The sequence below is a fragment of the Colossoma macropomum genome, unplaced genomic scaffold, assembly GCF_904425465.1.
Source record: "Colossoma macropomum unplaced genomic scaffold, Colossoma_macropomum, whole genome shotgun sequence".
Taxonomy (NCBI): domain Eukaryota; kingdom Metazoa; phylum Chordata; class Actinopteri; order Characiformes; family Serrasalmidae; genus Colossoma; species Colossoma macropomum.
Window position 1 is genome coordinate 10,471,922 of NW_023494788.1, and position 140,854 is coordinate 10,612,775.

The 140,854-nt window shown below is 38.5% G+C and overlaps 11 protein-coding genes and 1 long non-coding RNA gene across 20 annotated transcripts; 8 read left to right on the forward strand and 4 right to left on the reverse strand.

The window, feature by feature from the left end:
- Positions 1-3,868: 3,868 nt before the first annotated feature.
- On the forward strand, positions 3,869-39,445 carry atp2b1b (ATPase plasma membrane Ca2+ transporting 1b). Its single transcript, XM_036568351.1, has 21 exons — positions 3,869-3,905; positions 11,694-12,130; positions 21,370-21,567; positions 22,755-23,012; positions 24,726-24,851; positions 25,429-25,647; positions 27,161-27,193; positions 28,608-28,757; positions 28,922-29,136; positions 29,699-29,941; positions 31,377-31,618; positions 32,037-32,274; positions 35,039-35,218; positions 35,515-35,602; positions 35,705-35,811; positions 35,972-36,163; positions 37,008-37,221; positions 37,484-37,695; positions 37,853-37,960; positions 38,071-38,259; positions 38,710-39,445. The coding sequence occupies exons 2-21, from the start codon at positions 11,941-11,943 to the stop codon at positions 39,046-39,048; spliced, it is 3,741 nt and encodes a 1,246-aa protein (XP_036424244.1). The 5' UTR covers positions 3,869-3,905; positions 11,694-11,940; the 3' UTR covers positions 39,049-39,445.
- A 2,732-nt stretch (positions 39,446-42,177) lies between these two features.
- Positions 42,178-48,582, forward strand: gtse1 (G-2 and S-phase expressed 1). 2 transcript variants are annotated; one of them, XM_036568349.1, is made up of 12 exons: positions 42,178-42,294; positions 42,601-42,647; positions 42,875-42,932; positions 43,147-43,780; positions 44,484-44,645; positions 44,832-44,973; positions 45,237-45,626; positions 45,735-45,804; positions 46,377-46,610; positions 46,971-47,253; positions 47,968-48,084; positions 48,278-48,582. In XM_036568349.1, exons 2-12 carry the CDS (start codon positions 42,623-42,625, stop codon positions 48,371-48,373), a joined length of 2,211 nt encoding a protein of 736 aa, XP_036424242.1. In that variant the 5' UTR covers positions 42,178-42,294; positions 42,601-42,622; the 3' UTR covers positions 48,374-48,582. The 2 variants fall into 2 exon arrangements, with proteins under 2 accessions (XP_036424242.1, XP_036424243.1); XM_036568350.1 differs by having other exon boundaries at positions 44,832-44,967.
- Positions 48,583-49,350: 768 nt separating this feature from the next.
- On the forward strand, positions 49,351-53,735 carry actr6 (actin related protein 6). Its single transcript, XM_036567810.1, has 11 exons — positions 49,351-49,574; positions 49,659-49,776; positions 50,412-50,480; positions 50,624-50,747; positions 51,540-51,675; positions 51,758-51,814; positions 52,396-52,494; positions 52,606-52,684; positions 52,836-53,007; positions 53,202-53,340; positions 53,431-53,735. Exons 1-11 carry the CDS (start codon positions 49,507-49,509, stop codon positions 53,558-53,560), a joined length of 1,191 nt encoding a protein of 396 aa, XP_036423703.1. The 5' UTR covers positions 49,351-49,506; the 3' UTR covers positions 53,561-53,735.
- Positions 53,736-54,748: 1,013 nt separating this feature from the next.
- On the forward strand, positions 54,749-57,540 carry sycp3 (synaptonemal complex protein 3). The gene is given in 8 exon segments (XM_036567811.1): positions 54,749-54,890; positions 55,075-55,153; positions 55,243-55,274; positions 55,552-55,669; positions 55,869-55,968; positions 56,188-56,286; positions 57,274-57,378; positions 57,487-57,540. Coding segments are annotated over 8 exon segments (729 nt in total).
- Positions 57,541-58,513: 973 nt separating this feature from the next.
- Positions 58,514-63,635, forward strand: si:ch211-59o9.10 (uncharacterized protein LOC561841 homolog). 3 transcript variants are annotated; one of them, XM_036568354.1, is made up of 11 exons: positions 58,524-58,711; positions 59,810-60,033; positions 60,474-60,528; positions 60,620-61,121; positions 61,238-61,395; positions 61,735-61,821; positions 62,458-62,575; positions 62,712-62,821; positions 62,938-63,059; positions 63,147-63,246; positions 63,343-63,635. In XM_036568354.1, the coding sequence occupies exons 2-11, from the start codon at positions 59,858-59,860 to the stop codon at positions 63,400-63,402; spliced, it is 1,488 nt and encodes a 495-aa protein (XP_036424247.1). In that variant the 5' UTR covers positions 58,524-58,711; positions 59,810-59,857; the 3' UTR covers positions 63,403-63,635. The 3 variants fall into 3 exon arrangements, with proteins under 3 accessions (XP_036424246.1, XP_036424245.1, XP_036424247.1); XM_036568353.1 differs by having other exon boundaries at positions 58,514-58,711; positions 59,829-60,033; positions 63,147-63,635; XM_036568352.1 differs by having other exon boundaries at positions 58,521-58,711; positions 63,147-63,635.
- Positions 61,808-65,481, reverse strand: lyrm5b (LYR motif containing 5b). Of its 2 annotated transcripts, none has more exons than XM_036568355.1 (3): positions 65,403-65,481; positions 65,120-65,197; positions 61,808-65,007 (listed from the first exon to the last, which is right to left on the reverse strand). In XM_036568355.1, the coding sequence occupies exons 2-3, from the start codon at positions 65,162-65,164 to the stop codon at positions 64,798-64,800; spliced, it is 255 nt and encodes an 84-aa protein (XP_036424248.1). In that variant the 5' UTR covers positions 65,165-65,197; positions 65,403-65,481; the 3' UTR covers positions 61,808-64,797. The 2 variants fall into 2 exon arrangements, with proteins under 2 accessions (XP_036424248.1, XP_036424249.1); XM_036568356.1 differs by having other exon boundaries at positions 65,120-65,182; positions 65,403-65,468.
- Positions 65,482-65,728: 247 nt separating this feature from the next.
- On the reverse strand, positions 65,729-72,394 carry nedd1 (NEDD1 gamma-tubulin ring complex targeting factor). Of its 2 annotated transcripts, none has more exons than XM_036568359.1 (17): positions 72,218-72,394; positions 70,958-71,100; positions 70,383-70,477; positions 70,165-70,281; positions 69,810-69,950; positions 69,459-69,688; positions 69,098-69,299; positions 68,625-68,802; positions 68,284-68,403; positions 68,086-68,133; positions 67,843-67,953; positions 67,617-67,661; positions 67,325-67,488; positions 66,970-67,147; positions 66,772-66,874; positions 66,554-66,620; positions 65,729-66,457 (listed from the first exon to the last, which is right to left on the reverse strand). In XM_036568359.1, the coding sequence occupies exons 2-17, from the start codon at positions 71,091-71,093 to the stop codon at positions 66,353-66,355; spliced, it is 2,040 nt and encodes a 679-aa protein (XP_036424252.1). In that variant the 5' UTR covers positions 71,094-71,100; positions 72,218-72,394; the 3' UTR covers positions 65,729-66,352. The 2 variants fall into 2 exon arrangements, with proteins under 2 accessions (XP_036424252.1, XP_036424251.1); XM_036568358.1 differs by having other exon boundaries at positions 67,319-67,488; positions 72,218-72,393.
- Positions 72,395-72,418: 24 nt separating this feature from the next.
- sh3gl3b (SH3-domain GRB2-like 3b) lies at positions 72,419-80,174 on the reverse strand. 2 transcript variants are annotated; one of them, XM_036568362.1, is made up of 11 exons: positions 80,005-80,174; positions 77,566-77,634; positions 77,394-77,466; positions 77,155-77,298; positions 75,746-75,879; positions 75,393-75,551; positions 75,174-75,277; positions 74,970-75,085; positions 74,789-74,821; positions 74,308-74,376; positions 72,419-74,070 (listed from the first exon to the last, which is right to left on the reverse strand). In XM_036568362.1, exons 1-11 carry the CDS (start codon positions 80,047-80,049, stop codon positions 73,862-73,864), a joined length of 1,155 nt encoding a protein of 384 aa, XP_036424255.1. In that variant the 5' UTR covers positions 80,050-80,174; the 3' UTR covers positions 72,419-73,861. The 2 variants fall into 2 exon arrangements, with proteins under 2 accessions (XP_036424255.1, XP_036424256.1); XM_036568363.1 differs by having other exon boundaries at positions 79,911-80,024.
- A 160-nt stretch (positions 80,175-80,334) lies between these two features.
- Positions 80,335-84,135, forward strand: LOC118806795. Of its 2 annotated transcripts, none has more exons than XR_005007150.1 (5): positions 80,335-80,515; positions 81,486-81,578; positions 81,946-82,083; positions 83,515-83,594; positions 83,694-84,135. It is a non-coding gene; the product is annotated as an uncharacterized LOC118806795 (long non-coding RNA). The 2 variants fall into 2 exon arrangements; XR_005007151.1 differs by having other exon boundaries at positions 83,676-83,770.
- glsl (glutaminase like) lies at positions 81,275-100,921 on the reverse strand. 2 transcript variants are annotated; one of them, XM_036568360.1, is made up of 22 exons: positions 100,201-100,921; positions 98,496-98,691; positions 97,632-97,732; positions 93,898-93,965; positions 93,078-93,171; positions 91,242-91,377; positions 91,041-91,107; positions 90,843-90,955; positions 90,592-90,721; positions 90,439-90,506; positions 88,585-88,748; positions 88,232-88,290; positions 88,102-88,149; positions 86,892-86,950; positions 86,750-86,816; positions 84,767-84,817; positions 84,505-84,681; positions 83,669-83,800; positions 83,487-83,579; positions 83,328-83,389; positions 81,935-82,075; positions 81,275-81,546 (listed from the first exon to the last, which is right to left on the reverse strand). In XM_036568360.1, the coding sequence occupies exons 2-22, from the start codon at positions 98,543-98,545 to the stop codon at positions 81,450-81,452; spliced, it is 1,977 nt and encodes a 658-aa protein (XP_036424253.1). In that variant the 5' UTR covers positions 98,546-98,691; positions 100,201-100,921; the 3' UTR covers positions 81,275-81,449. The 2 variants fall into 2 exon arrangements, with proteins under 2 accessions (XP_036424253.1, XP_036424254.1); XM_036568361.1 differs by lacking the exon at positions 100,201-100,921 and having other exon boundaries at positions 88,102-88,146; positions 98,496-98,852.
- Positions 99,679-103,870, forward strand: cunh15orf40 (chromosome unknown C15orf40 homolog). The gene is made up of 4 exons (XM_036568364.1): positions 99,679-99,995; positions 101,483-101,600; positions 101,725-101,852; positions 102,009-103,870. The coding sequence occupies exons 1-4, from the start codon at positions 99,789-99,791 to the stop codon at positions 102,099-102,101; spliced, it is 546 nt and encodes a 181-aa protein (XP_036424257.1). The 5' UTR covers positions 99,679-99,788; the 3' UTR covers positions 102,102-103,870.
- A 23,915-nt stretch (positions 103,871-127,785) lies between these two features.
- Positions 127,786-129,315, forward strand: cart2 (cocaine- and amphetamine-regulated transcript 2). The gene is made up of 3 exons (XM_036567812.1): positions 127,786-128,023; positions 128,400-128,483; positions 128,977-129,315. The coding sequence occupies exons 1-3, from the start codon at positions 127,865-127,867 to the stop codon at positions 129,082-129,084; spliced, it is 351 nt and encodes a 116-aa protein (XP_036423705.1). The 5' UTR covers positions 127,786-127,864; the 3' UTR covers positions 129,085-129,315.
- The last annotated feature ends 11,539 nt before the right edge of the window (positions 129,316-140,854 follow it).

Genomic DNA, 140,854 nt, shown 5'->3' on the forward strand with positions numbered 1-140,854 from the left:
AAATGGTTCTACATAGAACCATGAACACTCAAAGAATCCTTTGCATGATAAAATGGGTTCTTTGCATTGTGAAAGGGTCCTTCAGATTGGTGGAGAATGAGTTGTAGATGGTTCTACATAGAAGCTTTTTAAAAAGGATTCTATAAGCACCAAAAAGTGTTCTTCTATGTCACGTGCCATATAGAACCCTTTTTAAAAAGCTTCTATATAGAACCATATAAAGCATATTCTCTATCAATCTGAAGAACCATTTAATGATGCAAAGAACCCTTTAATCATGCAAAGGGTTCTTTAAGTGTTCATAGTTCTATATGGAACTGTTTTCTTTACTAAAAAACCCTTGAACCATCTTTTTGAAGTGTGTTAAGCAGGGTAAACAACCACCTTTTTCCCAGAATTTGCATTTGAGCATTTATTTTTCCATAATAAATAGCATAACTTTAAAATAAGTTTATTTTCAGGGACCCCCCAGGACCCCTGTATTTTGCACCTTGTGCACAACTGTGTCAAAAGTACAATTGAAACACAATAAAAACATAAGTGTTGATGTGAAAACCATGTGTGGTTTTGTAGGTCATGCAAATATATTTCATTAACATTATTGAAGATAAAAGGACCTACTCCAACAGGCAGAAAAGGCTCTGTAAAAGAAGTCAAAAATGTATTAATTTCTCAGGGTAAGTCACAAAACACTGAAACACTGATCCTCGGTACTAAAACCCAGAGAAAAATGCTTTATGAGCAGTTCGGTTCTTTAGCTTTGTATACCAAACATGCAGTACGAAACCTGGTAGTGATCTTAGACTCTGAGCTCTGTTTTATCCTGCATGTAAACACAGTCACTAAAGTAGCATTTTATCATTTGAGAAATGTTGCTGAAGTTTGGCCTTTTCTATCTCAGAGTGATGCACAGAAACCTGTTTATGCTTTTGTTACAAGCATATTTGATTACTGTAATGTTCTTCTTACTGGAGAAAACAGTCCATCCTCCACATCTCATGCAAAATGCAGCAGCACATCATTTTATAACTTAATTATTTAAAACATTTAAAAAAACTTCAGTAAAGTTTACCAATGGTTACACAATAAAAGTGTTCAAATAATATTGGGAGCCACTGTAGATTGCAATTGCTTAATAAGGTCTGCGTAAAAAAGTCTTAATATAGTAACAAGCAATTTAACTGGTTTTATTCCAATCAAATAAGTATTTTAAGGTAAACAATGGCAACCAAAATCTAGTTCAGATGAACAAGGCCCCACAGGGCCCTCTTGTGGCTGGGGCCATAGAAAAGTATGCATGTGTTTGTATGTATGCACATGTACAGTTCTATAGGCCTGCTCACATTACTTTGTATTTTTGCCATTATGTTATTCTTTTTTCCTCAGCGTTGTAACTTTGCCCCAGTATGGTGGGGTGGGGGTAGCTGATGAATCTCTTTGTTGTTATGTGTAGTATTTGCCTTTGTTGTATGTGAGAACAATGGGGTGGGGGGGCTTGGATGATGCAGTGGGAGTGGTTGGTCCATGTCTGTGGAGGGCTAGGTGGGCAGTGGCTTTAGCCCCACAGGCCGCAGAGCGAGGATCAGAGTCAGCAGCTGAGCCGCGGCCACGCTGCAGCCGAGCGGATAGGCAGCACTATTTATAGCTAATCCTGTTTAAGCGAGGTCATGCTCTCTACCATCCCTGAGACAGAGCAGTGGAGTTAAGCGCCTCGCGTGCCAGTGTGCGAGAGACAACAGCGGCACAACATCACATCAGTTTCCACTCCTGATCAAACATGACCAGCAGCACCTGCTCTACATGTGTGTCAAAGGCTCGCTGACTCGAGTCTTGAGAGCACACATCACACACAGAGCAAACCTACTCAGAGCTCAGTTTCATACTGTAAATAGAAAAGGCCAGAAGTTAAATGGTTAAATGGATTTTGTCCTTTTGTTCATCTCAACTGTTTTTTTTTTTGCTTTGATTCATTTTAATCAAATGTATTAAACTGCTGCTTACCATAATAAGACCAGCTTTTGTTTATTGAATTTCCAGTAAAAACAGACACTAAGTTTGTTATCTGAAGCAAGAGTGGAGCTTTATTTTCTCCTTTCTCTCAAAGATAAAATCTTTAAGTGCTGTTTATCAGATAGGGACAGTTTTGGTGGTCTACCAGGTTCTGCACAGTTCTTACACTGTTAGGAATAAATGTTCTGTGCAGGTACATTTTTGTTCATCAGGGTACAAACAATGTAAATGTTCCCTCAAAGGTACAACAGTGGTTTTAAAGTCCAATTGTGTACCTTAAATAAGTTTTTCCAGGTGAAAAGTACGTATTTGTACCTTTTCATAACCTAATGTTTTAAAACAGAAAAATGAAATTAAAAGTCTGGAGACAAGACGGGGTGTGTGGAGTCAATACAACTATAAAAAAATAGTTGTAATTTCAGTGGATTATGGTACGATTATGTTGCCCCACTAAAGGAACTGAGATGTATCCTTGAGGGTACCACCCCAGTGACAAGAGGGGTACTGCCCCAGTGACAGTTTTGTATCCTTATTTCTTTAGTGTAGGAGTCACATTTCTTTTGATAATTTTTTTAACTCTGTTTTTCAAAACTCTTGTTTTTCACTTATTTTCCTCCCAACTTTATTATGCAAGTGAATCCTACATGTAATTCCCTTAACAATATCTTGCAATTAATGGCAGTTTTGACTGGTAATAAATGAAGGATGGTCTCTGACGTTGCACAGTACTTTACATACGGAAATATTTTGTGCTTGAAACTATAAATAAGAAACACATCTGCAATCTCAAATTTGCAATGAGCATCAAAGAATATTTGAGATAGATAACTCTAACACTGGACACAGACAGACACACACGCACACACAAAAGCTCTAGCCCTGTAGTTACATCATATCTGGCACATCTGGGGATCAGGATCATTTCCCTCAACAACCTCTTCAGCAACGGCAAAGATGTTTCTGCCAAAAAGTGGTAGTTGATTAATGGCATACTTGCACTGCATGGTTTATATAGTAGTCAGACCAATCAGACAGTGCCACAATGAGCAAACACTATCCATAAATACATAAATACACTGCTTAAAAAGACAGCATTTACATCTACTTATGCCAAAAATACATTGTCTGGCTAATGAGAAGAAAACAAAAAACAACTAACAAAACGTAATGTGAACTCATAGGCTATGATTAGCCCATATTTTCAATGCATGGAAAAATCCTGCTCACCAATGCATTGTATGATGTGTGCGTAAGAAGATTTTGAGATTACTCTGCGTTGTTGGACCAGACATGACCTTTGATATCGGCAGGGATTCCCAGAAAAGAGAAACAAATAGTCCTGATGCAGATTCACCACGTTTCCTTTTCATTGCCCACAAGCTCTGAACAGACGGGGCCTTGGACCTCTGTGTAAGCCGTCCCTTATTTTCCTTTATCTCTCGTAAGCACATGATGGCATTTTTGGAGAAATTAATACTGTACAAATGGTACCAGGTACTTGCTGGATCAGAAGATGAAGGAAAAAGCCTTTTTTTTTTACTTTTACAATAATAATGTTACATATTATTGTTCCATTTCTTTTCAGAAATAATTTCCCGAATGAAAAGCCATAATGTACTAGTTGTGCAGTTTCCTCTCAGCACCCATGCTGCTTTACCTGCTCTTGTTTTGCAGTAATTAGATTGCTCTGGTCCTGAAAACGGCAGCTGCTGCTTCACAGGCTGACACCTGTACCTGGGATGAGGGCGAACCAATCAGAACGAGAGTTAAATCCAAAGAACCCGCCCACCTGACGTCAACGCTCGCGGGTGTGGGCGGGGTTTTCCAGATGGAGTTGTAGAGCGCAGAGGGATAAAGTGATGACAAGAGGATGGGGAGAGAGTCCACGGCTAAAAGTGAGTAGAAATGACGTTTTTTTGGGGTTTATTTTTTATTATGGTGCCTTAAATTTACCGGACAGGTGCCTCTTCACTCTTTCTGTCTACGACAAACCTGTTTGTTGTTTTATGACGCCTAGTCCTACTCTTATTTGGACTTCCACGTGCGTGTTAAACGCTGTGAAGCTCTTTGGAGTAGTGCCTGTCTGTGGACGATAAGCTGAGCTATCTTTTTTGCTATAAAAACTCTGTATTATCAAACTGGACAACATAGGACACCGACAGTTACTCACATATAAGTTATTTTGATAACTATTATTAAATAATCTCGTTTATTTGCGTCTCTTGGCTCACCTCGTGAAATTTAGGCGCTCGTTAGATAACCAACAAAAAGAATAATCTGATGGCGCGTGGTGAAGCATTAGGAGCCAGCTGTTCTTAACTTGTCTGCTATTAAGATTAGAGCTGATATTAAAACTATAGCAAGCTAACCAGGTGTCATTGTTCGTCTGGGATGTCGGTGCTAAAATCTTTGTCGTTTGCTTATGAAACCTATGGAATGCATTGATGCAAGTTGATTTATAGTAAATACGTGCTACAATATTATAAATAAGTGCTTAATAAATGCTGCATTTTATTATTAATACGAAGATGCACTATGAATATACGCACTATAAATCTTTTGGCTCTGCCCTGCTCGAGTTTTTTGTTTGATTATTTTGCAGGGTTTTGACTTTAGCTGACCTGTCGCGCATGCGCAGACTGCACCGTTCAGCATCACAAGATGTGTGAAGTGCTGACAAGAGAAGGTGTTAAGTTAGTCCTGTGAGATCATTAGATATGCACTGCACTTTAAATTTAGCATAGCAGACCTGCATGTTCTTCACCACTGCAGGGCCTTGCTTATAGAACTGCATGCAAACATTTCAGTTAGTATTTGTTAAAAAAAAGAAAGGGTGTTTGTACTGTAATGCATTTTCATACTTGAATGGACAGTAGTTTCATACTGGCCATTCACACTTTGAATGCTGCTGGTATCACTGGTCACTCAGTGATGTTTGACTGGTATATGGAGGGTACAAAGCTCCATTAATCACTCTCAGGCTGTTTGGAAGGGTCATACACCAGGAGCTTTAGCTCTCTCAGATTCATAGACAGAGCTCCAGGTGTCAGACCAGCTGTCCAGGATATGATACCAGTGCTGGACAGTCCTATTTTGCACCTCTAAATGTTGTAAATGTTAACCACTAGTGTTTTATGGATTGGAAACAATTCAGCCATCTCTCTCTCTGTTTCTCTCTTTCTCTCTCTCTCTCTCTCTCTCTCTCTCTCTCTCTCTCTCTCTCTCTCCCCTTTGGCTTAATATAATCCAAAACTACTCTGGCCCTTTTGTGCTTGCGTCATATTTGGTACATGAGGGGAACGTTTTGCTCTGGCTTAAAAGACTCTTCAGTGAGGCAGCGGAGGTGTTTCTGTTTGTGGGGAAATGTAGGTTTCTCTGTGCTGTAATCAAACCGGCTGTGGTCTGGATTTCACTAAATCTTACAGGGGGAAATTCTTTGCTTAACAAAAATTCTCTTGATATTGCTTTTGAAATTCAGAGAGAAAAAAGTCTAGTTGTGGGGTTAAACCAGTTGCACAGCAATAATTATGATGCATTATTATAATACAGTATTATATTAAAGTAGAATTTTTGCTTCCCACTTTTTAAAATGGAATTTCCACTTTTTTCCTTTTTTTTCCCCAAAATTTCTGCATAATGCAATTGTTGTAAAAGTCACTGAGAGTGGTTTGATGTGAAATGATGCATTGAAGAGACGCATACCTACTCTTACCTTCAGCAATAGGGTCCAGGGCTCATGATGTCCATAATACAAATATAACCATTTCATTATCATTCATTCATTCACTGAGGTAGCTTTTGAGACATTAAACTCTTCAGATGTCTGGTTCCTATCACCACCACTGTAAACAATTCTCACTCCAAAGGTTTCTCTGGAATGGAGCATCTCTCATCAAACCAGTCTGAATGACTTTCATCTTAATGATTTAGAAATTTTGGGAAACTCAGTGGAATTCCCCTTTAAGAAAATATAATGGATAGAAATAAGGCAGGTAAAGCATTACATAAAATACCATGACCTAAATAAAATAACATGAAATTACACAGTAAGAGGAAACAAGAGGCCCAGTACATTGTGTCTCAGAGCTTGCATTTCTATTAATCTCTGAATACTCTTCTAGAGTTTAGGACCGGGGTCGGCAACATGCGGCTCTTTTACTGCCCTGTTGTGGCTCCATGGCAAAATTAGATTTTTAGATAAAAATAAAATCTTCCTGTGCAGTAAAATAAAGCTGAGCTGATCATTCTAACACAGTTTTAACAATAAAAAATCTTAAACGCCGGAGTTGTATTATTTATAACTGCCGATTCACCAACCTGTAACCCTGAAGATTGGCGCCAAAGTGCTGGTCACCATAGCAGACAAGCTCTCCAGTAGCTAATGAAAAGGCAAAGAGAGAGATTTAAGACGAACATGGACAATTTGGAGACGAATGAACTTATTGGCATTTATAAGCACTCAGCTGGTTTCCTGATACATTTAATCTCCAATGAGAAACTGTCAAACATTAAAGAGTCGCGAGGCTGAAGTCAGCTTCTCATTCACCAGCTTCTTGTTTGAATTTCCCATTCCAGCTTAAAAGGTGCAGCAGTTACATCCTGGCGCCTCAGGCGGCATTTAAGGTGGAACGGAAAAATTAGAACAAGACGCTGACGAATGAGAAGCTGACTTCAGCCTTGTAAAAAGGCGAACGTTGAAAGACATTTTCAAGAAACTATTCTACTTTTGAGGAACAGTTTCCTGCTGGAGATGCCAGAAAAGTGGCTATAGCTGAGTTAAAGCTTAAAGCAGAGCAAAGTAAGTCTCAAAAGAATCTTCCTAGGGGTTTTCAGTTGGCCAGCCTCAGCCTTATGAACTTTATATAATATGTATTTAAAAAGCATGCATACATTAAATAAATTAACATGTATATTTATTAAAGATTTACTGAATATCGTCAGTGGCTAGCAGGTTTAACCCCTTAAATGTCCAGCCTCCACCCACAGGTCCAAAGTTTTACTACACACCTCTGTTGCCTAAACATATCTCAGTCAGATTGCATTGGCAGTGTAGTTATTGAAAAATAAGCCTTAGTATGTTATAAGCCTGAGATTTTAAGCAGTTAAATGGAGTCATTTGTACTTCATGAACTGAAATCTCCTTGTTCCTTACATATGTTATCCTCGAAAAGAGCTAAAAGGGATTTTATTTATTGGTACATCATAGAATAGAAAACATTAGACACAGTAAACTGATTCATAAGAAGCACCTGGGGAAAAATCACTAAACTGATTATAAACACATTTCTCCGCATGCGTACACCCTTGTTAAATAAGAATAAGGAAAAAATGACTTTAATTTGGATTATAGTTAGACCAGACTGAGCTAGTGTGTGTGTGTAGTGGGAAGCATCTTGACCTTTTAAGCTTCCGTCATGTTAGCATTTTTATCCTCAGATTGCACGGCTGCCATGAATGCGCTGTCCAGTCTGCTACATGTCATGGTTTGTGAGTCAGCGAAATGAAGCAGTGTTAAGTATGGGTCATATGATTTTGACTTTGCCTTGTGTGTTCCTTGCGCTGGTTTCATATTCCGTCTGAGCCGGCTCTGCGTTAAGCTAAACTGTGTCTATCCCATGTTTTGCTCATTTCTGCTAAAAAAAAAGTGTCACTAACCACCGTTCACAGACCTGTACAGGGTTACTATGCAATAGTCAGAGACCACCCACTCAAAACAGCGATTAAATACATGTTATTTGTTTTTCAAGATCAGGAAAAAGCAGAAAACATATAACAGAATTACACAGAAACCAACTAAATATATATTTTTTTCAGTATTTACTGTTTCCACTATTTAACTTTTATTACAGCTTTCATTTTTAGAAGGCTTGCTTTGTTTTTCAGAGAAATCTGCAGGAATATTTTTCCACACCTCAAAGGTTCAGTCTTAGATGTTTGTTGCATTTTCTGCTTTTTACGATCCAAATAATCCCAAACACATTCACTGATGTTGAGGTCAGGTCTCTGGGGTGGTCCATTGTTCTGAGAACACCAGGGCTTCTTTGCTTGGTTTGTGCATTTTTTTGTTTTGTCAGGAACTCCTTCTTGACAGTTGCATATCCTTTCAGACCCTCAGCTCTGAACTGTCTTTTCACAGTGGAAAGATGGACAGAAACTCCTATTTTTTCAGATCTGAAGCAAGAGAGGACCTTGATGTTCTCCTCTCTCTCAAAGATGAAAGCTTTAAGTGCTGTTTATGTGATGGTGACAGTTTTGGTGGTCTATCAGGTCTTGCACAGTTGTTTCTGTATCTTTTAATCATTTCCTGGATTCCAGTTTTGAAACTCCTGGCTTCTTTTCCTTTTTTTCCTTCTTAATGAAAGTCGATTATTTGATATCTATTCTCTTCAGACACACCTGAAGAAATGAATGGTTTGTACTGAATGGCAGTTTTGACTGGAAGTTAAATGAAGAGCGGTCTCTGGCGTTTGCACAGCACTGTATGAACTCTCACATTTGAACTGTGATTAGTGGAGCAGCTTGTCAGTAATGCTCCAGGAGATGCGTTCATTTTGATATTCCACTGCTGTGACATACGGGCAGCTTGTTAACCCGGTGCTGTCACTCTGCTGCAAATGCAGCCGCTTTTGACATTTTGATGATTTGCTCAGAGCCAGTGAACATTTAGAGAAGTGTACACAGGAATGGCACCATGAATGATAAACAGTCCTGCTGAGAGCCCTGTGCCATCCAGCTGCTGCTCAGTGATGGAGCTTTATAGCACTGCATACTCAGTCATGCTGTTCTCCTACCAGTCTGCATATATAAGAAATGTATACATAATTTAGATTTACACCTAACCAAAAATAGCTGTACAGCTTGAATGTGTTTCTAACTCTTGACTGTGAGATTCTTACTTACTTAAATTTGTGTGTCTGTCTGTCTAATCAGTCAATAGAACATGAATTATCCTGATATACAAACAGTAATAACACAAATAACAACCACTTTAAACCCAATACAGTTGCAATACAAACACATGGTTCACAAAACATTCAGTCCATTGTGGTTAACTTCCTGTGGTGGACTGTTCTATTACAACACTGAATAATAGCTTGGCTGTGTGATCACTAAAGTCTCTGAATCTGAGCACCAGTTTTGTTTAAAACTTGACTTGATGCTTTAAGTTCAAAGACAGCATACAGGATACTTATTTTCTTCTTTTTCCATTGTCGTGAGGATAATGTGAAACCAAGTCATATCAAGTAATTTAAAAGACAGAATTCTTTAATTGTTAATTGAAATGCAATGGCTTTTGCTCCGCCTCTAAAATGAGTTTCCAAGTTTTGATTACATCACTGTGCACCAGCAGGCAGGGCAAAACAATATTAGAGAATTATCATGTTTCACCTTCACGCCTCACCTCGGCCAGAGACCCTCCCTGATAAAGTACTTAGAAATACAGAATTTATATTGATTTTAGTTTCCTACATTTTCAGCACAAAAACTCATTGCAATGGAGCAGAAAGTTATATATGCTAAGCTGTCTACTGCCTACACCACCTAATGTTGAACTTCGGGCGTGGGACTGTGTGTTTGTGTTATATGCAGTTGTATGCAAACGTTTGAGCACCCCTGGTCAATTTTGTTTTGTTTGTTTCTTTATTTATTTACATTTAACATATTGGAAATATAACACAAAGTACCATTTAACATACTTTTACAGAGGCTACATGCTTAATTTCTTTCCAATATGTGAAATTCAACAAATAAGCAGTAATTAAGGGATTTCTTTCTGGAAAACACATTTTTATTTCTCTAATAAAGGTGGTATTAATCATAATATAGCACTGATATGTCTTGTATGTGTAAAGCCCACTCCCAACAATGTATATCATGAAAAAAAGAGAAAATTGAAGTGGTCTATAATGCCTTTTTGAGCTAAACCCTCCGATTGTGCATTAAAAGTAGGTTCCCTACTGCATATGCATCTGCATATATGTACTGGGGTTGCACAATATGGTCAAAATACCTCTAAATGTATGCACAGAAACACTCGTCGGTAACATCTGACATTGATCAGGATGCCCACAATAAAATATTTTGTGATTTATTTATAGGGCTTGTTTACGTATTGCAGCCTTGTCGTCAGTATTGCAGGCTAACATTATAATTAAGAATCAGAATCTTGTTCAGCCCTAATATGTTCACGTATACACACGCTGTCTCAACTCTGCAACTGGACTTTGTCGACTGTGCGCCGAGATGCAGAAGCAGCCGCAGGTTGCCTAATTAGATTAAGCAAGAGGCTTTCCTGCGCTAATCATTTAGCGAGCCTTTTCCTCTGATGAAGACTGCGCTGCAAGACTGCATGCTGAAGGTCAAATTATTTTCATTAATCTAAAGAAATAGTCCTTGAGCATTAGTATAGTGCTTGGCCTAGTGTGGTGTAAAGTAATGTCAGAGGGCCTTTGGTGCGACAGGCGTGTCTTTGGAGGTTTTAGGAGGTCTCGCTGACTGGACTGGCTTAGCTGCCATCTTTTCTGGCCGTCTCCTGCTGCAGGAACGTATTTATAAAGCTGCCGTGTGAGTATCTCTCTATGTGATGATATAGAACAATCAAAATCTCCAGTGGCTTCTTGACCTTTTGACTGCAAACCCTTTTGTTTGGTTGTCCCAGATAGTAGATGTTTGAATGGAGTTCATTTAAGTGGACAAGGTTTGGGTCATTTATGTTACATAGTAATAGTCAAATGCTTGAATGCTAACATGGTGAGTAAATGAAGTCAAGAGGTTATGTTGTACAGTAGCAGTTGTTAACCTCTACTGTAGTACAAACAAGGAGAGACGTCATAATCTTCTACATTGCACCTATTCAACTTGACTGGAACTTACTGCGATGGCTGCGACCTTTGAGTTGACTTTAGATATCACTGACCGCTGTGTCTGTCTCAAGATTTCTTGCAACTTTTTGGAATAGAACTCAGAATCTGAATCAAGTTTGCGTACGTCGCCTCAAGCCAGTCACATTTACGAGAGGAGGTTCTGTTTTATGTAATGGAACTAATTTTAGCCGTGCGTGTCTTAAATGGTCTTGGCAGATTTTGCCTCTGAAGGGTCAGCGGAAAAGCCGACTGTCACTTCGCATGCTCATTCACTTCTCCCCTAAAGATAGGTGACATACTGTTAGATATGACTCCCACATTGATTGACCATGGTTTCGCTTCCTATTGCTGTTTCTGACGGAAGCACAATGCTCCATAATTTGGTTTGAATGGTGCAGACAAAAGGTTACAGTCAATTATATTTTAGATTGTAGAGGCGATATGCTATAATTTGAAGTGGACTAAGACCTTATGGAGTAATGTCAACTATTCTAAGTCGTCATTACCAAAACAGGACTCCTGTTGTGCCATCAATTTGTCCAAAAAAAAAAGAATTGTGTACATAGGACTTTCCACACACATCCTGTATTATGAAGAGAGAGGCATTTTTATGACATACAGTGGTATGTACAGTGTATGTACAGTGTATGTACAGTGCTAAACTAAGCAAAACAATGCTGTTATGTTTTTTTAGATTCAGTGTTTCACATACTGCACTGCTCTAAATCCAACCAAACGGCACTTATTTTGCTAAAAAAAAAATTTATACTGATTTTTAGAAATGCAAGAAGTCACTAACTGTGTCTGCTTCCCTTTCAGATGTAGCTTGAAGTGAACAATTTGGATCTTCACTAAACTTGATCAAACCAAGATGAAGAACCACACACGGGTGCATTGGATGGACGTAGCTGTTTACATGCATCCAGTTTGCCTCTTGGAATGTTGTTTTCTGCAGCCCTGAATAATTAGCAGTTTTATGGGAAATTCTGGATTTTGCCACTGAAGATTTTGCGTTCCCTGAGGGGAGCCTGTTCTCCGCTGTTGTGTGGTGTGCTGCAGAGGAGACATGGCCCGAAACTCTTTCCGCGGGTCCAAATACAAGGCGGACGCCAACCACGATGCCGATTTTGGCTGCACGCTCAAAGAGCTGCGATCGCTCATGGAACTCAGAGGGCCAGAGGGATTACAGAGAATCCAGGAGTGTTATGGAGATGTTCAGGGACTTTGCTCCAGGTTAAAATCTTCCCCCACAGAAGGTAAATATAGACCTTTTTTCTAGGTTGTGAAACTGTGATATCTGCTGGTGCTCCATGCTCCACAGAGGGTCAACTTGAGGTGGGCAAAGGGACAGAAATGTAATAAAAAAAAATAAAAAAATATATATATTATATATATATATATTTGTTTTTTTTTATTATTCCCATTGTTTACTATAGATGGGAAATATTCACATTGATGTTTGCCATGTACTGTCCATTGAGGCCAAATGTCCTCTAATGTTAAGGGTCACTTTCTATGTGTGACATGCTGATTCACTTTGGTGTGTTCATAATAATGTTTTGTGTAGCATAGTGGTTAACAAACTTTTCTTAATATAGCAGTGATCAAACCTGCTGAAATATTTGCTTCAGGGCTCTTAATGGCACTTTTACTGAGCACTGGGTAAGCATGGCAACTAAACCCAGGGGGATTTTTCCTCCTCTTGCTCTTAGGCTATTTTCCATGTCCTAGAACTCATCCAGGGTATATTTTTGGCCAATTACCCACTTGCTTTTGCAAATATAACACAAACTCCTCTTATGCTTCTTCTATAAGATCTGACTTTTCTATTTGATCTATACTTCTCATTAACATTACATAAAAACATATTTCAGTCATTCCCAAGACTTAAAATGATTAATATGGAAAAATGTAATTTGTCTTTGTTGGTCAAGACCAGGGGTCACCAACCCCAGAATTTAGTTCCAACCTGCATCAACATTACTGCTCCCTCCTTAACTAACACTAATACATCTGATCCAGCCAATCAAGGACTTCTGAGGAAGTTAATTAGCTGTAGCCGGTATGGCAGATTGTGGTTGGAACTAGACTCAGCAGGAAAGCAGATCTCCAGGACCAGGGGCCGGATTCATGAGAGTGTCTTAAGAAAGAAAATCTTCTTAAATGTGCATTTTTTTTTTCTTATCTTCATTCTTAAGAAAAAAAAAGTTATGAAAAATTGTTATTCTTTAAACAACTTAATAAGAATTCTCTTATTTTTTTGTCTTAGGTATTGTCTTAAGTCTTAAGGTTTGGTGACCACTGGTCTAGACGTATCGTCTCTGTCCAAAGACAAAAGTGTATCTCCAATTTTGTTGATTTTTATTCTTCCACATCATTTGAACACGGCAATTGTCCTTTCACATTGTGTGAAAATGTAATGATGAATGGGCCGATAAAGTACATTTTTACACTCTTCGTAAAGTTACTATTTTGGAGATGCATGTTTTTTTTCCCCCTACTGAAACCCGACTATATAATGAAGTGTGGTGCTACCGGGGGGCTCAGTATAAGACACCACCTCTTTAACTCTGAGTAATCCAGGCTGGACTGATAAATTTGAGCACAAAATGTCATCATGGTTAGAAAACATGTAAAATATATCCAAACAATCACTAGAAAAATGATGAGATGTAATAAGAAAGATAAGAGGTAACCAAAACTGCAAAGAATTCTCCACAATGTTTATATTATTAAATGGCCCATATCATGGAAAACTGGACTTCCTTCTATATGTAATCCTTGTTGCATATATTGTAAACATTGTTGAAGTTTCAAAACATACCAATCACTTACCAGCCCATTTTGAATTCATTTTTTCTGTGAGTTGATCACAGGTATCAGTTTATTTATGGATGTCCACCTGTTGAGCCTACAGCAACTTAGCTCTTAGCTCATGCTCAAGTTCAAAGGAATATTTCACCTCTGAGTGCTTTTTGAATGAGGAACAATAATGGACAGCCAATCAGAACAGAGATTGTTTGTCTTATACTGATAAAGGCATAGTAACAAAAACAGCCTGTTTAATTCAAAGTGATGGAGAGAGATTGGATAATGGTCACATAATTAAATTATGACCATGTTTGGTACATAAAAGCACACAAAGTGGAACTCAAGAGAGGAAAAAGATTAAAGAAAAATGTAGCATATGAGCTGCTTTAAGGCTGATTTTCTGCTGTTTAAGAAATGTGATAATTGAGAACTGACTATAACACCAGTCATACCAGTAACACACTTATTAACTAAAACTATTCGATCAAAAATGACTATTATAACAGCTCATATCAGTTATCAAATTTTTTTCTCATGAACAACAATATCAGTATTGGTTACAGTTGCAGTAAAATGAATAAAATGCAGATATTATAGCGTGTTAGCTTAGCTTCACCTAAACATTCTGCTCTTCTGGAGTGCAATAAATAGGTCAAATATCATATATTTTTGCAATACTGGTCAAATCTAATAAGCTGTACGATGCCTGTAATTGTTAAAGCAATTATCTGCCAGTGCCAATACACTTCTGATATTATCACGCATATCTATGTAAAACCAGAAAAAATGGCTATGGACGAGAAAACAAAGTCTCTTGGTATGAGCCCTCATTAGACAGAGTTTAATTGTGCGATTTATATTTTTATATATACCTAAACATACATGCATATAAAATGTATTATAACTGTTTCATTCTTAATACATATGTACAGTATGGTGTACTACCCTGTTTATTGTTTAAATAGTGTGGTTTGATGGAATATCATATTACTCATTTACTCACTGTTTTCTCCTCTTTGGGCTTCATGTTTAGACCAATAGATCTACCTATGATTATGGCGTACTCATCTCAAATCATTTGTCTAACACCATGATCATCTTATATTTCCCTAGACAACTCCAGCTGAACATTTAGCGTGCCACTCCATCCGATATATATTATTTTATTTTAGTTTTCCCATGTTGATAGTTTTATTTTGTCTGACATTAATTTTATTTCACAAAAAATACTGAACTCTTTAGTCTGAGTGTGTCAGCAGGCCTGACTCTTGGTGGCTTTAGACTGTGGACTGCCACAGTTTGCCCTGCTGTGTGCCATAGCATGGTAGTGACAGGTGGGAGTAGATCGATTTACTGCATGTAATCCCACTCACCTTAAACCACAGAGCGGCCTCCTCATTGCTCCATTTCCCACTAATCTCTTGGGACGCTACATGCCACACAGAGCTCCTGTTCTGTTCTGCTTTTGTCCTTGCTTGTGCTGTGTATGAAAATAGAGGATCAGTAACATCATGAACTAGTGAAGTCAAGTCAAAGTCAATGGGATTTTCTAAATATTTAATTTATAACGTAATGTTGATGGAACGCAAAAGGCGGAACTTGGAAATGGGTAAGTGCAGCGCCCGGACAGTCTGTGGCGGCACATAACAAAAACACCACTGGATGAGCGAGAAATCCGACCGGCTCCCTCTGCATTAAAGCCAGGTTAGATCAGGAGTCACAACACATGTTAAGAAGAGCCATTTTGTCCTTTCAACAAAAATCAAACCACCTTGGGAGCCACAACATTTATGTCCAGCATGTGACAATGTGCTAGTTTAGGCTAAAAAATATAAACGAAAACACAGACTTACTCTGCTCTGCTTTAAGCTTTAGCTATAGCCGCTTTTCTTCCATCTCCGCCAGAAAACTTTTCCTCAAAAGTTGAGTAGTTTCTTGTAAAATGTCTCTCAGCTTTCGGCTGTTTTACGAGGCTGAAGTCGCTTCTCACTCGCCAGCTTCTTGCTGAACTTTCCCGTTCCACCTTGAATTCTGACTGAGGCGCCGAATGTAAAAGCGGCACCATTTAAGGTGGAACGGGAAAATTAGAGAAGCGACTTCATCTTCGCAACTTTTTAGTTAGTGTTTGACAGTCTCTTTTTGCATATTTAACGTACCAGGAAACCAACTGCGCTGCTTATAAATGCGAATAAGTCCATTTGTCTCCAAATGTTTGACTGTCTTTCTCTTTTCCTTTTTCTTTCGCCACTAGCCAGGCGAAAACCACTGGATCTTATTTCACCGTAACAGCACATTTTATCACAGATGAGTGGCAGAAGCGTCTCCAAACAAGAGCAGTTAATGAGAGCCTTATAGTTCACTTGCCACGTCACTTCCATTTGTTTTATTAATAAAAGATATTGGACATAAATGCATTATGGATCATTACAAAAACTTTGTTTTAAAACTAAAAAATAGAAATCATGTATAGGAAAAAATGATGCATCGAGATGCGTCGGTAATCGTTTTATAATCGCATTGCAGCCCTCTGAATCGTAATCGAATTGTGAGGTGCCTGGAGATTCCCATATGTATAATATATGTATGTATATATATATGTGTGTGTGTGTGTGTGTGTGTGTGTGTGTGTGTGTGTGTGTGTATAATCTGGTATTCTATAGCTCATAGCATCCCTTTTAGATCTAAACCAGGACTGTGAGACAGTCAAAAGCCAAGAGGATCTAAGAGGCCAAAATGAAGAATATTGATGTGGTAGAACTGAAAATTAATGGGTTGCCGATATAACATGAAGCATTTTGAAAGGCCAGAGAGAAAAAACAGTGCTGGATCTGGTGTTGTGGTTGTTTTATTGTGTGCTTCTTGTCGGGTCCAAGTGTTCCAAGTAGAAATCGAAATTCATTTATGCTGTGTAAATGAAAAAATATTGGATTGTAATTGCCAGAGGTAGTTATTGCATGAACGGTGAAAATTGTGCCTGTTGAAATGTCTTCATTCCAAAAAGACGCAATCTTGTTCTTGATTACTTTGGGATCGAATGGTGGAACTAATGTCAGCCCTGTCCACAACTGCAGGGCAAGGAATTTCATTCAAGTTGATTAATGTTTATATGAAAGGATATAATTTTAGCAGAATGATAATTGGATTTTCTTATTTGTGAATTGCTTTGTTCATTTAAGTGAAACAAAGCAAGATTACAGTCTTATGGCTAAGTTAACACAAGGTTTACGTTTTAATAAAGGACAAGTGAAAATAATTATTTTAAGCAAAGTCAATATAACAGGATTGTAAAGCGAGATATTATTTGTAATAGAGGTTCTCATAATTATCTGTTCCTTTGGGACCCCCAGCCTAATACAGTTTTTGTTGTTGCTATAGCTCCAGATGCTTTAGAGCATGTTATCCAGTTTCCATACCAACTGGAATTGGAGAGTAACAAATAAGCAAAGGCCAGCAAAAGGTCTTTAAGGGCTAGACTGCATCCTAAATTCAGATTCAGATGAAATTTGGACAAGATTGAGACATTAGTGATCAAATTTCTGCCGTTTCCACTGTGCTCAATGCTTGCTGCTTGTTGTAATAATGAAATATGGCATGTCTTCATCAGTGTTTCCCAGCTTGGACTGCACAGTTTCATCATTTTTTCTTGCTATAAAATTGTGTGTTCTCAAACCGGCAATCAGGGCCCCCCCGGAAGATTCACGTTTTCGCCCAATCCTATCTTTCAGCACATAGAGACAGAGCAAAAAACATGGGCCCAACTGGGGGTCCCCGAGGACCCATTTGAGAGGTTTTCATCATTGCTTTCTCAGTGCAAGCAGTACCATCTAAGTGTTTATTGTTCTTGTTTGTTCAGATGCGTAGAGAGTAGCGATGTGATGCAAAAATGTGAGCAATCTGGTGGTCCCTGCAGGTCTGCGTTGGGAAATACTGGTCAGATACATGATAATTAGGTCACAAGTGACTATAAAAGGATACATAATGAGCTAGTTATTTTGTCCAATTTGTGAGGAAATGGTTTATTTGTCAGACTTTGCTGTGGTCTCACATCCATGAATGCAAATCTCATACATTTTCGTTCTCAAAAAGTTTTTCACAAAATTTTGGTGCACTATGCAGTGTCATCACAGCAACAGCTAACACCGGACTCAGCTATGTATGCTGTCCAGTGTCTAGTGCAGCCTCCTCAAATTAAAGACCACAGTGCTAATTTTGCAGGCTGACATTTAAAATGCCTACCAAAACTGACCAAAGCCTAACCACATCAGACACCATCTAAAAGGCATGCATATGCAACAGAAGTTCTCCTGAATGCTGTCTAATTTGAAATGGTGTGAGGTTAAATTTAGGGAAACAATAATGAGTTGGTTTTATGTCAGTTGAAATTTGAATTTAAACGTAAAAATATGTTTGTTTGTTTTTTCAACTTTTAAACACATCACTGTACCGGCTGCTCCGTGCCACTTATTTTATAAAATGGTGCAGAAGAGTTTTACTGCTTTTGCCTGCAAGACACTCTGATGGCTTTTTGAAAGTGAATCTGAAAATGTGGTTTAATAGAAAAACTGAATGCTTTTTAGAAATTGTTTTTCAGGTGTTCAGCTGTACATCAACTGTAGAATTCAGTTTCAAATTTTCTGTTTTTCTCTTACAAACCTTAATATTCAAATTAGTTCAGAAATTTCAGAATTCAATTTCAGATGGTATGATACAGATTCACAATGACATTCAAATTAAGATTTTTCCATTCAGTTTCTATTGGCATGATGCTAACTCAAGTTTCAATACTTTATTGCGATATCAGTCACTACTTAACTAAGAGGAATTTCTTTCGGTGCTGCTCAAACACACACAATATACACTCATACACAAAACATACATAATAAAATAATAAACCTATGTGCAAAATACAAACCTATGAACAAGGTTAAGATTGTGGAGTGGAGTTCAAAAGTCTGATAGCGGAAGGTTAGGTACTGTTACTAAACCGACATGTTCTACATAAGATTGCCAGTAAGGACCTTTTTGTGCCTGGTGTGAACTACCTGCCTACATTGTTAATGCTTTTTTTTCCATCCTATTGCTGTAGATAGAAGCAACAGATGGAAGTTCGCAACCAATGATGTTAGAGGCGGTGTGCACCACTTTCTCTAGCTGCTCTCTCTTGTACGTCATTATGCTACCATACCAGACACATACCGAGAAGGTCAACACACTTTCCGCAATAGCTCTATAAAAGCGTATCAAGCGTCTAGTCACACCAAAGTTCTTAAGCTGTCTTGTAAAGAAAAGCCTTTCATAAGCTTTCCTCAACAAGACAGGGATGTTGCTCTCCCACCTAAGGGATGAGCTGATTGTTCTCCCTAGGAACACAAAGGAGGCAACCGTCTCCACCTCCTCATCAGTAATGGTCAGAGCTGGTAGGTCCCCTCTCCGTCTCCTAAAGTCAACCTGAAGTCAACCACCAACTCCTTTTGTCTTTCCAATATTCAGTTATTAACTCAACTTCACTAAGGCTCTGTGTGTGTGTGTGTGTGTGTGTGTGTGTGTGTGTGTGTAAGTAAATAGATGAGACAAAACGTAGCCCTGCGGGGCACCAGTATTGAGAATTTGAGGAGTGTAAACCACATTCATTATAAGAACCTGCTTTCTATTAGACAGAATATCAAGAATCCAATACACAAGGACTGGTGAACACCAAGCCTCTGAAGCTTATCAAAGAGCCTTAAAGGCAATATTGTGTTAAATGCTTATGTGCATATGTACCTGGTGCATTCAAGTGTTGCAAGATAGAGTGTAAGCAGAGTGACACTGCATCCTCAGCAGACATATCTCACCCATTCATATGCAAACTGGTATGTATCTATCCCAACACCTGAGAGATGACTACAAAGCTGTCTTCCAAATACTTTCATAATAACAGAAGTAAGAGCTGCGGGTCTGTTATCATTGAAACAGGACTTTTTAGGAACAGGGACAGTGGTTGTATTTTTAAAACCTAATGGGGCCATACATGTTTTCAGTGACCGATTTAAAACTATATGTTAAAATATTAGAAGGTGAGTCAGCACAGAGCTTTAGGGTGGAGAGACTTGGTCAGGTCCAGCAGCCTTCCCACAGATCTGCTTCAAGAGCAAAGATTTAACTTCATATCCCTTAATAATTAAACAGCGATACAGAGTCGGCCACTCATTGTGCAGTAATTTGCCGAGGTACATGTAGATCAAATCTGCAATAAAAATCATTAAGTTGGTCAGGAAGCGAGGAGTCAAAAACCCAAAAATCATTTTTGATCTTGTAGTCAGATATCTCTTGAAAACATTTCCATACACCCCTACCATCTTCCATTTGTAGTTTACCCTCTAGTTTAACCTTATACTTTGTCTTTGCCTGCTTTACTGCCCTCCAAAATCCATACTTAGCTCTGTTATAAAGTTCTTTATCATCACTGGTAAAAGCAGCAACCAAGCCTTATCATTACTAGAAACTTCTTAGTTGGGATGCAGACACTCTGTGAAATATATATATATATAGGGTGAGTATATATATATGTAGTAGTATATATATATATATATATATGTAACTCTGTAAACTCATCTAAATCATTACATGCATCTCTAAAGACATTCCAATTTGTTGTACTTAAACAGTCATCGAGCTTTTCTGCTGCTTGTGGGGTCTTCAATCTCTGACAGTATCGTGGGAAAAGAAAGATCACATTATGATCAGACTGTCCCAGGTGAGCGTGAGTTACTGTGTGAAATGCTCCAAAGTCCAAAATTTTGTCCCCTCTGGTAGCGGTACGAATCTGCTTTTTGTATCTTGGTAATGATTTACTGAAGCTAACATGATTAAAATGTCCCAAAATAAAAACAGCAGAGCTTAAATAAGAATTCTCAATCTGCATTATTCGCGTGGCCAGACGCTGGGTCGCAAGGAGGGCACTGGCTTGTGGTGGAATTTAGCCAGCAACCAAAAGACTGAGAAAAAATCTCTTGGTAAATAAAAAGTTCTACACCTTACAAGGGCTTCCAACTCTGAAGAACTGGGTCAGTTGTCTCATGGTTTTTTACCAGATTCTGCAGGTTTTCTCTCACCCACCTCCATCTCCACCACAGACTTGATGTAGCTTATTTAGTAATTCAAGGACTGACTAAACAATATTGATCAGTTATAGATACGATTCATCAGGTAAAAGTCTGCATCTTAGCTGTTCCTCTTTGCTTGGGAAATTAAGTTCTTAAATCTCTTTTCTGAAACAGTATTCTTATGGTATATCAGTTGCTGGTCAGTGAATTAAAGTGTGTGTTGGATTTTCTGGGAAAAAAATCATACACACATTGTGGATCTCAGGGCTGGAATTGTCTGTGAAGGTTGTCCTGACAGTTGTCCAAAGCAGCACACACTACTCACTGGATGTAAAATAAAAAAACTAATAGACTGCTTCCATTTCTGATCCTTCTCATGTCTCTTCTTCAGCTTAGGGCGAAATACAGGTGGAAAATTGTCTGTACCAGCTGTGAGCAGATTGTTTTAGCAGTGATCATATTTGAAGTGATCAGTGCAGACACTCAAAATTATGCCACTCTATTTGTCTACAGTGTTTTTTTATATTTTGTACAAATAGAGAAATTGATTTTACAGTGGATGCTCTTTGACATTGTTTTTCTTTATTTCTCCACTCCAGGGTTAAGTGGTCAAGCTGATGACATTGCAAGAAGAAAAGAAGAATTTGGAAAGAATTTCATACCTCCTAAAAAGCCAAAAACATTCCTTCAGTTAGTTTGGGAAGCATTGCAAGACGTGACTCTAATTATTTTGGAAGTTGCAGCCATAATATCCCTAGGCCTTTCGTTCTATAGACCTCCTGATACAGAAAGAGAAAGTAAGTACACCAGACACTTTAAGCATGTCAAATATTGCATTGAATACTTGTCTTTACATTGCTACTGTGGTGGATACTAATGATATAAGAGGTTTAAAATGGCCCACTTATCTCATTCCTGTTGCGGTCCCTTTAATAGCCTTTGTTACTCTATAGTGCAGTTGTTAGCAAGACCTTATGATGTGTGAGCTTTAGGCAGAGTATTCCTGAAACTGTGACAGTTTGTTAGGAGTTTTGGAATCCATAACAGCCCATAGCTGACAGTGTCGTGTCAAGTTTCATGCTCTTACAGCCCCTGTCTGTTAATTTAAGTATAGGTTTTTAGGAAAATGGTTAATCTCTTTTTTTTGCTTAATGTGTTCCTGGGTATTTTCTGGGTACTTTAAAGTATGAAAAGAAACTGCATTTGAGTTTAACAGGGATAGAGAAGGTGTTTTAAGATAGAGGACTAAAATTTGATGCTATGATACTATGCCAGATTTTTTCTTTGTTGTAATTTTTGAATAAAAAAATGAACATGTCAAAGTACTATGTGATGAGAATTGACTATATACGTTCAAAATGTGAGAAATTCTATTTTTTTTTTTTTTAAGAAAAAAATATATTTTAAGCCACTAATGTTGCTTGTATTTTAGCGACACACAACCAATGCAGCCAACAGTTGGTGTGGGAAGCAACTTGGCTCGATGTAAAGAAAGTTCATTGTTAATTTGCTACTTGTTACTGCAGATTTTGAAAATACATCCACATGTATGTGTACATCTGTAACTACTTGTGGACCTGACTGCATATATGAATAACATAAAAATACAAACTCCACCCTAAAATGAGTACACAAAGATCTTTACAATGCTCAATTTATTGTGAAGTTCAGGTTATTTATTTATTTTCATTATTTAATAAAACAATTCTGAAATCTGGGAATGCTGCAGTCCCCCTAGCACCCCAACTTTTTCACGTCCAAGAACAAGGCTGTAAAATCACTGACCTCAGATATTTTTGTTCAGGAAACAATTGAGTGCATCTTGTGATCTCAAATTTTAACACTGTTCTGTTGGATTATTTTTGCTATGATTTAGAATCACTGCTTTCTATTTAAAATTGATGCTGTTGAATCCTCACCTTCAGAGTGGAACATCTCCAGTACATTTTTGCATCTTGTATGTTGACTGTGATCTCCTCTGCAGACTGTGGAAGAGCTGCTGGAGGAGTGGATGATGAGGGCGAAGCAGAGGCTGGCTGGATTGAAGGTGCCGCCATCCTCTTATCTGTCATCTGTGTGGTGCTCGTCACTGCCTTTAATGACTGGAGCAAAGAAAAGCAGTTCCGTGGCTTGCAGAGTCGCATCGAACAGGAGCAAAAGTTCACAGTGATCCGTGGAGGCCAGGTCATTCAGATTCCTGTGGCTGAGTTGGTGGCCGGAGACATTGCGCAAGTAAAATATGGTAAATATGGTCTTTTCTTCACTCTTCATCTCAGGTATTGAATATATTTCACGGCTTACTCATGAGGCTTTGTTCATTTAACAGATGTGGTTACTACAAACAGAACAAACGATTCTTAGAGTTGCCAGTTTATTAGGCACACCCTTGTACCTACACCCTACAATCACAGAGCATTTTTTCAGAAAACACCTACCATATAGGTGCATTTTGTAGGTTTACGGTTACTGACATTTGCTGCTGTGCCATTCATTGGCCCCCCTCTACCCTGTCCATCAATGGAAAGGGACCACCATAGGACCACCACTGACCAGAATGGTACAAGTAATTCAGACACAGCAATGTTGCTAGGATTTTTAAACCCTGTACACACTAACTGGCTTAGAGAGAGAGAGAAAAGAGAGTTTATTCATTTTTGTTAGGCGAAAAGGTCTTATAAACACCTGCAATGTCACATTCTTGTGATGAAGACAATAAAAAACCTAAAACTTTTTTTAAGTGCTATTTTCTGCTATTTTAGTCTATTTAAAATGCTATTTTCCCTAAATAGTAATTTGACAGTTTTATTTTATGTGCTTTTAACAGTCGTATATTAAAATCCTTTGGTTCTGCAACCCCTGCTTTACTAAAGCTACTGCTTTTTTGTTATTCCTGCACTGTGGCTTCTGTGCACACAGTGATTAATGTGGCAGTAATGTTACAGTCATTCTGTAATGGAATGCACATAGCATAAGAGGTTATGCACAAAATCAAATTCCCAAATGACCAGGATGTGTTCAGTGAAGTTAAACAGAAATTTTACAATAAGGTTTCCAAATGCACTTGGCACAAAACACAGTTTCTGCTGTACTGTCAAAATAGTCTTATTTTCTTAAAATATACATACAAATGAGTCCTTGCAATTAAAAACAGTAAAAAAAAAAGGGGTCACTAAAATAAAGCATAGTTGACTTCTCAAATTAAAACCTTGTGCAAAGTAAGACACAATAATTGATAATCCAAAGAAGGGTGGAATGGTTAATATATGGTTTTTCGATGAAGGGGCTCAAATAATGTTAATCAAATAATAATAAAACATATAATGTTAAAAAAATCACATTTTTACTCAATTAGTATTAACTATTTTTGTTGCATTTACAGCATTTAGTGCCTTTTGTTGACTTGCTAATTCAAAATCTTGAGAAAATAAGGTATTGTTTTGTCCCAAGTGCACAGTCACAGTTGGAACCTGAAACAGACAGAAAAGTATGAAGCTGTACCTGTGTTCATTTGCATGGAGATTCTTAGTAGATAACCTGATAAATTGGCCACTCCCTCCAGCACAAAGTCACGGCAGACTGTCAGCAATTAGTGCCTCACTTAGTAAACCTGCCCATACAGTTAATCTTTTTTCTGCGCAATCAGTGTTAGTTGTCTGAAGGGGGCTGATAAATTGTGCAGCAACAGATGGGTTGCAGTCAGTCATTGTATTCCTACAAAGTGCGTCTATATGGTAGGATATGGTAGGTGTGCCTAACAAAAAAATTCTGTAGGACCAAGGTAGCACTGTAGCACTGTGACCTTGTTTTTGTCTTTCTGTCTGTCTATCTAACCACGACCGACTTGTCTTTTTGTGTCTCTGCCTCCTGTTTTAACTGATTGAAAGCCCTTATTTTGGCTTCTGAAGTAAAGCTTCTGTGTTGTGTCTGAGGCTGACCATCTGGCTTGTACATCCAGGTGACCTCCTTCCTGCTGACGGGGTGCTAATCCAAGGCAACGATCTGAAAATTGACGAGAGCTCCCTCACAGGAGAGTCAGACCATGTCAGAAAGACCCTGGACAAAGATCCCATGCTGCTTTCAGGTTTCACATCATTTTCATTTTGCCTGGATAGGCAACAATAGTACAAAGTAAAAAAAAAAAATACAGATAATACACAATACAATAAACAAATAGTAAGTCCAAGACAGTAACAATAATACAGTTCAAGCAAGACAATAAAATTAAGGAAATGTACGGTAATTGAATCAAATGTGAAAACTGTACTAATGTACAAGCTGGACATGTGCTGATATTCAGTAACATGATATGCCACTACATTCAACATACATGATATTGTTATCATGGACACTTTGAAATACTGTTGCATTGCAGTTTCATCAGAAATTGTTTAGACATGTTGAGTAGCTCTGACTTCACAACTATGTCGAACTGACTTCAAGTCCAACTACGCTGATCCCAATTTTTCTTTGATGCTGGGACATTAAGACACAATGCCCATTAAGATTATCAAAAAAAGAAACAGAATTCCAGAAATGAATGGAGAATGCTATGCTGTTATACGAAGTGCCATCAAAAAATTTATAAAAGTTTAATGGCAACTCCAGCATAGGTTTAAATACCTGTTTTTTGTATTGTAACTACTATCTTATTGGTTTAGGCACTCATGTGATGGAGGGTTCAGGGAGGATGCTGGTCACTGCTGTGGGTGTGAACTCTCAGACCGGAATCATCTTCACCCTCCTCGGTGGCGGAGACGATGATGGTGAAAGTGAGGATGAAAAAGAAGAAAAGGAGAGGAAAAAGAAAGAGAAGGAAGAAAAGAAGAAAGAAAAAGAGAGGAAAAAGAAGGAGAAGAAAGAAAAGAAGGGCAAGAAAAGTAAGACTGCTGATGAACTCGCACTTCATGCTTCACTGCTATATCATATCGTCCTCCGCGGATCTGAATAGCAGCAGTACAAAAGCGTTTTTTATTAAAAAATCTTTTAGCAAAGTTTATACAACATGTGAAAACTAACTTCAGATATTTATTCAACATGTCATATGTTATAAACCTATTGAAGGAAGTAGTTGTATGAAAACTGAATAGGGCCTGACAAGTATTATTTTTTGTGATCAATGCTGACTTTAAAAAGCTGTAAATTCCCATAACCAGTAATATCACCTGACAGAACTTAATACGTATATGGTCAAAAATTGAACAAACTCTGAATGTCCCTGTTTGTCAAGTTTAGGAAGGTGCACATGAGTGACCCAGAATGCCTGTTTCAGCTACTGATCTCCTGGTTTTGCGAGAAATGAGTCGATTGAGTGTACGCTATCCTATTAAATCGATCCCATACTGCCTTGCAACTTTCATCGTACTGCATCTGACTTCATACTTCTTAACCTAAAGCACACTGCAGTCATGCCTTTAAGTGGAATTGGTTACGACACGTCCACAGGGTGTTTTGGATGCACCAATATGAGAATTGGGGCCCTGATGACTGTATCAGATATGATGGACATAAAGTTCTGAAAGTCAGAGGCCACCCTTTATTTGTTTAATTTCCATTCCATTCAAGTATAAGTTATTCATAAAATAAAATGTGCCTATGTCTCTTAACAAAAAAACAGTGCTTAAAGCTTTGAGTGATTGGAGTAAATTACGCTCCCTTAATTTTAAACACGTCCATCCTTCCTCTGCGAGAAGACAACTCAACGCTATGGGTCTGAAAGCAAGGGTAGCTGTCAAGAAGCCCTTACTGAGAAAAATAAATAGACAGCAAAAGAAGGAAAGTTGCAAATCAAGTGAAGAAGCTGCTGATGTTCAGAACAACGGACTACTATTGTGTAAATACAGTAAATACACTACAAACATTTGGATTGAAATATTGGTCAAACCGCAGTGCAGATCATTGTTTTAAGCAAATATCAGCCAATACTTGTCATAATTCCAATAACATGATGATGATAATCATCATAATAATAATAATAATAATAATAATAGTTTTATTTATGTATTTATATCGAGGTCACTTTACAGAAAAGCAGGAAAAACTTTACAAAATGTGAATTTCTAGTGATTTGCATGTGCTTTGTTAATATTACTTTTACACTACAACCTCACTCACCAGTTCACTAATAGTGCTTTGTATAGTACATATTATGAGCTTCTGCTCCCAACCTAAGACTCACAAGATGACCTAATGTGTAAACAATAAACGTAGAGCAGTTTTCTCCTGTAATGCTCAGGACAAATGAAACTTAGGTTGATTTAAAAGGTATCAGATACAGACAAGCTAGATATTTAGTTTAGTTTCTGTGCCAGTAAACTACACAGCTGCATCCTTCAGCCAGTACTGGCTGCATTAGTGTTTCATGTGTGAATGTACAATTTTGTTTCCCAACAGACAAAAAGCAGGATGGATCAGACAAAAAGAAGGGTAAGTACTTTACAACACGTCTGGTTTTCTGACTGGAGTCTGGTGTAGCTGGAGACACTAGCTAGCTGCTGTTTATACTCTAGGCTGCTTGGTTTAATGAGTTGTGTGTGTGTATATGTGTATACTTTTTGACACATGGTGTCTTCAATGTCTGGTTAAGGGTGAGAGCCATATGGTGTGCTGCAGAGGCCTAAAGGGCAGGTGCTCTTCTACAGCGATTAGAAACAAGGAGATTACAGGCCCCTGTGACGCTGTTTTCCCAGACACACAAATAACATGCACATTGATTTCTCCTTTCACAGTGCCAGTCATCCATTTGCAGGGCCTGCATTGGTTGTGGGGTGTGTATTTGCTTGATGTGGCAGGATGTTTAGTTTAAAATGGTAGTGTATGAATTGGCTTAGGATAAACCTCAGCCAGGCTAGAGTAATCCCTAGCCCGGGATTAAGGAGTGTGAGCACACCACACCACAGAAAGCCACCTCCTAATATCATATCTAAGCCACTTGCACCACAGAGTTACTCATACCTCTCCTCGCATCTGAAAAGCAGTGGTTTATAATATAAAAGCTGCTAGTGCAATATATACAGAACATGCAGGCTAATGTTGGACATTTTTTGACATGTCTGTCAATTTGTTATATGTAATAAAACTATCAAAGATAGAATTTTTACATGTAAACTGAATAGGGCCTGACCAATTTGAATATTTTGTAAACGATACCAATTTTAAGGAGATAAATTCCAAAGATCAGTATTATTGGCTGTATGATTTTAAATGGTGAAAAACTGAACAGTAGTTTAAGGTAAACAGTGCTATACTGACTAATATGACTCATTTTCCAGTTATCACAATTCAGGTTGACAGTAAAAGCTCACAGCTGTTTTACATATTAATATAAGTGATATTAATGTTGTAGTGCAGGGGGCAGAGTTTACCAGACATCATTATTGTGCTGTTTTTGGTGCTTAGCTCAGATTTTTCATCAGCTTCCTTCATAGAAAGCTATCTTTGTCATTTTTGTTACATATTTTTATGATATTTGTATTAAAAGTTGGATTTGGATGCATTACATTGTTTTCATGTGTTCTTTTAAAACCAAAATCATTTATTGGCTGTAATAGAAGTGAGTGATTGCCAACAGTCAGCTAAGTAGTTTCTATCAAATTAAATTGTGCTAAGCCACATCTAAATGCCACATAAGTATGTGGCATTTAGATGTAACCAGATCAAAGATGGCTTCACCTTGGATCGCTTGAGCTCCCAGAAAGAAGACGTTTGCAAAGCTTCCTTTTTGAGACAGTGATGTATTGAGTTGTATGCTGTAAAATACCACATTTGACAAGTTGTGTGTTTTGAGGTGTTCATTGAGAAGACACTGATTTCATCACTGATGCTGGGATTGGTTGTCCAGGTAAGGATGGAACTAGTGTGGATACGGAGCCTCTCAGCAGCGAGGACGGGATTGATGGAGAGGTGAAGAAGAAAAGCAATCTACCAAAGAAAGAGAAATCCGTACTTCAAGGGAAGCTCACCAAACTAGCCGTACAAATCGGCAAAGCAGGTTAGAAAGAGACAGTCATGAATTGTTATATGAAGTGGTTATTGTGTTTAATCACTGTTTAATCACTATCATTGTTTTTTTGCTGTCATGTGTCTGAGCTCTTGCAGTGGTCTTTTTTTATGTCTCTTTTTGTACACATGAATATGTGTTTGTTTACTCGCCAGGCCTTTTCATGTCAGCCATCACAGTCATCATCTTGGTGGTACTCTTTCTGGTGGACACCTTCTGGATTCAGGGGCTTCCATGGATCAAAGACTGCACCCCCATCTACATCCAGTTCTTTGTCAAGTTCTTCATCATAGGGGTCACCGTGCTGGTCGTCGCTGTGCCTGAGGGACTTCCCCTCGCTGTCACCATCTCATTAGCCTACTCTGTCAAAGTACGAGTTTGTGAGTGAATGATACATGTGGACGTGTAGTTAATGGCGGGGTAATGAAGGCTACCTGCCTTGTAAAAATGCATAAAGTACTGGACCCAAAAACACAATTTGACTTAAATTTACTTAAAATTCAATGTAAATTGGAAATCATAAGATTGTATTTCTGAGTGAAACAAGGTAGGATCAGGGAGGGTGTCTGCGCTAGCTGAGCGTTTTATGTGCAGGCTATAGGAGAGGGAGGAGAAATTATATATTATATATAACTAACAGGGTAAAAGGGGATTTACATTGTAAATTCATTGCTTTCATTTGATATGCATTTGATTTCAGGTTCACTTTAAATGTTCAAATGAATAGACATGTTTTGGCTCTTGTCCTTATACACATACACATTCCTTATACACATACACCAAACCAAACCATTAAATGGTGCTCTGTAAATGCCACTGTGACTCTACAGCTAGACTGATCGGGCGTGTAATGCTGGATGAACTGTTTTCTTGAATATTTCTTTTTTTGTGTTACAGTGGGTTATAGCTGTCCTCTTGATTTTGTTTTGTAGAAAATGATGAAAGACAACAACCTGGTCAGACACCTGGATGCATGTGAGACGATGGGCAACGCCACTGCTATCTGCTCAGATAAGACTGGCACTTTAACCATGAACAGAATGACAGTGGTGCAGGTGTATGTGGGAGACAGACACTACAGGAAGGTTCCTGAGCCTGAACTGATTCCAGGCAAGATCATGGACCTGCTGATCACAGGCATCAGCGTTAACTGTGCATACACCACCAAGATCATGGTGAGAATAGTGTATACTACAGTGTTTGTATGTCTGTGTATGCCCTTTTGAAAAATTAAATACATTTTAAAATGTCAAGATATTTCAAAATATAACTATAAAATATTGTAATACACCACTGTGCAAATAATAAATGAGAGACCACTCTTCATTTATTATTTAAATTCCAGTCAGAACAGCCATTAAGTATAAGCTGTTCATTTTTCAGTTGATATTCCTGAGGAGATTAGATCTAAGATAATCCATTTGCATAAGGAAGAGGAAAGTCAAAGGAAACAAAGTCAAAAACAGAAGTTTTAACTCTAGAGTTAGAAAAATGATAGTTAAAGAAAAACAAAATGTAACATCTAACAACTACACATGTACATATGAAAACAAAGTAAACAATGTAACGATGTAAAATGCGTCCAAATCCAACTTTTAATCTGTCAAAAATATGTAATAAAAATGACATTTAAAAAAAAACTTTCTATGAAGGAAGCTATGAAAAAGCTGAGCTAAGCATCAAAAACCAGCACAATCATGAAGTCAAGGAAGCTCAGCCCCTTGCACTACAATATAATTTTTTTTTAATAAAACACGAGCTTTTGCTGCTTACCAATTTAATTTTTCACGATTTAAAATCATACAGCCAGTGATACTGATTTTTGGAATTTTTCTTAAAATTGGGATCGTTTACAGGTTAACAAGGTGCAAGACCTGGTACAATACTAAAACTGTCCCCACCAGATAAACAGCACTTAAAGCTTTCATCTTTGAGAGAGAAGCTCCACTCTTGCTTCAGATCTGAAAAAGCCACAGTTGTTACGGTCCATTTTTCCCATGAAAAGACAACTCAGCGCTATGAGTCTGAAAGGATGTGTAGCTGTCAAGAAGCTGTTACTCAGAAAAGGAAACTGAGAAATGTGTGAGAAGCTGCTGGTGTTCTCAGAACAGTGGGCTGACCACCCCACAGCCCAGCCCTCAACGTCACTGAATGTGTTTGGGATTACTTGGATCATGAGAAGCAGAAAATGCAACCAACTTCTAAGACTGAACTTTGGAGGTGTAAAAAATATCCCTACTGATGTCTTCGTCAAAACTGAAAGCACTTCAGAAAATATGGAAGCTGTAATAAAGGCAAAGAACGGGCGCAGAAGCCCCAACGTTTAGTCGTTAAGGCTTCTTGTAATTGTCCATGTATATTTGCTTCTTTTTCTATGACGCTGAAAAATTAATAGCTTGTACTTAACTGGCCATTTTGACTAGAATTTAAATGAATGAGTGATCGATGACATCTGCACAGTGTTGTATGTTTGCAGTGAATGGCTTTTCTTGCTGATTTCATTTGTACTGATTAAACATCATTCATCTTCCGAAAACACAAAGGATTTAAACTACAGTAAAAGTCAAGTTCTTGAGTTAATGAATGAATCTCCGCTTTTTGTGTTTGTAGCCCCCTGAGAGGGAAGGTGGTCTGCCCCGTCAAGTGGGGAACAAAACTGAATGTGCCTTGCTGGGGTTTGCCCTTGACCTACGCAGAGACTACCAAATCATCCGCAGTGAATATCCTGAAGAGAAGCTCTTCAAAGTATACACCTTCAACTCTGTCAGAAAATCCATGAGCACAGTGCTGAAAAATTATGATGGAAGCTACCGAATGTTCAGCAAAGGAGCCTCTGAAATTCTCCTGAAGAAGTAAGTTCTTATCTAAGCAGTTAAATTGTTGATAGAGCATGCTGGACTAAAACCAGAGTTGAATATATTTGTCATGTTATGCAGTATTTTGTAGTGTATCATTGTATTCCACAGCCTCATTGATTTGACAGGATTCACAATTTTTTTGTTCTCTCTTTATTCTCTTTTGCTCAACACTCTTGTCACTACAGTACTCACCTGGGTTGGGAGCCTGTGCTATAAAACATAGAACCTACACCAAATACTGCTTTAATTTATAATTTAAATTGATGCTGTTTTTGGAACATAATGTATTGTTAAATGTAGAATGTTTGCACTAATGGTCTCCTTCAGTGTGTAAATGTCTTCACAGTACTTTAGATCAGTTGATTTTGTTTGTTGAAACACTTTGCCCTACATTTGCTCTGTATGTTTGCAGGTGTTGTAAAATCTTGACAGCTAGTGGTGAACCTAAATTCTTCAAGCCCAGAGATCGAGATGACTTGATGAAGATGGTGATTGAGCCAATGGCTTCAGAGGGCCTGAGGACCATCTGTCTGGCCTACAGGGACTTCCCAGCCTCAGAGGGGGAACCGGACTGGGACAACGAAACAGACATCCTTACAGGTCTCACCTGCATTTGTGTGGTGGGCATCGAAGACCCTGTACGGCCAGAGGTGAGTTCTTCAGAATCAAGCTTGTGTATGAAGTGCAGCATTCAGTGGCCTGATAAGTAACAAATGCTGAAATAAAGTAAAAAGAGTGTGGTGTGGCAGTACCACCTACAATGTTTGGTTTTTTTTTTTTTAAATTTTCAAGAATTTTTTGTTTGTAGTTGTATTATGATTGCCTGGTTAAGGCTGTGTGTTAGTGATTTTACTGTAACAGGGTTACAGGGTGTTATGCACAACTTGAAGCAAGAAACAATGCTTTGCATGGCTAATTGCTTTATTAACTTACTTGTATGCTTTTATTTTACAATAAACAATGTAAAGTACACTGTTTTTAGTACTAGTAATAACAACAATTCTTCCACAAGCAGTGTACTTTTACTGGAGTTGCCAAGCAATATTATGATTAAAGATTATTCTATGAACGGCAAAATGTTTTTAATGATTTGGCACATAAATACAGATTTCTACTGAGGTGTTTACACTCACTGAGCACTTTATAAGGACACCTTCCTTGTATCTATACTCATTGTCCATTTTATCATCTCTACTTACCATATACAGTCACGGCCGAAATTGTTGGCACCCCTGAAATTTTTCCAGAAAATTAAGTAATTCTCCCAGAAAATTATTGCAACTACACCTGTTTTGTTATACACATGTTTATTTCCTTTGTGTGTTTTGGAACAACACAAAAAAAAGCCAAAAATGATATAATTTCACGCAAAACTCCAAAAATGGACTGGACAAAATTATTGGCACCTTTTCAAAATTGTGGGTAAATAACTTTGTTTCAAGCATGTGATGCTCGTTCAAACTCACCTGTGGCAAGTAACAGGTGTGGGCAATATAAAAATCACACCTGAAACCAGATAAAAAGGAGAGAAGTTGACTCAATCTTTGCATTGTGTGTCTGTGTGTGCCACACTAAGCATGGAGAACAGAAAGAGGAGAAGAGAACGGTCTGAGGACTTGAGAACCAAAATTGTGGAAAAATATCAACAATCTCAAGGTTACAAGTCCATCTCCACAGTGTGCAACATAATCAAGAAGTTTACAACCCATGGCACTGTAGCTAATCTCCCTGGACGTGGACGGAAGAGAAAAGTTGATGAAAGGTTGCAATGCAGGATAGTCCGGATGGTGGATAAGCAGCCCCAATCAAGTTCCAAAGAAATTCAAGCTGTCCTGCAGGCTCAGGGTGCATCAGTGTCAGCGCGAACTATCCGTCGACATTTGAATGGAATGAAATGCTATGGCAGGAGACCCAGGAGGACCCCACTGCTGACACAGACATAAAAAAGCTAGACCCCAGTTTGCCAAAATGTACGTGAGTAAGCCAAAATCCTTCTGGGAAAACGTCTTGTGGACAGATGAGACCAAGATAGAGCTTTTTGGTAAAGCACATCATTCTACTGTTTACCGAAAATGGAATGAGGCCCTACAAAGAAAAGAACACAGTACCACAGTCAAATATGGTGGAGGTTCAAAGATGTTTTGGGGTTGTTTTGCTGCCTCTGGCACTGGGTGCCTTGACTGTGTGCAAGGCATCAGGAAATCTGAAGATTACCAAAGGATTTTGGGTCGCAATGTAGGGCCCAGTGTCAGAAAGCTGGGTTTGCGTCCTAGGTCATGGGTCTTCCAGCAGGACAATGACCCCAAACATACTTCAAAAAGCACCCAGAAATGGATGGAAACAAAGCGCTGGAGAGTTCTGAAGTGGCCAGCAATGAGTCCGGATCTAAATCCCATTGAACACCTGTGGAGAGATCTTAAAATTGCTGTTGGGAGAAGGCACTTCAAATATGAGAGACCTGGAGCAGTTTGCAAAAGAAGAGTGGTCCAAAATTCCAGTTGAGAGGTGTAAGAAGCTTGTTCATGGTTATAGGAAGCGATTGAGTTCAGTTATTTTTTCCAAGGTGTGTGCAACCAAATATTAAGTTGAGGGTGCCAATAATTTTGGCCGGCCCATTTTTGGAGTTTTGTGTGAAATTATATAATTTTTGGCTTTTTTTCCCTGTTTTTTTTGGGTTGTTCCAGTACACACAAAGGAAATAAACGTGTATAACAAAACATCTGATTTTCTGGGAGAAATACTTCATTTTCTGGAAACATTTCAGGGGTGCCAACAATTTCGGCCATGACTGTAGGGGCGTTTTATAGTTCTACAATTACAAACTGTAGTACATCTGTTTCTTTGCATAATTTATCCCACCTTTACTCTGTTCATCAATGGTCAGGACCACCACAGAGCAGGTATTATTTGAGGGGTGGATCATTCTCAGCACTCAGTGACACTAATGTGGCACTGGTATGAGTGGATCAGTCACAGCAGTGCTGCTGGAGTTTTTAAAGACTGTGGCACGCGCTGCCGGCTCTGTTATTCACACCTACTTTGTTCATCCACCTTGTAGATGGAAAGTCAGAGACAGTAGCTCGACTTTTGTCACAGTTTGTGTTAATCATTAATCAATCATCACAGGACACTGTTGGCTGGATGTTTTTGGTTGGTGGAGTCCAGCAGTGACACCGAGGTGTTTAAAAACTCAAGCAGCACTGCTGTGTCTGATCCACTCAGACCAGCGCAACACATTATTTTCTGATATTATTTTCAGTATTCCATAAAGGCTGACACATCATGACGGAACCTGGCTGACTGATGAAAATAGATGACACTGTAAACAGCAGGCCAGCTTGCCTATATGTCACCTCATGACTGTGTTTCACTATGATGTAGGCGTCTAATTTGTGGGTGTTTTTACTATTTCAGGTCCCTGATGCTATTAGGAAGTGTCAGCGAGCAGGCATCACTGTGCGAATGGTCACCGGGGACAACATTAACACTGCCCGTGCTATTGCCACCAAGTGTGGCATCATCAATCCTGGAGATGATTTCCTGTGCCTTGAGGGCAAAGAGTTCAACAGGCGGATACGCAATGAACTAGGAGAGGCAAGTTACAAACAATGTACCTATAAATTTAGGCTCCAGAGTTAATGTTTATGTAAACCAACTGTTGTTGTTATATAGTTGTAAAATTTAAACAATGACTATTCTAAGAACAAATGAAAAATGCTGCTACTTTTTTTTTACATATGAATCTAATACATGCTGTAAATGTGAAATACATGTTGTCTACAGCAACTTCAATAGTCTAAAAAAAGATTTCCGGAAGGCAAGAATATGGATTAGAGGTCATTCTTATCAGTGTGCTATGTAATTCAATAAAACATAAATGCTCCTTTCAGATTGAGCAAGAGCGCATTGACAGGATTTGGCCCAAACTGCGTGTATTGGCAAGATCCTCTCCAACTGACAAACATACATTAGTAAAAGGTATAATTTTGAAACTGACATGGTCAGATGTTGTATGATATACATAGATGTTCAGTACTGAAGTACACCTCTCATGTAATGAAATGTTAATCTCTTGCTCAGGTATAATCGATAGCACTGTTGTAGAACAAAGGCAAGTAGTTGCTGTAACAGGAGATGGAACAAATGACGGCCCTGCCTTGAAGAAAGCTGATGTTGGCTTTGCCATGGTATGTCTCTCAAAAACATTGACTGGTTTTAATTTTCTTACAGTTAAATAGACTTCAAACCCTAGAAACAGAACAATGTCAGACCCATGATGTATTGTTGGGACACATTTCAGTGCAGTCTGACAGTTGCATGTCATGTTGATCTGTCATGTTTCTTTAGGGTATTGCTGGAACAGATGTGGCCAAAGAGGCCTCCGATATTATCCTGACAGATGACAACTTCAGCAGCATTGTGAAGGCTGTGATGTGGGGGCGGAACGTCTATGACAGCATCTCCAAGTTCCTGCAGTTTCAGCTGACAGTCAACGTGGTGGCTGTGATTGTGGCATTCACTGGAGCCTGTATCACACAGGTCTGTGCCTTCTTTTAGGTTGTTTTTTTTTACTGTGGAAATAAATATCCTTGAAGCAAATAGTGAAGGGGAATAATGCAAATGAGAAGCTAAATCACAAGTGTGGTCAAAGAAGAGCAGTCAGCTATTCAAAATAACGATGGTCTCTTTTCAGAGAAACCAAATAAATTGGCTCAACTCACCAACTGCTCTTTGGGCTGTGGCTCTTCATTCAGTAACAGAAATAGCCAATTTAGCAATATCATTTAATTTTGAGCTAAAAGGCAATATTTTAATTTTTTATATTATTTATTTTTATAAATTGTCACAATGCCCTTCTCTGAGTATTCTATGGATATCGTTAGTACTTGAGCAACATTGACTTTCATTACAAAGTGAGCATAATTAGCTCTGTTCAATTGGACTTAACATTAAACATTGAAAAAAAAAATTATTGTAGTAGTAGATTAATTACTATTTTTTGTTGTACTACAGGTTTTATTTTGACTGTTCCAACATATTAAGTCTCAGAAAAATTAAATATTGTGATACAATATTGTGTTTTGTGAAAATGTCTTAAAGTGTGTATTTTTGCCATTTTCGCTCACGGCTAAATAAAACCTAAACACAAAGTCTAAGTTCCAATTAGACAGGTATAAAAAGTTTATTTTATATGTTATAAACAGCTTTTTAAATAAATTTAATCATGAGTAAGAATGAAACCAAAAACCTCTCACCATTCTTCTAAGACTTGTCTTAGTGCTATACTCAATAAGTCAAAAGTAGTGGAATGCCTTTCTATCAAAGTTGTCCTGCACGTGATTGACACTTAACCTTCTTGTGTTTTTCCTTTTCCTCACTGTAGGACTCTCCACTGAAAGCAGTGCAGATGTTGTGGGTGAATCTGATCATGGACACATTTGCTTCACTGGCTCTGGCCACTGAGCCGCCAACAGAGGCCCTGCTGCTGAGGAAACCATACGGCCGCAACAAACCACTTATTTCCAGAACCATGATGAAGAACATTCTGGGCCATGCAATCTACCAGCTCACTATCATCTTTACGCTGCTGTTTGCTGGTGAGCACTGCTCAAGGAATCTAGTACCAGCAGGACTGATCACTGGTGCAAAAAGCGTTTGTGACTGGTTGAGGTGTACAGCACTCTCTATTCTCCAATCATGTAACTGAAACCGTATGTCCAAAAACTGTAAAATGATAAACACTTCTATAAATAATTGGAGGCCAAAAGCAAACACCTTATTTTTTTCTTCCAGTTAGATTGTAAAAGATCCAAATATGAATGCCTTCTAATTTTTTTCTTTTGATTCTTCTTGTAACAGGTGAGCAGATCTTTGATATTGACAGTGGCAGGAATGCTCCCTTACATGCCCCTCCTTCAGAACACTACACCATCGTTTTCAACACCTTCGTCATGATGCAGCTCTTCAACGAGATCAACGCTCGCAAGATTCATGGCGAGAGGAACGTCTTTGATGGCATCTTCAACAACCTCATCTTCTGTTCCATTGTATTTGGCACATTTGTTGTCCAGGTGAAGTAAGATGTATTTGTAAAGTAAGATTTGTAAAGTTCTTACCTTAAGTTGGAAATAGCAAAGGAGGGTCTCAGTTTCTGTGCCTTAATTTGTTATTAGAGAGTTTTAAACTTTGCCCTGTTCTCGTTAAATATATAATTACTTTCATTTGCAGATTGTGATTGTGCAGTTTGGAGGGAAGCCCTTCAGCTGTGTAGGCCTCAGTATTGACCAGTGGCTCTGGTGCGTCTTCCTTGGCTTTGGATGCCTTCTCTGGGGCCAGGTGAGCCTGAAATCACTTTCTTTTTTTTGTTTGTTTTTTTTTCTTTCCCTGGAGATAGAAAGACTGCTGTTTTACAGTTTTTATTCAGGCTTTCTGACATTAATCCACAGTTGATCACCACCATTCCCACGAGCCGGTTGAAGTTCCTGAAGACTGCTGGCCATGGCACCCAGAAAGAGGAGATCCCAGAGGAGGAGCTAGAGGAGATGGAGGACCTGGATGAGATTGACCATGCTGAGATGGAACTGAGAAGGGGGCAGGTCCTGTGGTGCAGGGGACTCCAGAGAATCCAGACACAGGTAGGTAGCAGCTGTGCCATTTTAAATGAGAACCAAAAGAAAGACTTGTCAAAAGAGCTTTCAGTACTGCAGAATATTACATAACATGATGAATACTAGTTTCAGGCCAGAATGCCATTTTTAAGTCTCAGTATTATGATCTCAGCCAGATCCAATGACAATGAAGTTAGGATAACAAGCTTTTGATACGTCAACAGAAAATAAACCAAACTGAAGACAGCAGCGTGGACCTAATAGGCTCAGTAACAGGCAGTAGACTAAAATGTCTAAACAGCATGGTCACATAGCAAAATGACTTTATTGCTACCATGTAGAACTAAATGGAACTCAAAGGACTGTACAACCATGCCCTCTCATGACACTGAGATTGGCAGTAATGACCTGTACATTAGTATGATATTTGTTACTTCATTTTCTTGTTTTTGTCTCTTTCTTATTCTTCTCTCACAGATCCGTGTGGTGAATGCGTTTCGGCAAACCACGTCTCCATACGAAGGGTTGGAGACCCCGGAGTCACGCAGCTCCATTCACAACTTCATGACCCACCCGGAGTTCCGCATCGAAGACTCTGAGCCGGCCATCCCTCTGATTGATGACACTGACCTCGAGGAGGACGCTCCCACAAAACGCAATGCTATACCACCACCTCTTCCTCCTGTGGTATCTTCACCTAACCAGAACAATAACGCTACAGACAGCAGAAGTTTTCACCGCCATAAGGACATAATCAAGACTGCCATTCCTCAGCCCCCTGGAAGCCCCTTGCACAGCCTGGAGACATCTCTCTGATTCCACTCATGCTAAAACCCTGCTAAGACCATGTCTGTACCACCCATGCCAAGACCACATCAACACCCTTGCATAAGAGCACACTTAGGAAGTCATTGAATGTTTTTGTATTGAAATGGAGGGATTTCTGTCAGTCTGGGTGTAACTGGACTGAAAAGGTAGCCAACCTACAGAGGAATGTTGGTTTTGATTGTTTTGTGGATTTCTTCCCAGGGGATCTACATTAGTCAAAGAGAAACCTAGAAAGAAAAAAAAAATATTTTTAATACCTTAAATTGTCCTTAAACAATGACAGGGTGATATATTTCTAGCTTTTCAATTTGAATGAAACTTTACCCATGTGCTTTTTTGAGTGAAACACTCTGATATATGATGTATTGGCTGTTAATATTGTCATGCAAATGGTCTGTTTACATGCTTTTGGAGAACATATCACCTTGCACAACTAGGGGGCAAAGTGCAAATTATGAGACTTATAAATAGTTGCTGCTGTATCTGTATGTGAGGATTATTTGTAAGAGTAGACTGCCTAATAGAATGATATAATGACTTGAATTTTGTGGTCTGGTTTAGCGATTTACGTTATAGATGGGGATCTAGGTATTTCATAGTATGCATGCCATCAAAACAAAACTTTGCTTAAATGTATGTTTTCTATAATATTTGAGAGCTGTATTCAAGTGGTTCATCACGTGGGCATCTTAAAAGATGCAAAAGAGGCTTAACATGAGTGGAAGTAACAATATAACACCAGACCTTTTCCTGATAGCCTGATAGATAATCAATTGCATCCATCATCGCTTCAGGATAAAGTGCAGTATAATCGGTTTATCTTTATTGAAGAAGTCTAATGCATACGACCGTCAGCAGAACAGTCTCGTTAGGCATGGCAGGCTGCTTAAATTGCACTAAAGAGCTTTGTAATCAAAGCTGCGTAAACTTTAGCTTTATACTTTTTCATATATCCTGTCAGTTATCTGAATGCATCCCTCAAAGCCAGAGCACAGAGGCAGATTCTACCAAATTATTCCACAGTCCCTTGGGGAACATCACAAATTGAGGAATATGAGGATGAGAAGTTGAGATGAAGTGTCATAGCGTGAGGTGCGTTTCTTCAGTGGAAGCACAGGTATTGTAATTGTTGATCTTCTGATCACAATATGTCGATTTCTGTGGAGGATCTTACCATGAAGTAGGTCATAGGTTATGTTGGGTTGTGCTGCACATATAAATGTATAACATTAGAAATGGCAGATAGGAAAGAAATGCTCTTTGGTTCTTTTTGTTTCACTGTAGTTTCATTCCTATTTTGGGAATGAATGTTTATCCATCTGTTTATGGATTATTATTTTTTCTATATTTGGTAATTACTTAATGTCTGTTAATCATGAGCAGTATAAACAGTGATTGTGGTTCAATTTCCATTTGAAAGTGTGAGTAATGTGTATGGTTTTTCTTTTTTTGACAATAAAAGATCAATAGTTAAATTACAAAATTGCTTATTGTTTTAAGAGATTTCATGCACAGCTGAGGAGAACCGGGCTGATTGGCACAGTGTTAACTCCTGGGTCAAGAGTTAGGGACCTGTTAAGGTGGGGATAATGATTTTTTTTTCTGTGTTAAAACAATACAATTGCCTCACTGAGTAAATACATAATGGAAATATTTTAAAGGTTTATAGGAGAGATTGAAAATACATTAATTTTATTTAGTAGAAATGTCAGTCAGTTATATTTTGATATGATTTGAAATACGGTGATAAGTAATGATAGCTAGAAGTAAATAGAGTTGCCTACACTTTATCCTGCCCCAGTATAGCCAGCATCACCCATCTGCAGAGCCAGGGAGCCAGCAGCAGTTCTAGTCCAGCAATGTAGGACCGTCACAAATATATATTTTATATTATATGCTGCACAAATACTAAACAGCATACTCAATAACACACATGCTAATTAAAGACTAATGATAATATATGTTAATGAAATAAAGCTTTTAAATAAAGGCCTAATTTAATTTCTCTTATTCTTCAGTACAAGTCAATGATAAATGATACATCTCTGACATTTAATTGACTGCTGGACATTAATTGATTGGCAGGGATATTTGTAGTTTAAAATCTTTGATTATTTCTTTTTGTGTATATTTTGTGCGACTAGCTGTATAACTGTGTGCCAAATCCATATTGTGTGTATCAAGAATTTAGCCATGAAAGCATTAATTCCATGAAGTTGAACATATCTGTTTTTTTAACCAGTGTTTTTTTTTTTAATTTGCTGTTAGTTGGGTTACATTTGTTATGACTGGGATACACAGAGAGCGAAATCTTTACCATCCAGCCCTGCTGTCCAGTAAATGAAGGGGGTTAGATGGGTAAATTTAGATAAGTAGGCTGTTTTATATTAGTTATATCTATTAGCCTATTTTAGTCATAATATTTGAGGAGGTATTGCACACATAGTTCTGTTTCTTCACCTGATTAGACTGATTTAGATTTGTTTTATAGTAAAGTATATGAGCATCTTTTAGTTTAACAGTGAGCGTGTGTTTCTGGAAAAACTGCAGAGTGAATCATTTCTTTCTGTAATTTAGACACCACTCGATAGTTTAATAATCTGTTGTATAATCCCTGCTGAACAAAATCATTAAAAGTTTCTGTCGGTTCCTTCTGGTGTCTAATAGCCAGTAATGGTGTTCTGTGTTTTCTTTGTGGGTAGATATTACAGTGTAAAGGATTCTAATGGTTTAACAGGTGTTCTGGGACTGAATCTAGATCCATCTGATGGTTTCCTAATAGGATCTAAAGGTGTTCTACAGTGGTCTATAATGGTAACCATTAAGCCAATCCCCTTTAGAAAGCAAAACCATCAGGTTTTAATCCTTATTTCAGTAGGGATGAAATACTTAAACTACTTTTCCTCCTTAATCGTCCAATTTTAAATCCATAATAGTAAAATATCAAATTAGTGAGGCACATATCTGATGTGCTTCATGTAATGTGATGATTTATGTGCCTTAATGTTCTTTGTCATCAATCCAGAAGCATCACATGAACGCTGTCACTTCCGTGACTCACTCCGCCAATGATGCGTCTCCATTTAAGTCACGTGATGTTTGAAATCAGGCTGCGCACGGAATTTGAAAGGAGTTCAACGCTGTTCAGGATCTCTGTGGAGGAGCTGTGTTTGCAGAAAGGCCCCAGCGGAGGAAAATACGACTGTGTACCGTGAAAAACATACAAAACAGACGGTAAATATTCTTGTTAATTTGAAAAAATAAGTTACAGTTGTAACAGTTAAGGGGGTTTAACTTGTGTGTAGACTATTTTTGGTCAGCTAAGCTAGCTAGCTCGCTAGCGTTCTTGTTCCGTGCTTAATCATAGATTTAACACTAAACATAAACTAAACGAAAATGACCAACTCCCACCTCGATATGAGCAAGTCTGACGTTAGTTTTACGTAATATATGGTCTAATAATCTTATTCATGCATTTAAATCAGATACAGTGAAGACTGAGCGAGGTGTTCAGCTAACGGTCATCTTATTTATTTTCAGGACTTTGGACTTTTTCCTGAGGATGATGGCTTCGATAGCCGATGATGGTAATGTACATGTGAACCTAGCTAACTTGGCTATAAATTAAAATATTATAATATAAATGGTAGGATAACTCATCATGTATTCACATTAGTTATGGTCAGTTACATGCAGGACTCCTAGTCAAAGGTGATGAAAAGATGCATATTTGGAATACATCCCTTATTCACTCACGCGAGATAAATTGTTGAGTGTGTTTTTAAGTGTTGTCTTAATGTTTTCATTTCCAAAGATTTCTGCTCATTGGCTGAAGAGAAGTTTGATTTTGACGTTCCACTTTCACCAGCAAGGTTTGTTTGTCTTGTGAGATAGTAGATTTGCTTGCAGGCTTATATTAATTAAAACAGGCTCCAAGAATAGACATTTTCAAAGAGTGTTTGAGCTCATTAAAAACACAAAAATAAATGATATTTAAGATTTGAGGAGAATCCCAAACCACAAACATCTTGGCCTATTTCCAGGATGTTGTTTAAAATCTTTTGTCCGTTCTTTTTTTTGTTACAGTTCCAAAGGGGAAGACGATGTTGAAGATGAAGTGTTCTTGGGTCCCATCAGTCATATGGAAAGGTGCATTTCTCACGGAGTGGAGACTAAGGTTAAGGACAGTGTAAGCAGTGGGCCCTCTGTGGGTGAGGAGCCTAGCTGGAGCCCCCTGCTTGAGGAGAACTTTGAGGAGATCCGTAAGGAGGCTCACCTTTTAGCCAGTCATCTTGAGAGAACCAGTACAGACCCTGTATCAGAAGGCATTACAGTTACTTCCAATTTGCCTGAAAATGCAGAACAGTTTGAGGCAGACACCGGGGCCAAGCTGGACATGTTCAGCAAGCGATCTGATGCGCTTAGTCCCATCAAGAGGGAAACTTTCTGTGTTCAGGACAGCCCTATGAAGCAGCTGCCTCCAGCCATCCAGAAGCGACTGCAGAAGGTTTGTGTTATGTCTGGTGGCAAGCAGCGCCTCAGCACGTCCAGCCCAGTGAGGCATGCTGACACTCAACCAAAAATGGCGCCCAGGGGCAGAAGTCTAATGGCCAGTAATGGGGTACTACCCAGCAAACCCATAGCCATGGGGAACCCGCGACTCTCCACTTGCACTCGACCAGCAGCATCAAGCAAAACTAGGCTCCCTGCGCCAAGCAAAGTATGGCAACTCTATCACTTTTTTCTTTACTTTGACTTTTTTCAAAAAATATAGGTATTCATTTCAGGAGCTTGAGAGCTATTTTCCAATACAGCTTAGTGATTTCTTTGCACAAAAACCTAGTAAAGCACAGATGAATTGAACTGGTTTTGTTTGAGCGGGGAAATCGCCAAGTAGTACTGGACAAGCTCTCCCGAACCAGCACTTAATTTTCCTGATATAGGATATGATAAAGATAAGATAAACAGTATGCTACAGGTAGGGGTGGGTGATATAGCAAAAATATATTGTGATACTTCAAGACATTTTCACAATATACAAAAGGCATCACAATTTAATATGTTGGAATAGACAAAATAAAACCTATAAAATAATACTAAATGTACAACTACAATAATTTTTATTTAATGCTTAACAAACTGCACTGCACGAAATCCAATTAATCAGGGCTAATTATGCTCACTTTGTAATAAAGCATGTAGTTAGTAAAAGTTGTTTAAGTACTGACAGTATCTATGATATGCTCAGAAAAGTGTATTGTGTCATAATTTATCACGATAATGATGAAATATTGTTATACTGCTTACCCCTAAGTAAAGATAAAAGTCTTTTGTTCAGACATTGTCAGTAGAGATTAACTTAAATTAAAAAGCGTTTTATGCCACTTGATGTAGTGTTTTAACTCTGTTTCTTCTGTGTTCAGAATTCATTTGGCCTGAAGCGGAGTCCTGGCAGTATAAATACAAGTAAAGCAGGCTCAACTGAAGACCTTCTGTCTGATACAGCTAGTGTGGCCTCTGATGTGAGTGATTCTTCATTCAACACAAGCTTGCCCGGGAAGAGAGGCCTCTCGGCTTCCCACAAGGTGAAAGAACACAACTTTACTAAAATGGGCATTGACCTAAAATGTCCTTAAAATCCATGTCAGCAAAGTTGTGTTGTCTACATTCTCAACTAATGATCAGAGTGTGGTCAGTAATATTTGGATTTATCTTGCTGGTGGGTTTTCAGATACTACAACTTAGGATTTTGTTGTGTTCTTCTCATTTAGACTGAAAAAAGAGGTGCACCTGTTTGTAAAGCTCCTACACTGCCCAATAGGCGAGTAGGAGACCGAAGCCGAAATACATCTTCTTCCTCTTCTTCTGTGTCTAGTATCAATTCCAGCCTATCTGTATCTCCAACAGGTAAAGGTGAGTCTGTTTTGTTTTCTGTTTTGTAGTGGCTGTATTTGACTGCTAGATATCAGATTTTTTTTTTTATTGGCTACACAGTCAACCTGATGGTGGTCAATTTTGGGGACAGCTGCCAATGCTGTCGGTTTTACTGCATTTAAAATGAAATGCAATACATGAACTTACAGCATCACAATAGAGTCCTATGCATAACGTCACAAAGAATGTTAATCTCAAAGGTACGAAACATGAAGTGTGCTTATTTACCACTTCGCATGCAGGTAAACTCAATTCCTCCCTGAACACCAGTGTTAGTAGCATCAGTGGCCGGGTTCCTAACAGTGGCAGCAGGCTTCCCAGCTCCAGCCGCAAGTCGGGCATCATCACCAGACCTGTGGAGCCCTCTGTTGGGAGACGAACTTCTCTGTCCACACAGGTCAGGAAGAGCTCAGAGCCTCTCCCTAGACCTGTCAAGGCCACCCCAATTAAGAGACAAGAGACTGTATCTTCTGTCCAGCACCAGACGCCGGCTAAGAAGACCATGGAGAGGACCATCTCTGTGCCCATCATAACTACTAAGTCTGTAAGCAGTGTTAAGGTGAACTCGAGTTCAAAGGCTTTTGTTGCTCCGACTCCCACAAACTCTCTGAAAGGAGTGCGTAGATCTGAAGGTGAGAAACATTGCTATATTATTACCAGACCTAAATTTCACATTCAAAAAGATATGACACATTGATAGTCAAACATGTTTCATTTGTATTCATTATATGGATTTACAGTTATCTCGTCTCCTGATGTCCCTCGAATAATGAAACCAAAGAGACTGATGTCAGCTTGTAGTGTGGAGAGGTAATGTAGCATTACTGTTTGTAAAACACTGTTGTATTTTACTACATACATCTTTTAAATTGACTAAAAAATAGGGAGGTGGACATCTAAAGGTTCAGCATGACACGGTATGGCTCAATTACGTTATTTTGGTATGATTCAGTTATTTAAACAAATGACTGCAAAAACTGTTTACATAGTAGTCGAATGTAGGCAAAAGATGGGCAGTGAATTTTAAGCACAAACAATCTGATTGTAATTATGCCACCATCAAATGGATGCACTAATGCATTTTTGCAACCTTACTGAAGAGGTGGAAAATCGCCCAACCCACCCCACACACCTAGTGGTGTCTAGGTAGACATTGCCAAGCAAGCTCTGTTTGGTTAGATCAGGAGTTAGTTTAAAGGCCTTGTGTGTCAGATTAATCATCAATAAAATTTGGAAGAGCTAATCACATTTTGAGGTCTTGTTTTTGACATTAAAGGCCCAAAGGCCTAATGCTGATAGTCACAATTCACCACTGTAAACCTGGCACTAGTGTTATATGTTGTCAACAGTATTCCATGTCCATCATGTCTGCCTGTTCTTAGTCTTCCTCAGCGGCTCACAGTTCCTGCACCACAGGGTCTTCAGACCCCTTCAGCTGCAGCTGGCATGCCAGTCCAGTCTAAACTGAGACGGCCATCAGCTTTGCCCACGCCTGTGACCCGTCGGGTGTCTGGCATCCCCATGCTCACACCCAAAAGCGTGCCTCGTCTCAGCAGATCGTCCCGTACTCCAGAGCGGCAGTCACCAGCCTCAGCCTCGGAGATGAGTCATGCTAGGTGATGGGCTTTTAAAATGGAACAGTTTCTCGTTTAACATTTTCTGGTTCATTTACTGCTACTGAAGAGTGCAATTAAACAAGCTCAAAAAAGAAGTGCAATTAAACAGACCCCAAAAAAGAATTAATCCCTGGCACATCTTGCTTATGCTGTTAATGAGCTTGATCTTTTCCCTATAATAAGTAATACTAGTATCTGCATCTTTTTGAAATATGTCTAATAACATTTTACATAGTAGACCTGCTTTATTGAAATGTCCAGTATATATTAACTTAATGGTTAATTTACATTTAGCTAAAAAAGAACACTGTCTTAATCAGGGATTTTAAACATGATCTAACTAAAGCTGTCACTGTTTAGCCCATGTCAGCTGAAGCAGAGTGAGCAGCAGGGAGTAGTTGAGCAGGCACTGGCCAATGAGGAGCCATGTGCCCCCACTGAGCTTCAGCCCTGCTCCTTGGTTTTTAACCTGGAAGATGATGCTAATAGACCCACAGTGTGTGAACCAGCAGCAGTGGAGAAGGCCTCTACGTTGTCTACAGAGGGTCTAGAGCCTCAACAGCCCAAACCAGAAGTCATAACACTTGCAAAGTCTGAGGAAATCCTGCAGAACCACCAGAAGAATAAGCCAGTGATGCAGGAAGTGAGTGAGGTTAGAATTTATCATATCTAACACAAGCATGGTGTTTCTGTATCCAATTCAGTATGCTCTAGAACCACTGTGTGGTACTCAAGATTGTGTACCTGTGAGGAATATTAGGACCATACATCTGATAAACTGATGTATAATTGTGAATATGAAATGGCATGTTAATTTCTGAGTAAACCTAACTCAGCATTAAAGGAGAATTCCATTGATTTGATTTTGCAAAATATCTGCATAATTCAACATTGTAAGCATGTCTTTCAGAGTTGTTTAATGTGAAACAAGACATTAAAAAAAAAACATAAACAAAACTTATACCTATTATACCATGGTTATCGATATGCTGCCAGATACTAAAGACATTAATTATATATAATTTTGAAATAAGGTTTCAGCCTAAAATATGTTCTGAAGTGCATGTTTGGCAAATAGGTGCGTGCAGGATGTTGTAAGGCAAAATAGTCCCCACATATGTTTTACCTCTATTTTACAATTAGCAACATTACATGTAAAAACTTAAACGTGTGTTGTCACTGCACATTTTGGATACTAAACAAATGGCAGTATTTGTGTTGTAGACATTGCGACCCCTGGTTTCTAACACCACGATTGAGTTTCTTCAATGCAGCATTTCAGATCAAGCCACTCTTATTGGCTTCTGCTTATCAACAGTGTTAAGGTTTAATGACAACGATTTGCTTTCGTCTTCAGGTGCTGCTGGTGGATGCACCTGCTCCTGTTTTGAAACCAGAAGAGAAGGTTCTTATTGACCTTGCCAACACCCCAGACCTGATCAAAACTGTCCCAAATAAGGTTTTTGGGGGCCAGGTGAGAATCAGCTATTTTCAGCTTTAATTTTATATTATAAATTGTGTTATTTTTGAATGCTGTATCGTTGGGAGATTCCTCACAGCTTTCTCAGCTGATTCTAAAATTGTGACAGATTTTTAAAAAAGATTGTTAAAAAAGTTGCAGTTTTTGCTTTAATACTTTGTGCCTGCTCATGGTTTTCTTTTCCCAGCTGATTGATTTAAGTTCACCCCTTATAAAGTGGAGTCCAGAAGAAAAGAAGGAAAATGCTGTGACTGAAGCTCCACTTATCAACTTGTCCTTTTAAAGGACCTGTACCATGTTGGCAAAACCAGGGAAAGTAAAAGTGCAACCAGGAAACAGTGTCGGTTAATATAAAGAGAATACGAGATGGCTTATGTGATCATTTAAAACTCTAATGATGTACTTTTTATTTGTACGGTTGATTTATACACTGTGATTTGTTTTATTATGGAAGGAGAAACTTCCTGTTTTTTGTGTTTGTCTTTGTTCGTTTTCCGCAAAGGTACAAATAAAATGTCTGATCCTTAAGTGCCGTGTCTGAGAATTTTTTATAAAATCTCATTTTGTATCACTCTGTTCAGTTAGACTGTTCTCAAAACAGTTCTGTTCTGCAGAACTTTCCCTGATTTTATATCGGGGTTACAGTGGATCCTTAAAGACTTTAGATTTTAATAGATCTGAGTCTTAAAGAATCACTACTAAAGTATTCAGTTCTAAGCTGAAAAAATAGTAATAGTTTAAGATTAATAAACTGATTAAGAACCATTAATAATTACCGGCCAGCCAAAAATATCCAGGTGACAGCAGTCTTGTGAAGAACTGACCAATGATGAGGGGCTAGAGGACATCAGAACTGAGGGAAAACAATGAAGTCATGTCATTCATATGTCTCAAAGCGTATATACATGACTTGAATTAAATGATAGAAAATACATGCAATATTAGTTTCGATCTGTTATGTGATGGAAACGCTATTTTTTCCCTTATAAAGCTATTAAAAAGCATTACATTTGATTACGAAAAGTGCAGAAACCGTTCTCAAGACAATAAAGTCTGTAAGGTTCTCTACAGTGAACCATCTCACATCAAACCACTCATGATTGTTGACATATCAGCGACTAAATTATTCAGTAATTTTGAAAAATTACTGGAATTGCCCTTCAAGCGGCCTGCTTTACTTGAGCTTTCGAGAAGGTGACGTTACATCTCCAATACAGCAGGTGGCAGTAAAGGCGTAATATTTGTAATGTTAGTCTTTGTCGGGAGAAGAAGAGCTGAAACGAGCTGAATGAACTGAAAAGGCACAGAAGAAACATTAAAGTTCCAAAAAGAAGAAAATGTGATTTATCTGATTAATTTAAAATCGTATAATTTTCTGTGCTCTTCGTACTGAGCGATAACTAACGAACGTTAGAAATGACAACCCTTGTCCTGGACAATGGTGCTTACACGGCTAAGATCGGATACAGCCATGAAAAAGTCAGGTAAGAGCTTTTCTCAATGTGCTGTAAACAACATACATATTAATAAATCTCTGGTGAGTTAACTTCAGATTCATGTTTTCTCAGCGTCATTCCAAATTGCCAGTTTCGCTCCAAAACACTGAGGCTAAAAACCTTCACCGCCAATCAACTAGATGAAATCAAAGACCCGTCTGGACTCTTCTATATTCTCCCGTTTCAAAAGGTAAGGTAAGCTAGATACACTGTCCAAAAGTTTGTAGACACCACTTCTAATATGTGAATTCAGCTTTAAGGTGCTGAAACAGGTGTTCAGTTGGGCACAAACAGCCTGTATAATCTCCACAGCAAAGCACTGCCAATAAAATGTGACGCTCTGGAACATCTGTACATAAACCTGAGGTCACCATGTCCACTGCCAAGCGTAGGCTAGAGGGGTAGCGATAAAGCCCCCCAGCATTGTGCTGTGGAGCAGTGGAACCGCGTTTTCTGGAGTGATGGCGCTCCATCCAATATCACTGGGATGAGCTGGAATGATCCCGAAGTCAGTCCAACATCAGTACCTCACCTCACCAGTGCTCTTGTGGCTGAATGCAGTCAAATCCTCATGGCAGTGTTCCATCATCTAGTGTTGCCTTCTCAGAAGAGTAAAGGCTGTTACTGCAGCAAAGGGGCATAGACTCCCTACTAACACCCTTGAATTTGGATAAAAAACATTGCACAAGCAGGTGTCCACAGACTTTTGGATTTTGATATCACACACACACACATCATCTAAACCGCTTACGCTTTGGGTTTTGATATCTGAAACCCATTTACTTGTGCATGTTTGTTTTTTGACATCACATTTGTTTGTTTCAGGGTTACCTTGTTAACTGGGATGTGCAACGTAAAGTGTGGGATCACCTGTTTGGAAAAGAGATGTTTAAGGTAGTCACAGTTTCTACTAAAATACAAGAATAGTCAAAGTTGCTGCGCGATGCTGTGAGCACTATATTAGTAGTGTGAAGGCAGTTGTTGCCATAAATAATGAACAATGAATGTTTTCTATGTTTAACTGTGAACTGTTGCAGGTTGACTTTGCTGACACCAGCGTAGTGATAACAGAGCCCTACTTCAACTTCACCTCCATTCAAGAATCTATGAACGAGATTCTGTTTGAAGAGTACCAGTTTCAAGCAGCTCTGAGAATCAATGGTGAGTTCAGCTTAATTCTTCTTTTACACACGCATACACGCATGCACACACACATTATCTAATTCGCTTATCCTTCTGGGTCACGGATTCTTCTCTTAGTTTATTATATATTTTAGTTTATTTTTTTAATGTTATTAGTGATGAGTTTGGTAGAATACCCTAAATCCATAATCAAATAAAAGCAACTTTTAAAAAAGCCTTACAAAAAGATCTATAGTATATGAGAAACTTTAAGTATTCTCATGTTGGTGAATAATACTTAGGTAATTATCTATATTATTTTCACCTTTATATGAAATTCCTGTAGTGTCTTATAGTATGTTGTAGTAATCTTTAATACTCATGTAATAACCATTAGTAAACAATAGTAATTAGCTGAAATGTTCTTTAAAGATTCTTATAAGAAATAAGAAAAGTCAGATGTGACCAATCACAATGTGGTATAAATGATGTCACCAATGTGGTGAAATTAAACACAAAAAAGCTATTAGAAACTAAATGTTAATGACTAAAATGTAACCAGGTAACAAATAGACTTTTTTTGTACCAGTAAACATAAGTATAAGTTTAAAAAAACAGAATATGTCCACAAAATTGCAAAGTGTAATCAAAACATTACTTGAGTACGTATAACTGAGTAAATATAACTAGTTACTATCCTTCTCTGATGATGAGGATTGTGGTCAGAGTTTAAGAAGCTAATCCTAATCCTACAAGTTAAAAGGATACACAGCACAGTCTTAAAGTCATAAACAATTCTGATTTACTGTAACACCCTGTGCCTTGTTTCAGCTGGATCCCTGAGTGCACACAGATATTTCCAGGAGAACAATTCAGAGTTGTGCTGCATTGTGGTGGATAGTGGCTTCTCCTTCACACATATCGCCCCTTACTGTAGGGGAAGGAAGATGAAGGATGGTATCTGCAGGTCAGATGTTTAATTCATGTCCATACATTTTCATCATAGTCTGTTTGGCTACATCTTTTACATTCTGCTTTTGGCTCCACAGGATAAATGTAGGCGGAAAACTTCTCACCAACCACTTAAAAGAGATCATTTCATACAGGTAAGGATGTTGTAATGCAATAGTTCCATAAGAGTAGTCAATGTAGGACCGAATAATATTGTCTGAATGAACCAAATCAGTTCTTGTAGGGCCCATATTCTACATTTGTCTTTATATTGTTGCCTTGTTTGTGTGGGGTTTTATGTACCAAAGGCAACAGTCATAGTTCATAATTCATTTTTCCATGCCCATGTTTCGTCCTCTCTTTAACCATTTTTAATTCTTTAGAATTAAACCAGCTGGTTTCAATTCATTACTATGGCTTTTAAGATAATATATGTAAATGATCTCTGTTCTGACTGGCTGTATTGTTTTGTTCCTCACAAAAGATGTGATTTTTAAAATGGATGTTTTTGCAGCTTTATGTCCATGTATGGACTGGGGAGTGAACAGTATGTTTTGAACCCTTTAAACGCTGCTTATATACTGCATTAAACTCAGTAAAGATATGTCAAGATATGGGCCTTTTTTAGAATTGCTCCATAGTGAAGCTGCAGTTAAAGGTGATTTAGCAGATTCATGGAGACTGAGGAACACAGCATGGTGTAAACTGTTCCTGATGTTTTACATTTGCCTCAAAGGCAGCTGCATGTGATGGATGAGACACACGTAATCAACCAAGTGAAGGAGGATGTGTGCTATGTGTCGCAGGACTTCTACAAAGACATGGAGATCACTCAGTGAGTATGGTTGTTTGCCTGTGTGACACAGCAAATGTCATTGTACACTTTTGGAAATTTTAAACCAGTCAAACAGCTTTGCCTCTGGTTGTCACCTTTTATTTTGTGTAGGTTGAAAGGAGAAGAAAACCTGGTGATGAGAGACTATGTGCTACCAGATTTTAGCTCCATTAAAAAGGGCTTCTGTAAGGTGTGATATTTCAATATACAACACATTTTTGATAATTTGCATTGTGATTCATTTATAATAAGAGAGATAAGTAACTTGACTTTTTTTTTCTCTATGTATTTTAATTCAGAAACCTAATATGATTCATTCTTCCTGTTCTTGTGTGCTACAGCCTCGAGAGGAGATGAATTTCACAGGGAAGTATAAGACAGGGGAGCAGATCTTGCGGCTCAACAATGAGAGGTTTGCTGTCCCAGAGATGCTTTTCCACCCTTCAGATATTGGCATCCAGGAGATGGGCATACCAGAAGCATTAGTCAACTCAATCAACAAAATGCCTGAAGGTAACAGAGATTTACAGTAGCAACGACAAAAGCCATACTGTACAGTGTGCAGGGAAGCTATAAGGCTAATTCAGTGAATATAATGGGTGTCTATGGGGCCCACAAAAGATTTGTAGAATGTTGAAAGTGTAAAAAAGTTAACAATCCTGCATGAGTCTTAAAATGTGACAATGATATTTTCTTCCCATTTGTAGAAATGCAGCCCCACTTCTATAAGAACATCGTCCTGACAGGTGGCAACACCTTGTTCCCAGGTTTCAGGGATCGTGTGTATAAGGAAGTCCGTGCACTTGCTCCTACTGAATTCCAGGTTTCTGTAGTACTGCCACAAAAGTAAGTGTAAAGTACAGAGAAATTGTGGCTGATGACTTTCTAAGGGTTTTTTTGCATATTTTAAACCTGAAAATTCTCTTTTCTTTCCAGTCCAATCTGCTACGCATGGGAAGGAGGAAAACTCTTAGCAGAAAACCCAGACTTTGAGGAGATGGTGGTCACACGAGAGGATTATGAAGAAAATGGACATTATATATGCGAGGAGAAGTTTGACATTTAAACTCCAGAATTATTTTGTGTGTTTTATGTCTCATCTAACATCTGCTGTGGCAACACTCATGTTGTTCTGCAACTGAAAATCTGAATTGTAATTACTTTGTAAGTATTTTTAGGATTTTTTGTACTGTACTGAATGCCTAAAATGGAATGAGGGGTAATAAACATGATTTCATACATTTTGTTTACATTTTTTCACCATATATATTGGAAAAAAAATCGATGTTTTTTCATAAAAGAGTTTGATTTGATGCATTATGTTTCAAATCTTACCACTGCCCAGCCCATACAGTCCTTGTATGGAAACTAAGCTGCAAAACATGTTTTGAATTTATTGTTTTACACACATTTACACACTATTACATTTGCCTGTTGGACTTGCAGCAGTTTAGCACTGCTGTGTGTGTGTGTGTGTATATATATATATATATATATATATATATATATATATATATATATATATATATATATATATACTGTAAACGGAAAAATCATTTCAAGGAAGAAAATGATAAACTGATCTCTAACCGTGGAAACACTGTTCAGTCCTGGCGCGTTCTGCACGTTAGTGGCGCCAAAGATTAGTTTCCTCACAGGGGCCGGAAGACAAGTCAGCTGTGGTAACTTAAACTACAATTTGCGAAACTGGTCGTTAAAAAAAAGCTCTAGAAAGTAATTATGAAAATTGGCAAGTTTTACGGACTTTTTAGCAATTAGTTCAGCCGTTTTAAGGCTAAATATTAGTAATTTAATGAAGGTTAGCTGGTTAGACTCGCTAGCTAGCTAACCTAGCTAGCGTTGGTAAGCGTTAGCTACCGTTCTAGCATTAGCCCGCTACCGTTAGCAGCTACCACTAAAACTAAACTAGCATTACTCAGAACCAGTACAGCGTATTAGAAACATGTTGACATGTAGCTAACGTTAATGTCACATAAACATGGGGTTGCGTTGTGGGCTAAATACATTTTATAAGCTTAATGTTTTTGAAGAGTAGGATCAGCTTCTTAGCAAAGACAAAGAAAGTGGTTGCAGCTGCAGCTGTTAACATTAGTTATTAGTTTGTTATATAAAATTATATATATATATATATATATATATATATATATATATATATATATATATATACGTGTGTGTGTGTGTGTGTGTACACATATATAACTTAGCAACCTGTCATTTTATCTCGTTTAGGAAAATGGCATCAACGGGCAGGAAACAAACCAAAAAGACCAAACCAACAGAAGATGCCACAGATTTACAGGCTTTTGACTTCAATATAGAGGAGGAAAAGAAAGGTCTTAGCGGTTCTGATGATGAAGCTAGAGAAGGTGTTGTCTGTCTGTCTGTCTGTCTATCTCTCAGCTAATCTGTTTACTTAAACTTGGACATTATGAGACGTTTATAGAAATGAATTGTAAAACATCATTATGGCTTGATAATATTTACATTTCTGTTGGTAAACTGCACTAAATTTAACATATTAACTGTATTAATTCCAAACATATATGAATGCTTTGTTAGAAACTCCAATTGTTGACAAGCTGGGCAAGAAGAGATCTGCAAGTTCATTTCAGGAAAATGACCTGGGTGTAGGTGTAGGGTGAGTTTGCTGTTTACCTTGTTAGTGGTATAACTAGGCTTTTGGGTACAGTATTGGCTGATATACGGATATGCTTGTTTTGACAGCAGTGAAGTTCAGACAATGTTGGAAAAGTTTGGAGGTGAGGGAATTTCACTTATGAACCGCAAACAGAGGTCTTGCTTTCTGTTACTTTACAGTGCAAAAAAATATATCTTGGCAAGTACAATGATCTTAAATTCTAGTCAGTACATCTGTCTCATGTCCAGATTATTATAAGCTTACGTAAATCTAATTTTAGATTTTAGAAATTTTAGATATATTAACTAGAGTTTAGATAATTTCACTCAAGATTTTGAAGTGTCAGCAGCTGTTTTTTATTGATTTTCTGAATGTTGCATGCTTCATTCCTGGTGCAGCTGACATCAGCAAGGCAATGCAGGCAAAGAGGAAACGCCTTGAGGCTTTCACTAAAAGTTCCTTGAAAGGCAGCAACCAGAAAATAGAACAGCTGTGGAAAACCCAACATAATCAGAGGTAATTGTACTCGGCCTTCAACAGGTCCAGCAATAAGAAGAATTTTGAGCTTCACAGATACTTCAATAATTTTAATTGAAGTGGGAGAACTTTAGGAAGTAACTGCAGTTACCTCAAAGATATTTAAAATATTTAAAATTCAAATTAAAGTGTAGAAATTTAAAATATTTTCACTTATCTCTGTTTTCCTCCAATACAGACAGAAGCTGACACAGGAGTACTCTCAGCATATGTTCTCAGTGCTGCAGCAGTGGGAGACTGATGTTCAGAAGTCCGAGGAACAAGAGGAGAAACTGAACGTTAGTGATGCTGAATATGAATTAAAAGCCCATAATATTAATAACAAAGTAGTGGATGTTAACATTGTTTCCCCTGAGTTCATTCATTCATTTTTTGTAGTCTCTGAGTAAAGGGTTATACTGCTGTTATAAATTGCAGTATGACGCTGTTCCTGAATGTGACGTTGGATTAGACATATCCATTGTACAAAATTTACCCAGTCACTGTTATCTTTGCAGAACTTGTTTCGACAACAGCAGAAGCTCTTCCAGCAAGCCCGAGTGGTGCAGAGCCAAAAACTGAAAACCATAAAAGAGCTGTATGAGCAGTTCGTCAAGGTTAGAAACTGAGCGACCTTACTTCATATGAATTTCAAACATTTCAGACATGCTAAAGAGCCTTATTATTATATAACCCAAATATACACTCACCACACACTTTATTAGGAACCCCTCCTTGTATATCTCACTCATTGTCCAATTTATCAGCTCCACTTATAATACAGGAGTATGTTGTAGTTCTACAATTACAGACTATAGTTTCTCTGCATACTTTGTTAGCCCGCCTTTCACTCCGTTCTTTAGTGGTCATGATCCCCACAGGACCACTACAGAGCAGGTATTATGTGGGTGGTGGATCATTCTCAGAACTGCTGTGACACTGACATGATGGTGGCATGTTAGTATGTGTTGCGCTGGTATGAGTGGATCAGACACAGCAGTGCAGTTTTTAAACATCTCAGTGTCACTGCTGGACTGAGAATGGTCCACCAGCCAAAAATATTCAGAGTAGAGAATGACTAACACAAAATGTGCAGCAGCAGATGAGCGACTGTCTCTCTGACTTTACATCTGCAAGGTGGACCAACAAGGTAGTAGAGTCTAATAGAGTGGAAAAACTCCAGCAGCACTGCTGTCACTGATCCACTTGTACCAGCGCAACACACATTAACACACCAACCTTGTATCTCAGTGTGACTGCAGTGCTGAGAATGACCCACCATTTAAATAATACTTGCTTTGTGTTGGTCCTGTAGGAGTCCCTAACAGGTGAACAGGGTGAAAGTATGGAGAGTGTGAAGAATTCAAGATTTTTGTTCAAAAACAAAAACATCGTTGATTATGAACTCTTTAATTGTTTGGTTTAGATGTTTCTACACTGCATTCAGACTGGCAGTTTGTTTATTTAGAAGAAAGTTCTATTTTTATTCCAGTTTGACTTGAAAAATTCCCAATTCATTCATAAAAACTTTGTATCATTTTTTCTTTCATTTGGGAAATGACATCCCCTCTCATCCCCCTGAGCCCTGCCTTTTTTCCCTACAGAACATGGAGGAGATGGAGAAGAGCCACGAGGCTTTCCTTCAGGGAGCACAGATGGAGCTGAAAAAGGAGATGGCCCTGCTGCAGAAAAAGATAATGATGGACACAGTGAGTGCATGCACAGATTCATGTTGTATTTCTCAGGCTGTCTTAGTGCACATTGCTTGCTGAAAATGCCATTTCATCACTAATTTTGTTCTGTACATTTTTCATTAGCAACAACAGGAGATGGCCACAGTGCGGAAGTCCCTCCAGTCCATGCTCTTTTGAAGTGTAGCCGATGTGCCAGGGTTAGTTTGAAGACCTGAAGTACTTTCAGTGCTCATGTTGTCTTTTAGAATTCATATCTGTTATTATTGAACTGGGAAGAATTCTTTGACTATAGTAATGCAAGATTTCGTTCCAATTAATTCATTTACTCCTTACACACATGTTCTCTATGTAAATTCTGTATATATCGCAAATTGTCCATAAATAAATAATATTAAAGTCTGATGTTTCTTGAACTGAGCAGGATTTGTTTTGTACCCCAGAGTGAATGATTTTCTATCAGTGATGTTTAATACTTCATAAATACATGACCTTTTCATGTAACAACATGCTGGACTCCAGTAGGAGTTGGATCTCCTCGAGTCTGTTCCTGGTCTGGTGTAGCCACTGAGAACTGGAGATGGAGACTATTAATGGGCAAAAATCACACTGGATGCCTTCTTTAGTTCCAGATTATTTAGATGACTTTAGTTGGCTTGGATGCTGGTTTGAATCTATAAACAACTGTAAAAATATGTCTACTAATAGGTGTATACTAATAATTGTACACTATTTGTGCTTTTGGAATAAGTTCCTTTTGCAGAACCTCAAAATTAGCAATGAGGTAAAGACAAAGCAATAGTTTCTAGATTTCACCACAGCACTCACAGTAAACAGTTCGGGCAATTTTCTGTGTTCAGCAGTATCTGGAGCTGAACACAGTTAATGGCTGCTACATATTGAAATAGCTTTCAGTATTACACGTATATTCATTGCATATGTGGATTAAATGGGAAAATGTGATTTTCTCACTTTTATGAAATAAAAGATGTAGCAAAATAAAACACATTTTCAGGAAATGATTAACAGAACAAGCCGTTAATGTCTATATCATTTTTTAATTGGAAAAAAATATTTCAGAAGGACAATATTTATATATGCAAAAGCGTTGAACTTTGTTCACAAATAAATATCTTCAATGAAAGGAAAAAACCCAGGAAAACTAGCCGCTTTTGTTCCACGGAAAAACGCCAGAGGAAACTCTCGGAAATGACATTGGCGGAAGGAAGTTTTTGAAAGTAAAAGAAGAGCTGAACAGTGGCGCTCTGTCGGTGTCTGTAGCCACTGAGTAAAATCTGAAACTGCTTGAAGGCTGCAGTCATTTTTCGTCAGGCCATTCTGTCTAAACACGGTAAGCACAGTCTTTATATGTATGTGTAGTATAATGTACCCGTGTTGTCCCGATAATTTCAGAAATAAGCGTATTTTTCCGTAGTAGTAGGTTAGCTAACCAGCTAACTTTGCTACATACCGGCTACCGAGCAACAACAACAACCGCCTCACAAAATCAAATAATCTTACAGCAGTGTGTTAAATCAAAATTAACACTTTATGCCATCCTCTGTTCCTTCATTCCGAGAGAAATGTGTTTTAGAAATTTAAGCAAAAATGGTGATTTTAAATTCTCGCTAGTTGTGCTAAGCTCACTTAGCTAAGCAGCATCAGGCGGTATTCTTTCTGTATAGGCTTAACCTTTAGTGAACTAGACAGCTAATTCAGCTTAGGTTAAAGGGGAACTCTGTTTTCAAAAAGAGGAACCGATTTTCAAAAAATATATACGTAATTAAATGGTTGAGATGTAAACAAACTCATTCAAAGTGGTTTGATGTGAAATGCTCCATTCTAGAGAAACAAGCGAGTCTGAAGTGTTGACAGTGGTGGTGATGGGAACCAGACGTCTGCAGAGTTTAGTGTCCCTGAATGTTCCCTCACAGAAAGTTATTACATGAAATGGTTAGATGGCTGTATGCTGTGTGATGACACATTGTTTTATGACAGTTTTGTGATAAAGTTTTGGCTTAAAATTATTTAAAAAAAATATTTTAATCCAGTGCTGGAGGAAGACATACAGAACGTTGTAAGGCAAAATAGTCCCCAAAGAAAACTGGTTTCTTCAGATTTGTGACCCTTGATTTATACCCTTATCAACATTATACAAATTCAGGAGATACATGTGGGTTCAGTGCTGGATTTGGATAGTAAATAAAATGGCTATATTTGTGTTGTTGACATTGTGACCCCTGGGTTCTATCACAAGCACTGTAAAGAAAGCACAGTTGACCATTTCATGTCAAACCACTCGGAATGACTCTGTTTACATTTTAAGGATTGAATTAAACAGAAATTTTGAAAAACTGGTGGAATGCCCCTTTAAGGTTGCAGCAGTCATGCTCCAGTTGGCCTTGTGTAAAAGGTTTCATGTTTTATCTTTTGCTTTGTTTTAATTCAGATCTAAAATGTACACACAGTGCCATACATAACAAGCAGTAAAGAACTCATGGACAGCACACTACAAGACTTGAGGACGGAGGGCAGTCCTTTCCGAGAGCTGGATGAGCATGAAGCTGCTGAATCTCTAAATAATGCCTGTCTGCTGGATGACAGTGACCTGCCGTTTGACGAGGGAAGAGCCTCTCATGATTTTTCTTCTATACTCATTCCTGAAACTCCAAGGTATGAGTGAGTTGAAAAATGAACCAAAGTAGTGCATCAAAAATTGTCCAGTAGGAATAAGGAGAGGTTTCCTTATATCATCCTGTAGTAGGTTAAGGTATTTGCCTAGAGTAGAGTCTAATTACTGAGTCAGCTTTATAAGCTTACAAGATCATAAGATTAAGTGTCTCTTTTTATAGCAATGTGTTTCACCTCTGTTTGCCTAATCAGCGTTCAGTCATTTATCAAGAACACCAATACAGTGGCATAGAGAATCACTGTGTGTCTTAATTCAGGACTACTTTCATTCACAAAGGTAGACAATGAGTTGCTGTCAATCCATGGCAAAAGGATTGGCAAAATTGTTTTGCATCAAAGAAATTGGCTGCTAGACAATCGAAATAGCTTTTAAGTTTTTCAAGATGCTACATGTATTAAAAGTATCTGCTTCTTCTATTCAGCCCTGTTGTTTTTAGGAGAAAACACCATTCCCAAATAACTGATAATCATAGTGGGGTAAGAGCAGCTTTCTTTTCAAAGTAATCTTAATCTACAGAGACATTTTAGCAGGTGAAAGCAGTGTTTGTCATATTTTTCTATTCCGCAGGCTTCAGTATGTGGTTCAGATACCAAAAGATCACAGACAGGGGACATGGTGCCAGGATATCTCCACACAACTCCAAACTCTCAAAGAACACTGAAGCGACGTAAACTCCGAGACACTGGAGCAAGTACTCAAGAATTGCACGGAAGAACGGGAGGAAATGGATTTGTACCCGCGTCGTGCCTTTTAGCTTCTGACTATACTTGGCTGGAGTCTCCACGTGCACCGTTCTCCACGTTTTCCCCCGCTTCCACTTCTACAGCTTCATCTTCCGCTGGAGCTCCTGAACCCTCAGCGCTGGACATTGCTGCTGGTCGAAGTTGCTTGACTGAGACATCTCCACGCAGACGAACTTCTGAGCAAAAAAAGCTTAGAAGAAGCAGTAAGGATCAGAAAGAACAGAAAACTAGAACGAAAAGCACTAGAATAAGTCCAAAGTCCTCTGGATGTACATCATCAGCACCTTTGCAGGGAGCAGAGGAAGAGGCGTGCATGCTAGATACAGGTGTGAACCATCATTTGTTTCAAAGTGATGGTCATTGTCATAGCTTCACCTTTTGATAGATTGGATAAATTCTAGACATATGTTAACAGATGCTTTCTCTGCCATATTATGCACAGATAATGAGAGGAGAAGTGAGTCTGTGAATCCTCCAGCTTGTCAAATGCAAGAAGAGATTGTCATCATAGATGAGGATGAGGAGGATGATGTGGTTGTTGAGGCCATGGTTCGCTCCATTCAAATGGCTGAAGATGAGGCATTTGCCAGAAGTCTTCAGGTAGAAGTTGTTAGCTTGACTCTTTAGTGATTAACATTCTGAGGAGTTGTGCTCCTGAGGGATCAGAATCAGTAGAATGAGATTTGGGAAGAAAACTTTGGTAGTACACCACAAATCCTTAAGGAACTACACGGTTTAGTTTTCTTCTCTGTTGAACTTGATTTGCTTTAAATATCAAGCCCTTCTTGAGGTGAATCAGGTAGATTGCTAGTAAATTGCACGTTGCACACATTGGTATTGCACATGTTTGAAATGGCAGAAGCTCATGTTGGAAAGGAATGTAGTGTGAAACATATTGTTTATTTTTATTCTAATTGCGATGCTTGTTTTGTTCTGTAGGAACAGTTTGACCGAGAGGAACAGCTGCAGCAGGAGGAAAGGAGATCACAGACCACTCAGCCCAACAGACACAGCCATAACCACTCGGTTAGTTTTATTAAATGCATCCAGTAAGTCCCATTTTTACCTAAAGCATTGAAACACAGCATACACTGAAAGTATGGTTAATGGGGTAGTCTCTGACCTCTCAGAGATTCTTTTTGATTATAAATCATTAGGAAATGATTTGGTCTGTCATGAAATCTCATGAAAAATGAAATTTGATTTTCATTTATTAGCTTAAAATAACTGTATATGCAAATATGACTAGTAACTATTTGTGTAATGTAGGCAATAAATACTACACCACAATAACAATACACCAGATTTTTCCTTTTTTAGACAGTTGAACCACTCTAGAGCCCATTCTTTTAGGAGAGTTTTATGTTTGAGCAGATTTATTTGCCAAGAAACTTTACTGAAAATGATTATAATCCAGTGGTTCTCACCCCACCTCCCTTAGCTGCACTTTTCAAGTATTCTCGGTCTAATCTAGCTCACAAGGTAATTATCAAGTCCTTCTTGACCTTAATCAGTTGTGTTGAGGTAAAAATACATGAAAATGTGCAGGTCAAGGGGTTCCCAGAACTGGAGTTGAGAACCAGTGTTGTAATTGCTACCAACTTTCCAGTTACTATCTGTGACTACTGAAAGTAATTATTTGGTTTTACATCTTCCCCTTAGGTTGAGTCCTATGTAGGTTTGGGCTGGATCTCTCCCTGGGCATCCGTGGTCAACTCGCCATCATTCAGAAGCCTGGGGTTTCCAGAGCTGGAGCAGGCAATGGTTCACGGGCAGCCTGGTATGTCACCTTTTTATTTCATGAACATGCAATAGGTTTATTTAGTACATGTTTGTTTCTCAGGTTAGATTCATGCATGTTCTGGATTATGGAAGATGTCTTTGCTGATGGTGTGTTTTTTTTTTTGACTGGTCAGGTGGGCAAGCAAGACAGCCTCAAGCACGGCGTGGTCGCAGCAGTCGCCGCAGACAGGCTTCCCACCTGCCTGTGGACCTGTTTGATGACAGCCAGGGGAATAACTATGAGGTATGAACCTTAGATGACTACAGCTCTGCTGCTAAAATGAGTATATATGCTGGGCCTCCTATGCCCATCAGCACTTTTCCTCTTGCTTATGTTTCTTTGGTGGTTTTTGTCTCTAGGCTCTCTTAGCATTTGAGGAGCTTCAGGGAACTGCGGTGGCCAAGAACACTCTTAGAAAAGGGGACATAGAAAGACTCCCTACAAAAGTCTATGACCCTGCACATAATGCTGGGAAAACAGAGTAAGAGCATAATTTCTCATTTCCCATCCCATGAGTGCTAACTCGGTGCATATTTGTAATATTTTTTGTTTTAACTCTTTCTTACAGGTGTCAGATCTGTTTCTGTGACTACAAAGAAGGGGAGAAGCTGAGAATGCTTCCATGTCTCCATGACTACCATGTGAACTGCATTGACCGCTGGTTAAAAGTGAGCCATTGTAACACAGTTTTACAATGTCACCATTTTCTCAAATGTATTATTGTTGTTTAATCTGTGCATTATTTTTTTCTGTTTGATTCTCAGGAGAACTCCACATGTCCTATTTGCAGGGCAGATGTGTCAGAGTGTGGTGGCTTCTCTTGACCTGTTGACTCAGGTCTGAATCTCTACCTCACAGTATAGTTCAGATTCATTGTAGTTCCCCACCCTTTATAAACAATGTCTTATTCAATGCGAAGGATGGACCGGCACAAAACGCCTGAAGTATTCTGGCAATGTTCCAGAAATGTTCCAACAGTGTATTTTCAACGATCCTTCAGGTTCATAAGTTTATCTACTGCTGTTTTGTTTTTATAATAAATTCATTTTTTAGACCAGCTTGGACATTGTAATTCATTTGAGTGATAGTCATGGTATGTCTGAAGTCAGAAACCCCTTTGAAAGTGAAATCAACAAAATTGACTCATATGGCAGCTCTAAGTACTAAATAAATGTGTAAAAAAATTACTTACAGGTATTCATTGGAAACTGACATGTTTTGAGCATGAACAAGCACTCTGTCTTTAAATATATTAAGTATATTTATTTGGTGTGTGTGTGTGTATATATATGTATATATATATATATATATATATATATATATATATATAATATATATATATATATATATATATATATATAAAGAACATATTAAGGATAATGTAATTGTAATTAAATCTGCATTATTCATAGGTTGTCGAGGGGAAGACATTCTGAGCATCAAGAAGCACTTTGTTCTTGCTTTAGCTTAAACGTAGATGGTACATATGAATAAGAAGATTGTGAAGATTTTCAAGTATTACAGGGAAAATCCACCAATTTATCAAAATTTCTGAATATTTCAGTCCTTGAGATCTAAACAGAGTAATTCAGAGTGGTTTGATGAGAAATGGTTCACTATAGAGAAACCTGCAGACTGATTTCTCCACAGTGGTGATGATAGGAACCAGGGGTGACAAATGTCCACAAACATTTTATTCCCTATTCTAAAACCACCAGTTAACCTACACGTCTTCTGAGTTTTATAAGTAACATTGATGGTAAAATAATAAGAATTCCGAAAAGCATATATCTAACCATTTTGTGTAATAGCTTTCTGTGAGGGAGCTTTCAGAGGTATTAAACTCTTCAGACGTCTGGTTCCTATCACCACCACTGGGAACAATTCTGACTCGGCAAGTTTCTCTAGAATGGGGCATTTCATATCAGCCCACTCAGTGACTGATTACATCTCAGCCATTCAATTACAGCTTCCCCTTTAAGGCAGGGGCTCCCAATTCTAGTCCTGGGGACTCCTCATGTGCTGGATCAGGGCAAACGAAGATGTGCAGAGTATGAGGAGGTCTCTAGGGCCGACGCAATGTTTCCCAACCCAGTCTTCAGGGCCCCGAGACAGTCACATTTTTGCTTCAACTTAACACACAAGGATGAAGGAAAATGTGGACGCCCGGTGGCTCTGAGGATCAGGTTGGAAAACTCTGCACCTGAGTTTTCCATGAGTTACTCTGCGTCGTAGTAGCGCTTCTTCATGGCTCTGTACTTCCTCAGGTAGTATAAAGCCTCCAGCTCCTTCACCACATACTCTCCGCGGCTCAGGAGCTGTCTGATTTCCTCTGGGTCTTTCACGTCCCTGTTTTTGGTGAAGGCAGCCCTCAGGCGATCTCTGAAATAATCGGCTCCTTTTGGATACTCCCTGCCAAGAAATAGGAGCTGCGACCAGAGGTGAGAACAGAAATCACTAATAAAGCTCTCGTAGCAGCGAGAAAAGCTGCATTTATGCACGATCGGTTTGTTTTCATCGCCAGCAGCACAGCAGACTCACCGTTTTATACAAGCGCACTACCTCACTCCTCAGCGGATTGGCCATTTTATTCGTGCAGATGTCCTGAAAATGTTCTGACTTTAATGACAAATAAGACACACATAGTTTGCTTTTTACGTAGTTTGGCATTTCATGATAGTATTAAAAGACTTTTATATCAGGAGTGTTCAAGCACGCTGCGCCCTGTTTGTCTATTTAATGTTGAGCAGCAATTTTCTGCTTTAAAATGAGGCACTGTGAGAATAAGAAAAGTAAAAAGCCACACTACTGTTTGTGTACTTACCAAAGCACTGCTTACCCAGTCATGTTGCTCTTTGGAAGCAAGGAAAACAGCTGAGTACTCGGAAAAACAACTCGACAAAATAAAAGTCTCTTCTAGCGCTTTCAAGCCAATCGAAATGTGACTTTTCATGCATAACTTTGAAAAATGTAATATAATAAAATCATAAGTGATACGTTATGCAGCATACTTCCTTGTCTGATAAAACGAAGCCCATCAAATAATAACAAGTGTGATTAAAAATTGTAATTCATCCAAAGCATGGATGTTCAATGCAAAAATGTATTCACACTCACAAAAAATATTGGTGACGGCAAAATACAATTATAAGCAGTGTAAGCAGAGTAGTTTATTATTATTTTTTTAATAACAGGTCACTTAAACGTCTTATTATATGAAACCAGCTGGTGTTCACATGTACTTCATGTTTGTGTCTGCATCTCACCCTTGGATGTGCCAAATAACCATGTTCACTGATTTTTGGCCACAGGCATACAACAATGAATTACAATTATACAACCTGGAGCACACTCACACAGCAAAATCAGGGGTACAAAAATCCCTGTTTCAAATTTTGTCACCACACAACATTCACACTCGTCAATATCAATGGCTTGCTATAAACAGTCTATTATAAAAGTAGGCAAAAATGCAGAGTATGGCAAGAAAAGCTCAAGCGTATTCTCTGTCTCTGAAGGCACAGTAAATGGTAGAAAAGACCTTCTGTAGCCTAATAAAAATGTGCACTTGTATGACATACAAAACAGTATATGCGCCCTGGTCCTGAGAGAATGAGTGCATACTTCAGCCATCAGCTGAGAAGTATGACATTCTCCCTTTGCTTCCTCACCCAGGACAGTGCTGTAGTGCCACTACAGGCTGCGGGCCTAACCCCTGCACCGAGCCCAGTGTGATGTTTACTCTACCACGTCTAAGGGGTAGCAAAGTGCTTCTTAGTAATTTGCTCGAAGTCGTCTGTTTTCCTCCCTCAGCTTCTCGATCTCTTCCACGAGAGAGTCATTCACTGAATATTTCTCAATGAGCCCATGGATTTCATTCTGCAACAGCCAAACATTAATTTAAAAGACCATTCGAAGCAAAACTACACTGTGTTAGGAGGAGAACTTTTTGAAGGGGATGGAGTTAATACCTACCAACTGAATGTAGAACTGCCTCACCATTTCCACTTGGAGATTTATAATGTCTCTATGGCATGTATCCCTGTAAAAGATCACAGAAAGGGGGCAGGGGGTTACAAATGGCTGGACAAAGCAGCCTCTTTAACCACAAACCACAGTCAAACACAGCATGATTTGGCCACTTGCTCATGTTTCATGTCAACTGGACATGCAAATAATTTAACAAAAGTCACCTGAAGTCCTCTAATGCTTCATGGATCATGTTGCGTATAAAATTCATCTGGACTGAGGTCAGTGGTGCTCCACTACTTCCAGCACCAGATGCAGCTGCTGCGTCTTCAGGTTACAAATAGACAAAAGTCATTCCTTTTCATCTTTCACACAAAGTCACTCACATGTGATTAAATATCTCTAATGTCCTATTCACATACCTGGTGCTGGTATGGGCTGGCCGCTACTCACTGGCGAGTCGTAGGTGAGCTGGGATGGCACTTCTCTCCTCTGACTGTGCTCAGGGGTGTTGAATGGAGGCACTGACTGAATGCGTGTACTCTGAGATGCAGGGGGTGTGGTCATAACGTCCTGTTGGGGACCGTTATTCTTCTCCACCTGGGCATCATCCAAAATGTTTAAGTATACCTCAGCTTTGGAACTAGCCAAAAAGCTTTTTTCTACTTAAGTAGCTATAGCTACAGAATACTTAACATCTACAGATACAAAGATCAGCAAAGCTCTTTTCCTAAATTGGGTTGCTGTTTTTTTCTCAAACATGTCACTGACCATTACATTGTTCTGTGTGTCTGTATGTGCAGGCGATGTCACAGGCTCCTCCTCTTTGATTGCTGGGGGCGTCTGGACAGCAGAAAGTGGACTGTAGCAGCGACTACCAGGCGTGCCCAGTGGATTCTTGCGCTGAGCTGAGCCATGGTACTGAGGCAAAAAATCTAACTCTGGAAGTATAAACAAACAAGTACATGAATAAATACATGAATAAAGGCTATTAGAAATACAGTTCCTTCAAGAGAATGCCAATTTATCATGAAGTGTTGTAATTACTCGGCAGATAATGAAACATCACCTTTCTTTCCGCTTGAAGCATCACTGAATCTATGACCTTTGTAATCTGGAGGATAGTGAAACATGAGAAATCAATTTGAATGCAATAATGGTTGAAAAAAAAAAAATTACAGTGTCCTCAATTATCTGCAGATATTTGACAAAAGTACTGTATCGTTGCTGTTGAGAGAAAGCATTGCAAATTATTACAAATGAAGACAAAAAGGTAACAAGGAGAATTCTCTCACCATCTCGGACAGGAGAGAAAATGTCCAGGCTGTTTCGGCCGACCTTGTACTTGTCTGAACTGTGCTGGCCTTCGGCTTCTCGAAAGAACACATCAGCACTGCTAGTGCCTCCTAGTGGTAAAACATAACATAAACAGTAGTTGAGCTGTAAGCATCTATAACAGCATTGAGTACTTTCACTACACATTCACAATGCTGTACTGTGTATAGGCACCATAAATATCATTATTATAAGGTACAAACCGTTTCTTGATGTTGGAGTATCACTACTGAAAGCATGTGTTTTGAAACCTGGATGGAAAAGAATTGCAAACAGAAAAGGCACATAAAAAAACAAAAACTATTAGTGGTAAAAACAGGTGGGCAGACAGACAATACATATAAAAACATTCCGATTATCGTCCACAAACTACATATAGGAGATACAGAGAATGCAAATACCATCAGCAACAGGTGAAAAAATGTCCAGGCTCAGGCTGTTTCGGCCCACACTGCTGAACTTGTCCAGGCTGTGCTGACCCTCAGCCTCCCTGGACGGCATGTCACCACCTCCACCACTTCCTACAGAAGAAACACAGATTTAAGGATAATCCTGCTCACTATCAATAACAACAGTTAATGGTATAATGGTTTAGGATTGGTTCATCATTCTATTTCCCATCTCATCAGTCTCATCATCCGAAGGAATCAAAATTCAGATGCTGTTAGATGTGAGCTACACAACAGAGTCATCAAAAGAAATAAAATATTACCAATTTAGCCACACAGTGGACAGTACGCACCTGTGTTCTGTGCCTGTCCATCTCCTCGGTCTCCTGGCTGGTGTTCGGGCACAAGCAAGCCAGAAGGGACAGTAGAGGTGGGTGTCGGAGGACCACTCTGCTGATTTTGACCCAGCTTCGTAGAGATTCTCTTGTTAGACTGCGATGAGGACGTCTTGCTGGACGCTGTTTTACTGGTCTGAAGAAAAAGTTATTTTTTTTAAAATCTTGAATTCAGTTATTAATCTTAATACTTATTATTTAGTAACTACTATGAAACTACAATGAAATTAATAGGTGATGTAGTTATGAGAGTGAGGAACTGAGGTGTCAGACCACATACAGACCCTCAAGGTTTAAGGGGCTGTGCATATGTTTGTAGTATGTCTACTGGTGCGCAAAGCACAAACAATATGTGAGTGGGGTTACATTAAATGTCTGGTTTACCAAATAGCTGCAACTAACTACAAAGCACACAGCACACAGTGCCAAACCTTGAGCCTGGTGTTGGAGTGCTGGAAGCGGATGCAGGTGACTGATGTCTTGTGAGCTGTGGTGGTTTTGACAGGCGCACTCAAATTACGCAGGTCATACAGGTAGATCCGGCCCTGAGTGGAGCCCACTACCAACCCCGCACCATCTGGAGTAAAGTCTACTGCGGTGAGGGGGGACTCAACTTGCTTACTGCGGAAAATACTGTAGGAATTGAAGAAAGACCAACATCCAAATTATGATCTCAATCAGCAACAAAAGGCAAATAAAGTTTGAAAAATAAAGATCAAATTTCCATATGTCCTCATTTCTTAGTTTAAAACCAGTCATTATCCTAACAACATGCATGTGAATGTTTCTTACATTTTGCTGGAAGTATCATAGCAGACAATCTTCTTATCCAGTCCCACTGTGATAAAGAGCAAGTCGTTGGCTGGGGAGAAGCACAGTCCTGATGCAGGAGCTTTGTGTGCACCTTCAAACGTGTGCAGCTCCTTTTGTGTGTTTACATCCCACAGCACCACAGAACCACTGTCTGATACACTTCCCAACAAAGACCGCTTTATCAGCGAGTACTTCAGGTCATGGATGGGCTACAAAGAGAGAACACTGGTTCACTCCTAATTATGCAGACAAATACTATCCATAACCATAAAAATTAACAAGGGTCATATGGTGCGGAAATGTGATGTGGTCAACACAGAACAGGCTTACCTCATTTGGCCCATGGCCAAAGGGTTTGCTGGAGAGATTGGTGGTAATGCTGTGGAGGATGATGTCTCCGCTGGTGGAACCAGATGCTATGTAGCTATCGCCACCATTGAAGGATACGCATGTCACTTCCTCCTTATGGTCCTGACCAGAAGAAGAATAGATTTACATTAAAGATGTGCCTCAGTTTTACTAATTCTTAGGATGTTTTTGAAGTGTTCTGTTACTGGATTACTGCACTTAAATTAAAAGGCCTACATCAATATTCCCAATTAATAAACTGTAACATGTGAATGGCTGATTCATACAGATTTGCAATGCGTAATGAGCTTTGACATTTAACAGAATGGTGAGGTACCTTAAGGCTACGATGTAATCTCTTTGTCTTCAGGTCCCAGATGTTAACAGTGTTATCCAGTCCTCCGCTGACCAGAAACTGTGATGTTGAGTTTAGTGCCACCCGTGTCTGTTTTTTCTGAAAACAAAACCCCAAATACAGCACAGATGAGAATGCTGTGGGTTAAAAGAGGTACTATGAGTGAGCACCTATTACCAATGTGCAGTCTGTCTACTAACCCCTTCCGCAAGCTCCATCACTGGGACTGGTGAGGACTTCAAGCTAGTTACAACTAGCTTGTCTCCTATACTGCTGGCACTGACAATATACTGATCTGACCAACTGTTAAGGCACAACACAAAGTAGTGTAGGTATTGCTTACATGCACGTCATACACTGAAGTGTAGCAACTGTTTTTTTTGCATGTTTATCCTGTCTGTTCAATTAAAGACAGAAAAACCACAGTAAATGATGTATATTCCAAAAGACAGTGTAAGATACCACACCATTATGTGACATTCAGGGTCTATGTAAAACTCATTAAGTATTTGTTGGGAAATGTGTGGAGAACAAAAATTCATCCACCGTGGACAGTCTGTGGACAGCAGTGAAGAATGTGTGGGGAAACAGTAGCTTTAAATCTTTTAATAAGAGTTTAGAGGCTGTTGTACAGGTACCAGCAACAGAAAATACTGATATCCTGAAGCAAAATATTGAATGGTATAAATATTAACTCAAATGAAAACCTTTCATGCTGACATGCTAGTTCACACATACATATGTCCCTGAATTTAAAGCCAGTCCTGAAGGATACTGCTGCTGCTCCAGCACACTTGTGCCAGAGGGTGAGTGGCACTGTGAGGATTGAACTGCTCCACCACAGTCATGGAGGCTGAGTCCCAGATCTTCAGGCAGTCGCCTGACGACACCAACCGGGTCACCTCCTCCATAGTGGAACTTCAAATAAATAAACGAATGAATGAATAAATTAATAAATGAATGAATAAATAACAGGAAACTGATGTCAGACGCAAGGCTGATATAAAGATCTGAGCTCAAATTACTTTTGATGGATGACAGGGTTCCACAGAGTGACTAAGAATGAGTCACGTGTAACTTAATCCATTCATGTCCAGCAACAAGTACTAGTAAGCAGCTGGTTAGCTTTTACACACCTGGATATTTTGTATGGTTATACCTTCGTCAGAAGTGCCCAGTCCTGGCCCTAAAGATCTACCACCCTGCAAACTTCAGTTCCAACCCTGTTAGAGCTAGGTGAGTTTGATGTGAGCTCTCCAGGATTTAGCACCCCTAACCTTAGATGAACAGCTAACGTTAACAGGACCCATGTCGATTGTTTTGATTAGATGCAAATTTCAGAACTCCATTCCCAATCAGATCTGGATTTTATACTTTCGGTATGTTTTGGTAAATATCAGTCGTCCCATGTTTTCATGTGAGATATTAAGTGACAAAACACATTTTTTAGCCTCACAGCCTGGTCGATTTGATTTTTTTTCTTCAGATTTTGTGCTCCGGCAAGATCAGAGCACACAGACCAAATTAAATTTACATTTCAGATATCGACATAAATGCCTTGAGACGGTTCACAGAGCACTTGCGCCTTAGTCACCTCAGTCAGTCAAAACTCAAACTGATTAAAGTTACTTGAGTAGTGTAGGGACTCTCACTAGATTAGTCTTCTTTTGTGAATAAACTGTGAAATGCTAAAATTGAAAATTTGTCACGGCTGCCTGCAACATAACCTGGACTAAATAACTAACGCTATACCAACAGAAGGCTGGCTAACGTAGCAAGCTAACTATTTTAGCCAACATTATGCATCTAGTTATGCTTACATTACAGCAGAGACATGAGGCTAAACATGCTTATTTAAATGCATGTAGGTGTAACATATATACAGACAAAAAACTAAGTTCACGTTATGTATGTAAACTTTTGACACTTAGCTAACCGTTAACCAAACCTAGCTAGCTGTGAATGTTATGCTAGCCAACACAAGTTGACATCTCTGAACCGTGTTTGTGTTTCAGACGTTCAGCAAGTTACTTACCGTGAGTTTAAGGGTAAAACCACTCTTGGCGTTACGGAACAAGATATGTTTTGCTGGCAAAGTATTCGCGGTTATTTAGTTTACTCACTTTTTTTTCGCTAAACTTTCGGAATAACACAAAACAGTTTGAAAGTGTGCGGACTGAGGAGGGAACCGCCACTACGGCACCCCAGCAGGGTCAAAGCGCAAACAGAGAGAAACGCGTTTATAACACTTTTATTCCTCATTTGCATTTTCATTTCATAAATCAAAGAGCAAATACTGACTCCATAACCACGCACAGTAATTGCCAGCATGGCTATAATAATAATAATAAAAAGCAGTATCACATGTATTCGTGTATGCTGTGTATTTGCATATATTTGCATATGTAATAACATTAATATGAATTTGAATGGGTACATGAAAATGTGTAATTGTACATTCAGTTGTAGGTAGTAAAATACTTAAGAGTCCCGCCAAAGGTTACAAAAATGTATCCTTAAAGGACAACTCCACCGATTTTTCCAAAAAAAAAAATAAAAAATCTGCATAATTAAATGGTTACAGAGTAAACAAGAGCTGCCCAAGGAGTGGCCCACGGACAGAAGTTGGCTGGTGAGGACCACTGACTTGGCCCAACAGAGTCACCCTAACCTCACCCCCTTAACAAATGAGAAATCAAACATATTATTATATTATATATAATATGTTCAAGTATTTTAGTAACAAATTGTAATGTGTACTGTCATAAAATATGGGCATATTTAAAAAGTCAATTTGAAGCTTATCTACCTTCTTGATTTGTGTACTGTTTTGTGTTTTTGGCCCTCGGCTCACCACAAACATTGCACTTTGGCCCCCCAGGACAAAAAGTTTGGGCACCCCTGATGTAAACAAAGTTATTGAGAGTGGTTTGATGTGAAATGCTTTGTTCTAGAGAAACTCACAGAGTCAGAATTTATGTTAAAATGTTAGTGTATAGTGTATTTGGCTATGTTCACAGTGGTGAGATGTCTAAAGAGTTTGATGCCTCTAAAAGCAACCTTAAAGAAAGTTAGTTCATAAAACGGTTAGCTTGGTTTGGCCTAAATCATGTGTTTCAAAATACATTCATGGTGGAGCGTGCAGAGCGTTGTAATGCAAAAATAGTCCCCAAAGAAAACTTACTTTTCACAGATTTACCACAGTGCATCTACAAACACAGCTAACATGTGTAGATTCAACAGCTGCATCTGCTCTGTACATAATGTGTCTCCTAGTTCCTCTCGCCACCACTGTAAAGAAATCAGAGTCTGTATTTTTCTCTAATTTACCATTTCACATCAGAACACTCTGAATGACCTTGTTTACATCTTAACATGTGCAGAAATGTTTAAACATTGGTGGAATTGCCCTTTAACCATAAACCACCAGTCAGCTTTTATTACTGGTTGCATACTAAGCATTGTACAGATCTACTATGGTTTCTACAGTGTACAACATTAAGACCAAATAGAGACCAAGGCAGGATTCAGTGACTTGCATAGTGGAAAAATACTCAAGAAGAAAAGGAAGCACATTCTTTAAATAAAGGTGCTGATCAGTGAAGTACACAGCTTGGACTGAACACCAGGGACTTCATAGAGAGTTCGTTGTATGGCTCAGTGCACCGCTGACCTGCTGTCATTGCGGCAGAGGTACAAGGACTTCGACGTAGCTGATGGGGAAAAAGCCTGCCTCCCCGCTGAGCAGGCCTTCATACCAGTTTTCATCAACCTGATTGGTGAGAATAATGATGTCTCCCTCCTTAAAGCCTAACTCTCCTTGATTTTCAGGCTTAAAGTTAAAAAGTGCACGGCAGCAAGGCTGGTCCAGAGTGGAATAACAGTCGTCTGTAAAGAGAAAATATCTTCACATGGATCCACAATGATGTGTAACAGTAGTTACACGGAAGTGTTTCTTACTCAATGAAACAAATAAAGTGTAAAAACCATGTTTTTTAAGTTTTTTATTAATTTTAAACAAGATCAAATCTTGGCATAAAACAATTTTACTTGCTCAGTGTTACTAGTGAACTGATTGTAAAAGTACAGAAGGAATCTAAATTCTACAATAAACTATTTACTCACTTTTGTAAGTTGGAGGTTCTGAAGTTCGGGGTATGAGGGGCGGCTGGCTGTGGGCCACAGGGGTGACATCTAGCAGGAATGAATAAACAGTATGTTAGCATATAGATGAGGTTAAAGTTAACCTGAAATCAAAAAGGACCTTTTTACTTTGCTTTTTTCCTCATAATCTTCCAAGAAAATGTAATGACTTTGCCTTCGTCTAAAACATCCTCTGATTTTTAATATTTTGCCATTAATGTTGATTTTATTCCTTCAGACTTACATGACCATTCACCATTGCCACATTAATTGTACAGCATAGAATGAAATACTATATTCTAAGATGTTTTATTCAGTATTTCACATTTTTCAGGAATACCAAGAAGTGAAATGATAAATAATTTTCTGCAATTATATATTTACAGTAATTCTTTGTTTATTTATTCGAGATTTGACCACCTATCATCTATAGTTTACAGTTAAAAGTAAGAAAAATACTTACTTTTCTCACTTAAAGCATCTGTCAGCTCAGTATCTGCAAAAATCCAATAACAAAGGTTATAATATTAGCCCGGATTTAATGAGAAGCAGCAAATACCTGACTGAGGAACTACAAAATCAGTATGATTAGAGGATTTTCAGAACATTATGTCCCTCTGAAAACATTAAAAATATCACCGCACCTGAAGATCGCCCTGAAGAGCAGGTGGAAAATCCATAAATGTCTGTGTAACACATTGTACTTGCGATGGATTTTGATCTGAACTCTTTCTTTGGTCTGTTGCTGGCATCAGTTATTCTGAATAAAGAGCAGACGACACATTCACAACCTACATATCACTGCTAGAGTGAGATAGTTGTGTTGTGAGAAGGGAGGCTCATCTGACCTGCTCTGCAGACTGCCTCTGAGGTTCTCCAGAAGGAGGCTTGACTGACGATGATAGTCCAGTGCTGCTTCAATGAGGCCTAACAGCTGTCGCACCTGTTCCACCTGAGTCATTAATGTTACAGGTTTTAAAAAATACACATGAGAAATACAGTTGGTGCCATATAGAAAGAAAATTATTAGAATGTTCTCATGTCCTCCTCCTTTTCAAATTTCTTACATCGTTCTCTAGGAGGTTAAACATGCTTCTCTCCGCCAGCTCTTTGGATTCCGCAAACTTCTCCATTGCCTGTTTAATCTCATAGTCTGCAATCTTCCCTTTACGCCTTTTCTTGTAGTCAAAATCTAAACGCCGACCCTCAAGTTTCCGCAGATGATACTGCCAAAGAGAAAAGAATCACCAATAACAACAAGAAGAAAAATAACAGGCAAGGATTGTAAATAGTATTACAGCTATTTCATGCCGTCTAATTCTGTTTATGTTCACAAGCACTGAGGAAAACAGTGCAGTGTTATTAGGGAACACGTAATTGAATTTATTTTGTCTCTGTGAATCATCACAGCAAGACTCACCATTATTTCCCTCAGCTCTTTGTCCTGCAGTGCCTGAAGTGGATCAATGAAGGTGTGTTTAACACGCACATCCAGGCAGTCTCTTACTTGGGCCATCTGCTTCAAAGCCTGTCCCATGTCCACCAGTGCACAACCTAGTGAACAACACCATGATTTAGCTCATTCCAACAGAAGACATGCTGGACTGAGCAGACACAATCAGTGCTGATAAACACATATTCACCATAATATTTAACCCTCATTTCACAGTATCCATAAAATTCAATTTCAACCTATTTTGGAGGTCCCTGAGTTCAGCCTTGAATTAATTTTTAATAGATTAGAAACGTTTAAAATAGTTACATTACATTTAAATTTTATTTTGAATTCAACTTTTTATTGGATTATATTAATAAAAATATCCAATGAGTCAATTTCCATTCTGCTGGTGGAATAGCCATTGGGAGGCCTGCAGGAAGGGGTTAAGTGCTAACTGTGAAGTGAAATCACAACACAAACATATTAATGTACTACAGTAAAATCTCGATATGTATACTGTCACTGGCGGAACAACACCTCATATCTGAAATGGTAACAATATGGAAGAAGAAAAAAACGTTCTTAACTTGTATTGGAAGTTAAAGTAACAAGACTTCTGAGTAATTTTAGACCATTTCTATTGGTCCTTTCATCATGAAATCATAACACAGGATAAAGAGTAACTGGGTTTTTCAAATTTTTCAAAGCGAAAAAAAGAAGACAAAAATGGAGATACAAGTTTTTTGCATGACAGCAAGAAATTATGTATGTTTACCTTTGAACATATTGATGAAGTAGTAGTCCAATACGCTAGATATTATGATGAGTAACAGAGTTTGCATATTAACTTTTATATAAACAGTGAATAAACAGTAATCCAGAATAATGATGTGTACAGCATCTATTTCAGACAGAAACTCTCACAAATTAAATTATTTTTCCCACTGAAAATGTAATTAGATCCTAAACTAGATTTTAATGGGCCTATATTCTGCCTTTTTCCTTGTACTCTGTTGTTTTCTCTGTAGTCCACTTAGGATGTTTATATGAGTTAATGTACCAAAAACAGTCATAATTCATTTTTACATGATAATTTTACAATATTTTTGTTGTTTTTTGTTTTTGTTTTTGTTTTAGAATTAACATTTACGACTGATATATGCAAATGCTCTCTATTTGGATTGGCTGCCTCAAAATGCAGTCCAGGCTGAAACAATCAATGTACATCAGTGTGAATAGGTGAGGCTAACCTGCTGTAGGCTGAATAGGTGGATGCTATACATGCTAAACATTCAAGTAATTTGGAACAGGCTGTTTCTGCAGGCTAATTTCCAAATATAGATTGTATGGACAAGGGGGTGAATGACATTCATTCCAGTTGAAAAACATACCAAATGCGGATTCAACGCCAAGCTCACTGCCATAGCGTGACATACAGTCTCCCAGCATTCCCTCTGTCTGAGGATAGCCAACTGTCTTCACCTGCCCCCGGATCCTGGACACTGTGTTAAGCATGCTGAGTTTTGCTCGATATGCTGAAAGTCAAGGACAAAAAGCAGGAAATGATGATAAATAAGCCTTAATTCTCTACATATATTAAGTAATACTATAAATACTCATATGGCCAAACCTGGATTTGGCTGAAGGTATTCTGTGGTTTTTGGAATGAGGTCGAGAATCAGTTTTTGAGTGATTTCAATCTTCTGCAATAAAGCAAACAATGGAACAGCATTTTGTGGACTTGAAAGGTTTACATTCATGCCACTTTCTTTATTTTAGTTGGAATGAATATTCTTTCATACCTTTTCCATTTTGATGAAATCTTCATCCAGCTTTGTTCCTTCAGCTCCATTGATCTTTTCATTGAGCAGCTGAATTGAGAAAAGGAAAAAATAAAAACAAGACACTGTCTGATTTGTTATGGTTTGAACAAGTAGGGTACAAAGTTCAGCAGTGAAAACACTAAGCAGAACGTATTGATTGTTGAGTGATTGTGCTTCTTAACTCTGCAGCTGATTGTAAAGATAAGGTGGTTTTACTTTGTTTGGACTTCTGAGAAAGACAAGACTGAAAACGAAACGACTGTTGAAAAGTTTTGGGAGAGACAAAAATCTTAACAAAAAAACTTTGTACAAAAACTTCACTCTTTCTATGAAAACCATGTCTATAAGCATCTATAAACACATTCACAACATGTTATAATGCATTCTCAACAAATTATAAACATGGCTATGAATATTTATAAACATTCATAACACATTATAGATATGTTTATTATGCACAATGGATTTTTAACATAAAGCATTATAAGTAGTGTTCACAACACTGCTTTGGCATCAGTGCCAAAGACACTGACTGTATTATTACATTTACAAACCTGCCTCGTCATGAAGACACATTTAGCTATGCCATCATGTTATTTAAGAACTTATGAATTATACCTATAGAAATGGAATAATAGCATTTAGTAGCATGTCTATGAAAGTGACAGATTTTCTATACTTGTCATTATGGGTATGGGCTATACTGATAGATATATGATGTTATAACAATATTTTAAGAACTTAAATAATATATTTGTGAGCTTTAAGTAAAATGAAAAGTGCAAAAGTCAGGCACAACCCTTCATTAATTCAATTTCCATTCAAAACAGACACAAAATGGAGCTTTCAAAACTGAAGCTCAAAAGGTTATTAAAATATGTAGAGAAAATGGGACCCCTAAAAATCGTTCAAGACCTGGTAGACCACCAAAACTGTCTTTTATGCTGTACTTAAAGCTTTCATCTTTGAGAGGGAGGAGAAAATTAAACTCTACTCTTGTATCAGATCTGAAAAAACTCCACAGGTGTTTCCGTTCATCCTTCCACTGTGAGAAGACAACTCAACACTATGAGTCTGAAAGGATGTGTAGCTGTCAAGAAGCTCTTACTGAGAAAAGGAAATGGACATAAAATGAGAACATCTGCAAATCAAACAAAGCCGTTTTCAAAACAATGGACTGACCACCACAGAGTCCAAACCTGAACATCATGAATGTGAATCCAGTACTGTACATATAGCAGATAAAATATTTCTCTATGGCTGTATATGTGCTGATAGAAAGATGCCTCAAGTATTTACACAGCTCTGATGTTGTTCTATGGTTTTCTGTCATTAGTGGCATTAGTGGGTCAAGCCATAAGGAAGTGAAGACTGTTTTGTTATCAGGTCTGAACCATTTATGTCTTTTCCTTGTGGAGGGGCTATCATCCATACTTCTGTTTTCAGGCCACCATCCCTTTAGGAAAGTGGAACATTTCATATCACATTTTTGTCCTATTCAACGTCCTTAGATGCTGAGGAGAGACTGTATTTCTAAAAACAGTATTAGAGTAAGTATAAGTCTGGTTTTGTTCTAATTGGTTACCAATATCAGCTGCTCGGTTAATGCCTTTACAACACTAAGAGGATTCAGTCTGCTGTGAGAGAACAAGGCCTACAAAACTTTTCCCATTCTGCACTCTTTCTATGCCAAAGAGAGATTGTCCTTCAGTTGGTGGATTTTTGTTTTCACAAACAACGTGCAGTCTTCCATAGCTTTTGGAAAGATCACATCACATTTCAACTTTCTATGCTCAAACTTATTTTTTATTGCAATCATAAAGCAAACATACATCACACCTAATGTCCCTAATGTCAGTGTAGTTCAAAAGCTGGAAACAATCCAACACCTTCAAACGCTCTGGGTGCGCTTTTCTCTCCTGTCAGCAAAGTCACTCCAACCCCTAGACCCTCCCTGTCCAGCACTTCTGCTACTGCAGTAATTCAATCCTGCTTGGAGCCCACAAGGTGAGTGAGGTGTGTGCACTGCTTTGATTACATAAGGTGGGACACCAGTCCTGCTGCTAGTCTCCCACTTTTCTTCCCGTATTGCTCCCAACACACGCCTCAATAAAAGCGTTACACCTGTGCAAAGGTTAACATTGCTAACTTTATCACAGGCTTCCTTTAATTTGCTTTCTACGTGACTTTGAACAGCCACATTGAGGCACTGAGGCGGAGCCAGCCTGGATCAGGGGACAACTTGTGTACAGGCTGACACAGTTACTTCATGCAGGCTAGCAAATGGCAAATTTCAGAAAAAAGAGTCCAGCTAGCTGACTGACCTGAGCTTCTAGTCGAAGTGTTGTTGTCATACTTTGTGAGTGATGGAGTGAAGACACTGGCTCTACATGATCTGAAAACAGTCGCTCTTGTTACCTGACTTGCTTTGTGCAACTGTTTCTTCAGTCCCGCCACCGACATCTTTACGCTTTCGTCTTCGCCAAATTCAAGACAAAATCATTCGAACAAAAGACGCTGTCGTGAAGAAGCGCTAGCCATGATGATCATCCTCCATCCACGCAGGATCCGTCCGAGCAGAGCAGAGCAGCAGCTAGGAGACGCGAGTGGGCGGGGCGTACGACATACGCCCCGCCCACTCCCTTTGTGGTCCGCCGCATTGTCCCAAGTCCTCGTGCGCTGTGGAACACAGCTGTGATTTGATTGGTGGAGCAGTTGCGTGCAGAAGGAGGAGCAAAACAGATACGTCGATGTTGTTTTCGTTCAGACAAAGCCCGCCTACTTTGCGCTGTGATTGGCTAGCAGGATCGCGCGCCCCAAGCTGTGATTGGTTAGAAAGGTCTCCCATCCTGCGCTGTGTTTGGCTGTTGCTCACGCGCTCTGTGCTGTGATTGGATACTGAGATTCCGCGTCCTGCGTGTGCACTTCAGTGAGTTCACTTTTAATGGCCGCACTTTGTTAAAATGTTTTAAAGGTTTTTAGTTGATCATATTGACTCAGATTCTGTGCCTGGAAAATGTTTTTGTTTGATAATGTTTAGAAAGATAAAGTAAAACACTACTATATTATTAACTTTATTATAATATTAGCAAAATTGTCATGAATAAGTGTAAATGTAATATTATAAAGCCGTTATTTATGATTTTTGTACTTGAGATTATACTGTATGTTAATACTATTTCCGACTCAAAAACAGCAAAAAAGCAAAAACTGTGGACATTTGCAAATCACTAGGAGTTGTAATTGTACCCTCTATGTATGTTTTTATATTTATATCTATGTATATTTTTGTTCTGTTTATTATGCTAATTCAGTTCTTGGCATTGTTTTGGCACTTGTTAAGGAAGTAAATAATAATAAAAAAACTTTTCATGGCCACAAAGACAGCAGTTCCACTCGTAAAATTATGGGGACATAGAAAAAGCCACTTGTACAATGTACAAAACTTTATACAAATTTCAGGAACATTAAATTATTAAGGGACGTATTAATGAAGGAAAATTAGCTAAATCCATGCTTGACAAACATTTTGACAAATTTTTCAGAATTCCGTATGACAATAAATTGTTTAGTTCAGTGTGTTCAATATGTAACCAGACAGTTTCCAACTTCACAGATTAGTAAGAGAGATTAGTCAGATGATAGAGGTTAGCATTTATTGAACAAACAGTGAAGTTCTATTACAGTGAGATACCAGTGGACATCCTTGCTGCAGTACTATTCATCTTCTATAAAAAGTAGGCTCACCACACCACACACTCTTATACATAGCAACAGGTCTGAAGTGTGTAAATGACTGGCCTTTAAAGCTGCGTTCCAAACCACAAGGCATTGGCACAGACTGGTTATTGTTCTCTGCTCTGTCATAAACTCTCTTCATAGTCTGTGTACTTCTTCAGAAGCTGTGTGGCAGGACCTTGATTGCATCTCATAGCCTCCTGCAATGGTGTGTTGCCCCACCTGTCAGACATCAACACATCACCAGGTCAAAGGTCAGTTCTTACCTTTCAATATGCAATCACAACATGTCAACATGTCACACATTATAGTGCTTAAAGGATAATTCTATAGATTTAAAAAAATTCTGTATAATTCAAAAGTTTAGATGTAAACAAAGTCATTCAGAGTGGTTTGATGCAACTAATAGAGAGTACTGCAAATGTACTAGTTTCACTAGTTATGTGGTCATTTAGCCCACACAGTGTGAGCTTTAGCTAAAAAATAAAGGCTAATAAAAGTCCACAACTGGCCAATTTGGCTGTGAAGAAATTAAAATTTGCCATAAACATTCATGATTGGTGCATCCCTAATATCATTCTAATCATTCTATACTGTGTTTTAACTTTACCTGTCCTTTAGTGTGCAGTTGGCTCCTGTGTTCTCCATCAGAAACTTGATGACCTCCAGGTGCCCTTCTGAGGCAGCCACATGAAGGGCAGACCTTCCATCATAATCCACGGCATTCACATCTGCTCCAGAGAGGAAGTACCTGCCGAGGTGAGGCATGACACATCACAGTACGTCACGCATCCTGTTTACTAATTAGTGAGAGAGGTCATGGGAGCGGGTGTGAAGAAAGGGAGAGTGATACTTGATTTAGCAGCAGTTGCACCACGTCATTATGTTGGGACCATCTGTATCATTTACACAGTGCCAGTGAGATGGCTCTCACATCCCAGGATCAACACTGAGCTAAAATTAATCACCACAGAACACTACCTCACTAACATTTTGCTTAAATTAACTGCACTGGTGTTTTTTAAAACACTTACTAATCAGTCAAGGGAAGAGCCTTTTGAAAAGCTGCTTTTGGGAAAAAATGCTACAGTGATACAGTGACCTCCATAATTACTGGCACCCTTGGTAATGATGGGCAATAAAAGGTCATTCATGAAAAAATGTCTTAATGGTTAATGAGCTCAATTCTCACACTTAATGCATGAAAGAAACCTAACCTTTAATTGAAGCTCTTCCTTTTATTTTTAACTTTTTAAGACCACATGAGTGTTCAGGAACTCTTAAGTGGTCATGCATGACTTCCTGTTTCACTGAGGAATATATGAAGCAACACAGAGGACAAATTCCCTTCATTCATCAACATGGAGAAGATTAGAGAATACACAAATAAAGTGAGACAAAAGTGTGTCGACTTTCATAAATCAAGCTTGTACATGCCTGAAAATGCATAAATCTACTTTTAGGGCAATAATTAAAAATGTCAAAATGACCAGAAACCCCAATGAAAATGTGAGGGGTCAACTGAAGAAGAGAATCCAAAAGAGAGGGACTAGGAGTCTGGAGGGTCTGAAGAGATTCTGGATTGAGGAGTGGTCTCAGATTGCATGTTCTATATCTCATCAAGCATTATACAAGAAGACTCACTGCCGTTCTGTTGGATAAGGCAGCCTGCACAATGTAAATGATGTGGTGTCAATAATTATGACTTGTGATTTTGATTAAAAAAACATTTTTTGATAAAGGTTTGATAAAGGGTTTTCTCAGACTAAATTAGCTTAAATTAAATGTTAGGTTTTCAGTGTGAGATTTAGCTAATTAAAATCCCAGGCTTGATACATACTAAGGCTTATTATTCAATAACTACAGTGACTTCAAGCTATTCTTAGGTTATAAAAGTGTGTAATAAAACCAGGCCCTGGCCATTTAAGGGGTTATCCAAGGATGCCAATAATTATAAAACCACCTCTTTTAATGACATTACCAGCACAATAAGATGGCATTACCTCCTTAAGGAGTGCAGGTCCCCTCGGTAAGCAGCCAAGAGGACGTTCATGATTTGGTAACCCTGTGAAGCCAGTCAAACGGAACGTGCTGAATCGATTACAATATCCAACTCACTAACAAATGTTACACTGAAATTATTTCATAGTAGGTCAGCTGACCTCAGACTCCACTTTCCACTGCCTGTAGGACAGCACCTGTCTGAAAGGAGTCCGGATGTCAAAACTGTGCAGCTGGAAGGCAGACACCAGCTCCTGAAACCAAACAAGGTGTTACCAGTGGTTACATCAATCGTGGTGTGGAAATCTGACCTCCTTTAAACTTTGCCTAATTTGGTTCTGACCTCACAGAAATGCACTCCTCTCCAGGAATTTCCATGTGCATCCAACTCTGGTGACCAGCACATGAGGCCCAGCACTCCAGGGATGACTATCAGCACCACACCAGAGCTGCTGGATTTGGCAGGCACAGATGTCTACAGAGTAGGGAGTGTAAAAGCCACTATATCTTTACAGATTATGAAAGAATTCCATTAATTTTCTAAATTTATGCTCAGCTAAATCATTAAGATGTAAATAGTCATTCAGAGTGGTTTGATGTGAAATGATCAGTTCAAGAAAAACTTACCCAGTCACAATTGTTTACATTGGTGGTGAAAGGAACTGGATATCTGAAGTGGTAAATGCCTCCTATCACCTCTACTGTATAGAAATCTGTCTCAGGATGTTTCTCCACAATGAACCGTTTCACACCAAACCACTCTGAAAATGACTTTGTTTGCACCTGTATGATTGAATTATGTAAAAATTTTAAATTTGACAAAATACTACTGTTATATGCACTCTTGTGTATAGCTACATTACCTTAGATGAAACTGAACTAAATGGAATTTATTTTAAATTAATATAATTCAGTTGCCTCAAAAGTTATTTGGGCCCTTCCCAGTAGGTGGTGCTGCAGTACTAGGAAATTTCTCACCAGGGCCTATGCAGCTTCTGCCCTTATGTTTTCCTTCCTATACCTCACATCATTCACTTTACTGCTGCATACATTAAAAGTAACATGATATGCACCCTGTTACACTATAAAGTTAACATACCATGAAACAACACGCTGAGAAATACATATTGCTAATTTATCATATAAATACAGGATTTACATTCAAGTAATTCCAGTTACCTTAAAATGGAATATTCTGGAATAATTGTTCATCCCTGCCACCTGCATCATGGACAGAGTACTCCGAACTGCGGATGGTGAGAGGACCTGGTCACCTGACATGGGGCAAAGGCCACCATTGGCTAACGAAGCAGCCAACGCCGCTCCAGACTCACAGGTGACTTCTGTAGATAGACACTAAAAACAAAACATGTTCCATTAGAGCTGCTGAACTGTGTTAACATGTCAATGTCAAAACATGTCAATCGTTGCTGGTGATTACCTGTAACAGCAGATCCAGTGTGGCATTTATGTCAACACTATCTGGAAAGCACTGCAAGGGATCAACAAGTATTTAAGTTTAGAAGAGCAAGAGTTCTGACAACATGTCATTTCTGTTTTAAATAACTCCAAAATTTCCACAATTTTTTTAAAACTAAAGAGTTTAATGCCGGATGCAAATGTGGTTAAAGTTTTAAAATGTACTGTTCACTTCTCAATCCCTGTTTTGAATTAATTGTTGTTATAATGTCACAAAAAAGACATTTATATTTATATATCCATCTAACCAGCCTACAGCAGTTTTAGCCCACCCATTCACACTGAACTTATAAAGATGCACTACATTCCTAAATGTACATAATATACCACACTACATAAAGGTAAACCTTTCATAGCTTAATGTTCTAAAATAGAAAAATAAAATAAAAAGCCTGGAGTCACGACAGGTTGTATACAGTCAATGCAACTCAAAGGAATAATTCCACATCATCTCAGGTGTAGTTAATCAGATGGAGCTATGAGGCTAACATTGCTAACAAACACAAGAAGTCAATAGTCACCTAAATCTTTCTGTTTTTATAGTTCACGGTAAGTCATACTGTGCTTAAGTACACTCAAAAAAAATGATTTATCATTAAGCAAATATTTTTACTTAAAACTTTAAAAAATGTAAAAATATACTTTACCTATTTATTTTCATTAGAAGCAACCCAATTTGGATAAATCCAAAACTGATTTAATTGAATTGTATAAGACCTTTTAGATTTCCACTTAATCTTATTAGGAGGCAGTGTGCATGTTCAATATTAACAGGAAATGCATCATCAACCAGGAAATTGCTTCAGCTGGCATGGTGGACATGAAATGGCTCTTTTCATTTTTACAATCTCCCGCCATCCTTTGTTATTCAGTGCAACTGCAAAGAAATAGTGATGCACATTAACTTCATTTGTGTTTTTAATGTTTTTGACCATATATTAATGTTTCATTTTGCTTATTTTGAGAGATACTCTAGACAACACCAGCGATCTAGCTAGCTAGCATCCTTGCTATGTCTGCTGTCATGTTAACGCGTACAAAAGGTAGATTAAATAAACAGTGGGAGTGACTTACTGTGAAGCGCAGTATATAAAGATGTATTCCATTAATATTCAAATCAGTAGTTCATGTTTTTTGCAACTGTAGGTGACCTCGACATTAGCATGGCATGAAGTGACTGATAGCATTACCTAGCTAACCTGAATGATGGTCAGCATGAGAGCTGCACCTCAGTAGGAATGTTGTGCACATAAACATTTGCCTTTATTAGTAGTTCAGTTTTGAGTGAATAGAAATTCTAAACCAGGGAATTTGATCACAGCTGAAATATATAAAGTTATGTTTATTTCTTTCACATTAGACTTCAAAGTTTATGTGTCTTGTAATGAGCCTCAGCAAATACTGTTTAACACAGTGTGTACTACAACAAATGTTTGTGAATTTAACATGTATTGTCATTTAATACATTTACACAGTCTTCAGTAGTTGTGCTGTGAATACAGAAGGTACTATTAACTCTTTAGAAATACATAAATATTATGTTAAAGAATTGCATAAATCCTACAAGTACTTCTAATTTAAACGATTTTTAATTCATTCAGGTTATTGAACATGATGGAGAAACGTAAATTATAATACCATTTTTTACATTGGATTTATGTATTTAAATTGAATGGAAAATTGACGTAATTAAATTACGTAAGTTTTAACTTTTTTGGCTTAAATATTGTTTTGAGTGTAAGTAGGAGGGGGGATATGCCTGTTTAATTTTAAAAGATAAAGAAAGGTTGGAAATGTTCATGCAAAAATCAGTTCTGTGGTACACAAACCCACACAATTGTTATAAGTGGGCCTCAGAGAAAGAAGTAAAAAACATGAAAAAGCATAGAATATATGCCTGTTAACACAGAATTTAGTGTATATAAGTAGGAACAAGTGAGCTTACCTTCTTCTCTTGAAGATAAAATGAGAGAGCATGTAGACGAATGATGTCCTTCCTCAAGCCTTGGTAACTGAAGCAGTATAAACAGCATGAAATCAAATGGAGCATTTGTTACCTTTTACAGATGTCTGTGGAGACGACGTACCTTGTACAGTTTAAATTGGCGTGTTCCTTGTTACACAGTCTCCTTACAATATTCAGAACCTGACAATGAGAATTTGGAAGAGGATTAAGTCTTAGAGGTCTGAAGTTATTATATTTAATTTACATGTAATTACACAGTCAATCACCTAGTGAATTACATTCACATTTACTTTACATGCTGTATCTCCACATCCGATTCTGTACTTCTTACATTTTTCTGTTTGATTTTATGTGAAAAAAATACAAAAACATGAAAAAAATGTTCTTTTTGCAAAACAACACACACATACACACAATAACTTTAAACTAAAAACTACAAAAATCTAATGTATAAAATATATCCTATTTACAGAAACAAATGTGATGTGGATTAAAAGTTAAGAATTTGCAGAGAATCTGTCAGAAAAAAGCTCTGTATAAGTACATTTTTGCCCTCAAACCACGGAAATGTACGTTCAGGGGTGCAACAATATTCTTAAGGTCTAATTTTATACCTTAAATGAGTCTTAAAGGTGCACTACATTCATAACGTTACATAATATACCATACTACATAACATTGCTAACAAACACTGGAAGTCAATAGTCACCTAAATCTTTATGTAAATAAATCCCCAAAATGTCCTTCGGCACAATAAAAATGCAAGTTTTTTCATTTGTATAATTCACAGTAAGTCATACTGTGCTCAACAAACCTGAGTGACCTCAATGAAGAACTGGCTGTGGTTTAAGTGGGTTGAGAGAGGTTTTTGGGATGTATTTACAGAAAAGATTTGGGTGACTATTGACTTCTAATGTTCGTGCGTAAAATTAGCCTCATAGCTCCTGTGTGAAAGTAAAGATGCAACAATTTGCACACAAAATCTTGTGCCTTGGTTGACAGACTATGCCTTGTTTAAGTGGAAAATTGCATAAAATTGATTTTTTTTTGCCAAATAATTCCTTTAAAAAAATAAAACTGCAGTGAAATATGGTCCAATTATGTTCACTAACTAAAGAGACTGAAGAAGAAACCCTTGAGGTTACGATCCCAGTGACAAGCCATTGACCTTGAAAGGTACAGTTAAGCATTGATTAAGAAATAATTAAAATCACAAACCTACAACACATTTTTGATATTGTCAGCGATACAACAAGATACAAAAATCAACTTTAAACTCAGTTCTACTAAAATCAGTACAAATGGTTGAGGTGTGCCCATAGTGTGCTTACCGACTCATACTTCTCCTCCTCCTCTGTAACAGGCCTCACTGTTAACTGCTAGAAGATAGAAACCATCAACAAAAAGGAAGACATGCTTTTGAGGGTGTGTTGTGGTGATGATGTGTTAAACTGGCCCCACCTGCAGCAGTGACGCACTGATGATAGCTCCTGTCTCAGTCAGTGGACTGTGAGGGACACCTGCATGCCAGAATGGTCCAACCACATCAGTACAGAGTATATAAAGAGGAGCTTTACAAACACAGAATAAGCTGGACCTAAGGGGGACTCTCCATTGAAGATCTGCTAGAGTCAAGGATTAGGATTCATCTGTGTTCAAACATCTCAAGTCTGGTTTAATCCTGGACCAGAAAGGTTTACCACTTGGAAGTGTTTGATGCAAACCACAGTGTGCTTTAAAGACTGGTGGTGTTAGTCTCACAACAATGAATAGAGACAATAAAGAAAATAATTTCTTTATTAAATCATTCTTACCTTGCTTGCTCAGAGTAAAGGGAGACTCATATTTAGCATATTCTTCCACTCCTACGTATCTGTGTACATAGTCAACCCCAAGCTGATCCACTGCAAGCCCGTAAACCAGAGGCCAAGAGATCTCTCCTAGAACACATGGCTCTGCCCAGTCCCCAAGAGAGAGCCTACAGCCAAAATAAAACAAAATGACCACTGAATAAATATGGATGTGGTCTCTTATTTAAGCATAATCTGATTCATAATGATAAAGAATGTCAACAATATTACTGCTTGGATGGTGACTGAGTGAGGGTGAACAACAGTAAGGAAACAAGCAAGACTCTTGAGGCCAGTTTTCCAGACCCAGATTAAGCCTAAACCTGGACTAAATGGGATTTTAAAGGGGAATTCACCTGATTTTTCAACAATTGTTCATAATTTGATTGTTTAGATGTAAACCAAGCCATTTGGATGGGTTTAATTTGAAATGGTTCAGTGTAGAGAAACATACAGATTCAGATTTTGGTGGTGATAGGAACCAGGGTGGTGATGACCACAATGCAAATATTGCCGATCCAAAGTGACCAGTGAACCTACTGGTGTCTTCTGAGTTTTCTTTTCAGTAGAAGGAGAAATATCCTTAGCTTACAATGTAAGTAATGTAATAAGATTTTATTTGAAGTAGTTTTGGATCTTTTCTATTGGTATGTTCACCATAAAATGAACTGCTAAATGAAAAAGATACATATTTTGTCCCTACAGTGACAATATGTAATGTTGCTAATACGGTGTTAAATCCAGAACAGTTTTGGAAAGGTTTTTTTGGGGTACTATTTTACCTTACAATGCCCCGTATTTACCTCTCCACTATGAATGACTTTTAAAAATTACATTTTAGGCCAAAACCCTGTCTTAGAACTATTTTAACACAATGTCTCAGACACTAGACAGCATATTTTTAACCCTTTTGTGTAATAACTTTTTGTGAGGGAGGTTTTTACTGGCATTATACACTTCTGGTTCCTGTCACCACAACAGTGACAGTTCTGAATCAGTTTCTCTCCAGTGACACATTCTGCATCAAAACTCTGAATGACTGTTTATGTCTATATAACTAAATTATTTAAACATTTGAAAAACTGGTGGAATTCACCTTTAAATGATAAAACACCACTGACACTGCAGTTTATCTTCAGACTAGGCTCAGTCCAAATCCACAAAAACAGCCCTTGAAGAGTTATTTACTGGAAATTCTCTAATCAGTGACGAAGCAAAATATCTACAGGGCTGTGCAAAAGTCACAGGCCACCCTTCATTTGTTTACTATTCAGTTAAACCAGCCACTTAGTATAATTTGCTCATTTTCAGGAGATACTTCTGAGGACATTAGATATAAGATAATCTACTTGCATAAAGAAGGGGAAAGTCAAAGGAAAATAAGTGAAAAAAAAGGGAAGCAGGAAATACAACCAACTTGTAAGACTGAATACTGGAGGTGTGGAAAAATATTCCTGCATTTTTTTTTGAAAAACAGAAAGCAAGTCTCCAGAAAAGAATGGAATACAGAAGCATAAAGTCCAGAACCAGCTGGTTCCGAGACAGTTTCTTCCCCCGGGCCATCAGGCTGCTGAACAGCCAGTTGTGCTGGTGTTTCGGTCAGTGAGCCTTTCACTACACCTCTGAATCATTATCATCATCATGATCTCCATGGACAATCCATACCATGTCCACACCTCAAACAGACTCACTCCAATCTTACTGTAACTTCTAGCAAATCTATACCTATATATATATATATATAATATATATATATATATATAATATATATATATGACTTTTGCACAGTACCATACTTCAAAGCATTAGCTTCAGTACCTCTGGCCATCCACTGTGCAGACTGAAACCCCCCACTTTCCACTGCCCTCATTTCCCTCTTCTCTCTCCTGTTGAGGAATACAGCTGTGTTTAGAATTAACTCATTGATCATTTACTGGTCATATATGACAAACCTGAAATCATGTCACACACCTTTACAGAAGACAGCTGTTTACATTTGATAAACAACTTTTGGGTCTCTTCAGTGAATGTGGAGAAATCTGGAATGACAAATCTGCCTTGCACGGCCTTCAAGATGAAAGACACGAAGCCTGTTACACACCTGCGGGGCGTCCAAAGGAAAGCAGAGCCAACGTTATGAGTGTAGCAGGTGTGTGACATCAGCTTCATTTCTGCTTACTGAATATGGACTCTGAGGATAGATTTAAAGAGCTTATCATGACCTTTGGAAGGTGTTCCTGTCCACTGCCCCATCAGCATCCTGCAGTTTCCTCATCAGTGCATAACAGTCTTTAATCCGCGGGTCAGTACGTAAAACGCCAGAGCTCCACAGGGTCTGTGGGGAAAAATGACAACATCTAAGATTTTCTCGGTTGAAGTGTTGTTAACGACTTGGTTGTGTAATGCCTTTTCTTGGATACCTCAAAGAAAAGATTGGTGCTGACTCTCCCTCCGGAGGCAAAGCTATCGAACAACACGTCAGCAGCCCTGGACAGTGCAGAGGACACAGTGTGCGTCACCAAAATGCATCAGTGAGAATAAAGTTACTTTAAGTAGACTTAACTTGTATGTGAGGTGTATGTGAGTCTCAAATGATGCTGTGAATGAGACGCTGGACTCACACTTTTCTCTTTGACTGGCTGTGCTGGGCGTCCATCCTGCTGGCGCTGGGCCAGGGCTGGGTGGACAGGGCCCGCTCCTGCTCTGCTTGGGGGATTGAGGCTTTTGTACCTCCGTTGCTGATAAAAGCTGGTAAGCCTGGGCAGCAAAGTATGACACTGCAATTTAAGCTGGCAATTGAAATTTAGGGCAGTTTTTCTTCACAGAGATGAAGCCTAGGCTGGAACTAGGATAAGTTTCTGTGTCATGAAGCTTTTGTAATATAACAAGAACAACAACAACAACAATTGTAGCTAGATTATTGTACTAGAATCACTTCGGGATGCTAACAGAAATTAGCATTATCACTGAGGAGGCCTGGTTCTAATAGTCATGGTTTGCCACTGAATACTAGTAGCTACTTACATTATGGCTGCAATCACATTTTTGTGGACTGTAAGGCTGAAAACCTATCAGCTTAAACAGCTTTGTCTATATAGGCCTATAAAATGAATAAATACATATTTAATCATTTAAAATGCTCCTTATGGTGATGCAGTTTTGTTGTAACAGTAGTCATTGGCACTTCTTCACACATATAGCCATCACGTTTTAAGCATTTATTTTGAGCTGTGCACGTCACACATGTGTGTTTCATAACTGGCTCTGTAGCAGAGTGGCTAAATCACTTGTTTTTGTTTATGTGGGAGAGTAAGGTTTAAAACTCTCTCCAGAAGCACATTATACCAATATTAGACACAGCCCCTAGAATTCCCATCAATCTAATCGCAGCCCTTTATGATGTGTCTATCATAGAAACATATATTGTGAAAATGCAAAAATATGATCAATAACATAGCACTTTTGTACAGTTTTAGACTATATATGTCTATTTGAGCTTACTTAACAATATGTCACAATTTTAAGCAAGTGTGTGGTGATTCAGGCATGTAGATTGCCTAGTGCTAACATGGTGATCATAAGCTTCCATTACTCATTATCTATATTAGGCTCATAGCTCTAAAACTAATTAAGCAAACCTCAGACACCAAACACGCCTAGACTGACTGATTATATCCCAGCAGAGTCTGGCTGCAGACATGCACTCTCAGCCAGATGTACTCTCAGCCCCAGTGACGTCACATGAACACTCTGCCACAATGGCAGAAGCGGCCCAACAGCACGTTAACATTTGGCTGCTTAGTGATATCATCACTTAATCCATAACACATCTATGGAATTCCATTTAATGTACTTCCCTGTTGAAAAAATCATCAAACTTGTTTAAAGTTTCTGCTGGCTCCTGTGGTGCGCAGTGATCACTAAGGGTATTCTGTGTTGTCATAAAGGGTTAATATCACAGTGTAAAGGATTCTAATCATTTAGCAGGTCATCTGGGACTGATTCAAGACACATTTGATCGTTTCCTCATGGTCAACCATTAAGCCAATTCCTAAAGCAAAACCCTCAGGTTTTATTGCTAATGGTTCTAATCGTCTTCAGGATGGTTTTCACAAGTTTCAGCAGTAGCCTGTTTGTTTTTTCTGCGAATAAAAACCAACATTCATGTCTTATCGTCATGATAGGTTTTGTTTTGAAAACTAGCATATTTTATTACATTATTATAAGTATGACAACGCTAATATACATTCAGTGTAACTGGTTTCCCAAAAGTATGTGGTTCGCTGTTTTTGTTCATAAAACCGACAAAACAGGCTGGCGGTGCATATTAGGCTTAGAGTGCATGTCTACAGCCAGACCTTCTCATTACATTTGGAGTTAGGGAAAAATTGTGTACATTTAATTTGTGGCCAAACTGTCGCTGTAAAGAGAAGCTCTTTGCTGTTCAGTTTCTTTACCTGTTGAGCTTGGAGCCACAAAGCTGTGAGGCCTCTGAGACGGCATGGCATTTCTTGGCACAGGATGTGGAATGTTCCCTGACAGACTGGTCTCCTGGAGACATTAAAAACACACAAGCAATATTGTTTTTTTTTCTTGTACTCTTTATTGTTTAGTTGTAAAATAAAAACTGGCTAATGTCTGAAAATCCTGCTTCTGTTTTTCATAAAAGAGGGCTTCCCTCCTGGGTCTGGATAAAACAGCAACACATGAATTGGCTGTGTTTACGACCCTCAAATCCACATGATATATGACATATTCGGTAGACTTTAAGGCTGCGACCAGACAGCTCTTTGAAGTCTGAGCGAGTGCAGGTGCTGCGTACTGAAGGGAAAAACTAATTGTTACCTTTACAAGGTAACATGACGGGTGACAAATGTGTTGAGTCGGCTGACAGCAGCAACAGCAAACAGCGCCTGGAGGAATGGTTTTATTACAGGATGCGTTGGCTTAGTCTCAGCTTATTACTTTTGCAGGGACAAGTTTTTCTAGGTTCATTCAGCAACACCAACAATGCTACATTGTTCGTAATATAATGCTTGTTCTTGATTATTCAAAAAATACTGGTACAGCTCTCGGCAAGGAAGCGTGTCATATATTTAGAATCTCATTTCATAGAGCAGTAAAGGAAGAGACAGCCTTCGGCTCTGCTGAAATAGCTTTCGTCTCCTAATGTTTGCACAGCTCAGGTTCTAACAAGAGAGCGGCTCTGTGAATTAGGCTTTATGTGAGTGTGGATGTGGCAGTGGCAGGACAAAGCATGCACCCGAACCCACATACCTGAGCTTCTGCACTCTTCACAGGGGCTGTGTTCTTCTCCAGGAGGCCATCTGTCATTACGCCATTCTCTGACAGTGGAGAAAATAGAGACAAAGGGGGGAAAAATGGAGAAAGAGCATGTGGAGGAAGTCTAGCAGTGACTTTGAAACAACAATTCATCAAAATTTTCTTATATTCTTTCATTTACAAGCAGTGACTTTTTTTTAAAAGAAGTAGACTCATTGATTTGGTGAGAAGAAGTGAGGAAAGCCTATTGTAGAATCATAAGTTTCTAACATTGTGAGCTGAGTTGTTGTCCTCTCTCAAAAGCCAAAACCTCTGAGTAATAACACAATAAAACAGCCTGTGTGGTGAGGCTGCTGTGATTGTAATTTCTATTTTCAATCTCAGATTTAAGTCAGAATTACTCAAAGGCAGCCATCAAAGTGGGCATTAAAGTCACAGTCGGGTTTTGTAGAGCTACTTTGTTTACAGTGAAAGTATGATACATTTCCATTGATTCTTAAAGGGGCCTTGCTTGATACAGCTTAAGAAAATCAATACATCTTTTTATACTATTTTTTATAAACAATGTAAATATAAACAAATGACGCTGAGTTATTATACATGGATCCGGTATATGTCATAATAATTGAGAGCACTGTTGTGCAGCTTTGGTGTTTAAAACACTCTTATCTTTTGAGGAAGTTAACCCTCGTGTGGTGTTCATATTTTTGTTACTCATTGGTCTGGTGGACCCACCGCATTATTGTTTTTTAAATCAATACAGCCATAACAATTTAGGTAAAAATACCAGATGTTTAAAATATCACAAGTGGCCAGTGTAGGGTTCTCCTTTAGCAGCTGTAGCCAGTCAGCAGCCTGTCCATGTTGTCCACACACACACACCCACACACTAACAGCAGGCCATGTGGGAGGAGAACAGGACCTCCAAAATACCTTTTTTGACAAAAAATCTGACATTCATGTAGTTTTATGTAAAAACAGTCATACTTAATTTTTACATGACCATTTTACAACTTGCCTTTATCCATTAGAATTAAACAGGCTGTTTTTTAGTACCCACGTAAGACTGATATATTTGTTCTGACTGGCTGCCCTGTATTGTGTCTCATTCAAAAGTCAGTTCAGGCTGAGCCATTCTTTATAACTTTAATAAAAAAGGCTTGGCCTAAACTGCTGTAGGCTGATTAGGTGTATGTATGTAAATGCATTGGTATTTGTGATGTGACAAAACCCTGTTTTTGTGACATCACAAGAACAGTGAATTAAAAACAGGAAGTTTACTTTCCATATATGGACTCTAGGGACTGAAGAGTGAAAAGAATGTTTTGAAACTTTAATGTTTACATTAATATTTACATTCTATGTCAATCTCTTTTATTTAAATTGTATTAAACTTTCAATTATATTGGCCCTTAAAATTATTGAATGGATTTGATAACCTGCAGCATTTCTTTTACAAAAGAAGAGCATACTTTGTCTAAACAAAACTATGTATCTCCAAATTGTAAATTTATAATGACCATTTTACAACCTGCCTTTATCCATTAGAATTAAACAGGCTGTTTTTGTTATTGTACATGCAAGACTGATATATTTGTTCTGATTTGCTGCCCTATTTTGTGCCTCACTAAAAAGTCAGTTCAGGCTGAGCCACGCTTTATAATTTCAACAAGAAAGGGCGGGGCTAAGCTGCTGTAGGCTGAATAGGCAGATGTACGTAAATGCAAGGTTTTTATGACATCACAAGAACAGTCAATTAAAAACTGGAAGCTTACTTTCCATATATGGACTGTAAGAACTGAGGAGTTTAAGGAGGCCCTTAAAATTATTGCTTGGATTTGATAATCTGCAGCATTTCTCTTACAAAAGAAGAGCATATTGTGGCTGTCTAAACAAAACTATGTATCTAAAACTATGCATGTAAAATTGTGAATTTATAGGAGAAGGAATAAAATGTTCTTAACTCTTAAAGTTAAAAAAAAACAAGATTTTATTTCAAGTGATTTCTATTGGTCATTTCATCATGAAATGCTCATACCAGGGGTGTAGATACGGATAGTTCCTGGGTAGGTCTGGGCCTACCCAGACTGATCACTGGCCTACCCAATCAAATGGGGAAAGAATATATTAGGCTTATTTTTAAAGATAATGAAATTTGATTTATTTTTTGTTTGAGCTGCCATTCTATCATTGCCAATCATCACGCTCACCGCCAAGCTCTGTCTTATTTTCTCAGCCCTGCAATCGGAGCTTAGCAACTGTTGCTATCCACCAGTGCCTCAAGCATTCACCTCAATATGTTATCATCATGCCAGTGTTTGAATTTGTAGCTCCAGCTGCAGACAAAAGATGTACCTGAAGGGCACATAAAAGTGAGATTCCGTCCTGATAGAGTAGAGTATGTTGTTTTATACTCATCCACAGCCAAAAACAATTTAAAAAAATATTAACATTATCGGTTTTCTGCTAAATTTCTTTTACTAGTTGTCTTTGTTGGGCCAAAGATGTGCCTGTGGTGAGTGAACGCATGCTTCATAGTGAAGGGTGTTGCAGTGCTGCTTGGGTTTATGTGAATCCAGCATTGCTGTAATCACCACAGAGGTAGAAGTGTTGGAATAGCTAGGGTGATGTCTGCACTGGTGTGAGGAACAGGCTATAGCTTGATGTTATGACTTTGCAGGACATTAGCGTGCTACCCAAAAACGTATGTCTGTCTATGCCACTGCTTCACACAGTGTAAGTTTTTATATTAAGGCCAAAAAGGCACATTCTCTTTACAGGAAGTCGATTCTGTGCCCAGCTATATTGGTGCATTCCAGACAAAGGTATGCACACAGCAGTGCCAGCTCTTTGGGTCTAAGCTTTGCCATAATAAAGGCAGCCAGCAATCAAAGGAGAGCCACATTTCATAAAAAGTGTTGTAGTCCGTATATTTAATCTACTTAACAATACAGTAGCACATTTGAATTCAACCCATTAACTCTGATGTCTAAAGACTCAGTTGGTCATAAAAGGGACCATGTTCAGAGCTTCTGGACCAGAGAACAAAGCAAGACAACTCAAAAGAAACCTTAAAAAGAAAACTGAGAATCCTTTCATAATTCTAATTAGTTGTCCACAGTAAGTAAATTAATAAACTTCCAATAGCTTTCCCCAGTGCAGTTAAGGGCAGGAGAATGCTATTTTCAATATCTTTAAAGTGAGATACAAGTGAAAAAGCCACCCAACTTACAGAAACTAAACAGTATAGTGTAGATTTCTCTTTGAGGTCAAAAGGAAAGAGGAGAAAAATTACCATCGCAAACAATAGTTCCTAAAATAAAACACAGACTGCATGGAAGTCATTGCAATATTTCTTACACTAAAAACAGACACCACATCACTTCATCTGCAGTTGATTTTGCTCATAGACACACCCGTTTTCTCCCAAAACAGTCTCCAGCCCAAACTCCAACCACAAGCCCAGTTAAAAGAGGCTGGCGACAAGAGCTCCTAGTTAAAGCTCATGCTGAACTGCTCTTTGTCTATTTTTTGTGCCGGTCTCAGATCAGTTTTGTGGTTTCCTTTGGGCTAGATTCGGGTCAGAAAGCTGGGCCTCAGTCAGTGTGAAAGGACAATTCCTAAGTGGAAGTACATCCACAGTTATGTCCCTGAAAATCACAGAGCGTAAAGCCACACAGATTGCTTCCAAATTATACACTCGAGCAGAGCTGCGAGTAGGCCCGTACCTCTCAGGTCCTCCTCCTTATTCGGCTCTAGTAATTTGTTGCCATCCAAGCCTCCATAGCGTTTTCTCCATTTACGGCGCAGAGAAGGCGTTCTCTGGAAACTAGGAGGGTAAAGTTCACAAGTGTTTATCCAATAATACTCATCAAACTCATAGCTGTCACTAGTCATCAGTACAGTTTCTTATCACTGTTGTCGGAAGAAAACCTCATATCCCCATTTTTGACGTTTTTTTAGTTTTTGACACAGTTTGAAAATACCCATTGCATTTACACTGTATGTAAATTTCATGATGGATGGACCAAAAGAAATGGCCCAAAATGACTTGGAAAAAAGTCTGGTTCCATTGACTTACATTAAAATTAAAGTATGTTTTTTCCTTCTCTTTTAAAGTTACCATTTAGGTTTTCTTCGACAACAGTGTTATGCTCTTTATGTTCAGGGTTAGCAACAGAACAGAAGAAATGAGAACTGGTCATTCTACTTCTGCTTAGAGAAAGTGAATCAGCAGGTGAAATGGTGAATCGCATTGACACTCAGCTACAGAGAAACAGCACTCTAGAAACACTGGAAATAGGGACCAGGGTATTCATCTACACTGAGGCAAGTCTGGTCATGAAGGATAAGTAGTGAGCGTCTTAAGTTTTGACATGGTTACCAATTTGGAGCACAGTTTAAAGGTGCTTCAAAACTGCTAACCCACTTTGATGTTTTCTTTAAGCTCATTTTGACCCTGTTTTTGACTTGTTCTACAAAAGAATGGTTTGGATATTCTTAGACTTGGCATATACTTTGGCTTGGCCTTGTAACGTATATTTTACCAAAAAAATAAATAAACATCTAAAACAGAGTAAAATCAGGCTTACCAGAGATAAGGATTTTCTTCTGCTTCTTGACTTGAATTGTTTTCCATCATAAATGTTTTCTTTTCATGCACTCAGTCAGCTCAGTCTGTTGTTACACTCCACCACACACTTGTCAGAGATTTGGAGAGGTGCTGGAGTGGGAAAAGCCCATGACGTATCATCAGTTGGTGTAGACTTTGTGGAGGTGAATCTGTAACTGAACCCAGACAGTGAGTGAAAGTGTTTGTTGGGTCTGCCTAAACCAGTGCTGCCCTCCAGCATGGATGGAGGAGGGACAGCAAAGCCTACATTTAAAGAACTAGGAGGGGCTTCAGCTTTGGTTACCAAGTTTTTAGATGGAAATAAAATCAGTCTGTTTAAGTATAATGGATAAAGAGGGGTTGAACAATCTATCTATCTATCTGAAAATGAATGATGGCTGTTTTGGTACATAAAACCACACAAACATCATTAGTGGACCTCAGGGGTAAAAATAAACATGCAAGTTAGGATATGGGCTCTTTAAAGGAGAATTCCACCAGTTTTCCAAAAATGCATATGCATAGTTCAGTGGTTGGGATGTAAACAAAGTCATCTACAGTGGTTTGATGTGAATTGGTTGTAGAGAAGCTTAACAACTCAGATTTCTTTACAGTGGTGGTGATAAGAACCAGGGGTCCTAATATCTACAACACAAATACAGACATTTTATTTACAATTCAAAACCACCAGTGAACCTACTCGTGTCTTATGAGTTTTATATGTAATGCTGATGATGGTAAAATGGTGGTAAAGCTGAAAAAATAGAGTTTTCTTTGGGGACTATTTTGCCTTAGAACACCCTTCATGTATTCCTCCATCAAGCATCGATTAAAACAAATTGATTAAAATATGTTTAACTTTATCACAAAACTATTGTATAACAATGTCTCACACATTAGGCTGAGTATCCATAAGCGTTTCATGTAACAACTGCCTGGGTGTAACTTTTAGAGCCATTAAACACTTCAGACGTCTGGTTCCTATCACCACCACTGCAAACAATTCTGACTCGGTAATTTCCTCAAGTACGAAGCATTTTACATCAAACAATTCCGAATGACTATGTTTATACCTTAACCATTTCATTACGCAGATATTTTGAAAATCGCTGGACTTCCCCTTTAATGTTTAAATTTAGCCGCCTGCGTATTTACAACGCAGCGTTGACTCCATACAGCTCAACATATTATGCTATGCGCAGTGCATTTGTGCTAACGTTACAGTTCCGTGTGTTTACATGTTAGCTGACTGGTACAAAAACAGCGTAAATGTATGCCTCCGTACTGTTACCATGACTTAAATCACTACAAGTCCATGTTCTTTCAAATTTTACGCCGTGGTTTTAATAGGACACCAGTGTTTACACTCTGCGAGAGGAGCTGTGCTGGTGTTGTGAGCTCCTCGGTGTTTGGAGATCAGCTGAGGAACCGGAGGAGTCTGTCTTTTTCCCAAACCAAGATGCCCAAAAAAGATAAAACGGTAGGGTGAGATTCTGTCGCTTTATCCAGACTTTTACTGCTGGAGTCTAAGAGCACACACAATGCATGCAGGGGCTGTCTGTGCCCTAGGCAGAGGTAGGCAGCTGCCTATAGGGCCTCCATGAAACAAGATACTGTGCGTCTTGATGTTAAATAACGTATTCCAAAGCATATCTACATATTAAATAGCTTTTATTTGCTATTACATCGATCATTTTTAGTAATATCAATGTAGCCTCATCCCCCGGTCGTGGTTATAGTGGGCTGTTCCATGTTGTTACGTGCCGACGCAACTGCATAAAGCCAGACTGGCATAAACATGAAGGCACTCAAGGGGCATTTCACCAGGTTTTGGTGAGTCAGAATTTCTAACTAATTCAGTCCTCGAGATGTAAACAGAGTCAGAGTAGTTTGACGTGAAATGGTTCATTGTAGAGAAACTTCTCACGCCTCCTCAGTTTTTATATGTAATGCTGATGATAGTCATAAATCTGAAAAAATAAGTTTTCTTTGGGGACTATTTTGCCTTACAGCACCCTGCATGTATCCGTCCGCCATGAATGGATTTAAATAATGGACTAAAACACATTTTAAGCCACAGCTTTATCACAAAACCTCCATAAAACAATGTGTCAAACATCAGGCAGCATATAACTAACCATGTAATTCATGTAATAACTTTCTGTGAGAGAGTTTTCAGAGGCATTCAATTCTTCAGACGTCTGGTTCCTAGCACCACCACTGTGAGCAATTCTAACTCAACAAGTTTCTCTAGAATGGAGTGTTTCACTTCAGATCACTCTGAATGACTTTGTTTACATCTTAACCATTTAATTATTTTTGGAAAAAATTGAGATTGATGGAGTTCCCCTTTAAGTAATTCCCAAATCTAACTTTTTGCTTTTTTCACTCAGAACAGAGTGGCGCACAGGCTCAGCGTACCATACATAATGCTAGTGTTAATGTTAGTTTAGGTAGCTCCAGTATTGGGGTAATTACTCAAAAAATATAAGCCAAATTACTAATTATTTTTCTCAAAATAAAATGAGGCTACGTTACTCGTTACCAACTGGAAAAAGTAATCTCATTACTTTACTTCTACATTGCTCTAAATCTCCCACTATGTTGGCAGTTATTTTTGCTTGTTTCAAAGCATATTTAAAAACAAGCACATATTTTGAGATCATTTCACTCAATGAAATTACTTAAGTAAAACGTGTTGAATGTCTCATGATGAGAAATATTAGATATAATATGCCAAGATATTTTTTGCAGTGTAGACAGTTGCGTCTCAAAGTGTGCATCCAGGGGCCCACATTCCTCTCTTTTGCCTAGAGCCCCAGAATCACTAAATCCACCCCTGAGTATATGTAACTGAGAGTTTTAGTGTTTCAGTCAGTGTATGGTGCCAGTTAGACTTTATCTTTAATAGATAATATTTTCATTCATTTCTTTACTGCTTGTATCACCCACATTTTTCCCCATCAGAGTAAAAGCACACAGAAACAGCCAGAAACACCAAGCGGCCCAGTTTCCATTCTTAAAGACGGCGATATTGCGATTGCAATACATGCCAAGCCCGGAGCAAAACAGAATGCTGTTACAGGTTGGTTTGTCATTTTCTGTTATCTTTATTTTTCTTTATGATTTATTTTTTATCTTTAGTGAATCCAGTTACGTCTGTCCTAATGTTTGGATTAATACCCTTTTATGGTTTGTTGTGTTTTTAGATGTGTCCTCAGAGGCAGTGGGGGTCGCTATTGCTGCACCACCGACTGACGGAGAGGCCAATGCGGAGCTGGTGCGGTATTTAGCCAAAGTGCTGGAGCTGAAGAAGAGTGAAGTAGCACTAGATAAGGTACGCCACAGGGCTGTAAGGTGACCTGAAGTAGCGTGCTTATCATTAATAACATGAATAATGTGACTCACTATGAATATGTTTGTATTGACATTCTGTTTCATCATCTTTACTTAATTTACCACATTGCAAAATAATGTGTTTTTTTTTTAACAGGGTAGTAAATCAAGAGAGAAAATCATTAAAGTCACTGCTTCTATTAGTAAAGAGGAGGTGCTGGAGAGACTGAAGCGTGAGGCTGCTGGCTGAGAACAGTGAAAACGAAAGGATTTTTTCCTTTTAAGGAATGGACACTGGGCTAAACCAGGTCTGCCCAACCGTAGCCCTGGAGACTCTCCCCTACAAAATCTCAGACTGTAACTTAAAGTGAAATTACACTGTTTTTTCAAATGTTAAGCTGAAAACAAAACCAATTAGAATTGTTTAATAAATGTGAAATGCTGCACTCTAAAGAAACATACCAGTGGTGTTGGTCTGACGTCTGAAGCGTTAGAAAGTTATTACATGAAATGGGTATGAATATGATGATATGATGCCGGATGCCTGAGACATTATTGTATGATCGGGTTTTGGCCTAAAACGTATTTTTTTAAATCCAGGCAGGTTCATGCAGGGCCCAATTTTGCACTATTTTTTTCTATTACCAGTATTTCATATAGAACTCAGAAGACGCATGTAGGTTTTCAGGTAAGTTTGGATAGTAAATAAAATGTCTATATTTCTGTAGGCATCGCAACCCAGATTCCTACCACCACCACTCTAAAGAAATTAGTCAGTTTCTACATAATGCACCATTTCACATCGGACCACTCCGAATTACAACTTAATGATTGAATTATGCAGAACTGTTTAAAAATTGGTGGTATTCCCCTTTAAAACACCTGCTTCTAATGTTTGCATGTTCCTGACCTCTTTGATTAGGAGGATCAGGTTTGTTAGATTAGGGCTGGAACATCCCTGCCCTAAAATATCATCAGTGCCAGTCCTGTTTTGTGCCAACAAACATGTATTGCTTTCTGTGGAAGTGGTGAGTCTGCCACTGTAATGTGATGTTAGCAGTGTATTGACATCTTTTAATATACTTAATAGCTTCTGAGAAATATCTCCTGCTTTATTCCACACTTATTGTGTTGCAAGAGATCTAAATTCTAAGACTTTTCAGGCGCTAAGAGCTTTTGCTGTAATGACTGTGACAATATATCAGAGCTTCTGTCAGTGAGTAATGTGTTAATTAAGGAGAGGCCTAATGAGCAGAGCTATTAGATGATTTCCATTAAGAAATGCACCCACCACAAGATAGCCTAATTTAAATAACTTTTGGACTGTTCATTGCACAACACGCACAAAAATAAAAAAGGAAAAAAAAAATAAAAAGGAATTTTGACTGTAAATAGTGGGAGTGTTATGTGGTAAAATGACAAAAAATACAGTGACTATTTCAAACCTGTATTAGGATTTTATGTTGGTCATGTCTTGTATTATTATGCGGTAATTTGGTGTGCTTATGTTAAATTGGCCTCAGTTTAATCTTTAGAAGTTGAGAATTATTATGTATTTAATTACATAGTGATACAATTAAGTGCATTTACGCTTCTGACATTTTTCTATCTGTTTCAGTGTCAAGACAAAAATGTAAATGTTTTTTCTTTTCACAAAATGAGTGTCCAATCAACAGTACATTTTCATCAAATTCAAATCATACTAAAATATTTCTTCTTATAAACACAAATGTGGTAATGATTGACTGTTTATAATCTGTGCATTTGACACCTTGTTACAGTAAACAATAATATTGAATAAGATATTAGAGTAATAAGATATTAGAAATGTTAATATTTAATGAGACGTAATATCTAATTTTACTATGCTTTTGATATTGCAGATGATGGTTGCAGCTTCTAAGGTTGGCATTACACGGTGAAACTTTAAAGCAACTCTAGTTGCTTGAAACCTACATGAAAGTAAATAAACCTTGAGTTGGGGAATGTAAAGCGTCCTGCAACTCGTTTGAAACAGTTGCTAACGTCTCAACTTCATGGAACAAGTTTAATGAAACAGCCAATTAAAACGCAGATAACGCATCACATTATCACGTCCAACGCCGGGGCGACGTGCTTTCAAACCATTGATTTAACTGGGGTCGATGGAGAAGAAAATAAAACAGAAGTTCGTTTATTGAGCACTTGAAAATGAGCCCCTCTCCAAAACTGACTCAACGTTGGTAGATTTTAATTTTTTTTTAGTGAACGTTTCCTGAGCCGTGCCAACAAACGGGAATTTCACACAGCTAACGTTTCTGTAAAAACACTGTGGAAACTAGCCAGCTAATGCTAACAGCTAACGGCCACTCGTGGCACTGTTTATTCTTGCCTGCTGTTATTGTGAGGCACGTAGCTGGATTAATGTTCTCCTGTCTTGATGGCCCTAATTTAACACTAGCTCAGATACATTTGGGATCCAAAGCTTCCCGAAAGAGACAGTAAGACGCGGCCCTCAGTGAACAGGATGAACATGAATAACAGGAACAGTTATTTAACTTTGATTTTCAAAGGTTTAACATAAAAAACAGACTAGAATACAGAGCAGAAAAACCATATAGATAAATAGAAAACATAAATATTCATGATTGGGATGTAACAGAATGCAAGTATTGGGAATACATATTCAGAATATAGACATTTTATAAAGGCAGTACTACTACTTTTTATAAGTATTTTTCTCCAACTCTGGAGATAAAGATATGAGGAAGAAATACAAAGATGATAAAAATGTTGCCAATATGTAAATTACTCCTTGCAGATAAATTTATAGCGAAGAGAATATTTTGAGCTGCTAATTTGGCCACCAGTGGAGTAATTGAATGCGTTGCCTGCAACTTTTATTGTTTTTGAAATGCTTTTTGTAACAGAAATTATGTTGCAACTCACAACATGCAGCTAGTTGCGTAAAAGCTTCATGTAAAGACAATCTAGGAGTAAATGATAGTTTTTCTTCTAAACCTGAACATTTAAGACTTGCACTGAGAATTTATTTTTCCTTTTTGTATTCGTGTCATTTATTAGATTTTGACAGGGTTTTCCATGAAGATGAAAATTTACGGTAATATGCAAAATAATATGTACAGTAATATGATCAAATACTAGTTTTGTTGATTTTCTATCTGAAAATAAAACAAACTTTACAGAGAACACGCTTCTGCACATTTAATGCACATTTACTGTTTATTTGCCGAATGTAACATATTGGGGAAAAATAAAATACAAACCGTGGCCTATGCAAAAGTTATGGCACATTTTATATTGTATATTCTTCTATTATATGAAACTCAGCAAATAAATATAGATTGCACGCAAAAATGAGCAGAAAAGGGCCATGTTGAAGTTTGTTTCCTGTAGAGGATGTGTTAACTTATTTTCGCTTAGAAAATCAACAAAACATGTAAAAACCATTTGCATATGACTGTACTCTTATTTACTGATTGCACCCAGTTTATAATTTTTTTGTGTAGTGATACCACGTATGAAACTGAGCTCATGCTCTTTGCACCTCTGACTACTGGCAGGCTTCTTACAAATCTCTGTCTCTGTCAGAAAGAGGAAGAATAATGAAGCATCTGCGTTCTGTATCTAAGTGCGTGATTCATCTTAAAGTGGTGTTTGAATCATCAGTTCATCAAATGTCTTTAAAAGGTAGGCCAATGGAAAGCCATTCAGACTGGAGTGTGTTTGCATTTAATCACACTCAATTGAGTGTGCAGCCTTCACTGTTAATAACCTGTCAATCAAAATAAGCTTTCACCAAACTGAAATCCATTAAATGTCTGTCAGTTCTGTGTTTGAAAACCTCCTTTCCATTGTTACAGTGAGGATGGAAGAGAACATTGACCAGATAATTAACCCATGGTTTGCATTTATAGATAATTAGATGTTGTCTTGTTAAAGATTACCAGTTTGAGATTGTGGAAAATATTACTTTCTTCCATTTTTGTGCTCCTGTGGAATTGCAGGATAATATAACTGTTAGGTTTGTGATGAGGATGGTTGGATACAGTATGTTCTGCAGTCATCAGTCAGTTAATGTAGCACTCTCAGGGCTGCATTAGGCAACTGGAAAAGTGCTGGTTTCGAGAACATCAGCAAACATATTTCATTGAAAAAAGTGTGATATAAATAAAGAAGCAAAGCAAAATTAATAAGAAAAGTTATTTAAACAGTCTATCGAAGCAATTAGTCTTTGTTTTACGTTTTGAAGCCATGACCAATAAGAAACTTTAAGGTGTATCAATGTCAATGTAATAAATATGATCTTCAGTGGTTATTTCTTTTTTCGTTAAGCATATGGGGCATGCTTCATGTTGAGCAAAATTTCTCCTAAATGTCTCACATATTAGTAGGTAGTCTTTTCCCGGCACAGCTGTTAGCCTGTAGATAGTGATTTGTGCTGTCATTAAGACATAGGAGGTGCTAGTCCAAGGTGGAGAGTGATGTATGCGGCAGGACTGGTGATCCCCTCTTTGTAATTGAAGAGAGATGAGTTTTTTCAGCATGAAATGAAGATGTGTGGGAGGTGAGAACATTGTTCTGTTTGAAAGGTGATTTTTTTCACACAGATGCTCAGCTGTCAGCGTCCAGCCACACGGTATGCAATGATTTAAACGCTATGGTGTCAATAGGATGGCTGTCTGTCAAAGTCAAAGTGGCAGCTTTAAATTGTTTGTCAGAGAGCCTCTCTTTCCCTCCAAGCTGCTAGAAATGGCTTTTCTGTCACTAAACGCAAATAGTTATTTGAACTGGTGTCTTTGGGAATATTTGGGGGGAGTACCTTACCCCCTCCCCCTTAAGAACAGTAGGCCTCAGTGACCAATATCTTCCTAAGTGTTTTCTTAAATTCTAATTAAGAAAAAACTGGTGAATGTCAGAATCTTCATAAAAACTGTGTAAGTGGGTTTTAAGAAGAAATCTCTTCTAAAGAATGGTTGGTGAATGAGGCCCAATGTTCATATAAATATTAGCTTTTAAAATGAAACTAAGAATTGATTGAAAGTCTGTCTTAATGATGAATTTTAATGATTCATTTTAAGAAGGTATGACAAAAGATATATGACTGAAATGGAAACACTGGTAATGTCAGTAAATGTAAATAATTATTGTGACTGTTATTATTATTATTATTATTATTATTATTCAAGATGACTAAACAAGTTGCCTAACTCTAGCTAACAATTTAGCCACAGGTAACACTAATGTTAGCTGGTCCTGTGACTCCACTGAATAACTTTGTATTTTTATGATGAAAATCTAACTGAATAGTATATGTGCATCAGTATGCTAGCCTCACACTTGCTATGATAAGTCTGCAGATATTGTACTTTAAGGTGTTCTTTGGAAGCTGTGGTCATTGCTGGTGGTGCACAAGTTGTACATGACCAACTTGAGAAATCATTAGATAAATAAGTAATTGGTGACTGGAAATATTATCCCTTTTCCAGTTTGGTGTTTGCCACTTACAAACTGTAAATAAAGAACTCACATTGGATAAAGTTTTGGGCAAACATGGGTTTAGGGATAGTAGTTTAAGGTCATGTTTTGGGAGAAGGTTTGGATTTAGGGTTAGACGTTTAGGGTCAAGTTTTGGGACAAGGTTTGTGTTTATGGTTAGTTTACACTGATAAAAATAAGAGTAAATGCCTTTAGCTCTGTATGAGTGTCTGTACGTGATGATGCACTTTGAGAGATTAGGTTGTTAGGTGGTGATGGCCGAGTGCCAGACACCCAGCTCCAACACAATTTGGTGATTTTCCTACACACCTGGCTCAGCTCAATTAATTACCAGGTTTAGTTGATGTGTTTGAGCAGGGAAATGCCCAAACTGTGCTGGACACCTGCTCTCTAGAAGTTTAGTCACCCTGGGGTTAAGATGACTATTGGTAGAGTTATTTTCCCAACTCTCATAGCTGTTATATTAATGATAATGTTTAGATGATGAATTGACTGTAAGGTGACTGATGCACCATATTAGTGTGAAGGCATCTCTTGATTTGAGACGTGAAAGATGCACCCTGTTATTCAAATTTACTGCATTTATTTTAGATACCAAAAGATACAAAATCATAAACGTTCAACAAGAAGTTGATTAAAAGAACAAGTTATGACTCAGACCCTTATTCACTACCACGGTTTTTGCTAGAGTCCTTGGTCTTTACCAAAACAAAAGAGCCTGAATACCCATATAATCTTCACTTCCTTCACCATCTGTTTTCCCTGCTGAAGCTCTTTTGTTCTGAGTGTAGACCTCTGGTTCCATCCTTACTTGTGTGTATGCATTTCAGCAGACAGGAGTGGAGACGGACGCCCACGCGGAGCGAGCAGCTGGATGAACCCGTGGGAGCACGTGCAGGCAGGCAGGCGATTGTGCGAGGCGGACACATGACGGGGCGGAATCTCAATATGCCACCCGCAGCAATCTTTAAGAGCTCACTGACGGTATGACAGTGGGGAGGGAACCGGGTAAGAAATAATGAAGACTGCGCTCTCCCACACACAAGTATCCTTCTACTGAGATTCAGCTTCAAAGGGCCAGCACTTGGTAACATACACACACACATATGCAAAGATATATCCCAACAATATAATCCTTACGTAGTGCTACACTGATATACACCAATCAGGCATAACATTGTTTCTATGTTCATTGTCCATTTTATCAGCTCCACTTACTATATAGGTGCACTTTGTAGTTCTACAGTTACAGACTGTAGTCCATCTGTTTCTCTGCATACTTTGTTAGCCCCCTTTTACCCTGTTCTTCAGTGGTCAGGACCCCCATGGACCCTCACAGAGCAGGATTTATTCGGGTGGTGGATCATTCTCAGCACTGCAGTAACACTGATGTGGTGGAGGTGTGTTAGTGTGTGTTACGCTGGTCTGAGTGGATCAGACACAGCAGTGCTGCTGGAGTTTTTAAACACCTCAGTGTCACTGCTGGACTGAGAATAGTCCACCAACCAAAAATATCCCGCCAACAGCGTCCTGTGGGCAGCGTCCTGTGACCCCTGATGAAGGACTAGAGGATGACCAACACAAACTGCAGCAGCAGATGAGCTATCGTCCCTGACTTTACATCTACAAGGTGGACTGACAAGGTAGGAGTGTCTAATAGAGTGGACAGTGAGTGGACACAGTGTTTAAAAGCTCCAGCAGCACTGCTGTGTCTGATCCACTCATACCAGCGCAACACACACTAACACACCACCACCACATCAGTGTTACTGCAGTGCTGAGAATCATCCACCACCCAAATAGTACCTGCTCTGTGAGGGTCCATGGGGGTCCTGACCACTGAAGAATAGGGTAAAAGGGGGCTAACAAAGTATGCAGAGTAACAGATGGACTACAGGCTGTAATTGTAGAACTACAAAGTGCACCTATATAGTAAGTGGAGCTGAAAAAATGGACAATGAGTGTAGAAACAAGGAGGTGGTCATAATGTTATGCCTGATCGGTGTGTATATATATATATATATATATATATATATATATATATATATATATATATATATATATATATATATATATATATAGATGTATAGCCAACAGTATGTGGACACCCCTCTAACTATTACGTACTTCAGCCACACTCATTGCAAAAAGGTGTATGAAATCAAGCACACAGCCATTAAATCTCCATAGACACACACTGGCAGTAGAATGGGTCATACTGAAGAGCTTAGTGATTTTATATGTGGCACTTTCATAGAACGCCAACTTTGCCATAAGTCAGTTTGTGAAATTTCTACCCTGATAGACCCGTTAAAGAGTTTCAAATTGCCTCTGGGAGCGATGTTAGCACAAGTCTGCTTTGTCAGGAGCTTCATGAAATGGGTTTCTGTGGACAAGCAGCTGCTCACAAGCCTAAGATCATCATGTGCAGTGCCAAGCGTCAGCTGGATCGGTGTAAAGCACACCACCACTGGACTCTGGAGCATTGGAAACGTGTTCTCTGAAGTGATGATTCACGCTTCACTATCTGGCAGTTTGATGGACAAATCTGGATTTGGTGGATGCCAGGAGAACACTACCTACCATAATACATAGTGCCAACAGTAAAGTTTAGTGGAAGAGAGACACACTCCAAAATCATGTGGAAAGAATCCCAGAAGAGTGGTTGTTATAGCTGCAAAGGGGGGCCGACTCCATATTAATGTCCATGGTTTTGGAAGGCGAGGTTCAAGAAGCTCATACAGATATGATGGCCAGGTGTCTACATACTTTTGGCCATATACATACAGCAAGTATTAAAGCAATAGTTTGTCAAAGTTTGGCGTTGGTCCAAAGTACAAAATGGGCAAAGTATATCACGGAAAGTACTGTGCAAACATCAGAAACCACCCTTTATTTATTCAATTTCCAGGCTGTTAAATACAAGTTATTCATTTTTCAGGAGAGATTTCTCAGGAGATCTAAAATAATTAACATGCACAATGGTGAAAGTGGAATTAAAATGAAAAAAATGAAAAACAGAAATTTCTAAAAATAAAAAAATGGGACTCCTAACAACCACAGCACCTGGTAGACAGGTGTTAAAAGCCACAGGTGTTCCTGTCCTTCCTTCCACTGTGCAAAGACAGTTTAACACTATGAGTCTGAAAGAATGTGTAGCAGTCAAGAAGCCCTGACTGAGAAAAGTCCAGATCTCAACATCACTGAATATTTTTGGGATTACTTGGATCGTAAGAAGCAAAAAATGCAACCAACCTTTAAGACTGAACTTTGGAGGTGTGGAAAAATATCCCTTCTTTGAAAAACTGAAAGCACTTCTCCTAAAAAGAATGGAAGAAAGAGTGGACACCCTAAATACTGAATAAAACAATAGTATATTTAGTTGTTGATGCTTTTGTGTAATTTTCTACTAAATATATGTTTCTGCTTTTCCCTGATGCTGAACGATGAATAACTTGTACTTAAAGGCCATTTTGACTGGAAGTTAAACACATAAAGGGCAGTCTCTTGACTTTTACACAGCGCTGTAGCTGAACTATAGTAGCAATCATTCAGAAGCCTGAATTTTGTCTGTGCACTGTCCATTTTTATAGATAACAGTATGTCATACAATGTCAGAAACCACATAAGCAAATCTATTTGAGATTACTTAACAACTCTACGCAGTTCGAGGCAAGTGTGTGATGATTTATGCATGTGTTTTGCATGATGCTAATTGGTGGGGTATAAGTTTCCTCATTACTCATTAGCTATATTAGCCTTGTAGTTCCAGTTTGAAACTAAAGAAGCAAACACCAAACATGTCTTGCCTGACTGACTACATTTGGGGTAAAATTAGATTTTTCGCTTTAAGCAGCAGCTCTGAAGCACTGTGGACTGACAGCTCTGTCTCAGTGCAGACTACGCTGCTTTTCTGCAGAGCCTGATGTCACACGGCTTCAGTGACCAGCCTAGAAAGCTCAGAGATCATTAAAACGAGGGCTTTGAAGAATTCCTCTGTGATCTTATAAATGTTATCGCTCGTCCTTCACCTCTTTAATCATGGCAATCCTCCGAACACGGGCACTTTCCTGAGCCAGTGAAAGACATCAATTTGAATCTAGCAAAGCAGCTTAAGTTGGGGGGGCAGGAGAGAGGGATTCAGCAAGGCCTTCTTGAACGAGGCCCGCAAACATTACGCTGGCGTGAAAACAAACACAGAAAGGATGGCAGCTTAACTCCTGAAGTGGCGATGTGATCTAATTTGCTGGAAGCCCCTTGTCATTGAGGGTGAGCTGCCTGTCAGAATGAGGAATAGGGCTGATGTTAGAAAGAGCTGTCAGTGACATGGCCTTTAAATTTCACTGAGCTGATTTACCCTGGGTTTTCTACAGGCCTGCTACAAGCCTCTCCTGTGGCCACACACATAGCTTTCACCCAGAAAGACACCAGTCTAGCCTGCTGCTTCTGACAGTCCTGCAGGGCAAGAGATTCACAGCCCTTATGGCTGCTCCTTTGTAATGCTTGACCTTTAACCCATAGTATGACTGAGCACTGGGCTGTGGAGCAGTGGAACTGTGTTCTCTGGAGTGATGGACTCCATCCAGCAGCTGTAGGATGAGTTGGAGTGGCGTTTGTGTTCCGGAACTAATCATCCAACATCAGTACCTGACCTCACTAGTGCTCTTGTGTCTGAAAGCAATCAGATCCTCACGGCAGTGTTCCATCATCTAGGGTAAAGCCTTTCCAGAAGAGCAGAGCCTGTTACTGTGGCAAAAAAGGTGACAAACCGCCTATTAGAAGAAACATTGAACCAGCAGGTGTCTACAAACTTTTGCACATGTAGTGTATTCCCTTTAACAAAAAGTGTTTTTTGAGGGTTCTTTAGTAAAGGCAGTGGTTGTTATATATAGAACCATGAGAGCTCAAAGAACCATTGCATCACTGCATGGTTAAATGACTTTTCTCTATGGAAAACCTGTTGCATACCTTTACCTATATCTATAGTGGTAAACATTACTCTCTCTCTCTCTCATATATATATATATATGAGAGAGAGAGTAATGTTTACCACTATGAAAGAAGAAGAAGTCACAGCTGATGCACATTGTGCTTTATTATTAAAGGGCTGTAATCAGCCACAGCCATGCTGTACGATAAGCAAGGCTTTTAGCTAAAAGCTGCTGTACACTTAGCTCATGTCTATCGGTTCCAACTGACCATAGTTCATCCTGTTTTAACAAAGAAGACTAGCCTCGCCATCACAAGTCCTTAATCCTTACCAGACTAACTTAATGAATAACTGCTGAAAAACAATTAACCTCATGTAAAAACAATGTACCACATTTGCTGAACACGCAAATATATTTGCCAAGTTTACTGTAAAGACACTTTGAAAAATAATGTCACACATGGTTTTTATTCAACAATACACTTCCAAGAAAAAAAAATCAATATTTTGCTTTGCTTTTAAAACAGCATTAATTTTCTGAGATACAGAATGGCAGTCTCACTTGCTTCTGTCTCTGCATGTAATTGCAGCCTGACTCAGTGATGTTGAGATCAAGGTTCTGTGGGGTCATATCATCTGCTGTAGGACTCCTTGTTCTTCTATTCACTGGAAATAATTCTTTATGACTTTGGCAGTGTGTTTGGGGTCATTGTCATGCTGGAGAATGAACACGGAACTGATCTGACACCTCCCTGATGGCACCTGAAGAATCTGCCTGTTCTTCTCAGAAGTGAGGGCGACATTAATTTTGACCACATCACCAACTCTGTTTGCAGAAGTGTAACCCGGCATGGAAAAAAAACAGCATGGAAGCTCTGCCATGCTTCACTGTTGAATGCAGACGCTGATCCATGCGGTGCTCTCCAGCCCTTTGGCAAACAAACTGCCCTCTGTGAGATCCAAAAATTTCCAATTTCAACTCATAAGTCCAGACCACCTGCTTCCATTCTTCTGCACCTCCATCCTTGTGTTTTTGTGCATGGTTGAGTTCCTTGGATTTGTTTCTCTCTCAGAGACGTGGCTTTTTTGTTGCAGTTCTTCCGTAAAGACTACTTCTGACTTCTCCGGACTGTAGATTGGTGCACCAGGGTCTCAGTGGTTTTTGCCAGAGCTAAGAACAGTGCTGGACAGCTCTGCCTGTTTTTTATGCTTCTGCAAAAGAAGAGCTGGACAGCACATCTGGGAACACCTGTCTGCCACAAAATTTGTGTTTGGGAGAGACCTTGCTGATGCATGATGACCACCTTGTGTCTTGTTGCTATGCTCACTTTTACCATAGTAGTGTATAATTTGAAGGTTAAACTGCCACAGTAGTAATCTACCACAGTCTAACCTTTGTAGGGTGGTTGTCCTCCTCTCAGTTTTATTCCTGCTACATAGCTTTTTCTGTTTCAGTTAATCAGTTTAGTTCAATCTGCACAAAATATCATTGATCGTTAGCATCTGTTTGTTATATTTTTTAATTAAGCACTGGGCTATACGCCTAAAAAGACCTGGCATTTTCATTTTTAAGTGACCTGTTATCTAAAACGTTACTTTCTTTAAGTATGTACAATATATATATATATATAATATATATATATATATAATATATATATATATATATATATGTCAACCATCAACTAACATATCAATGCCCTGCCCACAAATGTGTTTTTCTATTGCGAGGTTGGTCAAGCTTGAATGCTAGCAAGATCCCATTTTAACCTAAAGAGAATTGTACAATGTACAACTTAAGAAGAGCATAATTAATTCCAAATAGTATTCATTTTGTTTGTTTGTGAAAGGTCAGACTGTTACATCTTTAAAAAAGAGTTCTTTTGTAAAGGCAATGGTTATATGTAGAACCATGACAATTATTTGAATACTTAAATGTTTTTTTTCTGATTAAATGGTAGAATATCTTGTATTTGGTTCTTTAAAGAAACTGTTATAAATTGTTCTTTATGGCACCAAAAAGGGTTCCACTATTGTTAGAGTCAAAGGATCTTTTTAGTAGAATATAGAACCCTTTTTGCTAAGATAGATCGGTTGCAGTTTTTTGTTGTATAATCAATCAAATGATAAAAAGCTGGCTAGTTTGTTTCTCATTGGGTTAAATCAGATTTTTCCAATGTTCACCAGTAGTTCCTAGAAAAGAATACATTTGTGGGCGGCGCATGGATAGGTCAATTATGTGTTAACATGGTGTGTAATAAATAAACATTTCTTTAGAAGGACAGAAGAGTTAATAGCTTAGTTGAGAACAGAGAATAATGTTTCAGTGAGCCAATAATTAAAACCATCTGCTTGTTCAGGCCAGTGTCATCACATGGAAGAAACCCCAGAGCAAGTAATTCTGTTCAATTTCACACATGGTACCTCTGTTTCCCAAATGGTAATTAATTTTAACATTGATATGAGTTACCCTAAATAGACTTTGATTGTTTTCACTGTCTGAAAAACAGATGCCTCTTAATCCAGAGTTTTGATGCAGACTCCAGTGGGAGCTTTATCACCTTCGACTCTATTGATGAGGTCACCAGAATGTAATTAGACATTAAACACAATGAATTTGCATGAGCCCTAATAGGTACCCTGTGCTGCTCTTCATTAGTCCAGGCAGCCTTGTGATATTGCCCTCTGATCAATAGTGAAATTGAAAAGATTGATCTTTTTCTTCTCCACAAGACTTAATTGCAACTCCTAGCTTTGTGGTGACAGCAGAAAAACTGAAGGAAGCCAGTGGTATTGAACTGCATGCATAAGAAGTCAAATGAAGATGTTTGCTCTAATTGAAGTACCGAACAAGTGGATGAAATGTCATGCAGGTATCATTATTACATTTTTTCCTGGTCAAAAACATCATGTAGAGGCTTCATGAGGAGATAACAACATGATGTCATTTTTCTGCAACACTGGATGTGATGCAATGATGAATTAATAGCCTGTAAAGCATTACACCTGCTTGAGTGAGCCTTTCCATGGTGACTAGGCTAATGCAAGACTGATAATGTAACCCTTCATTACACCAGCTTAACCTGCTGAATGAAGGAATCAAGTGAATGATTCCAGTAAGCCCAGGAATGGGATGTGAATGTGGACAAGTTGACAGCAAATGTGATGGTTTTTAGTGTGGAACATATTAGGGGTCGGAGAGTAACTTCAGTTAGATTAGAGAACACTTGGGAAAAAGGGATAACGGGGAAGTTCATGGGGAGTGGGGCTGAATTTGGGGAGGGTGAGGAGGCACAAGGCTGCATGCTCACTGATTTTTTGGAAGGCTTCAAAACGTGGGCAGACATAAGCGGATCCTGAGGAAACAAATAGGAACCGAATCATGCCCCATAGCAAGACTGAACGTGGCAGGGGAACAAGGGTAAGATTTAAGATTTTAAACCCCTTAACTCAACGGTCTTTGCTGAGCTATATATAGCAAGTGGTTTGAGCACTGCAATGGCTTTGATAATGCTCTGTTTCCTAGGCCTAAGGCGTATTTGTCAGTGGTGCTACTTTAACTCTGGATATGCTTTTTCTGCCTTGTCTGTCAGAACATGTCATTACATTTGTTACTCACATCAGTGATACTTTGTCAATTAAGTGTGAGAAATGGTCTATTATTCTCTGTAGGCCTACTTTTTCAGATTTGTTTTGCTGTGAACATTTCGTTTCAGAGCTTGCTTGGTCAGTACTGTGTAAAAGTCAGAGGCCACCCTTCATTTATTTAATTTCCAGTCAAGTGTTATTTATTTTTAAAACATAAAATATATATTTAATTACATAGAAGCACCAACAACTAAACATAATGTAATTTCTCTACAATATTTAGTTTGTCTGCGCTTTCTTTCATTGTTTTCAGGAAACTTACTCTCAGCTTTTCAAAGAAATCTGCAGGGATATTTTTCCACACCTCTAGTGTTCAGTCTTAGAAGTTGGTTGTATTTTCTGCTTCTCACGATCAAAATCTCCTCCTTTTCTCAGTAACAGCTTCTTGGCAGCTACACATCCTTTCAGACTCATAGTGCTGAGTTGTCTTTTCAAAGTGGAAGGATGGACAGAAACACCTGTGGATTTTTTCGGATTTGAAGCAAGAGTGGAGGTTGATTTTTCTCCTCTCTCTTAAAGATGGGGTCAAGTTTGGTGGTCTTCTAGGTCTTGCACAGTTTTTAGTCCATGGTTGCATGGTGTCAGAACAGTGTCCAGTTTTGGAAACTCTGTTTTTTCACTTATACTGCTCCCTTTCTCTTTCCTTATGCAAGTGGACTATTGTAAATCCAGTCTTCTTAGAACTGTCTCCTGAAAAATGAATAACTTAAATAAGTGAGAGGTGATCTCTGACTGATGCACAGTATGGTACTGTTCTAAGAAAAAACATTTTCTTGTCACAAAACCAGAGAGAACAGAACTACATTCTGTGGAAGGCTTTTAAAACCTTTTTCAGACTTATACAGCTTATATACAAACAACAAACAAAGGTTCTGGATGGTAGGAGTCTAACAATACACATTTTCTCAGGTTTTATGCGATTTTTTTGATTCTGAGGACAAGATTCGATTTGATTGTCAATATTTTATAAGTGAGAAATGGCTTAATTCTACAAAGCTGTATTATTCTGTGCAGATTGGTTTGGCTCAGAAAGATGAGAGGTTTATTTCCAAACAAAAAATTTAAAGTAGCATGTCTTTGATCTAAATATTGACTTTGTAGTGTGACTAAGCTGTCAACAATACGGAAACCTGGTCTACTTCATACAAAACCTTATACAGTCGTATTCAAAAGTTTGGGCATCCCTAGTCAAATTATGTTTTGACAGTTTTCTAAGTGAAAACAAGTTAATCATCCTCTACAGAGAGCACACTTATTTTAATGCATAATTACTGTTTATTTGCTGAATTTAACACATTGAGGCAGAAAAACAAATTGCATGTGCAAAAGTTATGGCAAACTTTATATTTTCTTTTTTTTAACTCTGCAAACTCAGTAAATAAAGTTTAGCGTATTAAAAGAAATTGTTCAGTAAAAGTTGCAAGATGCCATATTTAAGTTAGTTTCCTGTAGAACTTACTTTTACACAGAAAATCAACAAAACATGTAATTCAGCTGGGGCTGTTCAAGGTGTACAATGTGTCTCTGTTTGCAACCCCCCCGAAATATTAACATTAACATGTTGCAAATGAACAATTACAATATATGCAAAATGTACTCTGAATCTGACACTAAGCATCGACTATAACCAAGTTTCAAGTTTTTTCAAGTAATTCATATTGCATCTTCATTCATATTCAAAATGAGAGAAAGACAAAGCACACATCAGCGATATGCTTTTAAATTTACTGGTTTTCATTTAAAAATTTTTTAATGCTGTATTGAAGTTATTCTGCCCTTACTAGATGGTGAATGTCTGTCAATGAGGCTGTACAACACTGCAAGGGCTTCTAATGACCGAGCTCGAAAGACCAAAGAGAATGCTGTAATGGTGCTGTGGGGACACTGGCTACAGTGAGTGGAAAGCTGGAATTTCATTATTTAGCACTCATTAGAGTTCGCCAGTGTAGATGTCAATATCAGCATTACTAAAGAAAATGTACTTTTTAGACAGCTGATAAGAGCAGTGCAGGCTCCAGTCCACCACACTATGCTCATATTTTCCACATCTGATGTATTTTTAATGCAGGCTTGAAGTGACAATTTGCAGTTATTCTCTCACAACCCCAATATACCTTTGTAATTAGCTGGGAGAAGTTTTCCTTACATGTTCTGTGAGTAATGAGGGGGTCTATTGCAGCTGTGGGCCGAGATTTCTCAGCTGGATTAGGTGGCTTGATTCACTGCGAGCAGCCGGAGATGCGGTGACAGTTTTAGTGCGCCAGACAATGAAGTATTATAGCGGACAACAATAATGAAGGATTTCTAAAGACAGCATGTTCTACTGCTGGTTTGTAATTGAAATGTCCCAAGTATTTGGGCTCAAGGGATGTGCTTTGTTTGAGTAGTAGAATGGCAATGGTTGGCAATGGACAAATTCAGCTATCAATTCATGCTATGTGGAATTGAATCAGGACAACATAAAGCATCTCTCATCATTTTCCCCAGAATTTTCAGGGCCCTCTTGGGAAATTAAAAACATTTTTTGTTGCTAAAACTCTTAGTCAAGTGCATTTTCACCGTCACCCACTTTTGCAGGAAAATGAATTATTGGGAGAAATGAATTTGCCACTGTGAGCATGCCTAGGCTGCGGGGTGTATTACCCTAATTTGCCGCAAATGCGAAACGTTGTTGGGCAGAAATCTTTTGATCTTCCGACACACAAGTGGCCTATCAAATCCTGCTTCAAAATAATTTCCTCCGTATGTGACGTCACTGCTGGGTGAAGATATTAGCCTATTACACTCGGCCATGAAAAAAAAGCCCCCTATCTGGAAAGTAATTTTTCCTCCAATAAATCCCCATTCAGATTGGAGCAAGGCTTAGCCCAGTCTAGACATGCTTAAATGGTGGGGTGTGAACGGTTGCAGAGGGCGCAGGCGCTTCCTGCTCTTTCTCTTCAGTTCCTCTCTGAGGAGGCTGTGCAGCTCCTCTTCAAAATATGAAGTGATGAGTGCATTTGTATTCATATGGACGCTGCATAGTCGCTCTCGAGGGAAAATTAATCTTCCCACAATGACTTTATTATTCTTCATGCTCTCACACCAAATTAAAAGAAGCGTTTATTAAATTTGGGACTGCTTTGATGATGGTGGTGCCTTTGGACAGTCTTGTACATGTTGTAATAGCAGTATTGTTTGGGGTTTATTACGCTCCTAAAAAGAAAGGTGCCTGTAAGTGTTCTTTATGTGATGCCATAGAAGAACCACTTTTGTTTCCCTAAAGAACTTTACAATGGATGATTCTTTAGAGAACCATTTTGTAAATCAGATATGTGAATAAGAATAAGTTTAACAGAACCTTCATAAAATGTAAAGTGTTTAGGAAGAACACTTAAATCATTTCCTTTATATTATATGAAGGTTCTTTTAAACTTTCAACATTTTTTGGGGGACCAAGAGTGGTTCTTCTATGGCTTCGCTCAACAAATACTTTGTGGCATCTTTATGTTTATAAGTGTAGGGAGTGATTGCATAAAAGAACTGCTTTTGGTTCCCTAAAACCCTTTCAAGGAATGGTTCTTTAGAGAACATTTTTTGTAAATGAGCTGTATGAGTGTGAAGAACCTTTTTAAGGTTTAAAGAACTGCCATGTAAATTGTTACCTTTCCATAATGTGAAGGTTCTTTAAAACGTTTAAAGGTTCTTCACACTCGCACGCTATCTATAAATATGGTTCTTTAGGGGACCAAAGTGGTTCTTCTGTGGCTTTGCTCAAAGAATCCTTTTCCACTGTAGAATTTCTTTTGGTTTCCGGAAGAACCTTTCAGTGGAACAATTTGTGTAAATGAGTTCTGCCAGTGAAAAGAACATTTTTAAAACTTTGGTCTTAAAATAAAGGCAACATAGAGGGTCCTTTAGGTTCCCTAAAGAACCATGTTTGAAAATGTATGCTTTAATGGCTTAAAAATCTTCACATAATGTAAACATTAACTTTACGTTATATGGAGGTTCTTTAAGCTTTATAAAGGTTCTTCACATTCACACACCGCATTTACAAACTAACTCTCTAAAGAACAATCTATTGAAAGGTTCATGAGGGAACTTGAAAGGGTTCTTTCTTCGGCACTCTTTCCGGCATAGTTATTTTCAAGAGTGTTGAAGACGTTCCACATAGCGTAAATGTTCTATTAAAGGTTACGCTTTCAAAAATGATTTTAAAGAACGGTCTGGTTTTCATTTTATCTGTTTTAACAGATTTGTATTAAGTTTAACACAAAACACGTTATGCTTAATAACTAGGATGGGCCATATGGCAAAAACATAATATCACAATACTCAAAAACATTTTTACAATACATGATATGTACCAAAATATTATTTTTTTTGGAGTTTAAAGTTGGAACAGACAAAAAAGAACCAGTAATGTTGTGTTAAAAAATTACTATAAAAACTATGAATACAATACTTGTTATTCAAAGTTTCAGACATTGCACCACACTAAATCCAAAAATGTTGTGAAAACAATTTGCATCTCTCCACAAAGACGGCCATGCCGAGAAATGTAGTTTGCTTCCAGTTTTACAAATGATATGCGTTTACAATGAAATGTATTTCATCAACGTTATTGAAGAGAAAAAATCCATAGTACAAAAACCACATTTTATGACTACTGTGAAAGGGGTTAAGGACACAATGGGTTGTTTTGTGCCCATTTGTTTTGTTGTGAGTCCAAGCCAAGAACTGTTTTGGAATCTTTTCAAGAGTCATACTTTATGAATGTGTTGCTGTGGCGTTATGCAGTTCCTGTCTTTTGAGCTGTGTGTCCAGATATTAGTCGTCAAAGGGCACAGTATGAGGTTACCAGCTTAATTAACACAACAACAGGACCACAACCCTAAAACAGCCCTGCAGTGTGTCTGACTCAGAAACATGAGCATAGCAAACCCATATATTTGTATTTTGGGATGAGAAATGATATCACGCTGTGTCAAACTGTACATGATTATTGGCCCACTAAAATAGATCAAGGGCGTTTCCCATTATTTTATTTATTAAATTTTTTAGACTTACTGTGAAAGGATGATGATGTTTTTCACTCCAGCTTTTTATTAAGGCATAAGGTTATTAAATATATACTAAATACATATACTGTACACTATGTACATTGACCATTTTAGTGAATTAGATCCAACTGCCATCCCACAGTAAGTAAGTATTCAGACCTTAGATATAAGGATAATGGGCCTCATTCATCAGCCATTCTTAAGAAGAAACTTCTTCTTAGAAATCCATTGCACAGTTTTTATGGGGAGATTGACAATTACCAATGTCTTCTTGTTTGGAATTTGCTCTTAGGTAAGAACAGAATCTATGCACACTCAACAGCACATAGGTACAAACAATTCAACATCATGAATCTGATGTAGACTTTTTCTCAGAAAAATATGTATAAAATCATTGTTTTAGGTGGCTTTCCCAAACCCTGTCCCCTGAATTTCAACATGTGAAAATAATACCTTTTTTTCAATGTTTTTAAAGATCTTTGTGATGTGGCAACAGAATACAGACGCTCGCGGATGTAAAAACGACAAGTTTTAATATAATCGAGCAAACAAAGCAAAAAGGGCAGAGCTGAAGTCAGGGTCAAAAACAGGCAGTAAGGTTCAAAACACGGTTCAGTCCAAATCAGGCAACAGTACAAAAGGATCAGGCAAAAGACAAAGTCAAGAAGAACAAAATGTAGGTCAGCAAAACAGAATACAGGCAGTCAGAAAAACAAGCGCTCAGTAGGTCGTAACGATACAATACTTCGCAATGAACCTAACTCAAGCCCGGGCTTATAAAGGAGACTAACTAGTCATATGATCAAGTTCACAGGTGTTCTCAGTTAGTACTCTGGGGAGTTTGAGCGCTGATTGGAGCACGGGCGAGAGTCAGGAGTCATGTGATCTCCCCTTGAATTGTGGGCAATGGAGTCCATGTCTGAATCCGAGTCGGAGGGAAGTTGCTCGGTCACGTGACTTCCCTGAGGATTCTGGGAAATGGAGTCCGTCTCCTTGTCAAAGTTTGCTGAATGCGTGACAATCTTTTTGGTTTCTTTTAAAGTGAATTTGAAATATTTAGATTTTTCATGAGTTTAATTTTTAAATAAAAAAACTTTTATTCAAAAAATACTTTCCCAATTTTTCATGACAATACCAAAACACAAAGTTTCAGTCTGTAGACGGAGGCTTATTTTAGCCACCCCCCTGCATTTTAGAGCAGGAAGTGAGACTGCATTCCTGTCCCTCGTGGCCACATGGTGAACAGTCAGATCCCATTGTTTTGAAGTAAGTGTGTCCCAAAGTTTGAAAATCAGTGTGGAACATGAAGAATTGTCACTACTGAAACAAAAGCAAAAAGATTTTAGTCTGAAGTCCAAGTTAGTTAAAAGTCTGAAATAGGTTTTGAACTCTGAACCATTGGCTTTAAGCTAGTTCAGGGGTCGGCAACATGTGGCTCCGGAGCCGCATGTGGCTCTTTTACTGCCCTGTTGCGGCTCCACAGCAGAATTAGATTTTTAGATAAAAATAAAATAATCAACCTCTGCAGTAAAATAAAGCTCTGCTGATCGTTCTAAGCTAAAGTCAGCTTCTTGTTCGAATTTTCCTGTTCCACCTTAAACGGTGCAGCAGTTACATTCTGGTGCTTCTTTCACTATTTAAGGTTGAACAGGAAAATTAGAACAAGAAGCTGGCGAATGAGGAGCTGACTTCAGCCTTGTGAAAAATCAAACGTTGAGAGACATTTTACAAAAAACTATGCAACTTTTGAGGAAAAGTTTTCTGCCAGAGATAAAGCTGAGCTAAAGCTTAAAGCAGGGCAAAGTAAGTCTGCGTTTTGATTTATATCGTATTTTTTAGCCTACAGCGGTACATTAGCACATACTGACATATTTACAGCCAAGATGTTAAAATGGACATAAAATGTTGTGGCTCTTAAGGTGGTTAGATTTTTGTTGAAAGGACAAAATGGCTCTTCTTAACATTTGGTTTGCCGACCTCTGGGCTAGTTCTATTCAGGAGAATAATCCATTTAGTAAGTTCAGTCATTTAACAGCCTATTTGCATCATTTTTTAAACTCACTGAATCCATTTGAATACAGATGCACTTTCCAACCGCTTTGCCAATGAAAATAGTATTACATGTGCTTCAGGCTCTGAAGAGCTTCAAAGAACTGAAGGGCTCTTTCCCCCTAGAGTGGGAGATCAAATCGGATCTGTAAGTGTCCTTTAGGACATGCAGGTTGTGCACTCAGCATGACAACCTGCATAAAGCTCTCAGAGCTAATTCCCTTCCATCTACATAACTTTTGGCTTGATCAGAAATATTCATGCATGACTTCATCAAAGGCATAATAACCAGGTGAACCTAAGAAAACTGGCTAAAAAAAGAATGCACACCAAGAATACTTTAAGATTTGCTTATACAGTGCTGTGAAAAAGTATTTGCTCCCTTTCCAATTTCTTCTATTTTTGCATATTTGTCACACTTGAATGTTTCAGATCATCAGACTTTTTTAATATTAGACAGAGATAACCCAAGTAAACACAAAAGGCTGTTTCTAAATGATGATTTCATTTATTAAAGGAAAAATGCTCTTCAGCCCTACCTAGCACTTTGTGAAAAAAGTATTTGCCCCCTTAGCTACTAAATCAATCAGTTAATCAAACTCAGTTGACTATTGGGTTCATTTTCACTAATCACACCCAGGTATGATTGCTGATGATTGCTAGTGACCTGTTGAATCTAAAATCATCAGTTAAAAAGAACCTATCTGGCAATGTGAAGCAGACTAGAAGGTCTCAAAAAGCAGCACATGATGCCATGTTCTAAAGAGATTCAAATACAGATGTGAAACAAAGTCATTGAAATCTACCAGTCTGGAAAGGGTTACAAAGCCATTGCTAAGGCTCTGAGACTCCAGTAAACCACCTTGAGAGCCATTATACACAAATGGAGAAAACTTGGAACAGTGGTGAACCTTCCCAGGAGTGGCTGGGCTACCAAGATTTCACCAAGAGCGTATCGACGACTCATTTAGGAGGTCACAAAAGAACCCAGATGAACATCTAAAGAACTGCAGGCCTCACTTGCCTCAGTTTAGGTCAACGTACAGGATTCCATAATAAGAAACACACTGGGCAAAAATGGCATCCGTGGGAGAGTTGTAGGGCACAAACCACTGCTGACCAAAAAAAAAAACACAAAGGCTCATCTCACATTTAAAATAAATAAATAAATGTTCCCCAAGACTCATAGGATAATATTCTGTGGACTGATGAGTCGGTGGACCTTTCTGGAAAACATGGGCCCTGTTACATCTGGCATGAGGCTAAAAATGCATTGCACCATATGAATATCATACCAACAGTCATACGTGGTGGTAGTGTGATGGTTTGGGGCTGCTTTGCTTCTGCAGGATCTGGATGACTTGTCACAATTGATGGAACCATAAATTCTGCTCCCTACCAGAAAATCCCGAAGGAGAATGTCTGCCCGTCAGTTCGTGACCTACAACTCAAGAGCTGTTGGGTTATGCAACAGAACCGTGCCCCGGAATCCGAAGCACACAAGCAAGTCCACTCTGAATGGCTCGAAAGTCAAAATCATGCCTTGATTCCCATTGAGATGCTGTGGCAGGACCTTAAACAGGTAGTTTGTGCTCCAAAACCCTCCAATGTAGCCAAATAAAAAAAATCTGTAAAGAAAAATGTTCCAAAATTCCTCCAGTTTGATTGCAGTTGTTACTGCCAAGGGTAGCACAACCAGTTATTAGGTTTAGGGTGCAATTGCTTTTTCACATGGGTGATATACATTTTAAATAAATCTTTATCTTCAGTAAATAAAATTATCATTTAAAAGCTGCATTTTGTGTTTGTGTTGTCTTTATATTAAAATTAGTTGGATGATCTGAAACATTTATATGTGACAAATTAGCAAAAATAGGTGAAACTGGGTGGGGGCAAATACTTTTACACAGCATTGTAAATACCAAATCATTCCTTCTCACTGACATACTGACAAATGTGTTCAGAGGAAATTGTGAAAAAACAAGTCTGAGGGTGATTAAGATGCTTCGATATCAACCCTCAATCATATCATCTTATCATGACTACAAATATTCATGCATCATTTCAGAATCAGAATTAGAACTCCAGTGCTGAATTCACTCTTGCAGAATCATCTGTGCTCAGTTGAAGGTAAACAAAGATGGTCAGCACTAAGGGTCCTAAGTGAACGCTTTAAGGGTATTCATTTAACACTATGTTTTAACACTATGAATCTGTTCATTCAGTATTAATTATTTTAGGTTTTAAATTAATATTTATGTCATTTCCAGTCAAAATGACCATAATGTGTGAGTTATTCATTTTTCAGGACTGGGAAAAAATCTGAACAAAAATTACACAGAAACCTCAACAACTGATGTAATATACATTTTTCAGTATTTAATATATGAATATTTTGCCTTTATTGTAGTTTTCATTTCTTTTCAGGAGAAATTCTTTCAGTTTTTTTCCACACCTGTCACGCATTCTTCCGGTCCCGACTCACAAGGGGACTCCATCTCCCATAATCCCTTGGGAGATCACATGACTCCTCAACCTCAGCGCACAACCAGTCATCTTCTAACTCTCCTGAGTATTGATCTGATTCACCTGTGTGACTTGTCATATGACTTATTTAGTTTAGTATTTAAACCTGGGTTTGAGCATCTTTGCGAGGCATTGCTTCTCTTGTAGAGCTACTGAGGGTTTTTCCTGTGTGTATTTCACTTGCCTTTATTGTGTGCTGGACTGTTTTCTGGATTCCTTATTTTTGCCTTTTGTCTTTGCCCCTCTGGTTATGTTTGCCCCTGTTTTACCTTTTTGCTGTTTTGGATTTGACCCACGCATGTATTCTGAATACGATTTTGCCAACCCTTTTGTTACTAAAGCCTTTTGGAATCTTTTGGATTTTACTATGAGCGTCTGACCCTTTTTGTCACGCTACAACACCTCAAAGTTTCCAAAGTTCAGTTTTAGAAGTTGGTTGCATTTTCTGCGTCTCATAATCCAATTAATCCTAAACACATTGTGATATTGAGGGGATCTGAAGTCAGAGTGGAGCTTGATTTTCTCCTCTCTCTTAAAGATGAATGCTTTTAGTATTGTTTATCTGATGGTGACAGTTTTGGTGTCTACCAGCTCTTGCACGGTTGTTAGGAGTCCCATTTTCTCTGTAGCTTTTAAAGGGTCCACATCATGGAAAACTGAATTTTCCTCACCACTTGGAAATAAAACAATCTGAGTATGTAATTTGACTTTTGACTTTCCCCTTGTTTGTGCAACTAGATTATTTTATATCTCATCTCCTCAGAAATATCTCAGAAAATTAACAACTTACTTAATGGCTGTTTTCACAGACACATCACATTACCTATGCTGCTTATCCTCTTGGGTTGCAGGGTGTGCTGGAGCCTATCCCAGCACTCATTGGGCAAAAGCACCCTGGACAGGACACCAGTCCATTGCAGTGCAGACAGACACACAGACATATACATTCATGCACACATTCACACCTAGGGCCAATTTAGCATCTCCAATTTGTCTTTGGACTGTGGAAGGAAACCTACACAGACACAGAGAGAACTTACAAACTCCACACAGAAAGGACCCTGGTTGCCCGGCATGGGAATCAAACCCAGGCCCCTCTTGCTGTGAGGTGACAGTGCTATCTGTAGGATTGTATGTGATTGTATATTCATACAATAGTGCAAGTTTTAATATTATAAATGTGTTGATTAATCACTGTAGATGTTAATTCAACACTATAGGTTTCAATTTATCACTGTAAGTGCATTAATTCAACATTGGAGATGTCCATTCGTAAATTTAACACCATTAGGTCTGGTTGCTTAAATGTGGATTAAGCCTAGTCTTGGGCTAAATTGCCTCTGTCACTATTGAAAATTCTTTTTGGTCTAGCTTTAGACTTAATCTGAGTCTGGGAAACTGGCCCCAATGCAGTGATCATAGTATTAATTAATTCATCATTGTAGATGTTAAATCAACACTGAATTGAACACTGTGCCCTCTTAAAATAGATGGTTCTTCGAGAGTTATTTATCAAAGGGAATGGTTCTATTTAGAACCATGAGCTCTATATAGAATGATTTCATGCTATGTCTTTGCATTGTGAAATAGTTCTTCAGACTGATGGAGAATGTTTTGTATGTGGTTTTTAAAATGATTCTATATAGCACCAAAAAGAGTTCTGCTATTGTTACGATGTCAAGCTTGTAACAATACTCTGAAACAAGACCTTTGTTGGTGTGATATAGAACCTTTTTCAAGAAGGTTCTGTTTAGAACCACACACAGCACATTCTCCATCAATCTGAAGAACCATTTCACCATGCAAAGAATCGTTTTATCATGAAATGGTTCTATATAGAACTCATAATAGTTCCAAACAGAACAATCCCTATACTAAAGAACCAGAGGATAGAAGTAGATGTAAGCTCGACATTACAGGTCTTAATTTAACACTGTTGATGGGACATTTAGTGCGCAGTTGAGAAGCTTCACCAAGGTGCGCGGATGCAGAGCTGTTGAAAATGCTCAAATCCTCTCTCCTCCTCAGCGCGCTGACACACACGTCCTGAGAAAAGTGGGAAAAAAATGAAAAAAGGGGAAAAAAACAGTCTGAAGGTTGTGATTAACGCTGTTTGATGTCAACTCTCTGCGCATTTGCGCAACGAGGCTCCGCTTACGCAGCGCTCCGCGAGCAGAGGCGGGGCAGCGCGCGCGGCGGGGCACATAAAAGGGGGCACGGAGAGAAGAGGGGGCACACACAGCTGAGGAGTTTGAGTTTCTACAGCCCAAAGCTTGGACCAGTACAGGCAGAGCGGCGCGCGCTGCCCGGATCAGCACCATGGAGAGCTCGAGCGTGCGGGGCGCACTACTGCTGCTGCTGCTGCTCAGCGCGAGCGCACAGGACACGGACACCACGGACAACGAACTGGAGCTGGACACCAGAGCCATCCGAGACTTTTACCCTAAAGACCCCAACCTGACCAGCGAAAAACAACTGGTGAGTTCATGCGCTCTTAGCGCGCGACACTGTTTAAAGTGATTAAAACGTTTTACATTTCTTGTCACAGTAAGGTTCATACAGCTTTACGCACGTTAACATCTATGTATACTGTATTTATGATGTCTCTTGCACAGATGATGAAGAATACATACATATATATATATATATATATATATATATATATATATATATATATGTGTATAATATAATATAGTTATATACACACATATATAGCAAATAGTTGATGGTTAGTTGCATGTAGCAGTAGTTTTATTTCCTTTAACCACTAATGCAGTGCTATTGATGGTGTTTTTGTTTGTTTGTTTGTTTGTTTGTTTTTCCACTGATACTTTGAACCTTCATGTTTTAACAGCTTGGTGCTCTTCATGAAGTCCTTGAGAAGCTGCAGACCAAAAGAATTCCACCTTGGGAGAAGAAATTTGGACAGGTTCCCATGGTAAATAGACATGAATTGGACTTATGTAATTGGATATATTATGTAACGTTGAGTAATGTTAATATTATCATAATATTAAGTCATGTATCAAGTCACTAACAATAACACTGACTATACAAATTTGTATATTCTAAAAAACAACAGCATCAATAATTCAATAATTGCCAAAATAAAACAATACCTTATATCAAAAGGTATATAACAAAACCTTATATCTCCACTTTTTAATACAGAAAATAAAAATGTCAGCTACTATAGAATATGTTAAAATATTATGATGAATGGAGCAACAGAAATGCTCCAAAATTACTTTGGAAAAATTTTGATCCATTAACTTCCATTCAAAGTTCCATTCATTTTCTCTCTCCTGTAGACACTGTAGTTCAGTGCTCATTAATATGCATGTGAAGACTGTGGTTTCCTGTCATTTGATGTGAGAATGCTTCATCTGATGAATGTTAATCTGTAATAAATGCTGTCTGCTTCTCTGCAGTGTGATGTTGGAGAGCAGTGTGCGGTGAGGAAAGGCTCGCGCATTGGGAAGATGTGCGACTGTCCCCGGGGAGCCTTCTGCAACTTCTTCCTGCTCAAGTGCTTGTGAGGGGGCAAAGCATTTCCAGGGTCTTCGGGGGGGAGGGGGAGATCACACACACACCGTCCAAAAGTATCAAAGTCATTTGTATAGATATTTTTTTAAGTGCAAGAATTCACTAAAGAAACGTTTCTGTAAAGTTCTGTTCATGTGTTAAAGCGCTGCACGTCTGTAATAATGTCAGTAAAATGTAACATAAATGTTTGTGAATTAAAGTGACCCATTATGTCTTTTTGTAAACCAGTCTGTGTATAAGTTATTTCAAATGAGTGTGACGGTCGAACCAGAAGTGTTATGATTGATGCCCAGTTGTCTCTCAACAGCTTATATTTTGAGAAAATATTAAGATATAGCTAGAATTGAGTTCATGTGTCTCTAATTGAGTTCATAAAAAATGTGTGTGTGTATATATATATATATATATATATATATTACTTTGGGGCAATTAGAAGCAGATTTATTTTCACTATGAATGTAGTTTTTTCATATACATGCATACAGTTCAGTGTCATTCTACTGTACTCTACGCTCAGTACATTTGGAAAATGTACAGTTTTGAAGAATTCTTCCAGCAGCAGTCTCTCTAGATTTGCCCATTCCAGCTGGTGAAAATCACTTGTTTCCAGGGGATGCAGGCTGTGTGTTTGTGTATGCACAGTCATAAACCTATTGGTTGGCCAGCCCCATTCATCCTTACCAAATAGGTAGGCTGGATTTTTTTTTATATATAAAAACATGTGCTGGAACATATCGATTGCCCAGAGTTACAAAAAAAGAACTGCTCAATATCTTTTATCAAGGCTTATTCTCTTGATGGATTGTAGCTCTGTGAATAGCAGCAAACTTAACAGAGAAACTGTATCGTGCTGCAATGCTTGGGAAACTCTCAGTGTGTCGTTTGTTGCCATGCTGGATCCAGTCTGCCTGCTGAATTTCATTTGGAAGGTCACTCTGGTACATGTATCATGTTTTTAGTTCATACAAGAGTGAGAGCTGGTCATGTTGGAGTTCACTGCAATTGGTTTTTGCGCTGTAGAGATTCTGTTGCTTTCATTTGTCCAATTAGAATAAAATCAAAACATACAAACTGACTGCATTTACTGCATAGAATGACGTCTTCAGTTCATTGCCGTCACTGTGTAGTTTTTGTAGTTGAATGCAGTTGAATGACGTCTGTTTGGTCAGAAGAAACGGAGCCAGGCTGCTGCAATGAGAGCTATGAAAGGGAATCTATAAAGTAGGCCAAGACAAAAGATGTCCTGCGGCTATAAGCTAAAGCTTTGTGTTCTGAAAGCCTTTGTTTTAATCGTCTCAACAAACGAATATTTAGAATAAAATGGCTTCAAACTCAAACACCATAGAACAGCTTCTGTCCTATTAGGTTTCAGTACCCAATTCTCACCAGCTTTGTTCAATTTAATGTTCTTCACTAACGTTCAAGCAGTAAAAAAACGACCAGTAAAAAGTTTCAACACCAATAAATCCAGATTTAGGGTTGATGAGCTTTTAAGTCTGTTCTTTTAGCCTTGCTGTGTCATGGTCTTTCTCCCCCAGTGACTTGATGATTTCTCAGTGTTGTTGGCCTTCAGCCTCTCACATAATGATGGCTGAGCTTTTTCCAAAAGCGTTGCTGTGCAAAGAACATTGTCAAATCACTCGTGAGAGTCATCGGGATGTTTCTCAAATGCTTCTTGGTCAACATCTCCGTGCCTACGGTGGTGGTAAGCAAAGATCATCAATGTGTGAGATAAATTGGTTCGGAAACTGACCCTTGGCCTGATTTGACATGAGGGTTGTTTATTCTGATGCTACATGAGTGTTGCTCAAAAAAAAACTTTGCAAAGTTATTTTTCAGAAATGCATAATACTGGAATGTTCATGGTCTGACATAAAGTGAAAAGGGAGATGTGCTGTTGCCCCCTAGAGATGCCATGCGGAAGCGAGGAAAAGCTGTGAGACATCCAAAGGCCGAAGTTCTTACTTTGAAAATGTACTGATGTCAAAGTTGCTTCCAAAGCGCTTTTGATTGAGTTTGGCCTATTGAGTCATAGGAAGCTTCAGGTCCAGCTAGTGTTCACTTACACAGTTAACTGCACTGTGATCCCAGTGAGTGAGTAAATGTTCATGAAGTGAAAGAAACTAGTCGTATCTGCATTCACTGGTTGACTATATTTGATTATGTAATCAGTTTACATAAGATGAGAGTTTATATTAAGATAAGTCACTTACACTCTGTGGTATCGGGGTCATACAGAGCTAAAGAAGATGCTAGACAATAACATTGCTCACCACAAATTCATTAACCCCTTACAATCCCAGGTTCATGATATACTAAAGCTTATTTTTCAGTAACTACACGGACTACAATGCAAACTAGCCGAGTTATTTTTGGGTTATAGAAGCGTGTAGTAAAACTTTGGGCCCGCTGCAATGCAAACTAGCCGAGTTATTTTTGGGTTATAGAAGTGTGTAGTAAAACTTTGGGCCCGCTGGTGGGCCCTGTCCATTAAGGGGTTAACAATTAGAAGAAGAAACCTACAAAACCCATTACATATAGATGTAGATGAAACATTTTGGAGCACTATTTTCCTCATTTATGTTATCATCTGTATATAATGCAATCACAGCCCCTTGTCTGTTGACTCACAATAATGAATGTGCATTTCTTGTAGGCCTCCAGGAATCTTTATATAGAGTAAGCCTGGTGTGCACAAAAGAACTTTACAGGGCCCAAATCAATGAGTTTTCCTTGCTTTTTAGTAAATAAAAAAAATAACCAAATGTTTGATATGGTATGCAAACACTTAAGTTTAAAAATGTACCATTCATCCCAGTCCTTATTGTCCATACATGGAAACTAAGCTGTAAAAACCATTGAAATTTTTTTTTGTGGTGTCACAAATCCAATACCATTACATATATCTGCCTAGTTAGCCTTCAGCGGTTTAGGCTTGTCAGTTTATGCTGAAATTAAAAGGCCTGTTTTAACCTGCTTTTTGACTGAGACGTGATACAGGACAACCATCAGAATGGAGTTCATTCGCATAAATCAGTCAACCCCTTACATGGCCAGGGCACACTGGTGGGCACAAAGCTTTATTACCCACTTCTGTAACCTAAAAATAGCCCAGCCAGTTTGCACTAAAGTCCCTGTAGTTACTTAATAATAAGTCTTAGTATGGAATAAGCCTGGGATTTTAAGAAGTTAAAGGTACAGTAACAAAAACAGTGTGTTTAATTCAAGAAATAAACAGATGTTGAAAAATGGTCACAGTTGGAGGGATGAAAATGAATTATGTCTGTGACTTCTGGAGAAAAAATAAGTGAAATTCAAGAAAACTGTATGATACAGACCCTTTAAAAATCACTGCGTAACTTTACTAATATTATGTTAAGCAAAATAATCAGGCTGAAGCGCAGTTATGTGGTCTATTTACAAATCAGCTCTTTAAACATGTGCCAACTTTCTATCATTAACATCTACTGGAAGCTTGGAAGATGCTTAGTAAGACATAATACATACTGAGGAGATGGAAACAGGCTGCACAGGCTGTGGTAATGACTATGTCATTCCACCTTGCTCTAACTCTAGAATATTCCAGACACTACTTCCAGAAAGGCTCTCGTCACCCTTGACTACAACCTTTGGATGACTTCACAATGGAGTGGACAGATGCTGCTCTCTGTGGCTGGTGGTCAATAAAGTGTAGCACACTGCACCTAAAAATACCAGCATCGATAATGAGCTAGACAGAAATGCTGTAACATCTGCCCACCTGGACCACCTGAGGCTCCATATCTCTACCATACTGCCAGTTTCAGCACCTGCATAGAGTCTGCAGCAACACTATGAATCAAATTTAACATTAAGTGAATTGGAATATGAAGAGATAGTGTCGTCTTGGGCAAATAAGCAAAAGTATTTCCTACTTGTAGCCAGCAGGTGGCAGTAGGAGCCCAGGCCTTTTCTAGGCGATTGGATTGCTGACTCACTCCATGTCTGACTGTAGTGAAGCAAGGTTACTGCAGCATTCAGCACCCACAGCTGGAGGGATACATTCCCCTCTAATTTCCATTCAGCTTCAAAATAGCTCTGTTTCCTGTAACTTTGTTTATCCTTTTTCCATTAAAAGCATTATGGTACTGGTAGAGGGCCTTTATTCAAATCTGTAACTACAGCACTCAAAATATTAGTGTCTAAATGAAATGTAGCTGAGAAGTCTGAGACTTCTGATCCTTCATGTGTTTAATTTCCACTGAAAATGGTCATTATTACATGGTCTTTATTACATCTTTCTTTTTGGACATTTTATTTTGTTTTTCAAAGAAATCTGCAGGGATATTTTTCCACATCTCCAAAGTTCAGGCTAAGAAGTTGGTTTGCATATTTTCTTCTTTTTGTCTATTTTCTTTCCTCAGTAAGGGCTTCTTTGCAGCTACACATCCTTTCAGACTCATAGTGTTGAGTTGTCTTCTCACAGTGGAAGGATGGACAGAAACACCTGTGAATTTTTCTGATCTGAAGCAAGAGTGGATCATAATTTTTTTCCTCTCTCTCTCAAAGATGAAAGCTTTAGGTGCTGTTTATCTGATGGGGGCTTGATGGTGGTCTACCAGGTCTTGGGTTTAGTGTTAGGGATAGATTCAATAAACTCTTTCACATACATCCATCATCTAAACCGCTTATCCTTCTGGGTCATGGTGGGGTGCTGGAGCCTATCCCAGCTGTCATTGGGCAGAAGGCAGGATACACCCTGGACAGGTCGCCAGTCCATCGCAGGGCAGACAGACATATACATTCACACATGCATGTCTTTGGACTGTGGGAGGAAACCAGAGTACCCAGAGGAAACCCACGCAGACATGGGGAGAACATGCAAAGTCCACACAGAAATGACCCTGGTCACCCGGCAGGGAATCGAACCCAGGCCATTCTCGCTGTGAGGCAACAGCGCTACCCACTGTGCCACTGTGCCGCCCTATAAACTCTTTCACACTAATCTTAAAATTTAGTTGCATATGATGGATGTTTAGTTGAATGTTACTTAAAGATATATTGAGCATTTGCTTATTTCTGATCTCCTCAGAAACATCTCCTGAATATGAATAACTTGTACTTAATGGCCATTTTGACTGGAAATTAAATAAATGCAGGGTGGTCTCTGACTTTTGCACAGTACTGTATATGTGAATAATCAGGGACAAAATGTGAATGATGTAGATCACAGTGAGAATAGAGGTTGGATTTCGTGGCTGCCCTTCATAGTCATCGTACGAACTTCAACTATGCCACAGATTTCCATTTGGTCTAATAGAACAGAGTCAGTATGTATAGGTGTTGTCATCTCTACGTAATATGCAGCTGCACTTAATATTGACATTTTGCAGAATTACATATTTTACTGATTTGGATCATTTTTGAGTATTAAAAATAACTGAAAGGTCTCAGGTCATATATTGTAGAAGGTTTTCTTTCCTGCAGATACGGTTGCACCATTTCTCTCTCTCTCTCTCTCTCTCTCTCGCTTTCTCTCTCTCTCTCTCTCTCTCTCTCTCTGCTAGTTCGCTGTAGGCCTTTTCCTGCTGTGAATCAGTCGGTTCTTCCTGGATGAAAGGGACACTAGGATGTGCTGAACTGTGTAGTGTTTTGATGTTGAAATTCATTCAAATAAAAAAATCCCCCCCTTTATGTTTTTCTCCATAGCATCATTTAGCTATATAAACATCTGGAAGGCACATCTCAGCAGTCTTGGCCTTAAACTAACAGATCAAAGCTGCTTTGATAAGGGCTGCATATACAGAGAGAGAGAAGACTCTGCAGTCTGCACACATTCAAGTCCCTGGCCGATAGCTAATCTAAAATTGGGTGGAAAACTCACTTTTAACTCCTAGCTTCAGACAGGCAGAAACCTCAGACGGGCCATTTCCAGTCAGATGGTCAGCACTTCAATCCCCACTGAAGCTCCAGATCCCATCTCAACTTACACCATCCGAGCACGAGTCGCTGACACAAGCGGATCATTCTGTCTGTCTTTCTCTCCTCTTCATTGTCTGCCTGTCAGGATCTCTGTATGGTTGTGTTTTAAGCTGAAGAACATTCTGGAGTTTAGACCAATCAGTGGTTAAGGCTAATAGAACTTATTTATAACAGAGAAATTAATGAACTGTTGTCTTTCTCTGATCTGACAGTACTGTGACCACCCTTCATTTCAATTTTTTCATTTTTCAGGGAGATATTTCAGAGGATATTAGGTATAAGACAGTCCACTTGCCTTAGGAAGGGGACAATTAAAGGAAAATGTGTGAAAGCAGGAGTTCAAAAAAGTGTAGTTCAAAAAACAATTAAAAGATACAGAGAAAATGGGATTCCTAACAACTGTGCATGACCTGGTAGAGCGCCAAAACTGTCCCCTCCAGATAAGCAGCACTTGAAGCTTTCATCTTTGAGAGAGAGGAGAAAATCAATCTCCGCCCTCACTTCAGATCTGAAAAAATCCCCAGGTGTTTCTGTCTGTCCTTCCACTGTGAGAAGACAACTCAACACTCTGTGTCTGAAAAGATGTGTAGATGTCAAGAAGCTCTTACTAAGAAAGGGAAACAGACAAAAAGAAGAAAATTTGCAAATCAAAGAAGCTGCTGTTGTTCTCAGAACAATGGACTGACCACACCAGAGTCCTGACCTCAACCTCATTGAATGGGTTGGATTACTTGGATTGTAAGAAGCAAAAAATTCTAAGACTGAACTTGGAAGATGTAAGAAAAAGCTCCTGAAGATTTCTTTAAATTTCTGAAAGCAAGTCCTGAAAAGAATGGAAGCTGTAATAAATGTAAAGAGCAGACACACAGCATACTGATAGATTACATATTATATTTAGTTGTTGAGGCTTCTGTATCATTTTCTGTTAAATGTATGTTTTCTGCTTTTTTCCTAACACAAAAAAACAAATAACATTTGACTGTTTTGACTGGAAATTAAATAAATAAAGGGTGGTCTCTGACATTTTCACAGAGCTTTTTTCTCCTTTGCCTGTCCAGTCCAAAACACTATTTTTTATTTCTTGATAAATATTATTATTATTTTTGTTATTGTTGGTAATATTGCTACTTCTGCTGCTACTTCTACACACTTTCTTCAAAGGTTCTTTAGTAAAGGGAATGGTCCTATTCAGAGACTTATAGATCCTATTAATGAGTTATAGATCCATTTCATGCTTAAATGGTTCTTTGCATGGTGAAATGGCTCTTCAGATTGATAGAGAATGTATTGTATATGGTTCTTTAAAGAACGCATGGATCTAAATAGAGCCATTTCCTTTATTAAAGAACCCTTGGATAACCATCTTAAGTGATTTTATGCCATCACTCTCTACACTTTTAAACATAAAGGTGTCATAAAACGTTCTTTGAGTGATGCCATCAGAACCACTCTTGGTCCCCGAAAGAACCATGTTTGAAAATTTTAAAGTTTTAAAGAACCTTCACATAATGTAAAGGTAACAATTTAAGAGTTCTTCCTAAACCGTTTACGTTCTAGGAAGGCTCTGTAAATGGTTCTCCATATTCACATATCTTATTTACAAAGAACCAACCATTGAAAAGTTCTTTAGGGAAGTAAAAGTGGTTCCTCTATGGCAATGCGTGAAGAACACTTACTGGCACCTTTATTTTAGGACTGTAATAAACCCAGAAAACTCATGTTACAACATGTACAGGTGTGTACGACTTCTGATAATAATAATAATAATAATAATAATAATAATCATCATCATCATCATAATAATCATAATCATAAAAACAACATCGATGATGTCGTTATTCGTATTTTTTTATATATATTTTTATATTTTTATATTTTTTTATTCATATTGTAATTTTCTACCCTGTCAACTTTTTTTTTTTTGGATCGTCAGGCGTGACATCACTCAGAAGCTAGCTTCTCTCCACCAATCAGCGCGCGGCTCCCTCCTCCCTCCTTAACTTTGCTCCTCTCTCTCGCGCCAGCAGCAGCAGCAGCTGCAGTAGTCGCTGTTGTCATGGAGATGGATTCAGGCCTGGCGTCGGCTGCGGGCGCCGTTGCCATGGAGACGGGGCCCCGCGGCGAGGAGCGCGCGGCGCGGCTGCAGCAGCGAGGAGAGAAGCGCGCGGACTTCTACATGCTGATCGTGATCGGGGAGATCGGCACAGAGCAGCAGCTGCAGGCCGTCAGGCAGCACATCGAGCGCGGTGAGTGACACTGACACCAGCGCCGTCACTGCCATCAGCCCGGAGAGCAGACTGCAGAGCTCCGGCGCAGCGGCCTGGAGCAGAGAGGCTTCAGTCTGCTTCACCTGCTTGTATTGATCATCTAGAGCATCTGTTTCACCATGCAAATATCACTGTAGGCACCGCAGATGCAGTAGGCCTATGCATTTTAAATTAAAGGCTGTTTTATTACCTTTTTACTTGTAGTAAATATTTCACATTTTTTTATGTTTTCATATATGTATTAGACTAATATATACTCTGTTATGTCATTGGCTCTATTTATTTAACTACATTTGTATAACTTAGATGTGTATAATGTCTGTAGGTTTCATCTCTATTCTGATAGCAGAGCTCTGTCTCCTTTGCAGAAAGACATGATGCAGAAAATTGGTGCATGTTTCAGTTTCTACTTTGCTGACACAGCACTTACTCCAAGCTGTGCGCATGCCTAGACTGAGGGGGGCAGTACCGGTATTCACGCCAGTTTAACTGCAGAGTGAAGGACATTGCTGTATAAACGTGTAGGTGTCCAGTCCAGCAGTGCAAGTAGACTGCATGAGCTGTTTTATTTCACCTAGAAAGAACTACGCTTGCTGTTTGTGCTTTGAGTGGGCACTGCGCCGTGAGGGGGGCGTTACAGCACTGCCTCCTCCACACTGCTTTAAAATAACATTATTCAGACATGTCAAGTGGTAGCACATATAGACACACAGTCTTTCAGTTTGTCTTCTTTGGCAAGACCTGTGTTGGGATATTGGGAACTTGACTATCAGAGATAAAGCCAAGCTTGCCAGGATCATTAGAATGTCTGACAAACTCATTGGTAGGCAGCAGGAGCAGCTGGATGAGCTGGATAGAATTGCACTGCATGTGAAGGTTCTTGTTACAGTGTGTGACCTGAGCCATCCTCTTTACAATGACTTAGAGCAGGATGAATTAGTCTTTGCACAATGATAGAGGAATGATTTCAGTATCCGCAGATATAGACTAATATTTCAGACTGATATTTAATGATGTATTCTAGAAGAACAGAATGTTTAGGTGATGCCTGGCTACTGTGCTAAAATATCTGCATTTTAGTCATTTTACTGCATTTGTAACCCTCTACTAAATGTTATATTTCCCTGTAATGCTAATGCAGGTATATTTAGTTCCAATTTCTACATTTTATAAATGTTTGTGTTGTCATTGGTATAGACATTGACAGATATGCACATGAAAAGTATTGGATATTGTGTTGGCCGACAATTCCCATATCAGTGCATCCCTAATTCCCACCAGATTGAGCCTCCCAAATCACTCTTAATGTTTAGCATGTAAGAATTGATATTTTATGTTTGTATACTGCTTGCCAAGAATGCTTATAACCTATAATTCTGTTCTGTTCTATTCTGTTCTATTCTATTCTATTCTATTCTATTCTATTCTATTCTATTCTATTCTAGATGTGTTCAACCACCTGACATGTTGGAATTGTGTGAATTCAAAGCAAAATTTTTCTGTGGATAAGGCTTTAAATAGCTCTTGTTCTGATTTTCCAAAATTTCTACATAATTAAATGGCTAAGATGTAAACAGAGTAATTCAGAGTAATTTGATGTGAAATGCTCCGTTCTGGTGAAACGTAGTGAGTAAGAATTGATCACAGTGGTGGTGATAGGAACCAGACATCTGAAGAGTTTAATGCCTCTAAAAGCTCCTGCCCAGAAACATATTACATAAAATGATTATGAAAACACTGCCTAGTGTCTAAGATATTGTTTTACAAGAGCTTTGCTTCATGTTTTTGGCCTATAAAACTTATTTTTGAAACACTATTCAAGGCAGAGAGGTACATGCAGGCCGTTATGAGGTTTTTTTTTTTTTTTTCAGATTTCCACTGTTTTACCATTATCAGCATTGTATGTAAAAGCTCAGACGACATGAGTTAGTTCGCTCTTGGTTTTGGATAGTAAATAAAATGGCTATATTTGTGTTGCAGACATTGTGACCCCTGGTTCCTATCACCACCACTGTAAAGAAATCAGAGTTGATAAGTTTCTCTACAATTAAGCATTTCACATCTCTGACTGACTTTTTTATCTCAGTGCCTGAATTATGCAATGCAATTTCCCTTTAAGAAAGATGGTATGTGTTCATTCATCCATTGCATATTTGACATGTCCTATTTCAGCAGAATATTTCTTGCCTGCATGTAGGCAATGAGGACCGAGCTGGCTCAGCAACGAAATATATACAAGCGAAACTAATCCACACTCACTGCAGTAGCACAAAAATCCCTATGCAATAACTATGTTGGTGCAATATATTTTATTCATGTGGAAATGACAAAAAAAGTTATTTCAGTGAATCACTTTTTTCAGTGTGGAGCCTTAAAATTATAGTTTAGTCTATGAAAGTATCCCAAAGTTCTTATTTAGCTTGATTATCCTGTTGGAATCCCATCATGATCATTCACTTGGCGTCTTATCCTATAAACATACGGTTGGTGTCTTATCCGTTTACGCTGTCCGATAGGAAGGTATATCAAGGGTCTGTTTTGTTCCCTAAGGCCCAGTGAACATAAATGCCCTCCTGAGGGTTCATCGTCTGTCCCCAAGGTACGAATGTATAGGCCTACTTGTGCTGAAAATGCCTGAGGGTGTGATGGCTCTACCTTACAGAACTTTGCCCCAGTGACAGTGTTCTAACTTCTGTGTGAGATAACGAATATAGCTGCAGAGGCTTTACTCTACAGTCGGTCTCTAATATCTGCAGAGCTAATATCTGCACTGCCGAAGTACTTTAGCTAAGTGACAGCTTAACTGCGTCTTTAGATGAAGAGAATGATTCATTTATCCAGTCCTGTGGAGTGGATGATTGATTTATTGGATAATGTAGGCTCCATATATCAGGCTCATAATGTCACATCGTCAGACACCTGGTCTGATTTGATATGAAGCTGTGATTAGAATGATAATTCCTTCTTCATGGAACACATCAACTTTAAAGCTCAAGAAAATCTGTTGGGCAAGATTTTCTTCACCAGAACCACACTAGTACAGACTGGTGGGAGCTGCTAATGAATGCTTGCTAAACATACGTCCAAGAAACAGTGAATAGGACATTGCTATTTCATTTTACATTACTTTGTGCTTTTTCACATCCAGAACGTAATGCTAAGCTAATGCTAATGCTAATGTATTGCTAGCCCAGTTTATGCTCTTAGCTGGCTTCTCATGCAAAACAAATATCATCAGAGAACACTGTTTTAGAGCTTTGGCAATTCAAGCATCTTGTCACTGTCATAAGAGAAACTCTCCAAAATTGTAACTTTATCAACAGAAATGTTATATTTGCTTATATTTGCTAATATTTGCTTTCCAAAATTTCTGTTGATCCTTTTGTCATTAATGTTCACACAATGTAAGGAGCAGTTTTTGCAGTTTTTTCATAAAGCCATGGATTAAAAAAATAATACTAAGGCAATCACATTGCATTCCTTCACAATAGTTTTGCATTCCCTCACAATAGTTTTGCATTCCCTCACAATAATT

What these genes read in the sequence shown, in the direction of transcription:
- atp2b1b (XM_036568351.1), top strand. Translation starts at nt 11,941, where the DNA reads ATGGCCCGAAACTCTTTCCGCGGGTCCAAATACAAGGCGGACGCCAAC. An exon ending in CATTGCGCAAGTAAAATATG is followed by an intron (nt 23,013 to 24,725) that starts GTAAATATGGTC and finishes TTGTACATCCAG; the next exon opens with GTGACCTCCTTCCTGCTGAC. An exon ending in CTGATGTTGGCTTTGCCATG is followed by an intron (nt 35,812 to 35,971) that starts GTATGTCTCTCA and finishes ATGTTTCTTTAG; the next exon opens with GGTATTGCTGGAACAGATGT.
- gtse1 (XM_036568349.1), top strand. Translation starts at nt 42,623, where the DNA reads ATGATGGCTTCGATAGCCGATGATG. An exon ending in GTTCCACTTTCACCAGCAAG is followed by an intron (nt 42,933 to 43,146) that starts GTTTGTTTGTCT and finishes TTTTTGTTACAG; the next exon opens with TTCCAAAGGGGAAGACGATG. An exon ending in GGCTCCCTGCGCCAAGCAAA is followed by an intron (nt 43,781 to 44,483) that starts GTATGGCAACTC and finishes TTCTGTGTTCAG; the next exon opens with AATTCATTTGGCCTGAAGCG.
- actr6 (XM_036567810.1), top strand. Translation starts at nt 49,507, where the DNA reads ATGACAACCCTTGTCCTGGACAATGGTGCTTACACGGCTAAGATCGGA. An exon ending in TTGGAAAAGAGATGTTTAAG is followed by an intron (nt 50,481 to 50,623) that starts GTAGTCACAGTT and finishes GAACTGTTGCAG; the next exon opens with GTTGACTTTGCTGACACCAG. An exon ending in ATGAAGGATGGTATCTGCAG is followed by an intron (nt 51,676 to 51,757) that starts GTCAGATGTTTA and finishes TTGGCTCCACAG; the next exon opens with GATAAATGTAGGCGGAAAAC.
- si:ch211-59o9.10 (XM_036568353.1), top strand. Translation starts at nt 59,858, where the DNA reads ATGGACAGCACACTACAAGACTTGAGGACGGAGGGCAGTCCTTTCCGA. An exon ending in GGCGTGCATGCTAGATACAG is followed by an intron (nt 61,122 to 61,237) that starts GTGTGAACCATC and finishes TATTATGCACAG; the next exon opens with ATAATGAGAGGAGAAGTGAG. An exon ending in AATGGTTCACGGGCAGCCTG is followed by an intron (nt 62,576 to 62,711) that starts GTATGTCACCTT and finishes TTGACTGGTCAG; the next exon opens with GTGGGCAAGCAAGACAGCCT.
- lyrm5b (XM_036568355.1), bottom strand. Translation starts at nt 65,164, where the DNA reads ATGGCCAATCCGCTGAGGAGTGAGGTAGTGCGCTTGTATAAAACG. An exon ending in TAGTGCGCTTGTATAAAACG is followed by an intron (nt 65,008 to 65,119) that starts GTGAGTCTGCTG and finishes CTCTGGTCGCAG; the next exon opens with CTCCTATTTCTTGGCAGGGA.
- nedd1 (XM_036568358.1), bottom strand. Translation starts at nt 71,093, where the DNA reads ATGGAGGAGGTGACCCGGTTGGTGTCGTCAGGCGACTGCCTGAAGATC. An exon ending in TTTCTCTCCTGTCCGAGATG is followed by an intron (nt 67,662 to 67,842) that starts GTGAGAGAATTC and finishes ACTATCCTCCAG; the next exon opens with ATTACAAAGGTCATAGATTC. An exon ending in TGCTTCAAGCGGAAAGAAAG is followed by an intron (nt 67,489 to 67,616) that starts GTGATGTTTCAT and finishes TTATACTTCCAG; the next exon opens with AGTTAGATTTTTTGCCTCAG.
- sh3gl3b (XM_036568362.1), bottom strand. Translation starts at nt 80,049, where the DNA reads ATGTCGGTGGCGGGACTGAAGAAACAGTTGCACAAAGCAAGTCAG. An exon ending in TTAACCTCCTAGAGAACGAT is followed by an intron (nt 75,278 to 75,392) that starts GTAAGAAATTTG and finishes TTAATGACTCAG; the next exon opens with GTGGAACAGGTGCGACAGCT. An exon ending in AGAACCTCCAACTTACAAAA is followed by an intron (nt 74,071 to 74,307) that starts GTGAGTAAATAG and finishes TTCTCTTTACAG; the next exon opens with ACGACTGTTATTCCACTCTG.
- glsl (XM_036568360.1), bottom strand. Translation starts at nt 98,545, where the DNA reads ATGATGGAAAACAATTCAAGTCAAGAAGCAGAAGAAAATCCTTATCTC. An exon ending in GACAGGAACACCTTCCAAAG is followed by an intron (nt 90,722 to 90,842) that starts GTCATGATAAGC and finishes GACGCCCCGCAG; the next exon opens with GTGTGTAACAGGCTTCGTGT. An exon ending in TCAGTGCGTCACTGCTGCAG is followed by an intron (nt 88,150 to 88,231) that starts GTGGGGCCAGTT and finishes TCTATCTTCTAG; the next exon opens with CAGTTAACAGTGAGGCCTGT.
- cunh15orf40 (XM_036568364.1), top strand. Translation starts at nt 99,789, where the DNA reads ATGCCTCCGTACTGTTACCATGACTTAAATCACTACAAGTCCATGTTC. An exon ending in AAAACAGAATGCTGTTACAG is followed by an intron (nt 101,601 to 101,724) that starts GTTGGTTTGTCA and finishes TTGTGTTTTTAG; the next exon opens with ATGTGTCCTCAGAGGCAGTG. An exon ending in GTGAAGTAGCACTAGATAAG is followed by an intron (nt 101,853 to 102,008) that starts GTACGCCACAGG and finishes TTTTTTTAACAG; the next exon opens with GGTAGTAAATCAAGAGAGAA.
- cart2 (XM_036567812.1), top strand. Translation starts at nt 127,865, where the DNA reads ATGGAGAGCTCGAGCGTGCGGGGCGCACTACTGCTGCTGCTGCTGCTC. An exon ending in TGACCAGCGAAAAACAACTG is followed by an intron (nt 128,024 to 128,399) that starts GTGAGTTCATGC and finishes ATGTTTTAACAG; the next exon opens with CTTGGTGCTCTTCATGAAGT. An exon ending in AATTTGGACAGGTTCCCATG is followed by an intron (nt 128,484 to 128,976) that starts GTAAATAGACAT and finishes GCTTCTCTGCAG; the next exon opens with TGTGATGTTGGAGAGCAGTG.